The sequence below is a fragment of the Dermochelys coriacea genome, chromosome 11 (assembly GCF_009764565.3).
Source record: "Dermochelys coriacea isolate rDerCor1 chromosome 11, rDerCor1.pri.v4, whole genome shotgun sequence".
Lineage (NCBI taxonomy): Eukaryota > Metazoa > Chordata > Testudines > Dermochelyidae > Dermochelys > Dermochelys coriacea.
The window spans coordinates 63,701,524-63,845,702 of NC_050078.2; the positions used below are offsets into that span (position 1 = coordinate 63,701,524).

The 144,179-nt window shown below is 41.7% G+C and overlaps 4 protein-coding genes, 2 long non-coding RNA genes and 2 other non-coding genes across 18 annotated transcripts in view; 4 read left to right on the forward strand and 4 right to left on the reverse strand.

Moving 5' to 3' along the window:
- Positions 1-3,081: 3,081 nt before the first annotated feature.
- Positions 3,082-31,747, reverse strand: NDUFS1 (NADH:ubiquinone oxidoreductase core subunit S1). Of its 3 annotated transcripts, none has more exons than XM_038421977.2 (19): positions 31,603-31,747; positions 25,000-25,067; positions 23,287-23,378; positions 20,121-20,228; positions 17,743-17,819; positions 17,086-17,167; positions 16,826-16,956; positions 15,740-15,925; positions 15,045-15,179; positions 14,420-14,534; positions 13,274-13,419; positions 12,397-12,525; positions 9,704-9,833; positions 8,947-9,107; positions 6,081-6,235; positions 5,167-5,342; positions 4,227-4,361; positions 3,974-4,046; positions 3,082-3,494 (listed from the first exon to the last, which is right to left on the reverse strand). In XM_038421977.2, the coding sequence occupies exons 2-19, from the start codon at positions 25,061-25,063 to the stop codon at positions 3,403-3,405; spliced, it is 2,187 nt and encodes a 728-aa protein (XP_038277905.1). In that variant the 5' UTR covers positions 25,064-25,067; positions 31,603-31,747; the 3' UTR covers positions 3,082-3,402. The 3 variants fall into 3 exon arrangements, with proteins under 3 accessions (XP_038277905.1, XP_038277904.1, XP_043361566.1); XM_038421976.2 differs by having other exon boundaries at positions 31,519-31,691; XM_043505631.1 differs by lacking the exon at positions 31,603-31,747 and adding an exon at positions 31,310-31,528.
- A 658-nt stretch (positions 31,748-32,405) lies between these two features.
- Positions 32,406-39,104, forward strand: EEF1B2 (eukaryotic translation elongation factor 1 beta 2). The gene is made up of 6 exons (XM_038421980.2): positions 32,406-32,564; positions 33,525-33,647; positions 35,870-35,993; positions 36,988-37,054; positions 38,017-38,142; positions 38,912-39,104. Exons 1-6 carry the CDS (start codon positions 32,485-32,487, stop codon positions 39,064-39,066), a joined length of 675 nt encoding a protein of 224 aa, XP_038277908.1. The 5' UTR covers positions 32,406-32,484; the 3' UTR covers positions 39,067-39,104.
- On the forward strand, positions 36,836-36,916 carry LOC119840938. The gene has a single exon (XR_005288352.1). It is a non-coding gene; the product is annotated as a small nucleolar RNA SNORD51 (small nucleolar RNA).
- On the forward strand, positions 37,498-37,631 carry LOC119840939. Its single transcript, XR_005288353.1, has one exon. It is a non-coding gene; the product is annotated as a small nucleolar RNA SNORA41 (small nucleolar RNA).
- A 965-nt stretch (positions 39,105-40,069) lies between the features above and the next one.
- LOC122458187 lies at positions 40,070-63,670 on the reverse strand. The gene is made up of 4 exons (XR_006278093.1): positions 63,658-63,670; positions 62,617-62,622; positions 59,558-59,562; positions 40,070-40,138 (listed from the first exon to the last, which is right to left on the reverse strand). It is a non-coding gene; the product is annotated as an uncharacterized LOC122458187 (long non-coding RNA).
- Positions 51,721-78,576, reverse strand: CMKLR2 (chemerin chemokine-like receptor 2). 4 transcript variants are annotated; one of them, XM_043505632.1, is made up of 3 exons: positions 78,458-78,576; positions 75,971-76,055; positions 51,721-52,934 (listed from the first exon to the last, which is right to left on the reverse strand). In XM_043505632.1, exon 3 carries the CDS (start codon positions 52,916-52,918, stop codon positions 51,854-51,856), a length of 1,065 nt encoding a protein of 354 aa, XP_043361567.1. In that variant the 5' UTR covers positions 52,919-52,934; positions 75,971-76,055; positions 78,458-78,576; the 3' UTR covers positions 51,721-51,853. The 4 variants fall into 4 exon arrangements, with proteins under 4 accessions (XP_043361567.1, XP_038278186.1, XP_043361568.1 ...); XM_038422258.2 differs by lacking the exon at positions 78,458-78,576 and having other exon boundaries at positions 75,971-76,350; XM_043505633.1 differs by lacking the exons at positions 75,971-76,055; positions 78,458-78,576 and adding an exon at positions 65,502-65,712.
- Positions 78,577-94,772: 16,196 nt separating this feature from the next.
- On the forward strand, positions 94,773-126,967 carry ZDBF2 (zinc finger DBF-type containing 2). Of its 6 annotated transcripts, none has more exons than XM_043505634.1 (8): positions 94,773-94,901; positions 102,185-102,306; positions 106,543-106,594; positions 106,792-106,869; positions 107,160-107,211; positions 113,120-113,225; positions 115,169-115,296; positions 124,090-126,967. In XM_043505634.1, exons 3-8 carry the CDS (start codon positions 106,543-106,545, stop codon positions 126,851-126,853), a joined length of 3,180 nt encoding a protein of 1,059 aa, XP_043361569.1. In that variant the 5' UTR covers positions 94,773-94,901; positions 102,185-102,306; the 3' UTR covers positions 126,854-126,967. The 6 variants fall into 6 exon arrangements, with proteins under 6 accessions (XP_043361569.1, XP_038278166.1, XP_043361572.1 ...); XM_043505635.1 differs by lacking the exon at positions 94,773-94,901 and adding an exon at positions 94,977-95,105; XM_038422238.2 differs by lacking the exon at positions 106,792-106,869.
- Positions 126,968-139,704: 12,737 nt separating this feature from the next.
- Positions 139,705-144,179, reverse strand: part of LOC122458191 — an 11,359-nt gene continuing 6,884 nt past the window's right edge. The window contains exon 3 of the long non-coding RNA XR_006278097.1: positions 139,705-139,726. This is a non-coding gene — a long non-coding RNA (uncharacterized LOC122458191). The remainder of the gene's footprint in view (positions 139,727-144,179) is intronic.

The following is a 144,179-nucleotide window of genomic DNA, read 5'->3' on the forward strand; positions in this document are numbered from 1 at the left end:
CCACATGCTTCAGGGGACAATATAAGATGCTCCATAACAGACCATTTTATAGCAAACTGCCTACAGGGGAAGTTTTTTCATAACCTGTTAAGAGATTGGCGTATGTCCTAAAGCACGAGGAGTAGCCAGGTTCTAGGAGGCAAGGCCTTAATGGTCCCTTTTGTGGGTTATTTGTTAGATGTAAAGGCTGAGATCCTCAAAGGGATTTAGGCTCCTAACTTAGAATGAAATTAATGAAAGCTAGGAGCTTAAATATCTTTGAAGATCTGGGTCAAAGTTTTCTGTTCTTAGCTGGATTTGTCCCCTGGATGCACTTGTTTTTCATCTATATGCTAATTCAGACAGGCCAACAGGTGTAGGAAAGGGTGACAAGAAGAAAGTAATTTGAATCAAGTATTAATTTCCTTTGAAATTGTATTTAAGCATGCTCAAAACTGCATTATTATAATAAAATAAATTTTGGAATCTCTCCTGATCTTAAATGTAGATAATGCTTCCCCAAACTGTTCTCAGTTTAAGTAACTACTACATGCCTCACAATGACTATTTTAGTGGAAGCAGGTTTGAGCAGGGAAAGGCCTCAGAGTCTCCAGGGCTTTCTCAGCTTTAGACACTGTTGCACTGTAGCAGAATGGATGAGTGTGCTGCCAGAAGAAATTATTTAGTAGCAGATTTATTTAGCATTATGGGTTATGGATGCATGCACAAAGTACATATATAAATATCAAGCTTTCCACAGAGACTCGTAAACTACTAATCCAGGCATGAAAATATTTAACACTAAATTTTTAGGAAGTGTAAGCATCTACTTTTAAATATCTTGATTCCTTGTAACCACAAGTTTGACTGAACTCCATCATTTCAAAGGACACAGATTGTTGCACCATGCAATATACCATGTAGTGTCTTTGGACAAAATTTTGAATATCCACTCTGCACTGCATAGTTCTTAAAGACACATTTTGAAAGAGCAGGAGGCTTGTCCTTGAACAAAATATTGCCTTCCTCCCCACTGCAGTGCTATGCAATAGCAGCCTATATCCCTCCACCCCTGCATTTCATTGGTGGTGTGTGCAAATTGTTGGAGGTGAGAGTAATATACATATGTAAAAGATTGTTTTATACCAATAGTAACTGCCCTAAATGACATGACAGCTTGTTCAGAAATCATTCGAAGGACACTTGGATTAAAAATGTGTCTAGTGTATCAATACCTTAAGGCTATTAATAAATGAAGGCCTTGAGTCTCATGTACTGTTGATACTCCTTACTCGCTCCTTGACACTGTCTTTCTTTGGCTTTTATGCCCCTGGCCTCTCTTGGTTCCTCTCCTACCAATTTGCCCACTATTTCAGCATATCCTTTGATGGTTATTCCTCCTGCCCTCCCCCTTTGCATCCGTGGCCCTAAGTCCCCTCCTTTCCATCCTACACGACTTCATCTGCTTCCATAGATTCAGAAGCCAACACTAGGAATTAATGTTAAAATGTTTTTTCTCTCTCTCTCTCTGAAGAGTATGTTTTTGCTGTGGGTTAGCTCAGCCATCTCTTGCAAATATTGTGTGGGGCATGTGTCTGGAGCCAAGGTTTGAGGTGGGATTTTGCTGCCTCTCCCCATTGACCTAGCGGGAGCTTGCATTGTGTCTCTTAGGAAGAAGCTTGAGGGAAGTCTTGGGTGAGTTAGTTTACTCATCTGTATTTTTTCCTCTTTGGTATACTTCTAATTCAACTTATTCACAGTTTGACACTGACACAGCCTGCAGCAGAAGTAACTGTGGGAGGGTGAAAAAACCTCCTTGTCTCCAGAGATTACTAGAATCTTACCTACTTATCTTCAAACCCTGTGTGTAAAGTTACCCTCTTTTTTAATTTGGCTTTGAGCTTCAGGATGGGGCTTTAGATTGTTCATGCCTTTCCTAGAGCTGTTTTATTCTAAGTTAACACTACATAAATTCATGTTCAGAATATTATCAGGATATAAAGTTATGTTTACACAAGGATAAAAGCCCCATGGCATGGCTGCGACTGGCCAAGGTCAGCCGACTCAGGCTCTCAGCGCTCAGATTGCAGGGCTAAAAATTGCCATGAAGACATTCAGGCTCGAGCCTAAGCTGTGGGACCCCAACCTGAGTTTGAATCTCTACCCAGCAACACTTAGCCCTGCAGCTAGAGTCAGCTGACCTGGGCCAGCTGTGGGGGTTTTATCCCCCTTTAGCCATACCCTTTGAAAGCAATTCAGTCTGCACATAGTAAACTACAGGATAGGCTACTTAACTTTTTGCCCAAACTGCTGTAAATGCCTTTCAGTTTCAAGAACCTTGCCTGTAACAATATTTTGTCAGCCAAGGTACTGGTGGTTCTCAGTCCAAGACTGAATTTGAAGGATGCAGAAAATCCACTGACTTGCAGTCTTATTTTGAAATCATTTTAAAAAAAAAAAGTTATGCTATTTATTTTTGACACATTTAATGAATGTTTTCAGATAATGCAAACTCTCCTTTCTTTACCTTGCAAACTGGCAGCTTTTGGGGCTTCAAGTTGATGGGACTTAATACTTGAAGTCGCTCTGAAACTACATCTTTTATTGCTTCTGTAACAGAATGGAGTAATGCAGGGAGAAAACAGATCAAATCCAGATTTAAAGTACTCTAGGAATGAGCGCCTTCTCTAATCACTGCAACCTCCCTCATGGTAAGTGATTCAGGTTTTGTTTTGAGGGCTTTTTTGTGTGTGGCAATTTTCCAGTTTTTCCAAATAGAGAGCAATTTACTTAAGAGACTACATGCCATACAGATTTTATTTCTTGCATGTATTTTCCTATCTTCACCAAATGAAAGAATACAAGCATCAGCAAACCTATTAGTTCTTTGCGCTGAGAGTTGTAAATGGGTGTAGGGAAGAGAATGAAGAGAAAGGAGATGTGTCACTCAGGGTGGTAGTACATGGGTTTTGCCTTCTGTATACAATGGTAGAATCTTTGCAACTACAAGGGATGTTTAAAAAAGTGTCAAATAATTGAGATTTCCAGATACACTGGAAGTGAAAGATTGGTTTCCAGAATTTTTGTCATATTAAAAACTTGTTTAAGATTTATGTTTTAAATCTTTATTTTTATGCAAGAGAATCACAAGCCATACAAACCATTTACATAGGAAATGAACTAATTTTAATAATCTACCATGTTTGTACACAATCACTGTACTCATATTTTTTTAGGTCCAATAAACAGTGTTGTTTAATTTCCAAGCACACTGATAGCCCCAGATTAGGCGATCTGAACTGTTTTCATGAAGATGTGAACATAAAGTGTAACACCATAAAATAATTGTTTTTTTGAAAGTTAGTCATACCAACATATTACTAGAATATCTGATGGATTTTGGTAGCGGTGTGATTACATTCTTCAGCAGATGGATGGCTCTTCTACTGCCTGAGCACCTTCAATGACTGCTTTCACACACTTGGCCATTGTCTGGGATGCTCTACTGATTGGATCTGTGAAGACATTTATTTTGGTATTGAGTGTTCATTTCAGAACACAACCAATAGACCTACAGAGAGACCTAAAGTCATAAAACCCCATGGTTTACTAAAAATCTTTATCTGGGGAATATAAAAAACCCCACACATACTTAGTTGAAAATACAGGACCAAATTCTAGACCTTACTCATACAAGTTTCCATTGAGCTCATTGGGAATTTTGGCTGAATAAGGATTACAAGTCTGTAGCATTCAGCCCTCTGATCTTAGATGTCTTAGGTAAGAACAGTAGGTACAAAGTTTTCCAGACAGAAGCATGGTGTATGTTGGTGTCCCTTTAAGGGGTCTTAATATTCTGGAAGCACCTTTACAATTAATTAATTATGCATCTGTGTGTTACAATGTAACTCTAATGAAATAACACAGCAAAGCTATAAGAGTGAGATGAGTTAATACAATTCTACTTTCATCAAGTAAGGTTGTGACCACATACCTGTCATATAGAAATCTCTAATTGTGAGCTGAGGTGAAACAAGAGGGTCAGCAAGCAACTGTTGATTCACTAACTGCAATGGAAAAGAAAGAAGGTATATTAGGAGATTAAGCACTCCCCTATGAGGCAGGACTGTGTTACCACAGTACTTTTTTGACTATGCTCTCCTGCTGTAGAGTGCAGTGTGTGCTTAGTACTACATATAAGCAAGCCTCTTACATAGCTTGATGCTCATAGTTTAAATGTTCAATACCTTGGAGAGCTCATTCGCCTGGCTGAAGTAGTTAGCTTGCTCTATATCATCATATCGGACCAGGTTAGGAGAAACTTCTTCCAATCTGTTCCTTACTTGATCGAGGTTATCGTAAGGGAGGGTCACACCAGTTAGCTTAAAAAAAAAAAAAGCCACAAGACTCCATCAAATCTAGTCCTCTGATTCTAGTCCAATACATATTAAATATTTAAACATTAACTCAAACATCTACAATGAAGCAGGAAGAAAAGTTACACTAATTTGAGAAGTGAATGACTAAAGTGCTAGTCCTGTGCTTAATTTGCAACATATTATGTTGATCTCTTGATGCCAGTAATGAAGTTTTCTGGATATTAAGAGCTGGAGCCTGTCTGTCTGTTACCCAAGGAAGAGGGGAAGGACAAGGACAGAAGTGTGGCTTCTCTTCTCCCATGCAAGCAGTAGAGTCAAATCTCTCTACAGCATTCAGGACAGCACTACAAGAGACTGTGGTTGATAAACCGTATCTCCTAGGGCCAGTTAGGATGCATTCAGCCCTACCAGACATTATCAGCACACATACTCTCAGGGGACCCACACGGTTCCTTTTCGGGGAAGCAGTAAAGCATGCTCCCAGTCCGTCTTCCAAGTTGCTCTAGGGAATCCTGCCTTGGCTAACAGAATTTGCTGCAGTTAAGTCATCCATTATACATTCTCAAAGTATATCTAGAAGCTGTAATAATGTCAAAATCTCAAAGTGGAAAAAACAATCCCATTTATCCCACATACATCATTAAAGGCAGTCTTGCTTCATATTAATTCAGTCCCACACATACTCCCATGAGACTTCGTACCCACAATCCTGAACACAAATCTGCATTCTAAAAAGGTACTGTAAACAGTTTCCAAGCTCCAATTTGATTCTTACTAGAGCTTTCAATTTCTAATACAGTTAGGGTACCTCAGAGATGGCTCTAATAATTCTCCAGTCCTCTCTTGCCATGCCAGGAGGTGTTACTGCTACTTTTGTCTGCTGGGCCCTGCCCTCAGTGTTCACATACGTTGCAGATTTCTCTGTGTAAGCTGCTCCTGGGAGAATAATATCAGCCATGGGAGCGCCCACATCACCATGATGTCCTGAAGGAAAAAAAATGGAAAGAGGAAAGCCAAGTTCTGATGGGAAGCTACACAGGAATAACTATAGGGCATCTGTAAGCATAATTCAAGAGGAACGTTGTATGAACACATTAGAACTACTGTATTCCTCTTAAAAAGAAATTTTTCTTCTGAACTTTTGCTTGAGTAAATTTAGTGTTCAGAAAAGACTGACAGCCCTGGAGATTAAAGTCCTACTTGTCCATAACATAAGCAGCCTAATTGGACCACAACCAGTGTCAAAAATGAAGATTGAACTATCATATCCATTCGATTCTTAGCCTTAGCTGAGACTGCTGTGGGAAAACATGGTATCTAGATCACTGGTAATTACTACTTTTGTGACATGGACTGGAATGAGAACAGCCTTCCATTAGTAGATTTGACACCATGATCAGGAGGGTAAACCAATTTGTATATTTTTTTTTTTGCCAATAACCCCAGGTATCCAGTCCATGGGAAGGTTTGTTTTCCTAAAATATGAAATAGTCACTACTCCCTGCAGCAGTTAAGTTCAAACAATTTTTCCATTTCTCAACCGGGGTGAGAAGGAGGAATGTCAGTGCCGTGTGAGCATATTAAGTTTAAAAATATTTTGCGCTAAAATATTATGATAAATTTTATGATAAAAATAAAAAACATTTGAAGTCATATTCATAATTATGTCCTACTGGTTAGATTGTTTGAGGCAGTATTTCTTGAAATATTTGTTCTAGTTACCCTGATAGATGATAATGCAATCCTTTGGCAAATCTTGACGTGTTATGCAACCTGCATCTGCCCCCAAAAGATACAGTACTTTGGGAGGGTTCTTCCGGATTGCATCCACTCCTGGTTTGAAACCCAGATCCAAAGCAGCTACTTGGCTTGCAACCCTGCAAGGACAGACAGTCTTAGTACAGATTATAAAGTGTCAGGTTCTCCCCCACAATTTCCTTTTCAACTTTGAAATATTTAAAAAGGGGCATACATCTCAATTTGCCATTGCCTTTTTTTTTTTTTTAAACCACAGTTAAAAGTAATGCTGATCTGAAATTTGATGAAACATTTATTGGAAAATACTGATTAGTTGAAACACACAAATTAAGTCAGTTTTGATTACTTTTGTTAGGAAGGTCTCTCACATCGAGGTCATAACCAGAGAGATGCACCCCAGTGGTTAGAGCACTTACCTGGGATGCAGGCGACCTAGGGTCAAGTCTCTCTCCTGGATCAGGCGGCGCAGGGACTTAAACCTGGGTTTGCCACACATCCCAGGCGAGTATCCTGACCACTGGGCTTTTGACTATTCTGGAGTGCGGCTCAAAATTGTGTACAAAAAATATAGCTAAAGATTGGTCTTGTCCCGATGTGAAACGAAAAAAAAAAAAAAAAAAAAAAAAAAAAGGGGGTCAAAACCAACATTTCACAACTGAATTCTAATTTTCTGGCCAGCCCTAGTTAAAGAGTTTCTGTAGTATACCTGCAAAATGTTACATTCTCCATACAGAGTGTTGTCAAATACATAAAAATTGGAAGAAAAAAAAGTCTATTTATACATTTATAGTAATATTAGGTGTTACTTGTACTAATAGGCAAACATTTCAAAAAGGAAGAAATGGATTTTTAAGTTAAATTGACTCTGTCCCATTAATGCAGCCTTGCATTAATCTACTCACCCATGATGAGGAGATTAGGTTTGCTTTTTTTGTTAACAGGGTAATGCTGGGGAAAAATAGATTTAAGCTTAGATGAGGTTTTTTTTGGACAGTTTTGGAGGCTGTGTTAACATTACTACCCCTTTTGGAAAAATTCATAGCTTGTCCTCCATCCAATGATCCCTATATGGAATTTCCAAATACTTTGGTTTTAAAAACAAGGAAACTGACCTTTACACCCTTGAGCCCTTTTGGAGTGCCCTCCACCCATTTAAAAATAAATAAACAAATAAATAAAATAAATAGTTACATACGTTTATCTGCTACAATTACAAATACAGCTTTTGTTGAAGCACCTAAACTTTCCTATGATTGAACTTTCTTATGGATTTCTACAGTATGTGCATGGAAGTCTTAATACAGAAGAGACTATCCAAAGATATCTCATACTACATGCCTTTTTAAATGTAGTATTTGGAGAGAATGACTTATTTTTGTTTCACCAATATTTTAATGTGAATTTCCTTTCTTTGCTATCAGTGTTGTACATTTAATTTATATTCAGTGGACCAAATTCTTCCCTCATTATACCAGTGTAAGTCTATTGACTTCAATGGAGTTACTCTCTCCAGATTTACACTCACGTAAAAGAGTAACTTCACTCAAGATATTCTCCATTACAGGCATTGACAAACAGATATTTCAGATTTAAAGTATCTCAGTTACAGTCTTAAGCAGAAAACAGACTAGATGGAACTAGGGTTCTTGTTATCCTAAAGTGGTAGTTAGTTCATGATAGCAAAAAAACAAAACCAAAACCAAAACAAAACAAAACCAAAAAAACAACCACAAACAACCCACAGTCAGAGAACACTTCAATCTCTCTGGTCACCCGATTACAGACCTAAGAGTGGCTATTCTTCAGCAAAAAACTTCAAAAACAGACTCCAACAAGAGACTGCTGAATTGGAATTAATTTGCAAACTGGATACAATTAACTTAGGCTTGAATAGAGACTGGGAGTGGATGGGTCATTACACAAAGTAAAACTATTTCCCCATGTTATCCCTCCCCCGCCACCTGTTCCTCAGACGTTCTTGTCAACTGCTGGAAATGTCCAACCTTGATTATCACTACTAAAGGTTTTCTTCCTTCCCCCTCCTGCTGGTAATAGCTCATCTTAAGTGATCACTCTCCTTACAGTGTGTATGGTAACACCCATTGTTTCATGTTCTCTGTGTATATAAATCTCCCCACTGTATTTTCCACTGAATGCATCCAATGAAGTGAGTTGTAGCTCACGAAAGCTTATGCTCAAATAAATTTGTTAGTCTCTAAGGCGCCACAAGTACTCCTTTTCTTTTTTGATAGCAAACAGGCTCATTAGCAAGAATTATCTTAATAAGTAGTTTAAATGACTATCTTTTAATATCAAAGTGCAAAAGAATACACCTGGTTAACAGGGAACTTTAATTTAGTAGACCACTTGATTAAAAAAGGCAAAAATCTTACCTGGAGAACTATATACAATGCAGGAGAAGTATCAATTACCAGTCTTCTTAAGCACTATTGATATTTTGCCTTTCCTCTATGTAAACAGTACTTGCTTACCAAGTAGCATTGATTGTCTGTATGTCCTGCTAGGCACGGTAGTGTATTATATTGTTAACCCCTCTCCTATTCTAAACCCAAATTTGCTTCTGTGCTAACAGTCCCAGTGACTTTCTGAAATGCTTGCTAAATCATGAAACAGAGGTTATGGAAGCTTTTCTGCTAGGTTATATTGTGTCTTAGTTTTAGGTGCTGCTTTATTCCACATATAAGCCTTGGCAGGCTAGAACCTGTGTGTTTGTACTGAGAAGAAGAAGTCTTCACACTTGGCATAAAGAGTTTAATATATACCACAGGTAGGTAAAGCAGAAAGGCTGTAGAAATGCTGTAGAACGAACCTGTGAAGGATGTTCATAACTTTCCAGTCAGTACCAACTCCACTTTTTGTCCTAACATTTTGTGCAATGCTGGAAACTGCAGCATGGATAGCTGCTCCATCACTGCGCTGAAGTGCTGCACTGCCTACCACCACCATTGGTTTTTTGGCCTGGTTAAGGACCTGAGGGGGGGGGAAAAATTTTTTAAAAAAGAATAAATTCTCATTCTAAGGCAATGAAATTGAGTTTTGGTATAGAACAGGATTTCCAAGAAATGATTTATGAATAGTGTTACAGTAGTATGGAACATGAAACAAAACAAATCCAGTGTTTTAAAAACCACTATCCTTTCAAGCAAGCAAAGCTGCAGCTTTGAAATCATTCATCTATTTTATCTCTATCAAAAACCTACAGATGTTGCTATAGCAAAGACTTATGTTATCTCAGCCAAAGCAGTGTTGTTCTGGGCCTTTTCCAGCTAGAAATTATTTAACTGGAAACAACAGCGGCTGGAAGAGACAACTCAGCTCACTCAGAAGAGGACATGCTAGAGATTTATGATCATGAACATTTCAGTTTCACACACTGGAAAGAACCTTCAAACCTCAGCTTTATGGTGAGCATATTAAACAATTTATAGAGAAACCCTGCTTGTTAATTACTACATCAGTGAATGTTATGAAACCGCCCTCTGAAACAGCTTCTAAACACTGCACCCGTGAAAGATATAATTATATTCTGACATATCTGAATAGGTGCATTATTAAGAAGCATATACTTTGATGAAGGAGTGTTTTTCTGAAGCAATGTCCTGGAGTATCTGTGGGGAATCTCCCAGATGATCATACGTGTAGGTCAGATCCACTGCACTGCCCACAAGAGCCACCTGCAGATCATTGTGAAGCCAGCTGGAAATATAGCAAGAACAAAATACAGCATAATTCCAATTATACAAATATATATCCAAAACCACAGTGTCTCCTCTACGTAGCCCTGTTGATCACCCTGTTAATAATTTCATTTAACCTATTAGTGCTAATCAATGACTTTGTATCTGTATAGCGGTTCCAAACGACTAAATACAATTACTGAGGCCTGGCCTACACTAGGAAGGTAGGTCAGTATAATTGCATTGCTCAGGGGTATGAAAATCCACACCTGAGTGACACAGTTAAACCAACCTAACCCCAATGTAGACAATGCTAAATTGACAGAAAATTCGCCTGTCAACCTAGCTACCATCTCTCAGGAAGGTGGATTACCTATGCTGATGGGAGAACCCCTCTCATCGACATAGGAAGCGTTTTTGCTAAAGCAGTGCAGCTGCAGCATTTTAAGCATAGACAAGCCCTGGGGGCTTGTCTACACAATTAGTTCACAGCAAGCTGAGCTGTAAGTCTATCCCACACTAGCCTACCATGGACTAACTGACCATGTGAACCCTGTAATGCACTTTGATCTCAGAAGCAGATGAAAGCACAAACTGTTAATGCGCATTAGCACAGTCCACATGGATAGCTAGTCTGCAGTTAGGCTAGTGCTGGGTAGAATCACATGCCACTTATTAATTGTTCAGATAGACCAGCCCCGAGACCTAATTCTGTTTCAGCAGAAACAGCAGCTTGGCAGGACTAGAACAGTGAAAATGCAATTCAAAATAGCACTTCTGTTTATCTGAATGCCTGTTTAGTCAAAAGTTTCAGATGTCCCCAGGCCAATGGCATTGGGCTGTACTGTTAAGACATAGGAAAGATTGTTGGCCAAATCCAGTAAGATGATGATTCTAATGACAAGGCATACTGATGGAATTCTACAGAAGTTTTTTTTTTTTTTAAATCTCATCTTTTTCTGCACATGTACGACTAAGTGCAATTTTGTGATTACCATGTAGATAATCTTTTTACTATAATTGTTTCACTTCTGTAATAATACATATTCTGGGCTCTTTACTCTTAGTGCCCTTGATGGAACATCTGCACACATGTACACGCAGCATTAGGCCCTATGATTTTTCTTTGGTACAATGATATCTTGTAGTCTCAGAATGCTACTAAATATATTCTTCTGCTTGACCTACAGCTCAGCTCTTAACTGCACAGAGAGTGAAGATAATATGCACGAGGGAAGAGTTCCTGGAAAAATAAGTAACCTATACATTTCTGTGAGGCAGCACTCACTCTCACACTTTTTAGGAATTACCCATTTCAGTGGGGGAGGAGGGAGAGGAGAGGAGCGGGCGAGGGATTCAGACTAGAAAGAAGACACAATCCTCCAGAGATTTCTTTAGTTTCTTGCAGCCTCTCATTACACTAAAGTTATAAAAAGCCGTTAAAAAATTCCATCAAATGCAGTTAGAGATTTCCCCTTTTTCTATCAAAATTTTACAATCACCAATTTTTAAAAAAATCAGTTAAGTGCATTGGGTCATCCCAAAACAGTGAGGAGGATTGGCATATCGTTAAATGATGACAAAAAGGTACCAGGAAATTGAGGTTTGCAAAAATTTAGTTGTACATATTTCCTAAATTTGCAAAAATGGGTATGTTTGCCTCTCTCTAAAGTACTTAAGGTGTTCCCCCACTCCCTCCCATACCTAGTCAAAGGCAACTGATGAAACAGATTCAAATCTGGCACTATTATTAGGAGACTGGATCCTATTGCTTTACATTAAAAAAAAAAAAAAAGTGAGCAAAAGCAAGTACAACTCAAGATAAGAGATGTTGCCATTTGTGGCTTACTTACAATTACAATTGTTGGCCAGTTATAGAAAATGACCAGGGCATATTCTATTAATAACTAATAAGATATAGGATTTAGGTTATGTAATTTTTCTTGAATCCTCTTAAACTTTAGAATTTAATATGGTAAATTGGATGAACTGAACAACCGAGTTACATTTAAAATCCAAAATGTATTTTTCCAAATCAAAATGGATGAAATTCTAAACTTCATCTCATTGAAAAACATTTTATTTTCAAAGTCAGATCAATCACTTATCCAATTCCTATTTTTCAAGCAATGAAGTCAACTATATCATCACTTATTACAAGTCATCAGATCACATTTACTACAGCAACAATAATTTTAAAACTTCACTCTGTTTAGTGATAGCGCTAAGCAGCGTCCTTTTAGGAATTTGCTTCAAATTACCTTCTATAAAAATTAAATCTGATGATTTTTTATTAGTCTGCTATTCCCTTGATGCAGTTGAACTCCCATTAATGTTAAGAAGGAGTTAATGGCATATAATCTATGCAACGAAGGGGTAGGTGGGGAAGAGACCCTGTTGTCTGCACGTGCGCGCACACACCCACACAGACCCCTCACAAAAAACTAGGACTACATCCTGCAAATGGATGTGCCTGGGTGAATGCTTGCACCCACACAGAGCCCCACTGCAGTAGTGTACATGGGTGGCTCTAGCCCCTACTTTGTAAGTATGGACTACCTCATCTCCATAAAGATACAAACCTCTTTCTAATTCTAGCATTAAACAGGGGTGCCTCAAAGCGTGGATTGGTGCCAACCAGAAGCAGGACATCTGCCTCCTCCACTCCAGCAATCTTGGTATTAAGCAAGTAGTTAGAGCGTAGGTCTGTGCTATAATATAAGAACACACAGAAATTATCTTTATGTCAGAAAAACGGAGGAGTGGGGACAAAGAGTTGTAAAGTCAGTAGCAGGGATGACAGTGGAGTGAAGTAAACCTAGATCTACAAATTATTTTTTTCAGACAGGAAAAAGAACAAAGAGAATGCTCAATGCCAATGATACTAAACCAAATCCAAAACAAAAACACACCCACTTACAGATGGGTAGTCTTACTACAACGTAGACATTTTTTGCTGTCTACCAATATAAGATGCTGTCAGCCTTTGTAGGCTGGAAAATGCGGCTTCATTGCTAGATTTATGTCAATACCAACACAGAGTATTATGGCTGCCCTACAGGTGTAGTTCTCACAATAGCACACAAAAGTAAAGCTGGTTAAAGAGATCAGTTTATAGCAAAGTAATCTAATGGGACAGCAAAAAACTAATTGTACTCTACTACCGAACTACAGTTGTCTCATATTTATCAGATTTGCACCTCTATTACTGTAGAACCTACCAGTCCATCCACTCTAACATGCAGACTCAGAACAGTAATATTCTAGATGTGGTCTAGTATTTTATTTCATATCTCTACCCCGGCAGATTTCAGAATTTTATCATGAAATGATCCATAGTTTATCAATATGCCATTGGCTACTGGACAATTCATATGCAAGATCTCTAAGAATGTATTAATACTCTCTAACTGGAAAACATAATTAAGAAAAGTTTAAATTTTGCCTGTGTTATCTCACCCAGCTCCAGCATTAGGGAAGACCTCTTCAGTGCACAGAGTGTCAGAGTTTACTCTATTCAGTAAGTCTTTTAGAGCTACCAGTGCTTCTGCATCCACAAGTCCTCCTGCAATTGCAGCCACATTCTTACCTTGGGCACCCTGGAGCTGTACAAAGGAACAAGATCTGTCTGACATATCTATAAGTAACAACTGAAAACACACGCTCTTGCTCTCACCCACACACACTCAAAATGATAAGCTATGAAGCAAAGACAGCACCTGAGAAAGTACAGATAGCATCACTGTTCTCCTGTAAAAATGCTACGACGCAAGTCAGAATTTTGACCTGTCTTTTCATTTTTTAAAAAGTGAAATAAAAAACTGCAGCTTAGTAGTAGACAAATCCTCTATCACCACCACCACACAAAAGTACTCAAAAACAAGAACAGATAAACAAAGGTGTAAGAATAGATACAATTATTAAAGAGCAATGAAACATTCATGCACTACAACATTTTAACAGAAGAATTAGTGGCACAGAGAAAGCTTTAAACCAGACCTATCCAATTCACAATGTAACTGTTTTGGGAGGTTGGGGATGGGGGAAGATAGTGCATATCTGAAGATTTTTTTTCAATGGAATTAAACTATGCTATCTCGGTAAATAGATTTGGGAATAGTCACTTCCTCCTGAATTTCTATAGGAGTAGTACAATATTTTATTTAAATTAAAACTGAATTAGGAGGAGAAAAATTAGCCTCGTATAATCATTCGTGTACAATCTAATCTAGTACCTTCACTAAAAACAATCCAAAAGATTTTAGACAGTATTTAATGAAAAAAATCTATATAAAGTTATTCCAGAACAGAGGACTAAAAATTCTCAAAAACACCACACTTGAACTCAGAGTAATTTTTTCTGAATTTCTTCATTACCTATGAATTTTTTAAGTGGAAACAAATTGTCTTCTAATCAGGTATAATTCTCCAACATTATTCTTACAAAGCAAGATATTAACAGTAGATGGTTGTCTCCAGTCTTCATTACTTGATTTCCTAGGCTTCAGATCAACTGGTACAGTAATTTGCCCAGCTGCACAAAAGTATTATAATACCCTAAAAAAGAGAGAGAGAGAGAGAGACACACATGCAAATATTTCTTACCACTCCAGCAACACGAGTCAGGGCATCTTCCCAAGAGGTGTGAACAAACAGCCCTTCTTCATTTTTGACCATTGGTTCAATAAGCCGCTGGCGTTTCAAACCATCATATGCAAACCTGGATGAAGAAAGCCAAATGAGCACTATTAAAAAACACTAAGAGGAAGATGCGCTTTTATAGTACAGGCAATATCATTAATTGTGATGCAGAGGTCTACAGAGTGAGTGAAATGTGACCAAAACCACAGCAGCCTTTGGTTCGGATATCACAAACAGTTCGAATGAATAACCTATCATGAAGGCAGAGTAATAAAATTACCCAAAAGTTGAACTTTTTTAATGGAAATAAAATGAAGGTTTCAACTCTCCCCTTTCAACATATAAAAACAAATTTGTCAGTCACAAAAACTTTAAATGTTACTTCAGTCAAGGACTACAAAATATAAAATTCTAGTGCATGGGTTGGTTAATATATATATATATATTTACAGCATCATATAAAAAATTCTCAGTTTGCCAACAATGCCTTTAAAATATCAAGTGTAAAACTCAGAGGTCAGTGCTATAGACAATATTTCTGGTACACTGTGAAAATGCCCCTTTAAAAACAATACATATATATTGGTACCTTGTTTTGTCAGAGATCCATTCCTCATTAATGTCTTCATGCAATCTTGGCAAAATCCTCATCACTTCTCCAGTCCTTGTGCTCACCACAATGTTACTTCCAACAGCATCAAGAACATCAATGGACTCAGTCTTTCTGTGGGGAAGAAAAGGCACGAAACCTACAACTCATGCATTGTTAAGTGATTGTTCAAAAAGCAATAGAAGTCTATACTCAAAGGTCACAAATGTTGTATGTAGGTTTCCAGCATTATCAGATACATCTAACATTAAAGATTTGTTTCCTAAGATATATTGTAAATCAGACTTTCACCAGTCACTGGACTGTAGAATTTGATCTTTCATTTAAGCACTGGAGATTCAATTGCTGGCACAATTTAGGGAGACCTCGAAGTCTGAGACTATTTTGATCCTCCTGCCTCCCAAATTGCTAGAGATAGAAACATATGTAATTTAGAATGACCAACATCTATAGGATGAATGTACTCCTCAATTTAATTGACTTGGCATCAGTCAAAGTAACTAACTCAATCTATATCAGAGATGCACACAAAACCAAAAAAATTAAGTCTGTTACAGCACTTTCAATTTCTGTCACAATAGTAGTATAAATATTTATGGTGAGTGAATATTAAAGAGCATATGAAAGATAAACAGACATTAACTTGCATTCAATGTACCACTTAAAATACATACCGTGTCTCCCAGGGACGGGCAGTAAAGGCATATGGCTTGGAAGTAAGGGCTCCTACCGGGCAGATGTCAATAATATTGCCTGATAACTCAGACATAAACATTTTTTCAACGTAAGTGCCAACTTGCATCTCATTTCCTCTGCCTGTTGTTCCCAAGTCATCTACCCCTGCAATCTCACTAGCAAACCTGTTGGATGCAAATAAAGTGTAAAAACCAAAATGTGTATGTCAATATTACATGTTTTTAATTCTTAATCTTTTTATCTTTCAGTATCAGTCTCTGGAAGAGAAGACATACCTACAGAAAAAAAAAAAAAGGACAAGCATCTAAATAGATTAGAAAGTCCCTATATATGTAGTACAATGATTCTATGGTACTAATAGTTGGAAATAGTAAAAAGCAATTATACTGTGTGTGTATAAACACAAAGACATATCCAGCAACAGTTCACATATAGAAACACTAGCTTGCTGAATTTCATTGGAGTGGGAGGAGAAAGGTGATTCAACTGGTTTAATGGAGTTTGATTATCAGTTTGAATACAACCCAACTCAGCAGTAACCAGAATCTCTCAGACAAGACAGGCAGAGAAAACTGTGTCTAATCCATACCTGGATAAAGGTCAGGTTCAAATTAAATGATGCTGAAATCTAAAAAGCTATCCTCCTGAGATTTTAGCCTCAGACTGCTGTCACCTTGAGGTCACAATCTTGGGACAATGGCTGTTTCAGACTAGTTTCATACAAACCAGACCAGAAGAAAAGGCCCCTTCATATTTTGGGACCTGCTCTGGAATATAAACCACAGGGCTGGCTCTGAATTTGGAGTTTCATTCAATTTTCTTGCTTTGGTCATCTCTAGTTGTTACTGTCTGACAGTTATTTGGTGGTTTGTGAGAAATCAGTTGGTTGTCTCCATTAGACACCAACATGTCTCCTTGCACCTTGGTTGCAATCACATAAGAGACCAAGGATTGAATGCAATTAGCATTTTTCATGATGCATTAGCAACAATCAGTATTTTAAAGATATATTTTTCCACTGGAGAGAATACTAACAGGGGAGAATCTAAGGAGAAAGATATTACCTGATACACCGCGTGCACTGTATACACCGAGTCATAATTGTTTTGACTAGTGGACCAATGTTCTTGTCTTCAACTGCACGTTTTCCCTCTAAAAATCTACTCCTATCATTGCCAAACATCATTGATTGGTCCTAGAATAGGTAACAGAAAATAGTTGAACCCATGTTATTGAGAAATGTAGTTTCACCTAAGACAAAAAAAAAAGATAAAAAAAGTGTTAGTAAATAAGAAGTGTAAAATAATTGAACTGGGCTTTGTACCTGGAGATCACACTCTCCTCCCTGATCACAGATTGGACAGTCCAATGGGTGGTTTGCCAGCAAGAACTCCATTACACCCTCTCTGTTGGTGTCAGTAGTTACAGTTAGTGTCACAGTTATACAGTTTTACCCTGCAGTCTAGACTATTAATGGCAGACAAAGCCTCCAGAACATTAAAAAGAGATACTTGTGTCATTATCACTAAAATGCCAATTTGTGTTTAAAAAACAACAGACTGGGCTAACTGAATGACCTGGGTAACAGTAATGAGACATGGGCCTTCAGCTCCAGGTTACCATTTTGTGTTTGCCACAGTTTGGAGGTGATTAAAAGTTGTTACAATCAAATGGTTATGTAGTAGCCTACCCACATCACAGCACCAGAATCATCACATCCACCCTTGTTAGCATTCTCAGCCAAGAGACTGGGAAGAATTGCATGGACATGGATTTATTTTAACTAGAAAGTAAACTCTCTCTACATACAGCTTTATAGTACATTGCAAATAAAGTTAAAAGCATTACTTTAAGTGCCTTTATTTTAAAAAAAAATAAAATCAAAGCGGAATACTGCATATTTGTTAAATTAGGCAATAAACCACACAGCCTTCTCTTCCAATAATAAAATAAGCAGTTACATGAAGTCAGATGCAGATACCTTGCTTTCCTGGACTTCTCAGAATTTGTCAGTATGTTCCAACCCTTCATTACTGGCATTGCACAAGCAGCTACTGGCTGCAATCATAATAGGAAAATGCATCAAGAGATCTCTTCTTACAGCAAAGAGCGAATTATTCATACATATACTCTTAATCCAACATCTTATAGAAAATACAGGATACAAACATATTTGCCACAAAACATAGAAAAGCTACCCAATGTAAAATTATAATTAACTTTGGTTTTGAAACCTTCTCACATTTTTTTTTTGAGAATCTGAGACTTAAGTGATTAACTTTTGCCATGATCATTCGGAGTTTTGATTTAATTTGTGGTCTTAACCTATTTTGTTCATTTTAAAAAAGGAAAAAAAAAAGTTGCACTGCACCAAAAGGAGAGAATGCAACTCAAAAAGGTTGTGCTGCTGACACAGGGCTCATCATGGAATCCTGCACCACTGAAGTCAATGGGAGTTTTGCACACAGACTTCAATGAACACATAATGCAGTAACACATAGGGCTAGTAAATAAACTGCCATTTCAGTCAGGGACAAAGTTGTAGGCCCCAATCATTCAGTTAGAGCCATGCAAGATCCAGGGCAAGTTCAGGCCCCTAGTTTGTATATCAAAATGGTCCCCTGCAGCTACAGTGTGAATTTTGTAAGATTGTAACAAAGAATAAACATGTATTTCTGAAAGATATACAATAACGTAGTAGTTTCCAACCTGTGGTCTGCAGACCCCCAGGTGGCGCACACTATGTCTAAGGTGGGGTGGCCAACCTGAATCTGAGAAGGAGCCAGAATTTACCAATGAACATTGCCAAAGAGCCACAGTAATAAGTCAGCAACCCCACCTCCCGTGCACCAACAGTCCCGACAATCAGCACCTCCCTCTCCCTCCCACCTGCTGCTATCAGCTGTTTTTCAGTGCACAGGAGGCTCTAGTGAGGAGGAGGGAAGAGGTAGAGCGGTGGCAGGATCTGGGGCAGAGCAGAGGCTGAGCAATGAGCACCCCCCAGCACATTGGAAAGTTAGCATCTGTAGCTCTAGCCTCGGAGTCAGCGCCTAGGCAAGCAGCCGCATATTAACCTCTGAAGAGCCGCATGTCGCTCCAGAGCCACAGGTAGGCCACCCTGGTCTAAGGGGTCTGTGAAAAGTGACTATGAGCTGGTCTATGCTACCGCTTAAGACGATTTAAGTTATGTCGCTCATGGGTGTGAAAAAGACACCTCCCTGAGCAACATAAGTTACATCGACCTAAGCACTGTCCACACCAGCACTATGTTGATAGTAGATGCTCTCCTGAAAGCATAGCATGTCTTCACCAGATGTGCTACAGCGGTACAGCTATATTTGAGTAGCTGCACTAATGTAGCCTGGTAGTGTAGACTTGCCCTATGAAAATAAAGTGTCAGATGCCAGAAAAGGCACTCTGTTTCTCTAATCAGTCAAAAGAATGCAAATACCCCCACCTATAGGTCAAAACCCAGAAGTGGTGGTGTTACCAGAGAATCACACAATTTAGTGCCCTTTCAAATGCAGGGGTGGTGCAGGGGGAAGGGCGGGGGGGTGGACTTGTAAGGTTACAGCCACTCAAAAATTTACTTCAGATCCCCCCACATAGCAGCTGCTACTCCCTGGCCGCCCTGCTCTGGAGGCGGAATGCCTGCCCAGGGTGCCCGAGAGCAGCCCCCAGTCCATGTCCCTGCTCACTGGGATGCACCACTCAGCACAGGTGGAGGGCCCAGGAATCCCCACAGCAGCCTGGACTAACCCACTCCAGCACAGGCTCCTGGGCCCCACTCCCTGTAGTCACTGCTCCCAAGGGCTCTGTCAGTCCTGGAGCTGGGTCCCTGCCCAACCCAGGTGGCTGTGAGCACTGCCCAGCTCTGGCCTCCAATGGGGCCTGGAGGGGAGGGAGAAGAAGGCATGGAGAGGAGCAGGGCCTGGTAGTAAGGAAGGGCTAAGGCCCATGTCAGCTTCCGCACCGAGAAGAGGCTGGTGCCACCCCTGGTCAAATGCCGTGCTGAGCATGTACAACATTTGTAGCTGAATTCCATTCAGACAGTCTTCACTTTAAGACTTATATGACAGGGGTCCACAGACCACATGCTGAATTTCCAAAGGGGTCTGCACCTCCATTTGAAGTTTTTTAGGGGTTCATAAATGAAAAAAAGGTTGAAAACCACTGCAATAAAGCATTGCCATTTTTTTACAAATGGACATAACATTTTGGGGTGCAGATAAATAATCTTCTTGCAACATCCACATTATAACTACAAGTTGTTCCACAATTACTCACTCTCCAAGTTTTCAGTAGAGTCCTGCAAACACTTAGAAAAGAATACAATTTCAGTACAGAAAAGCTACATACTTTGGGTGCTTTCTCTATCTCTACAAGGCACATCCTACAGTTTCCCGCAACAGACAATCGATCGTGGTAACAAAAGCGAGGTATCTGCATTCCAACCTTTTCACAGGCCTAGAAAAGGAAGAAATAAAGAAAATTAAGTTACAGAATTAGCTCTTATGATCTTGGTTCAACTGAAATGCAATTGAACTTTCAATTCTAAAATTTCTCAAAGAATTAAAAATTGTTTTGATTTTCACAGATTGTGTGCTCACTGTAGATTTCTTCGGCTTGTGCAGGGTTAGTTCCAGAAGTTTGCCCAAAGGGGAGAGAGGCATGTCAATAATGATAAATAAGGAGCTGGGGAGTAACAGGAAAAAGCAGGTTAAAAAATTTGGACCCAAGGAGAAAGAATTCTTCTCCCCTTTTCATTAGATAGTGTGTTAAGAACTGTAGTAATAAAAAGAATATTTGTATTTTGGTGCTCTGCAGCAACAAACTCACAAGAAAGTATGCACTATATCAAGAAAGGTACACGTGGAGGAGAGCTCCAATAAGACTTACAGGAAGAAGGAAAGTAAGAATGAATTTGGAAAGTGGTAGAAGATATGAAGCTTTAAAAAAAAAAAAAAAGAAGAAGAGAGAGAGAGGCATAAGAAACCCCAAAACAGTAAAATAGGACATGGATGTCCACTATAATCTCACTGAGTGGCCTGAAGATTATAGCAGTTCAAAGTGACACCTCACACATTCACAGAAGAAGCCCAAACCCTGAAAAAAAAAAAAATGTAGTAAGGCTTTTGACACAGTCCCACATGACATTCTCATAAGGAAACTAGGAAAATGTGAATTACATGAAATTACTACAAGGTGGGTACAACTGTTTGAAAAACTATTCAAAGAGTAATTATCAATGGTTCACTATCAAACTGGGAGAACATATATAGTGGGGTTTCACAGGAATCTGTCCTGGGTCCAGAACTAGTCAACATTTTCATTAATGGAGTAGAGAGTATGCTTATAAAACGTGCAGATGACATCAAGCAACTTTGGAGGACAACATTGGAACTCAAAACAACCTTGACAAATTGGAGAATTGGTCTGAAATCAACAAGATTAAATTAGATAAAGAGAGGGAAAAGTACTACACCTTTCAGGAAGGAAAAATCAAATGCACAAATAGGGACTAACTGGCTGGGCAGCAGTACAGCAGAAAAGGATCTGGGAGTTCTGACGTTTTAGAGATTACGCAGACCAGTAAGGAGTTCTGTAACTGCCTGCCCTGTAATGTTGGTATGCCTTAATGCTGTGCTCAGATCCCTGACACAGGGAGTCTGCCCACAAGCACAAGGTCTCACCCTGGCTTCCACCAGCCTACTTATTCCTTTTTTGGTGACACCAACAGCCTTTCCAGTCCAGAGTCTCCCCAAATCCATCGTCCCCACGTTCTTAACAACTAGACACTCGGACAGTTCTCCTTTGGTTCATCACCCCAGAATCAGCTCCCACTATTATACCAGCTCACTTTGGGATACACACTCCATAAAGTTTGTACCAGAGACTTGCTAGGATTAAAAATAAAGTTAATTTAATCAAAAAGCCACACATTCAAAGATGAAATAGTAAAGGAAAGCAAACATACAAGTTACACAGAAAAAAAAAACAAAAACAAATATGCAACTTCAGGTTTTACATTTCTATATTGTATTAGAAAAAGGATTTTATTTAAGTTACTTATTGCCTTTGAACAGTTTCCCCAGCATAACCCCAAGTCCAGTGGTATGCAAATTGTTCCAGTCATGCCCTCTTACCATTAACAGAATCTATCTGTGCCACCCTCCCACCCCATTACTGCACAGCCAAGGCTTCCTCAGCAGTGAAGCTTGGGCTGAAGATGGAGCTGGGGAGGGGGGAAAAGCTGGGGCTAGAGGCAAAGCTGGGCCTGGGGGCATGATGCTCCTTCTCCTCCCCCATGAAAAATCCTGTATTTAACTGGATCCTCGATTTACACTAAATAAATAACACTGCCACTAGATGCTGCAGAGGTATTCAAAATGAAGACAGATGTCACTTTATTATTATTAAATTATTAATTCATTAATATGAACTTTTAGTTCACTATCAACTTCTACAAAAAGAGTCTCATGTCAGTAAAGCAGAGAGATAAAGCTGATTAAGCAGCAATGGAGCCTAAGAGAAATACTGCATTGGGCAACTAGCTGGGAATTGTAAAGCCACAACCATCTTAATGTAACTTGCATCCAAGGCACAATTCTGCCCTCTGAAATGAACCCTGGCTGCATACTTTATGTGCCATTTCTCCGTAACTGGTCCCTTCTTTATTGCTCCTAAAAAGTTAGTTTAGAAAAAAACTAGAGGCCCAGTTGCAATGCTAACCATAGCTTTGAAAAGTTTGAATCCCATTTTGACTTCAGACTTTTTTCCCCCCTCAGGCGAGGAAGAGTGAAACTACGGCAAAGGCATGCATGGAGTTCTGAGCCACAAGAACTGGGGCAGGAAGGGAAGCTATATCTTACATATCATTTAATTAAGTATAGCACAGAGTAGAGGGCTCTCAAAGAGTCCTGCTCAGTCCACTATAAGAAGAGCAGTAGCCATATAAAGCGTGGAAAGACAGTGGGTGTGACCCATATAGTTCTGACAAGGACACAAGAGAGCCACCGTAACTGTTCTACCTGCACCATCTAAAACAGTGATGTCCAATATAAATTCAATGCTAGCCACACTACTAGCCACACTTGTGGTTTTGAATTTTTCTTATTAGCCACATTCTAAGAAAGCCACATTAGGAAAAAAAAAAGCCACAATTCAATAGCCTATTAGCCATGTGTGACTAGTGGGGAACGTATTGGACACCGCTGATCTAGAATTTAGTTAAAGCTTGTCTGAATCCATTTAAAACACTACTGTAGTTATCAATTTGAATTCCTCCTGACACACCTTTCTTTCAGCTAATCAGGTCAGATATTGCTTTCTCAAATGTAAAGCCTCTACAAGTGATCATCCCATATTAAGTTCTCTGGTGGGCAGCAAAACCACCTACACTGAACTGCCATGAGACAGGCAAAGTGTTCAGTTACATGAAGTGTAACACAATGACAAAATATACTGTTACAAATTGGGGGTTTGGGGGGCAGGTAGTCAGATGCTGGTCTAGAATTTTTTCTACCTGAAGCACTGTGGTTCCTGGTTCTACCAAGACAGGCTGCCCATCAACGAACACCTCTATCAGGTTGCTGGCTGCTGTAGTGGTTGTACGCACTAAAAGAAAAAAAACTGAGAATTTAAGTTATTGCTAAATGGCACATGCAGTATTCTTGGTATCTTTATTCTAATTGGTTGACCAGAAAGGTTAATACTCAAACCTGTGCTCCAAAAGACTAATAAATATTTTATTATAGTCAGTTATCCACATACTGAAGGCTACTTTAATTAAGAAGTTGGCATGTAGATATCCTGGTGATGGGCACCATAAAAATCCATAGACAGGATTACTGCAGGCAAATTTCTTAGATGGATACTTACTGATGTTTTGACAGTTATGCCACTTATTATACTAGCTATTTCAAGAATAAACCAAATAAAAAAAAATAACCCTGATTTCCATTAGCTTATCTAAAATTCTTATTCCTCATTGTATCTCATCTAGCACAGTTGGCATTGCTATGTCTTCAACCATTATGAACTAGGATACGATCAAAAGCTTAAAATATATTATTTCTTCAATATGCCTATCAAAACTCTAGGCACATGATCATTATGTAAAAATACAATATTACAATAATTAAAGTAAGTTAACAATTTCAAAAACACCACCGAACAACGACAAAGTGGATATTCACTAGGGCTGGTATCGCTTGTAAAGCTCAGTGAGACGTTATTATTTCTAACATGAGAGAGAAAAAAATACAGAGAATAGCTGATGGCCAATTTTTAAAAGCAAATCCATTATAATTCATGTGTTTTCTTCTGCACTATCTTTCACACAAATTCACTGATAAATGCAGATTTAAGGTATAATATAGCTTTATTCCCCACAAAATGTTTTTTTAAATGCATGCCACATAAAATATTAAAGTGTGCTCTCTTTTTGCTTTGACAATTGCAATGTTTTTCATACGGCAAATTATGGGGGTTTTAAAAAAAATACATCGAAGTGGCTAATATAACACGCCTGTAAACATTCAGCCATTCAGACTACTTAAGTGGTTTAGAGTTTCTATATCTCTCCTGGAAAGTCAATCTCTGGATACTCCAGTGCATTGTTAGCGGTGTTGATGAATGAGGGTAAATTTTAAAAGGACATTAGTACCAATCGCAGCCAAGACAGTCTTCTTTCACATGATCCAGTGTAGCTTTAAATGGGAGGGAGCCACAGACAGGGCATTCTCCATGAAGCCCCTTGGCTATGGAATTCACTTCCTATTGGGCTCTTACAAAGCCAGACTTCTTATTACCTTCCAGCCATACCGAAAGTCCATTTTTTCTCCTCAATGCATTTGGAAAGCATGCAGGTTGAGGGGTACAAGGATTTTATTGTTACGTTTGTTGGCCAGTTAATGTTAATAATAAAGGGTAGTGTAGTATGAGCAGCTTATTGAAGGATGTTTCACATTATTTAACATTGTTAACTTCAGGATATGTAAAAGCTTCCAAAGCCTAAGATGGGTGCTTAGTTATTTGTATTTATAAAACCAACTATAATAGCTAGTACAATCCAAACACCACCAGCAACAAGAGCGCTATATAAAACCCAGAGAATGGTAGGAAATTTTGTATAATAACCTCAATATACAATGCCTTCTTTACGTGCATTGCATCACGCTGTATAAGTAGGGAAAGGCTTCTCATGCACTTGTGTATAAAATGCAGGCAGACTCACCACATCCTTTGGTGGACTGAGTGACACCAGCTAAGGCCCTGCGGACAGCAGGTAGTCGCAGCATGATGCTGAAAATTAATACAAGAGAAGTTAGTGGGTTAAATTTTAGCAATTAAGATTATCCTGATATTTCTATGAGGGTGGATAAAAATAAATAATTTAAATTAAATACATGTTTATTTTTTAAAAATAAATCTATTTAAAATTAAATATGAAGTTAACATCTATGTTAGGCCTAAATTATATATTATATTACATTGAAATAATTTAAATTAAATACAAAAAATATTAAGCAGTATCCTTCTGCCAAGTTTTAAAGACAGTCAACAACTGAACAGGTGGAAGTTAATGACTAAGCATGAGGAACCAGGTTTCAGAGTAGCAGCCGTGTTAGTTTGTATTCGCAAAAAAGAAAAAGGAGTACTTGTGGCACCTCAGAGACTAACAAATTTATTTGAGCATAAGCTTTCGTGAGCTACAGCTCACTTCACAGAGTTTGTTGAAGTGCTTCCCCAGCTTTTGACAACAGTGCCGCCTTCTGCAGGCACAGAAAGAACACATTTTTCATTTCAGTTTGTTCAACTAGCTCAGTTCAATGAAAGTTAAGAAAGCACCTGCAGGTTGTAAGAGCAGGCAAGCTTGTTTTCCTTTTCCAATCTATGACTAAATACTAGATGCGAGAATGAGATCTACTAGTTCTAAAATCTTGAAGGACATAGTGACCAGAAACAATCAGTTCAATTCACCAGCTACAGATCATACATACTTCCTTTGTTTAGTGAAGTTAGTATTAAATGCAAAACATGTTTTGATAAACATTTTCTCTTAAACAAAATTAAAATGTTTTTTTGCACTGATTTTGAATTTCCATCCAAATAGAGCTTGATACGAACAGCAAAAAACAAAAACAAAAAAATATTTAGTAAGAAGTTAAGCGATATAACTGCTTAAATAAATGTGTATAGATATAGCGTATTCTGCTGGATATCAAAAAGAAGCAACAAATTTAGAGCAAAGGCTATATTTAGCTGAAAATCAGCATGTTTTAACAGTTACCAACCAATAAGAATAAACTTTTTTTTTTTAAAAAAAGGAAAGCAACTAAAAAATGCAAATACAAAGCATGATTAAAATCGATGGATTTAAATCAGGATTAAAAAGGGTGATTTAAATCAGCTTTAATTTAAATCAATCTGCCATGATTTCTCCAGATCTTAAATTTTTAATTTGTATGAGAGTCTGTTGCATACAAATTACAAAAACTTTTGTATTATATGTCCAAAGCGATGAGTAGATGACAGGACCAAGAAATCTTGAGTTCTAATCTTGGCTCTGACAAGGATTACCTCCATAGCCTTGGGCAAATCAATCACTCAAACTCAAATTTTCAAGTTTCAGAGTAGCTTTTTCCACCAAATGCATCCGATGAAGTGAGCTGTAGCTCACGAAAGCTTATGCTCTAATAAATTTGTTAGTCTCTAAGGTGCCACGGGTACTCCTTTTCAAATTTTCAAGTGCCCATTAATTCTGAGTGCCTAACTCAACACAGCCCAAGGCTTGAGTTTCAGAGGTGCTGGGCATCCACCACAACTCCAGCTTAAGTCAACGAGAGTAAAAAGTGTGTACTGCTCTTCTGAAAATTGTGCCCCAAAAACTGAGGCATTCAAAGTTAGTGGACATTTTTGAACACGTGAGCCAAAGAGATTTAATACAGGTCACTCTGTGAATCAATAGCAAGGATGCATATAAAGCCAATGCCTCCTGATTTTCAGTCTTGTACCCCCACCAACTGGTCAATGCTGGCTCCCTATTCCAAACTAACAGAGAAGCTATTAAAATAAGAGTGTTTCCATTAGCATGCATGTCACTTTACAGAAAAAAAGGTAGGATGACAAAATCTCTTCCATAAACCATTCACAAACTAAAACAGATAACTTTAAGAAAGGAAGAAACGACAGAAGGAAAAAAAAAAAAAAAGGAAGCGGAAAGAAAAAAAAGACTTCTCTTGGAAAAGCACTATTTGTAATTAATTGTTTCTGATGTGTTGTTGTTTTTAAACTGAATGTTTGTTTCTCCTTAATGTCAGTCTGAAGTGGGCTACTGCAGCTTCCTAAATACATATAAACATCTCATTGTATCACCCAACTACAAAATAGTTGGTCTGTAGTTTGGAGTGACTCACTACCCTCATAACAATGCTATCCTCCAAAGCTAAGGAATTTGAAAGTTGAATGAGGTCCATTCTTTTATGAAGAATGAAAGTTAAGAGAATTAGGACTTGGCTACATGGAATCACAGTCTGTGGTACCATGTAGACAAGCCCTCAGAAGCTAAGCTATGAGACAAGATTCAAGTGATCATAGAAACTTGATAAAAAGAGCGAAGAGTATTTCAGAGTTAGAATGTAACCCATTTTATTTTTCCAAGGGTACAAAACACTGTTGCAGTACTCAAATGGACATTGTCCTGACGGCAGGTTCTATATTCAACTTCCTTTCCCCCCCCACCCCACCCCCACATATTTGTAAGTCCATGGTATTCTTTGTTTTCTTGCCCCACAACAAAACTCTTCAAAGTTGTTTTCTAAGCCCTGGTCTACACAATGAGGTTAGGTCAAATTTAGCTGTGTTAGGTCGATTGTATAAGCAATGCATCTATACAACCAACCTTGTTCCATCGGCCTAAAGGGCTCTTAAAATCGACTGCTGTACTCCTCCCTGGCGAGGGGAGTAGCGCTAAAATCAACCTTGCTGGGTCGAATTTGGAGTACTGCAGATGCAATTTGACGGTACTGGCCTCCGGGAGCTATTCCAGAGTGCTCCAATGTGACCGCTCTGGACAGCACTTTCAATTTCGATGCACTAGCCAGGTACACAGGAAAAGCCCCAGGAAATTTTGAATTTCATTTCCTGTTCGGTCAGCGTGGCAAGCTCAGCAGCACAGGTGACCATGCAGTCCCAGAATCTCAAATGAGCTCCAGCATGGACCGAACGGGAGACACTGGATCTGATAGCTGTATGGGGAGAAGAATCTGTGCAGGACGAACTCCAATCAAATAGAAGAAATGCTAATATATATATGCCAAAAATCGCACAGGGGATGGTGGAGAGAGGCTACAACAGGGACACACAGCAGTGCCGCATGAAAGTTAAGGAGCTGAGGCAAGCCTACCAAAAGACAAAGAAGGCAAACAATTGCTCTGGGTCAGAAACCCATATATGCCGCTTCTATGATCAACTGCGTGGCATTCTATGGGGGGACTCTACCACTACCCCACCACTGTCCGTGGACATCTGCAAGGGGGGGGACTCTCGCATGACAGAGAGGAGGATTTTGTGGATGAGGAAGAGGAGGAGAACACACAGCAAGCAAGCAGAGAATCCGTTCTCTCCGGCAGACAGGACCTTTTCATCATCCTGGAGCCAATACTCTCTCAAGGCGGGTTCCTGGACCCTGAAGCTGGAGAAGGCACTTCTGGTGAGTGCACATTTATAACTACACTACAGGGTTTAAAAGCAATTGTGTTTATTGTTTGATTTGCTCTGAAGAATTGTGATGCATTCGGAGCCAGTACAGCTACTGGAAAAGTCTGTTAATGTGTCCAGGATTGGAGCGGGACATCTCCATGAAGCTCTCCTGGAGGTATTCTGAAAGCCTTTGCAGAAGGTTTCTGGGGAGGGCTGCCTTATTTCGTTCTCCACAAGGTAGGACACTTTACCACGCCAAGCTAGTAGCAAGTAGTCTGGAATCATTGCAGCACAAAGCATGGCAGCGAATGGTCCTGGGTCATTCAAGCAACATTCCGATTTCCCTCAACCTCCCACTCCGCCATAAACGTTTCCCCCTTACTCTCACAGAGATTGTGGAGCACACAGCAAGCAGCAATAACAAAGGGAATGTTGGTTGCACTGAGGTCTAACCTAGTCAGCAAACAGTGCCAGCGAGCTTTTAAACATCCAAAGGCACATTCTACCACCGTTCTGCACTTGCTCAGCCTATAGTTGAACTGCTCCTTACTACTGTCCAGGCTGCCTGTGTATGGCTTCATGAGCCATGGGACCAAGGGGTAACGAAAGGGTCCCCAAGGATAACTATTGGCATTTCAACATCCCCAACAGTAATTTTCTGGTCTGGAAAGTAAGTCCCTTCTTGCAGCTGCTCGAACAGCCTGGAGTTCCTAGAGATGCGAGCATCATGCACCTTTCCCGGCCATCCCATGTTGATGTTGGTGAAATGGTCCATGATCCACCAGCGCTTGCGACACCATTGAGAAGTACCCCTTTTGGTATATGTACTTTTTGGCAAGGTAGTGTGGTGCCAAGTTAGGGATATGCATTCTGTCTATAGCCTCACCGCAGTTAGGGAACCCCATCACCGCAAAACCATCCACTATGTCCTCCGTGTTGCCCAGAGTCATTACCCTTTTTAGCGGAAGTCTGTTGATTGCCCTGCAAACTTGGATCACAACAGATCCCACAGTAGATTTACCCATTCCAAATTGATTCCCCATGGACCAGCAGCAGTTTGTGTTGCAAGCTTCCACAGAGCAATCGCCACTTGCTTCTTCATGGTCAGAGCAGCTGCCTCCGATCATCATCCCATAGCTGCATAACAATGTGGTCCCACCAGACCGTGCTTGTTTCCCTGGTCCTTAAGAGGCACTCAACCATGTCAAAGTGATGTGTGATTGTCGCCAGCAACTGCGAATTGCTCCGCTCTATGGCTTCCAACAGGGCTGCCTGCATGGCGTCAAGTTGTTCTGTGCAGCGGCTCCTGAATCAACTGTGTAAATACTACAGAATAAGGCGCGAGGTGTTTGTAATGCTCACAACAACAGTGTACAGCTGAGCGGGGTCCATGCTTACCGTGCTATGGCGTCTGCACGGGTAACCCAGGTTTACAAAAAAGGCGCGAAAAAGGCTTGGTTTGTTTGCTGTTGATTTCAGGGAGGGAGGAAGGGAGGTAAGTGCATTATGGGAGGCTAACACCTTATTTCCGTAACCACCCACGCAAATGTTTTGGTCCCATAAGGCATTGCAAACGCAACACAAAATTTCACTCTGCTACATGCGCTGTGGGATAGCTACCCACAGTGCAGCGCTTCATACATTGATGTGAGCCCTACTAGTGAGGATGCGCTCCGCCAACACAATGAGCAAAGTGGGGACACGCAAGATCGACTTGCTTAAATCGGAGGCTCGACGTCAATTTACATAAAATTGACCTAACTTTGTAGTGTAGATGCGGCCTGAGAATCTTTCATCCCTAATCCCCATATTCTTGTGCCACAAGGTTAAAGGAACACTATTAACTATAATCCTAAAATAACATTCTTAATATTTCTCCTTGTGCTATTAACCATAACTACTGATTGTTAAAGCTTTGTTTAATAAATTGTAATTGTAAAACAAGATTTACTTTTCTTCATGTATGCTGTTTACTTTTGGCTTTTCACTCAGTTTGGTCATTGAGAACTCTTCCTTAAAATTAAATCAATTATTTGTAATAAGACCCCCCCAAAAAAAAGCTTCTCTTGATCTTTCACAGTTGTAACCCTCACCTTACCATACAAAACCTCCACCTTTGCTTTTGTTTACTGACACGCCTTGCTGAGTTATGTCCAGGATACATCCTGATCCTGCAAATGCTCATCCATGTACCCTCAAGAAGACTATTCACAAGTGTAGAATGAAGAACGGGTGTGAATCTTTGCAGGATTGCAGCTCTAGACTGTAAGCTACCTGAAGCAGAACCCTGTCATTTGTGGGTTTTTAAAAGGGACACACACACACACACACACACACACACACACAATCTGTTATTGTCCAAAACTCTCGTCCCGTCAGTGCCACTTTCCCGGCCTCATGCCCTACTACATACAACAGCACACAATCCCCCAGTAAGGCCCCGGGTGCGGCTGGGGATAAACACAGCCCCTTGCAATGACAACGAGTGACCTGGATCAGGGCTGGGACTGCACGAGTTCTAGGGGTCAGACACTGCTCTCTGGAGGAGACCCGGGCTCTGCTCCCAGCTGGAGACCCTGGCCTCATGTGTCACTCGAGCACCTACCTCTCTGGGACCCCCTGTATTATAACCCCCTCCCCCCCGCAGGCCCTCAGAGCGGCCCCGGAGGGGGGTGTCACACCAGCGCTGCCCCCCAGCCTCTCCGGGCGCCCCCTGGGGGACCCGGTCACACCGGCCGGCGCTGCCCCCTCCCTGCCCCCCCATGCGGCAGGTGAGGAAAGAGTCTGGGGCTGGCTTATTTAACGCCACGAACCCCAGTGCGAGGCCTAACGGGCCGGGTCACCTGCTCGGCGCCAGCACAGACAAGGGCAGGCCCCCAAGCCTCAGCCGGCACCGGGACTGAGGGAGCCGAAGCCCGTGAAGGGCATCCACGGGACAGGGGGAAATCATCCCCCCCCAGCCCCGAGCAGGGAACTTCCAACCCCTCGTCAACATGGGGCCTCGCCCCGGGGCCAGAACACTTGTAACAAGCCGCCGCCGCCGCCGCGTTACCTCCTTGTACTGCGGGGACCAGCAGCAGCAACCGCTGCACTGGTTGGCTCTTCTGAACCAGAAAACGCTCCGCAGCTCTCTCACCCAGCTAATATGGCGGCCGTCTCGGCAACTTCCGTCACTCCCCGGCGGCACCTTCGGCAATTTCCGTCACCCGCGGCCTCGGCATCGTCCGTCACTCCCCGGCGGCACCTTCGGCAATTTCCGTCACCCGCGGCCTCGGCATCGTCCGTCACTCCCCGGCGGCACCTTCGGCAATTTCCGTCACCCGCGGCCTCGGCATCGTCCGTCACTCCCCGGCGCCACCTTCGGCAATTTCCGTCACCCGCGGCCTCGGCATCGTCCGTCACTCCCCGGCGGCACCTTCGGCAATTTCCGTCACCCGCAGCCTCGGCATCGTCCGTCACTCCCCGGCGCCACCTTCGGCAATTTCCGTCACCCGCGGCCTCGGCATCGTCCGTCACTCCCCGGCGCCACCTTCGGCAATTTCCGTCACCCGCAGCCTCGGCATCGTCCGTCACTCCCCGGCGGCACCTTCGGCAATTTCCGTCACCCGCGGCCTCGGCATCGTCCGTCACTCCCCGGCGCCACCTTCGGCAATTTCCGTCACCCGCGGCCTCGGCATCGTCCGTCACTTACTCGCTGGAGGTGGCGACTTTCGAAAATTAGCCGCGGCGGAACCTCCCGGAACATCCTCATTATTAGCCGTTCACTACGTTTCCGTCCTTCTAGTTTCATTTCCAATCCGCCCCGCTCCCTGTACTAGGTGGTGTGTGTGGCGGGAAGGGGGGGGGAGTTATTTCCAGGTGCTTCCCTGCGGAGGGATAATCCCAGCGCAGCAACGGCGACGTGGCGGAGGGATACAACGCGCTCTATATAAATGCGGCGCGGCGGGGCGGGGCTCTCTTTCTGCGGCGGGTGCTAGAGGGGGCCGGTGTGTCCCAGCGCCGCACTGCCGCCATCATCATGGGCTTCGGGAACCTCAGGTCCGCTGCCGGCCTCCGGCTCCTCAACGACTTCCTGGCCGACAAGAGCTACATCGAGGGGTGAGCGGCGGCGGCGGCGGCGGCTAGAGCCCCCGGGCAGCGGAGCGCGACCCTCGCGGGTGTGGGGCGGAGCGAGCCCGCGCGCTCAGCGGCTGCCGGGCGAACGAACGGCCCCTCCCCCGCTAAAGCCTGGGCACTGCTGCGGCGCAGGGTGTCTCGAGCCTGCCTGCGTGTGGGGGCGCCGCTGGCCCGCGCGCGCGCCGAGCGCCGCCGCGTGGGCTGCGGGCCTGCCCCCTCCCCCCCGAACGGCCGTTGAGCCGCCGGGCTGCGCCCCCCCGCCCCCGCCCCCGCCCCGGCCTGCGCCGCTGGTGGTCGCAAGGTGGATGGGAACCGCGGCCGCGTGGGTGGGTTTCCTCATGATCCGGCTGCCGGGGAAGCTGGTCTCCGCGGCGGCATTGGCTCGGGGATTGTCTCCAGCGCCGGCCCCTGCCACAAGCAAAAGTCCTTAGCGCCGGTGTGGTGCTAACTCTCGCTGGCCCGGCCCCGGGGCGGCGGTACCGAGCGCGTGGGCGGTCTGAGGGCTGGGCACTGTGGCCAGTCTCATTTGAGCCCGGCTAACCTGCGAGCAGCCATGAGTGTCTTCCGCAGGGAAGACCCAGCCAAGTGACTTGTTAAGCTGCAATGACAGGTTTCAGAGCAGCCGCCGTGTTAGTCTGTATTCGCAAAAAAGAAAAGGAGGACTTGTGGCACCTTGGAGACTAACAGATTTATTTGAGCATAAGCTTTCGTGAGCTACAGCTCACTTCATCGGATGCATGCCGTGGAAAATGCACCAAATGCATCCGATGAAGTGAGCTGTAGCTCGCGAAAGCTTATGCTCTGACAAATTGGTTAGTCTCTAAGGTGACACAAGTCCCCCTTTTCATTAGGCTGCAAGTTATTTCACGCGCCGCTTCTGTTCTAACGGGTCCATTGCGAAAATCGATTCCTTTTCCTATTTGGATGTGTTCTTTTCTATAGGTATGTGCCCTCTCAGGCTGACATTGCCGTCTTTGAAGCACTGTCTACGCCGCCTCCTGCTGACTTGTTCCACGCTCTCCGCTGGTACAACCACATTAAGTCATATGAAAAGCAAAAGGCAAGGTATGCTGAACTTAATGCACCAGACACCAGTTTATAGGAGAGTAGTTAAACGACATACACTGTGCAGTTGCCATTCGATTTTTTTGAATAAAGTCTGTTGTGTTTTCATTGGGATTGTAGCCAGCAGTTTACCGAGCTTTTTGTCTTAAAGTTTGTTTGAGCCGCGTTGCTTTTGAAAAGTGTATGCTTGATAGCTCTGAACAAGGGAGCTCTTTATTTATCCATATAACTGGTACAGTGCAGGCAGGAGCATAAACCTTCCACACTGTCTTGCTACTGCACCTCAGTTCTGATCTAAATGTCAAGAAGCTAATTCTGTCTTCATGCCCACTCAGTTGTTGGGATGGCTGTTTAAATTTCAACAAGGCACCGTTTGTGGTGATGCTTTTATGTAGACTGTGGTTCTCAACCCACCGGCTGCTTGTGGCCCCATCAGCACACAGTTGTGGCCCACATAAAACAGTGAGAGCTGCAGATGCATCCCACAGTGGTAAATAGGTTGAAAACCACTGATGTAGACCCTGAGCTCTAGGAGTTGGAATGACACTGACCTCATGTAGATTATCAGAATAGTGATTTAAAGTTGATACCACCTGGGCTAGATTTGAAGCATACCCCAATACAAATCCCATACAATCAAGCCCCTGTAGATTTAAATTTGAAACTTGTATACGTACACCAGCTTCTTTTTTTTTTTTTTTTTTGCCCAAGGTGTAGCTCGAGATAGGAATACTAATAAACAAAATGATCAACTATATATTGGGAGCCCTTTCATTCAAACAATCGTCCTGAAATCTTAAACCAAATTAAATAGTGACCTGCAAAGAGGCCTGAAAATGAAGGGGAAATGTGAAAGCAAATGTATTCTTTTCTCTTTTAGTGAATTTAGTGCTCATGAAAGTTGCCGTTTTGACAGCCATGGAGACTGAAGTCCTCTAGAAAAGGTACAGCATAGGCAGTGTCAGTGTATGCACCTTCACACTGCCTCACCATTGTGCCTCTACCCTGTTCTGGGGGGAGCCTCCTGTAGAGTTGAGTGGTTCAGTCTCCTGACCTTGGGCTTTTTTGATGCTACCATTGATTTATACCACTTGTGATGGTTTCTCTACTTGGAACTAGACTGAAGTTGTAAACTTACTTCCCAAAGCTCACTGAAAATTCTGATATGGTAACTACATCTAACTAGTGCCAGTCTAACCAAATTCAAAGCAGAAGTGAATATAGAAGAGCATAATCACTAAGGCTAGTATTCTGTCTCTGCAGTTCATAAGAAATAGCAGTCTAATAAAAATGCAAATAGTCACAAATAAAAGCTTAAAATAACAGACCACACTCTTACGGCTTTGGTAGCCACCATTAGAAAAATGACAGCACAAAGAAAGTCATAGTTAAAAGTAAACAAAATGAGGTACTGTACCTTAATGAGGAGGCTGTGGAAAACTGTAGGCTGAAGTCTATATATTTTCAAGGAGTAGATGGAGCTATTTGACATGTTTGGGATTCAGAAGTACAGTACTTAGTCCCAAACAGGTTCTGTTGGTTCTTCTGAAATAACATACAAACCTGCTTATGGTTATATGTTAGGTATTAGAAAAACTAACTCTCAAACAGCTCCATAGCTTTAAGCATTCACTAAAACACCAAAATCACAGAATTAATTACCCCGTGACAAAGCTAGCTTTACTCATCACTATGCCTACTGAGCGGCTATTAGTCCTCCACCAAAAGCAAAGGTTTTCAAGGAAACATTTGGGTGGAAAGTAGGGAAATTTACTTTGTTAATGAGATGCAGTATATTGTTAATTATAACTTGTTTAAACAACCACTAATCTTTCTCTGAGGATATATTCTGTAACATTTCTGCACATTGAAAAGAAAAGCAAAACTTATCAAAGTACCCAAGGGCAAAATTCCAGACAAGTGCTTCATTTTGGTTGGCTGCTGCTAAGTGGTATACTGTAGGAAATGCTGCTAGTAAGGACAAAAACAGTATGCCATTTAGCTGCTTATGCACATGGGATTCACCATAATAATTGTCAGTTTAACTATCGTGCTGTGAGTGCACTTTTGGGATTGTTCTGGTGTTTCACTTTTGAAACTCTAGTGTACTTCATTGCTACCACAAGTAATTGTTACTGTCAGTTCACTGATCTTAAAAATGTTAGTATCTGAAATTAGGAGTATATTCTTTTTAAACTAATAATATTTTGCCACTTCTTTAGTTTGCCAGGAATAAAGAAGACTTTGGGGAAATATGGTCCTGCTGATGTTGAAGACTCCACAGGTGCAACCACAGATAGCAAAGATGATGATGACATTGATCTCTTTGGATCTGATGAGGAAGAGGTACTGAGATTTTGTTTTTTTGTTTTTAAAATATCATAATTTGATTGAAATACTCCAGAAATTTATTATCAGAGCCCTGAAATGCATCTGACTTTGCATGATAAACAGGAAAGAACCTGTGAGGAGATAAATAGCTAATGGGTTAATGATGAACATGTTACTGTAATAGGTATGAACTCTACTGGAGCAGTAGTAAAAATTAAACTGAGGAAAAGCATTTTACTCATGGAAATTTGCATAGGAAATGAGGGGGAACCTTGTAAGCTGTTGACCTGATCTGTAAAGGACTCCGGTCTTCAGAGTGATTTGATTTTTTTTTTTTTCCCATGGTTTAAACTAGTAAAGTAGAAAGCATTTTTCATACGTCCATTGGATCAACAGGAATGTCCATGGGCAAGACTAAACATAGAGTAAAATTTTCAGTAACCTAAATGACTTGGGCACTTAGAAATCTGTCTCATAGATGCTCATGAAAATATTACCCATAGTCTGCCAAGTGCTCAATACCATCCATGTATTTAAGCGTTTTTTCATTCCATTCTCATGCTAGTAGTAGTTTTGTTCTAAGGATGCAAAAACATTTTTAGGTGACAGAAGCAACAAAGGAATCTTACTACAAAATTCTAGTAAACTTTTAATGGGCTTATTAAAGCAACAACTTAAGATCACATTTAAGTTGAATTGTTTTCCTATTCTGTTTGAGTATTAGAAAAAATGCTTAAATGACATGTACAGACTCCACTATTGTGTATTGCAAGCTATGCTCAGCCTTTGTCACATAAAGATGGTAGGAGTTTTGTGAACTTCTAGCAAGTTTGCATGAAGTGCCTATTTTTAACTGACTGGTTACATGATGAATAAAACCAAATCACCATCTTTCGGCTGATCTTGTGATGATTTGTTTTTATCTGACTAAAAGCCAGTCTACTTTTATTAATAGTGGATAAAGAATGTCTGTCTTTGCCTTATTGTGAATCTGTTTTTTCTCTTTCAGGAAAGCGAAGAATCAAAGAGACTGAGAGAAGAGCGTCTTGCTCAATATGAATCTAAGAAGTCCAAAAGTATGTCTGGTAGCTTTTTTTAATAGCCTGTTATATGCACTAGTGTTGCAATATGCATAGGAGACAGGAAAAATCCCTTCCTACCCTTGCAAATTATTAGCTGGAGTAGATATGACTTGCTTCGATAAAATACATTTGAAATAGTACAGTTTCTCACTATGTTGTGATAGAGCACTTTTATCACAAGCAGGCTTTAGTCACTACTTTGAGACTGCTGTGTTAATGAGATGTGACTTGAGTTTGGGATTTGCTTCTAAAGATAGAAATGCAAAGTTTAGGTTCTCCGTTAATGGCTGGATATGCATCTACTTTAGACACTATCAGAATAAGATAATTGTAGGAAGGAAGATTAAAAATAGTTAAAAATAGGCACTTGCTAGAAGTTCACAAAACTCCTACCATCTTTTATTTTAATATTGCAACCTAATCATTTCAATATAGGATTCCACAGTTACTGGTCTGGAACTGTTCTGAAATGTAGCAGTTGCAGTATTCCATCTGTGGGAAATAAACAGTTACACTGTATCATGCTCCTTTTCAGGTCAGCTGAAAAGGACTTTCTGTGTAACAGACAAGATGACAACTTTAGATTTGATGCAAATATCTAAGTAAACTTGGCCTGATGACACGATGACTTCCTATAACAGAAGATGGAAGTACATGTCTTTTACCATTATGCTAATTTACTGGAAATTTTGTAAAAATTATGACAAAACAAATCTTGATACAAGAGATTTTCCACATAAGACCAGAAAGAGTAAAGCCTTCTGCATTGACGGATTCATACATTAAAGCATTGTTCATCTGCTTTGACTGTTCTTTTGCTCCTGCATTTTGTGTAGGTTTGCAGATAGCTTTTATGAAATGCCTTATAGCCTGGGAAATATTCAGGATATCTTAATTTTAATTTATTCTTGCTTCATATTGCTTTCTTTTTTCCCTCGCCATCTTGCTTTTTTTAGAACCGACTCTTATTGCCAAATCATCCATCTTACTGGATGTGAAACCCTGGGATGATGAGACCGACATGGCCAAATTGGAGGAGTGTGTCCGAAGCATTCAGGCAGATGGCTTAGTCTGGGGATCTTGTAAGTAGAATATAAACAAGAATGTAAGAGCAAGGGGATGGTAGTACGTGTGTGTGTGTGTGTGTGTGTGTGTGTGTGTGTGTGTTTAAAAAACATGTTGCATGCAGAGATACTTCAAGGCATAACTTCATGGTATGTAGAAATAATACAGATATTAACACATAGTATGTTATGGACCCATAGTAGCTTTTATATAGATCACTGGTATCTTAAAAATGGACAACTAGATCACTGTCCAAAATGTAGATTAGTCTAGTTTGATTTGAGAAGTTAATAAGTTGTGGATTGCAGTGCTACTGTGTATTGTCAACCTTGGTAAATGTAATACAGCCGTAATTGCTGGAGACTTGAACTTTAATTTAGAATAAAAATCTGGCTTCCTTATAGAGACCTCAAAATTGTTCATGCTGAGCTGTGGGGAGGAGCTTCTTGGTGATGGAGAGGAGTGGGTATATTTCCTGGTCAGCTTCCTGTTTTCCCCCAGTTCTGCCTCATGTGGACTTCCTGAGGTTATCCTGTCAACAGCAAACAAATCTCCCTTGTGATTAAGCAAAAGTAACCTGCATTTGAGTCTGTGTGTGTTTAATGGCCCTGGGGTTGATTAGGTGATACGTATATGGAGTATGCTGTTTGTTTACAGGTGTTTTATGAAATTCAGTATTTTGAACAGGTCTAATTGGCATTGTGTAATTAATGCTTAAAGTGATGCTCTGCTGAATAGGGTATTTAGTTAATTGACTCTTAATCACCACATATTTTTCTTTGACAGCCAAGCTGGTTCCAGTTGGCTATGGTATCAAGAAGCTTCAAATTCAGTGTGTAGTTGAAGATGATAAAGTTGGTACAGATATGTTGGAAGAGAGAATAACAGCCTTTGAAGATTATGTACAATCAATGGATGTAGCTGCTTTCAACAAGATCTAAACCCTGCTACATCCGGAATAAAAGTACTTGAAAGTTTATGGTCGCTCTATTGTATCTTATTTCAAACCACTGAATAATCTAATCAATTACAGTTCAAAAAGCTTCTGTTCACCTGTTGAAGTGAACTGCACAGTAAAAATGAAAACTAAATTAAACTGAGATCCTCTACCCCAGGATGGATGGTAGTGGATATCTGTACAGAAATCTGGGTTGGTTCTTACTCCTTCTGTAAGGAGTAAATAATACACACAGACCATTCTAATGCAGATACCAATGAGGAAGGGTGGTCTGGTGGTTAAGATCGGAAAATCTGATTTCTGTGCCTAGAACTTCTCTTGAAATCTTGTGCGAGTCACTTGTGCCCCGTACCTCAGTTTCCCCATCTGGGAAATGGGAATACAACTTCTCTACTTCACAGGGATGTTTTGGCTAAATTTGTTAATATTGTGAGCTCTTTGGGGCAGGATCTAGGGATATACAATCCAAGATGCAGAAATGCTGTCCAGACTTGGCTTGATAATGGATACCAAATAAGTTGCAATGTGATATGATGGAGTTGGGAGGCAAAGTGGGAACACAAGGGACAGCATATCCCTTTCAGTCTACTTGGGCTGTTACAAATTATTCCAGTTAGGACACACGGTTCGTTTCTAGGCTGAGGCAACCAAATAAAGACAGACTGCAGACTTAAAGTTTATAGGTTTATTATGCTCGAGCGTGGTACCGCTCTGTTAAGCAGAATGGAACCCCGATTACAGGTTACACAAAGATTATATACTGTTGACAAAACATCCTGCCTGTGTGCCTCGGGGGGGAGGGGCCTAAATCAATAAACAGGCCTTGTCCTTATCTATCACCAATCCCCTGCAGCCGCCACCCCCCTGCAAAAAAGCTAAAGTGGCAACTATTTCAGGCATGTTGGCTGGTTCCTGACTCCTTTGTTTCCCTTATCTTGAAACTTTCCAGCTGTCCACCTTGGAAGGATCCTTCCTTGGTATGTGATGTGCTCGCTTCTAGTTAATGGCCAACAGGAAACCCAAAATGGAGTCACATATGCTAACTAGGTTAATTTCTCAAGTCCCTCGTCTTCCTGTGTACATCAGTAAGCTATATCGGGGCAGAATAACCTCAATGCAAGATTAAAATTTGCTGGCAGCACATACTACAGCATTATAGGCATACAAAGAATAATACAGAAACAGCCATAAGAATAAAGAAAAGGAGTACTTGTGGCACCTTAGACTAACAAGTTTATTAGAGCATAAGCTTTCGTGAGCTACAGCTCACTTCATCGGATGCATCCGATGAAGTGAGCTGTAGCTCACGAAAGCTTATGCTCTAATAAATTTGTTAGTCTCTAAGGTGCCACGGGTACTCCTTTTCTTTTTGCGAATACAGACTAAGACGGCTGCTACTCCGAAACTAGCCATAAGAATGAGGTACAAAATACACCTTCCCCAAGTCTAGCAGCCAGGAGGGGAGCCAGCTCCAGGCCTCATGGAATCCAGTACTAGGGTGGTCAAGGGTGACACAGTGGAGCATAAGTGCGGATTCACAAAGACTTAACAGCTTGAGTTAACAAGAGCACATCTTCCTCCTCCTGGTTTGCAAGGAGATAGGCCAAGGCCAAGCAGTTCTGCAGTGTGATTTGAGATAACTGAGTCACCTCAATTTGAAGGGTAGACAAGGCAAATGCCACTGCAGCCACCATTACTTCTAAGGCTGCAGAAATGTTAACTATAGCCTTTTCCAATTCACTCACCCCCACCCAGGGCAAAAACCAATGAACAAAGGAGTGAAAGCCTGTAGACCATTCAGAGAGAGGAGTTAATGGGACATTTTGTCGGTTCCTCCATACCAGGTTCTGAATTTCTCCCTGGGCCAGGATCTGGTGTACTGCAACAGTGGGTATTATGGCTCCTAAGGTGCATGTACCGCACCAACCTGCCGGGAGGACCTTATAAGCCTTGTGGCTTCACAACCAGAACCAGCCTGATTCCTCAGGGACCAGCCACGGTGCCCTGGAATACTTGGGGGAACTTGCCACACCAGAGCTAATGCGGCTGGTATTATTGCACCCTACAAAGTTACCCACAAAAGAGTATTTTCAAAATTCTTACATTGTGACACACACAAAACATAACTACCCTGGGCCACCATATCAATAGACCAAGTTTGGATTGTAACATTCCAGTTAAATGGAGTTTGTCCATACTCCAGTCTGGAGGGCTCATTTGAGAAGGATAGGCACCCCTACCAATGGGATTCCCTGAGCTATGTATGTGGAAGTATAAATACACACCCAACACTGCATTCGGTTAACCTGCTGTGCTATAGCATAGGTTAAATCTGGAAGCTATTGCCTTCCCATCTGTGTACCGAACTCAAGAATAGAGAAGGGATTCCACAGGTCACCTATACCAATATTTGCAACCTCCCATGTACCACGCAAAATCAGGACAACAAATATAAGTCCAAATAACAAAAAACAAGAAGTCCTGATGGAGTCTCAAGATTCCAATAGTTGAGGAGTTCAGCCCAGGGACTGCCAGTGGTGTTCATTCGCGGGGCAGCTTGTCAGACAGCTCATCGGGCCCAGGCAGGGGTCGCTGTGCCAATTTAGCGTAGCTGTGATGAATCCAGGAACTTCTACCTGCAACTTTTAAGGCAAAATAAGTACATAACAGAACCTGGTATGGCCCCTCCCATTGGGGTTCCAAGGGGTCTGTACGGGGGAATATTTTTACCACCACCTAATCCCCTGGTTTGAAGGGATGAAGCTGTAACTCCAATGGTGCAGTTTGAAACAATTGAGCCGTAGACTGGTTTATTATTGAGCTCTATTTGTAATCTGGCTACATACCTAGCCAAGGTCTCATCTCCATCCAAGAGGCTAGTGTGAGCGGGAACATAGGTTCCCGGAACCACAGCCGGGCTCCCAAACAATACCTCGAATGGGGACAAGCCCAGAGGCATGCATGGGGCCTGCCTTACGTGCCACAGGACTATGGGCAAAACCTCTGGCCACTTCAGTCCAGTCTCTGCAAAACTTTGCTACCATCGTCTTCAGGGTTCGATTCATGCGCTCCACCTGCCCTGCCGACTGGGGGTGGTAAGGGGTGTGGAGTTGTCACGCAATCCCCAGGCACTGGTACAGCTCCTCTAAAACCTTATATGGGGTCGGGAAGGAATTTTCCTCCAGGGCAGATTGGAGAGGCCCTGGAGGTTTTTTTGCCTTCTTCTGTAGCATGGGGCATGGTTGACTGGAGGGAGGCTTCTCTGCTCCTTGAAGTTTTGAACCATGATTTAAGGACTTCAATAGCTCAGACATGGGTGAGGTTTTTCATAGGAGTGGGTGGGTGACGTTCTGTGGCCTGCGCTGTGCAGGAGGTCGGACTAGATGATCAGAATGGTCCCTTCTGACCTTAGTATCTATGAATCTATGAATCTAAGTGTGATCCTCAGTCCGAAGTCGATGACTTCAGGAACTCCATTTCTGGGCACGTCTTTCAGCAGAAATTTTACCACAGATCTGGCATCTGCTTTTCTGGTTGGTACTGCTTCAGGCCATCCAGAAAGTTGATCCACTATTACAAGGAGGTGGTGAAACCCTGAGCTTTTAGGCATTTCTGCATAGTCCATCTGTAATAGCTGAAATGGGAAGTTAGCCCAAGGTCACCCCCACCAGTGTTGGCATCAAGCCGAGACCGAGCAGAGAAGGCCAGGCAAGTAGAGCAGGAGCCATGAACTTGCTTCAATGCCGGATACACGAGGCACTGCCCAACATTTAAGAATAGCAGCTGCAGTGGCCTGAATGCCGGCATGACCCAAAGAATGAAAATAGTGAGCGGCCGGGAGCAGATAGCGACGAGGGAGAATAGGTTTGTTCCCGATTCGCCAAACCTTATCGACAACTTCAGAGCCTTCCCAATGTTTCCAGTCCTGGAGCTCGTCAGGCAGCACATCAGCATACAAGTGCGTCCAGTCCGTCGGCGAGAAGGACATATCCAGAAGAAGAGTTGCTGACACCGAGATGGGCTGAAGGACAGCAGTCTTTGCGGCCGCATCAGCCAAGGCATTACCTTGAGAGACAGGATTCTCAGACTGCTGGTGAGCATATCAGTGGACAACAGCAAGTTCGAGAGGACCTTGAATGGCATCCAAAAGTGCAGAGATTAAAGGGCCATTTGCAATCTTAGTGCCTGAGGAGGTTAGAAACCCTCACTGTTTCCAGAGCTGGCCCGTAGCATGGCAAACCCCAAAGGCATATCTAGAGTCTGTATAAACGGTAACAGATTTCCCAACAGACAACAAGCAAGCCCTAGTAAGAGCGTGCAATTCCGTGCCCTGAGCACTAAAGGAAGGTGGAAGGGGCACTGCTTCTACAACGGTTGTCTGAGTGACGGAATAGCCAGATACCCGCTGGCCCTCCAAATAGAAGGAGGAGCCACTGGTAAAAAGGGACAGGTCCAGGTTTTTCAGAGGGAGGTCGCGTAAATCCGGGTGAGGCTTACCACTCTCAGCGACGACGTCCATACATACATGTTGGGACGTGCCATCCTCTGGAAGGGGTGTCAGTGTAGCGGGGTTGAGGACGTTGCAGCGACGAAGGGTGATGTTGTCAGCGGCCAGCAGAATCAGCTCGTATTTGTGTGCCCGCTGCGGAGACAGCGCCTGCATTGTATGATGTTTTAAGAGACACTCAACCTCGTGGGGGACCCAGACAGTCAAAGGGTGCCCCAGAACAATAGGGCATGACCGTTCCACCATAAGGGCTGCAACGGCAATGGACCGCACACAGAAGACTGATCCCAGAATGACAGGGTCTAATTGTACAGAATAGTAAGCTATGGGGCGTGGGCCATCCCCTAGGTACTGCAATAGGACACCGCTGGCCACTCCCCACTGCTCATGACTGAAGAGAAAAAATGGTTTACCGTAATCCGGGAGTCCCAAAGCGAGTGCAGAGATCAGGGCTTTCTTTGTGGACGCAAAAGCGGCTTCCATCTCCGAGGTCCAGAGAACAGGATCAGGGTTAGAAGTTGTGGTGGCCTGGACTAACGGTTTCACCAATTCCCCGAAGGCCACTATCCAGAGTAGGCAGAACACTGCAGCCCCGAGGAAAGCCCGCAACTGCTTTTTTGTAATCGGGCGTGGGTAATCCTGGATTGCCTGCACCCTATCAGGGGAGAGTAAATGCTCTCCAGGCCGAATCACAAAACCTAAATAGATCACCTGGGTTCGGCACAGCTGCAGCTTGGATGGAGATGCATGGTGGCCTTTATTAGCTAATGCAGTAAGCAGAGTAACAGAATCAGCTAAACATGCATTATAATGAGAACTAGCAATCAACAAATCATCCACATATTGGACTAGAACAGAGGAGCTCGGCAAAACAATGTCTTTCAAATCATCAGCTAGAATTCGGGAAAAAATAGTGGGGGAGCCTGAGAACCCTTGGGGGAGGCGCGTTCAGGTTAGCTACTACCCCCCCAAGTGAACGCAAACAGATATTGTGAGTTGGGGTGCAAAGGAATACGGAAAAATGCAGCACACAAGTCTACAACTGTGAAACAAGTAGCTTACTGGGGAATCAGTGTCAGGACAGTACTCAGATCAGGGACCACTGGGTGGGGGGTTATAACATAACTATTTATCGCACGCAGATCTTGAACGAACTGATAAACTGGATGCCCATCTGGGCCCGGTTTTGGCTTTTTCACAGGAAGGATAGGAGTATTACAAGGAGAGAAGCATGGAACCAAGACCTCCTGGATTAAGTAGCTGGAGATAAGAAGGGAAATACCTTCCTCCGCTTCCTTCGGCAAGGGATATTGTTTTACGGAGGGAGGTGGCCCATCCCTCACCTGCAGACTGACTGGAGTGGCTGATTTAAGGAGGCCCATGTCGGCAACTCACAAATTGGGTGGAATGCTGGACAATTCTGTGGGGAGATCGCAAATCGGGATAACCGAGGCCATAAGAGAAGCAATCGCCAAGTCCAGGTCAGACATGCGAAGCCCCTCGGGGGCACAATATATAGCATGTCCCGCCCAAGAAGTTAGCGGGGCCTTCTGGCATAACAACAAATCTATGTGACAACTTTAAAGAACCCAGCTCCACAGGGACGGGGCAGGATAGGGAAGCCGGGCACGGGTTGCCCTCAATACCCTGCGTCCAGACCTTGGTATTAGAAAGAGAGCCTGGAACAAAAGTTAAAGTGGAAAGGGTGGCTCTGGTATCCACCAAAAAGGACACAAACAGTTCCCCAATTTTCAAGTAAATTTGCGACTGCAATCCAAAATCCCATTCCAACTCTCCCACGGCTCCCAAAATCTCCGCCTCTAGTCACTGGGGATTAGCGAAGTCCTGGGGAGCGTTGGGGGAAAGGAAGAACCGGTCTCCGGCTGATCCTGCCAAAAAGCCCCTCGTGGAAGCAGGGGGCATTCCCTCTTCCAGTGCCCCGGTTGCTTACAATAATTACAGTTCCCGTTCCTTGTCCCACCCCAGCCTTCTCCCCATCCTGTCCTGCATCCGCGTCTCCTCCCCCTTGTATTCCTGTATCCCTGCCAGCGCTGATTCCCCAAGGAAACGTGCAATGCGGCTGCCAACATACATACTTCCTCCTTCTTTTGCTGACGTTTTTCCTGAGCTTTCTTCTCGTCCCTACCATTAAACACAAAAGTGGCTAGGCGAACTACTTCACTTAGGGATTTCCCTGGCCAATCAGGAACATGTTTAGTTAAATACTTCTTTATGTCCGGCGCCGCTTGATCGACAAAGTAAGAGACCATCATCGTGCGGCTAACCTCGGCTTCTGGCTCCACCCCTCCCCCATACCTTCTAACCTGCTTAAACAAGCGGGCCAAAAATGCAGACGGATGCTTGTTTAGGTCTTGTGTATAATTAAGGGTTAAAACGGACTCCAGTCACTTTAGATTATAAATAAAACAAAATGAGGTAATCTGTTTGGACAGGAACTAACTGCTTTAATTGAAGTCAAAGCCCACACCCCTAAGTGGCACAGTGCATTCTCTTTCAGAAGGAAAAAATGTGATATCCCATGAGTATTACACTGAAAAAGCCAAGGATGGTTAAGCTGCACTCATGAGCATTACAACGTCAACCAAGAATTTATACTGCATACTTTTGTTTTCTATATAACACTTGTATAAGCAGATACCCTTTTAGCAGAGTTCAGCTTGCTTGTATCAGGGCTGAACTTGGCCATTATAGATGTGAGGTCCTGGGGTGGGTTTTTTTTTTGTTTTCCCCAGAATTTATTCTAATTGCTTTCCCAGCCAGGACTATGTAAATCTGCATATTGCCTGTTTAGGGTTTTCTTCATAAGCCTTCAATTAATGAAATTTCTAGTCCCTTTTGTTGTGCTAGGTAATGCGAAGCTCTGAGTTGCCTGGAGGCTGAAACAGTGGCACTCTAGTGTAATGTCATTAATTGCAACTGGGATAGGTTTAATGTGGAAACCTGACATTTTACTTTAAAATTTTAACCATTTCACTTCTGCTAGTTCTGTTGGAAACACTGTGCTTACCTGGGGTGGCAGGACTCGTTGCTCTGTTTGTTCAAAAGGCTGTTGTACAGGAAAAAGGTTTCAAATGCTTTGATTTATTTTGTTATCCTCCACAAAGGATGCCCTATGTCCCAACAAATGATTAAATAAAACCATATCACAAGCCTTTCCTCCTCTCCCCCCCCAAAACAAAATCTTTTAATTCCAGTAAGGAAGAATTAGTATAAAATCATCTAATGCTGACTCTTCCCTTGTGTTTTCTTAATGTTCCACCTAGTAGTTCCTGTCATAACTCATTTTTTTAAAGATCCTCACAGGTGCTGTGAAAAATGAGGGAGACTGGGCAAAAGTAATTATGATGCCTGTCAGGAGCACTGTTATAAGGTCTACTGTCCCTAGTCATCTATCTGCAATAATCTTGCTTTTATTATCAAAAATACTTCAGCTGTTCAAAAACTACTTTTACTTAGACCTTTAAACAGTTTTCTTGAAAGTATAGATCCATCCAGTTGAGTGACTTGCAGATTGTAACACTTCGGGAGATATTAATTACACCAGCCAGCCACCTGCAGTGTCAGTCTGCACTATTGGTGGATTGGTGCTGTTTTAAATTCACCCTGCTACTGCAGAAGTACTGAAGATTTTTATGAAATCTCTGAAAATATGGCTGAATTGAGACTTGTTAAAAAAATGGGTTCTGGGCTTGTTTCTCAGTTGGTATTGGACAGGAGTAAACACGGCCTGTTGAAGCATTAAGGAATAATTGGGAAAGTAATATTCTACAATCCTGCCATAACATATCATATAGAGCTGGGGAAAGCCAGTTGACCACAGCTTGATTGGTTTTCTGAACTTTTTGAAATGGTATATTTCTTAGTCACAAATTCCAAAGATGAAGGAAGCTACTTCTCAAAGTAAGTCAATAGCTAATCTTTAATAAATTCCTGGGGCAGATTCTGCCCTCAGTTGGAATAGATCAAGGTGCTGAGCAACCCCCAATTCTTGTTTAATGATGGGGCTGTGTATTAGAATTCCATCGTAACATCAAAATCTGGATTATTGTGGATTGTTCTACCCCTAAACTGAAATTAGCCCTCTTTGGTTCCACAGAATATTTGCGGCACTTGTGACCATTTTGTCTGCCTGAGGGAAGCAGCTGAGAGCACTGCTATCTCCATACACAAGAGGGTGCTGCTACCCCTTCCTTCTCAAATCACCCTAAATTGCTGCTCCTTTTTCCCCCAACTCAGCTTGTTTAATGTTCCAATCTCCCTCGGGGCAAGCTCCCTCCTTTTTCTCCAGTGCAAGGTGCCTCGAGTTGAGCTGGGCAGTTTTCTGGCCAACACTGTTTGGTGGGGGGGGACGATTCCTATGTTAACCAAACCATTATCAATGTGTCAAATGCACTAATTTGCTCCAGTTGAAAAAAAAATCCGTCAAACATTTAAACACTGTTCAGAGTATATTTTGATTCTAAATGACTAGAAATTTCCTTCACTTTCATTTTTACATACCTTCAAAAACAAATTTTTTTCAACTGTTTGATTTGCTGAAAATTTTGAAAAGTACATTTGGGAACGAGGAGAGAAACCTGCTAGTAAACAAAAATCAGTTATTCACACAGGTCTAATCAGGAGCCAGAGGTTCCTGCTGTATTGTTCTGGCCTTGTCTTGGAGAATGAAGATCCCTCTTCCAGCCTAAGGAAGAGAAGAATGTCTGCCCCAACACACAGCACTCCAGAAGGATCAGTGAAAGGAACAGTAAATTCTGGGTGTAAGAGAACCAGGAATAGGGTAAAGAGATATGGGGTCAGGATTACAAAAAGTTTAAAAGGTAAAAACTGTCATGAGAGATCATAATCCAATGGTTACTGTACAGCTTCCCTTTATTGAAAAATCAAGTATAATATCAGCAAAAGAAACAGCCACAAACTAATCGAAGTACTAAACCTCAGACTGCTTAGGAATGTCAGAGAAGCTGATCAGATGAGAGGACTGTTCTACTTCTTATCCAGACATCTGTCAATAGTTGTTATCCTTACATCTCAGGCTGGCTTTCCAATCAAACAGCCACTTTCCCTTCTTAGGACAGTTCATCCTGCAGTGGCCAGTACAGCTGCTGAGATGGCTCTACAATTTGCACCTGGCATTTGCTGCTCCTGCCATTTTTCCGTAGTCCATGACTTGAGTAAGCATCTGTCATTTCAATCAGCATACAGACTCCGTTAGCATCAATCTCACTGTCCTCAAGAAACAGAGAGCCAGTGTCCTCCTTGGTTTTGTTTAGATATCTTCTGTTCCTCCTGTAGAAGTGGCTCATGCAGTAGTTATGATACATTTGCCTTGGTGTGAATTAATTACTTGGGCTGGGTGTGGGTTCTTTTTATCCCCATCCAATGGCAGTAACTGGCATTCTTGTGCTTTGTCTTCAAATCTGTACCTCTCTCATAACTATTTCAGGGTTGTCATTAGCTCAAGAAGCTTGCTACATGTTGGTAAAGTCCTTCTGTCCCATGGGTCACTGAACTGCTGTTCCTAATAAGCCATTGTGATAGTCCAAAAATACTAAGCATGGATCTCTTGAATATTCCACAGCTTTAAAAAAAAATTAAATTATTTACTGACTTCTTTGCTAAGCCCATAACACCTTGCTGAGGCACTAGTTCTGTAATGACTCAGGAAAGAGTGGTACCTAACCAATTAGCAACGTCATATTTTGTAGCATTTAGGTGTATTTCTGAGATAGTACTGATCCAGCTTAACACTGATCAGCTCATGAGGCCTAATGAACTCAGACCAAAATGTGGCTGCAGGCAATATTGATCTATTCATATTTGTGCAAATATAGTTCAAAGTGATAGAATATTTTGTGTAATAGAACATTATGCATGAATCTATATATAAGGCCCCATCTACACTGTAAACTTTACTTGTGTGGATACCATATGGTGTTATAACCACATTACAGCCCTAATCTTACACACTGAAGCAAGCATGTGTGTATAGTTTTGTACATGCATGTATTCAAGCTGGCTGAAAATATACCTTTACTGGGTATACATGAGCTAACAGGAAACTCAGGACCAAATTCATCCCAGCTTTAACTCCCCTAAATTCAATAGGGTTATATCAAGGATGAATATTAGTCTATTTAGTTTCCAGAATAGCAGCCATGTTAGTCTGTATTCGCAAAAAGAAAAGGAGTACTTGTGGCACCTTAGAGACTAACAAATTTATTTGAGCATAAGCTTTCGTGAGCTACAGCTCACTTCATCGGATGCATTCAGTGGAAAATACAGAGGGGAGATTTATATACACACACAGAGAACATGAAACAATGAGTTTTATCATACACACTGTAAGGAGAGTGATCACTTAAGATGAGCTATTACCAGCGGGGGAGGGGAAACCTTTTGTGGTGATAATCAAGGTGGGCCATTTAGTCTATTTAGTGTCTGTGTATATATGGATACATATATAATTCTATAGCAAGCAATAAATAAAATAATTGTTTCAAATTCTGCCTTTACTTGGCATCTGAACATAACAACTGCGATACTGGGTCAGAAAAAAGTCCATCTAGCCCAGTATTCTGTCTTCTGACAGTGGCCAATGTCAGGTGCCCCAGAAGGAATGAACAGAACAGGTAGTCATCAAGTGATCCATCCCCTGTTGCCCATCCTCAGCCTCTGGCAAACAGAGACTAAGGACATTTGCAAATCCTTACCTGTGTGAGCAGACCTTGCTCCAAGGGACATCAAATTCTGCCCTTTCTTACATTCCACTGAAAAATCATGTAAAAATATCTTTTATGCATTTTATCCATCATTGGAAAGGCTTAATAATGGACTGTGGGTTTTAGAATGTTAATTATTTTATCTTTTGATTTTACTTGTGAGTGGGGTGGTATAGGGTGGCTAAGTGTCTGGTTTTCGACCACAACGCCCGGTTGAAAAGGTTTCATAGTAGCAGCCATGTTAGTCTGTATTCGCAAAAAGAAAAGGAGTACTTGTGGCACCTTAGAGACTAACAAATTTATTTGAGCATAAGCTTTCGTGAGCTACAGCTCACTTCATCTGATGAAGTGAGCTGTAGCTCACGAAAGCTTATGCTCCAATAAATCGGTTGAAAAGGGACCCTGGCAGCTCTGGTCAGCAGTGCTGACCAGGCCATTAAAAGTCCAGTCAGTGGCACAACCAGTAGGGCTAAGGCAGGCTCCGTGCCTGCCATGGCGCCACGCAGCTCCCAGAATCAAAGGCATGTCCCCATTGCACCCCAGCCAGAGCCCTTGCCCCCTCCTGCAACCCAAACCCGAGTCAGCCCAGTGAAAATGAGTGAGTGAGTGAGGGTGGGGTGGGGAAATGGAGTGAGCAGGGGCAGGGCCTCAGAGAAGGGATGGTGCAGTGGGCAGGGTGGGGCAAGGTTGTTCAGTTTTAGAAAGTTGGCAACCCTAGTGTGATAGTAGAGGGAGGAAGGAGTCATCCAATCTCTGCTATGATTAGAAAAAAATATTATTTCTTTATGTTTCCAGGAAAGGGGAGAAATTTTAAAAATCCCCTCTTCGCTGTAAGACATCAAAAACATGGACAACCAGGAAATGAAACTGACTAGAAAGCCACAATGTATCAGACCAGGGTATCTGGTTGTTGCAGTGTGCAAGGAAACATCAACCACTAAACAGGGGACTTAAATGATTTTTGTTGTAATAATCTACAGCACTTGTTCAACCTTTTCCATATTTGGGACCCCTCTCCTACTCAGACTGGGCCTCCTCCCCCTTCCAGCTACCTGGGATCTAACCAGGAGTTCCCCTTATTTAGCACTATTGGAAGCATGGTGTGATCATGACCCCCGACAGCTGCGAGTGAGCTCCAGGCTGAGAACTCCTGGATGTAAGGTGTTATGTAATTCAACAGAGGAATATTTTTGTTATATATGATTATATTGAGAAGGTGTCACTTTAAACACCTCTTCTGGAATTTACACAACAGGATTAATAGTGGGAATGTTCCTCCATCTGATCCAAATCCCACTGATTGCAGTGGGCTTTATCTCAGGCCCTTTATGCATCAAACTGGCATCCTATCCAAATTCTGCATCCTTAAAAAAAAAAAAAAAAAAAGTCAGCTAAAATGGGGTGCAGCATTAAATTGATTGCAATCAACCCCCTGTTCTTTTTCATAGCTAAGATACACGTCTGTTTGACTGTGAATCTAGTGCTGGTTATATGCAGTGAGGGAGATTTTTAAGAGCTGGTCACTGAGTGGTTTCACAATACTGCACAGCCAGATGGCTGTTGTCAGAGTTTCGCAGTTGTTCACTGACTGTTGCAGACCGGCTGACCTCCCAGACTGCAAGTTTTAGTGCCTCAGAGACTGTCGCCCTGACACGGGTTTGGAACTTCTTGCTAATCAGAACATAGAGGATTGGATTGAGGCAGCTGTTGATGAAAGCCAAGCCAGTAGAGAGGGGAATACCGCTGAGAAGCAAGTCATGGAAGCGTTCATTATGGTGAGCAGATAGTTCCAGAATGGTAAATATGTGATAGGGGGTCCAGCAAACAAAAAAAGCTACAACTACCGCAAGGATGGTCCAGAAAAGCCTGCTGGAGGTCAGGATGGTTCTCTTCTTCACCTTCAGAACCAGAAATGAGTAACAAAGGACCATGGTCACTAGGGGAAAGAGGTAGCCACAAACAAGCCTCACCCAAATGAAAATATTATGCCTCATCAGAATGAGTTCTTTGTCATGCGGATGGAAGTTGTTATAGCAAATGGTGGAGTTGTGAACTGTAATTGTGTCTCTGAAGTGTAAGGCAGGGGCACCAATAATAGCAGCTGAGATCCAAATAATCGCACTCAGAATGAGGGTGTTCCTTAGGGTCCGATATTTGTTGGAAAAGACTGGGTGCACCAGGCGGATATAACGGTCAAGACTGATGACGGTCAGGAAGAAGACACTGGCAAACATATTCAGTAAAGCAATGAAGGAGTTAGTCTTGCAGAGCCATTTCCCAAAGGGCCAATGGAAGCCCATGGCCACATACGTAATGTAGAGAGGCAGAAAAAGAACAAAGATGAAGTCTGCAATAGCCAGGTTGAGGAACCAAAGGGTACTGACTGATTTATCCCATTTAAACCCCATAAACCAGATGACTATGGCATTTCCTGGCACCCCCAGGAGAAATGCCATGCTGCATAAGGAAAGAGAGATGATGTGTGCAACACTGAGGTAGGATTGGGGTGGTTCATCTTCCTCGTACTCATAGAAATAGGAGTAGTTGTCAAAATCTTCACTCAGCATCATTTCAGGAAACCCCATAGTGTATGGCTACTTTCTGTGGAGAAAAGGAAATGGAAAACTTAAAGGGAAACGTTCAGGTCAAATCATATCTTTAAAAAAAAAAAGCTTTAACTCTAATACTAATACCACCATCATTTCATTCAAGGTCTTGGACATCAGAAATAAATGCGAGTTTCACTGCTTCAGGTGAATCACTTTTTGGCTGTCCAATGCTAGCACAATGCTTTACCCTTTGAGTTGCAGAAACTGCAGGGGAGCATTCACATCTGGACAAAGAAACTATTTACAATGACACTTACAAAAGCCTCATGAAGATGTCTTTGTGACACGTTTATATGTCATTTTTCTAATAGTCTTAGTCTTGTAAAAACCCATAAACAAAACAACCCTATATTTAGAAACTAAATTATCTGGCATAGTCCCTTAAAAAAACAACAAAAAGCCAAGACTAAAATAAGTGCATTTTTTATGTCCCTGTAAATTTGAACCTGCTCCTGTTCCTGTTGAAGTCATTGGGAATCTTGACCTGTATGGGAAATGGGTTGAGCTCTGTGGGCCAGATCTTCAGCCGGTGCAAACCCACCTATGTCAATAGTTATACTGATTTACACTGGATGAGGTTGCAGCCCTTTGTTTCCAGGATCATCGTTCCGAATCATTCACTGTGAGGTGTTGTTTTGTATTTTTTAAACGGAAATGAAAGTAAACCCCAAAGCTGATTATATTAAAATTTAAATTACTATTTAATATACAGGAGCAGAACTGTCTTGTGGCTAGAGCACAGGCCTGGGAGTCAGTTCCTCACTTTGCCACTGACTTCCTATATGATCATGGAAACATGAGGCTGGAAGGGACCTTGAGAGATCATCCATTCCAGCCCCCTGCACTGAGGCAGGACCAAGTAAACCTAGATCATCCACAACAGCCTGTTATTAAAAATCTCCAGTGATGGGGTTTCCACAACCTCCCTTAGAAGCCTATTCCAGTGTTAAAGTACCTTTATAGTTAGAAATATTTTCCTAATATATAAACTAAATCTCCCTTGTTTCAGATTAAACTGATTACTTCTCCATGACTATCTAAAATAGAACAATTTATCACAGTCCTCTTTATCAGAGCCCTTAATATATCTGAAGATTGATCAGGTTTGCCCTTCTCAAAAAGAAACATGCCCAGTTTATTTAACCTTTCCTCCTAGGTCAGGTTTTCTGACCTTTTTATCATTTTTGATATTGGCCAAATTGCTTAATCTCTCTACATCTGTTTTCCCATATGCAAAATGGGGTGTTAAGCAGGTGAACTCAATACTGTGGGTAAAGTTCTGGGAGATACTCCGATGGAAGACATTATAGAAGTGCAAAGTATTAGTCTTTCTTTTTGAGTTTGGGATGTTACAGCTTCTGTCTCCCAGTCCTGTTTGAAATAGGTTTTACTGGATGTCTGTGGCAGAAATCAGAGAAGAGTCAGACGTCTGTGTAGGCGAAAGGGTGCAATTAAAATGCTAGGGAGCCAAGTTTCTTGGGGTTTTTTGTTTTGTTTTGTTTTAAATTGCTAAAAATATGATCTGGAATATCAAGGGCATAGTCTGGCGATTTAAAGTTCAGGGGTTTATTCCACTCTGACACACACATTTTTACAATGAGGAATGCTGAGGCTCAGAAAAGTTAAACAGTCCAGACTTCTTAGGGCCAGATTTGAACACCCGTGCTCTTCTTGAGTAACATTTTGCTCCATGAGGAGTCCCACTGACTTCAATAGCTCTGCTCATAGAGTGAGGCAACATGCAGAAGGCTATCAGAATCTGGTCCTTATTAAAGAGTTTATTGTACAAAGATAAAAAACCAAAATCAACAGTGGGCTAGGTCCTCAGTTGGTGTAAATCAACTTCATTCCAGTGAAACCTCTGTAGTTGTAAGCCAGATGACACCAGCTGGGGGTCTGGCCCAATTTTGTTCTCTTTGCAAAAAGGGGCACTTTTCTCTTGGTTTGCTGAAACAGGAAATTACTTATATCCAAACTTCATCAAAGGTGGATTCTCGTTATAAGGGATCAATCAGATACCTTATAATGGGCAAAAAGGAGGGATTTTTTACTGCGTCATTAAACTAAAGCCATATATGTTGCTGAATTTTCCTTGGCAACCAGTGAAGTGTTCCAATTCAATTACTTTAAGAAAAGTGCTAGTAAAGCATTTTTTGATTTAAGTGGTGGACTCCAGATTTACACAGGTGTAAATGAGATCTGCGTCTGGCCTTGAGTTCTTATCTGTGTCTTGTACATCTTGGAGCATGTTGCCAGCGTTTAACATGAAATTACCACATAGGTGCCAGATGGGGCATAGATCCATTCCAGGAATGAAAATAATCTGTGTGGTTGATAGTAATGAAACCAGTTATTAAGAAAAAAAAGTCACAACAAAAGGCATCATGGACCAAACTTCTTTGGCTGGCTAGCAGCTGTAGCTTTAATATTCTGACAACATAAATGGTTTATTTTCTGCCACAAAGGAACAAAGCAGTTGATGCAGCTCATCTTAAAGAGGGTTTATTATAGAGCTATGTACAAAAAGCCCTTGAGCTGCTTGGCTTGTAAATGCCCTAGCTAGACCCCTTTAAATTGACTAGTGGTATGAAGCAAGGCTGACACACTGTATTTCTTTGCAGACTCTTTAGAACCCTTAGCATACATGACTAGGGGTGACCCCCTTACAGATGGGAAGCCCCTCCCTGTGGAACACAGATGGTCTTGTGGCTTAAGGTACTGACTGGAATTCAAGAGAGCAGAGTTCAGTTTTTGGTTCTGCCAGAGACTTCCTGGGCGATGTTAAGCAAGTCATTTAATTTCTCTGCACTTCAGTACCCCTGACCCTTCACTTCCCTACCTCACAAGGTGTTGCGAGGACAAATGTGTTACAGTTTGGGTAGCATGCAGGTACTATGATATTAGGGACCTATAATTACCTAGATAGCATGCCACTGAATCTGGCCCTGTTTAGCTGACAAGATAGCCTCTACAGGAATTATAACTCTTTCCTTGCCCATTTTGACATTTTAAAGTTTTTCGGCCATTTCTCAAATAATGAAGAAAATGGGATCAGCTTTGCACTCTCTCTCTAAGCACTGAAGCATGTGCATAAGTCTAATCCTATTCAGCAAATCACGTAAACAAGTGTTTATTTTTAAGCTTGTGCTTAAATCCTATTGGCTTCAAGTACTTTACTGAACAGGGATGGATTTATGCATATGTTTAACTTTAAGCAGATGCTTAACTCCTGAGTTAATCGCTGAACTGAGACCTAAGGGACAAGCTTTAGAAATTAATGGACTTACATTAGAGTAAAAATGGACTAACAAACGGGTGAATCAGGCCCACAAGTTTCATTCGATAAAATACAAATATGTTGGTCTCTGGTGAGCACTTGATTTTGGGCAAAGACTAAGCATGGAAAGTTTCAGGCCAGAAGTTAGAAGAATGTGAAAAAAACAGGAAATATTTCATCATTTTCGTTATAGTGATAGCTACCAGAATAATTGCTATACAGTAAAGAAAGGATATTCCTCACCAGAAAGTAATGTCCAACAGGAAAGATAAGGAACATATGATATGTGCACTTATCAAAGAGGGACCTGAGAAATTAACCTGGTGCAGATGGAGGAGAGGAAGGTTGACTAAAGCTTCCCCAAAGAACAACAGAAAGCACTATAACTAGAAATGATTCCTTCAGCAGCAAATGCTTGGCAGGTTAAAAAACCCCACACAGTTTCTCAACTTCCCTCTATTGAGACAGCTTCTGGACTTAAAATCAGACCATGATTTTCTGGGAAAGAGTCTAAAAAGGAAGGGTAGGAAAAACAATAAAAAGAGCCTAGGAAAATAAAACAAAGGGAAATGGATAGTAAAAGGAATTTTAGAGGGAGAATAATGTAGTGTAATAGTGTAAGGGATGCTTAGAAATATTACATTCATTTTGTGAGACCAGCTAAACTACTGATGGACAGCAGAGATGACTATAGCAGTCTTGTTTTGGCTGATTTGTGATCAAGAGTGATTTGTTGCATTAGTGAAGCTCTGATCAAAAGAGACCAGGTTCTGCTCTCAGTTACACCTACAACTGAGTTCAGCTGTACTGCTTGGGTGTAACTGAGAGCAGCCTATGTATGGCCTACTGGATGCAATAATAATGAGTTTATTAGTATTATTTTCCTGAGGACTAGTTCTGGGAAGGAGTTAAAACTGAGCATGCAGATTTGGAGCCCAGTTCCAGATTTTTTTAATTCCATTAATGTTTGCCAGATAAAGGAGAGCAGGAAAAGACTCTTGAGATATTTTGCTCATTGAACCACATCTTGTACGGTTCTTTGTCTTCAAAGGGACTACTCACTTGAGTAAAGTTATGTTTACAGGATCAGGTCTTTAATGTGTACATGGATGAAAAAGTATAAAATAAGCAGAAGAATGTTATATATTGACATATTCATGTTATAAAGTATATAAAGAAGAGCCACCCCATTTCATCTAGTGAGAGTGATAACTTCTGTCCTTTCTAGTTTACTCAGCCTGAAGGAATTTTATTTGTGTGTGTTATTCTGGTCAATATATGTTTTTAAAAAAATATTTAAGTGAACCACATTTATGTAATTAAATTCTACATCCCCTGGGGTGTGGAATCTGAACAAATACCAATACCACCCAGCTGAGTCATTTTTCAAAAAAATTGTATCATCTGCAAGAAGAACATTATAAACATGAGTAGGACCCTTAACAGCTGGAATAAGAGTAAGTTTGAGCCAACAAGAGAACATTTTAAAAAAATCCTGAGATGATCCTTTATGTTTATTTTAAATGCCCTTACCTGCATAACAAATAATACCTTAGATTAAACTAAAATAATTTTTAAAAAGTGAAAAGTAAAATTTGACCATCTATTGCTGGTGACATTCTGCATTTCAATTGCCAAACAGTTCACTTTCTGGTTCTCAAGTACCAGCAAAAAGGAGCAATATTTGAGTTGCAAATGCCCCACATAAATGTTTGAATCCAAACAACTTCTTTAAAATTGAAGCTAAAAATAATACTGAAAGAGCATTTTAATATGAGGTTTTGTAAAGCCCTTAAAACTCCCAAATCTTAATTTGGAAACTAAATTACCTGACAATGTCCCTTCTATGTTTAGATCTTCAGAGATGCTGCCTAACAGGAGAAACGACATTTATAAAATATCTGTGTATTTCTAGTGTGAACGAAAACACACCAAATAAAAGACCCCTCTAGCAAAAGGGCCTATCTTTGTGATATGCAGTATTGTAAAGGTGGTTTGAGGAATTATAATTCCAAAGTTATGCTTTGACCAAGTACCTGACCTCTAACTCCTTTCCTTACCCCACTCTCCCAGAGGCAAAAGGTTTTTACAAGCCTGGGGTCCCTACCCAGCAAACACACGTGAGCTATCTCACAAAAGGCATGTGCGTTAAGAGTTTGCAGAGTTAGAGTCTTGTTGTTGTATTATAAGGAGGAGAGTTGTGAGAAAAAATACGTAACGTTCATCTGCTAATAGACAAACAAGGGTAGAAGAAAAAAAGCATGATTGTGGATTGCCATTGCCGCCAGTGGACAGTCCTTGATTGGACCATCAATCCAGATGCACAGAGGAAGCCATTTACAGTGTGTGACAAGACTACTGGTCATACAAAACCTAGGACCATCTACTGGCACCTTAACTATTTACAAATACAGATCTAGAGTGCTGCTCTAACATGTGTCCTGTCTCCCTGTGGGGGCCCCCAAACAGAGCCAAGGGAAGCATCAAGAGCTAGACATGAAAATGGATAGGTCTATGAGAGAACTTATCTACAAACAGAGGTTCAATAAATATTGCAGGCCGCTGGACCGCAATTGCTGTTAGGGCTTCCTAGTCTGTGAATGGTCTGTTGACAGAGTCGGGTGAGGGTGGGATTTGAACACATTCATATATGCAGGCTCACTCCCTGCTGGGTTTTGGGTTGCACAGAGCAGCAGGAGAGAGGAAAATATTTCTCAATAAACTGGAAAATGTGGTTAGAAGATTGGCCGATAGTACTCAGGGATGGGTAAAAGTTACAAAATTGCTTTTAATGCATTAAAACTGACCACGTTTTAGAGATGATTATGTCTGTCAAGAGGTTTTTCAAACAGTAAACAATGCCTTTCTGCAAAGGTCAGGCAGAACACTTGCTCCCTTTGTTGTCCATTCATTCTTTCTGAGGTCACAAGCCCCTCCACAAACTGAGTCCTTTTAATTTGGTTGCCCAACTAACGTTAGATATAGGTGCCTAATTTTAAGCAACCAAGTGTGAAAATGTTTAGCCTGTGTGTCTAAGTTTTCCTGTCTGTAAAAAAGAAAATAATAATTAAGCTACCTCAGAGGAGCATTGTGAGCTTGGATTCATTAATGCTTGTGCCTTGAAATCCTTGGATGCAAAGAGCTAAAGAAATGCAAAGTATTAATAAATTTTCTAGTACCCAAGAGATTTTACCATGTGCCATGGGCAGTGCTTTTTCTACACCTCTTCTCAGCTGATTCCAAGGCCAGATTCTCAATTGTTGTGTAAATCAGCAATGGCATAGCTCCAGTGACTCAGTGTCTGGAGTTGCATTGCTCTGTTACTTATATAGTGTTACCCCCACTGAGCTTCAATTATGTAGATAACCCATTTTTTACATTTATGCATAGATTCCAAGGACAGAGGACTTTTGTGATCATCTAACCGGACCTCTTGTGTAGCACAGGCCACAGAACTTCCCCAAAACCTTAAAGTGTATCTTTTAGAAAAACATCCAATCTTGATTTAAAAATTGTCAGTGATGGAGAATGCACCAATATCCTTGGTAAATTGCTCCAATGGTTAATTACTCTCACCCTTCAAAATTTCCAGTCTGAATTTATCTAGCTTGAACTTCCAGCCATTGGATTGTGTTGTACAGAAGATCTCATTATTAAAAATTTGTTTGCCATGTAGGCACTTATAGACTGTACTCAAGTCACCCCTTAATGTTCTCTTTATTAAACTAAATAGACTATAAGGCAGGTTTTCTCACCCTTTAATCATTCTCGTGGCTCTTCTCTGAACCCTCTCCAATTTATCCACATCCATCTTGAACTGTTGATATCAGACATGGACACAGTATTCCAGCAGTGGTCATACCAGTGCCAAATACAGAGGTAAAATAACCTCTGTACTCCAATTCAAAAGTCCTCTGTTTATCCATCCCAGGATCACATTAGCCTTTTTGGCCACAGCATCACACTGAGAGCTGATTACACTGAGACACAGTGTTCAGCTGATTATCCACCAAGTCATCTTTTGTTTTTATTTAAAAGTTTTCCTCTGTCACATGAAAGATGGGTTTTGTAGTTATAAAATGGGACTTGGAATTTGGCCCTGTGGGTTCTATTCCTGGCTATGCCACACATTTCCTGTTGGCTCTGGGGGAGTTGTTTGACCTCTCTGTGTCTCAGTGTTGAAATCAGACTACAGTTTTCAGTCTAAAATAGCAGATGACAAACAGACAGTTACAATTTCAGTTCATTTAGTACTGCGTGAAGTCTTCTTAAAGGATCAAAGTTCTCCTAAGACCAACAACATTTGGGCCCTAGTGAATTATCTAGGTAGCTTATTCTAGGAATTTGGGATGCAACTATTTTCCAGATTTGGCTCTCATCACTTAAAATCAACAGACGGGGTCAAGTGAAGGCTTGTTTTCAGTCTGTGTTGGTTAAAAATAAACATGAATATATGGGTGGCAAGTCCATTTATTCAGTTTTGTAAACCAAGGTCACTGCATTTGCTTGGGGAAGATTTGGTCAATAAAGTTGATTGTAGAGGTCACAATGTTAGATCCTGTCACAAGAAAGTTTAAACTAGCAGAGCTGGCTGTCTCTCTGCTGTTCATTTTGTAACAAGAATTGTATTACAGAGACCCTCTTCTAAATACTCATGAAAGGTCCTGGACAGGGCTTAAATTCTCACAGAGTATTTCCTGGAGCCCTGGGGCTTGGGGCTTCAGCCCTGAGGGTTTGAAAATATTTACCAGAGCTCCACTCTAGACAGCTCCACCTGAATTTAAGCGCTGGTCCTAAACGTTTCAAATTCCATATATGTGATCTGTGGTTAGAGAAGAATTTGCAGAAGTTCTTGGACTTAGGAGGCCTCGACTACAGAGGTGAATCAGATTTTCAAAGCAACTAAAATTTTCAAAAGGTTGTCTGATGCTTGTTGGCCATGCCAGGTTTAAGACAGATTTTGGTCTAGAAATCTGTTTCACTCAAGAGATGTCAATGCAAACTATTTAAGACTCTCTGAGAATTTGAAGTGCTTATTTAGGGAGTTATTCTCCTCCCCAAAAAAGGGAATATATCAAGTTCCCCACAAAGTTCACCCACAAAGTTCTCCAAAGAGCAGATGGGCTGTGTACAGTTCGTCAGAGATATTTAGCTCCGACAAGCTACTTAAAGGTAGGGGATCTTTGACAAAGGTCCACAAAGGAACCTTTGGAGATTGTAAACCCCACCAGGACTACCGCTGAGATTACAAATCCCCATGCATGAATAGCTGTGCATGTTATCCATAAACAAGAGCAAAACAAAGAGGAATGAATCTCATTTTGCATTTGGTTTCAGGTACTTAACTAAGATAAAAATATTTCTTAGAAGAGGCATCCCTGGGTTTTAAATAGCCGAGTTGGGACAGTGATTCGGCTTCCTTGGTTTCTGCATCGTAAGCTAGGTAGTCACTGCAGACACTATAAATAACTAGCAATCTCAGTTTGGCAAAAATGTTGCCATACATACAGAGAGGTACATATAGCATCTCCGAGTAAAAAGAAGATATGAGAGATGGAGCAGAATCAGACTTATCATGATAATGCTATTTGGAATTTGCATTTTCATCTAGTGATGTGGGACCTCATTCTGATTTCATTTGCTCCAGTGTAAATCAAGAATAACTCTACAGAAGGCATGGAGTGACAGGTGTAACACAGGTATGTGCAGAACAGAATCAGGCCCCCTACATTTGTCATGTAAATAGTAATCAAGATTACTGTTCTAACCTATGCTAGATGACGGATAATGATGTGATACCATAGCCTGTAGTTGGACAACAAGAATGGGCTATGCAATGGACCAAATGGCTAAATAGAGTCCCTCACAGACATGGGTAAGTTGCAAATAATCATTCGAGCAAGCACAGGTCTGAATGTCTGTAGCAGTCTCTTCATTACATCTCTCTGAGTGAAGGAGCATTCCATGTTCATGTATAGCATGTTATTTCCTCATCTCCTAAATGCTGTTATGTCAAAAGCAGCTTTCTTTGAACATGGCCAGGCATGCACTGTTCCCCTCATATCTGTCATATTCAAAACACAAACCTGTTTTGCCAGGCATCAGAAGTCAGGTTTAAGCTTTAAGAAGTTTGCCAGTATAGTTATACCAGTGTAGTTAAACTGACAATCCTCCCAGAGTAGACAGAACTTACTGGCAAAGTTTTACTGGTTTAGCTCATACAGTTCACCAAGCAAAATAAGCTATACTGACAAAACCATTTTTTCCCCTGGTATAACTGTGTCTACACTAGGGCTTGTGAGCAACACAGACCAGTGGTTCTCAACCAGTGAGATAGGGGTACACAGAGGTCTTCCAGGGGGTACATCAACCTATCTAGATATTTGCCTAGTTTTACAACAGTCTACATAAAACTAGCAAAGTCATTACAAATTAAAATTTCATACAGACAATGACTTGTTGAGTATATACTGCGCTATATACTACATCAGCAGTCCTCAAACTGTGGGTTGTGACCCCAAAGTGAGTCATGAGTTTGTTTTTATGGGATCATCAGGGCTGGCATTAGACTCGGGCCTGAAGCTGAAGCCCAAACAACTTAGCTTTGTGGGGCCCTGGGCAATTGCTCTGCTTGCCAGTCCCTAACGCCAGCCCCGAGAGTAAGAATACACTCAATGGGGAGAAAAACGTAATTGTTGCAGTTGTTTCACTGCCTCCCAGAATGATAAGGCTCAAGTGAAAAACAGGCTCAAGTATCACACTGAAATGTAAGTACTGTACAATATTTATATTCCAATAGATTTATTTTATAATTATATGGTAAAAATGGGAAAGTCAACAATTTTTCAGTAATAGTGGGCAGTGACACTTTTCTATTTTTATGTCTGATTTTGTAAGCAAGTAGTTTTTAAGTGAGGTGAAACTAGGTGTACACAAGACAAATCAGACCCCTGAAAGGGGTACAGTAGTCTGGAAAGGTTGAGAACCACTTTCACAAACATACCACAAATATTCCCCCTCTCCCCACCAAAAAATTGGCATTACTATACCAGCAAAAGCTTCTAGTATAAACCTAACCTAACTGCAAGAAGTCATCTGACCACTTGTCACAAGGGAACAATGTATCTTTCCCATACTCAGGGAACTCAGAAATAACCACAGCCATAATCCTGACACTATCAGAAGTGATTTATCTTCACACAGGCCCCAAGCACTGAGACTTCCAGAAAATATAATAAAGCAGGAATTCTCCACCTCCATGGAATGATTGATGGTGGTTTGTGGAAGCTGGTTGAGTCTATGGTGTTGGCTCCTCCTTGCTTCCACATGTTAAAAAATATACAAACAGCTTCTTAACATTACTTTTCTATGTATGGAATTGCTGTAGTTGCTACAGGTATGTTATGGGATCAAGAATAATAGAAGTGGTCAGCATGACTATGAACAGGAAGGGAGATGGCCATGAGACAATCTCTGTTAAAGTGTGGCCTAGTTGTGAATAAAACATGAGAACCTTTACAACAGTATCTAAAAATAAGAGTTTAGGGGGAAAGAGCCATTGCAATTTGAAATATAGCATTGTGCCTACAGTACATGCTACGTGCCAGAACTAAGAACTTACATGCCCTATCTACTAAGTACTTACATGCCCTCACAAGCACTAGTGAATTTGACCTCACAAGGGAAGTAACATTATCCCCAAGGGAACTGAGGCACAGAGAGATTTCAGGTTTCAGAGTAGCAACAGTGTTAGTCTGTATCTGCAAAAAGAAAAGGAGGACTTGTGACAACGTAGAGACTAACAAATTTATTTGAGCATAAGCTTTTCTGAGCTACAGCTCACTTCATCCGATGAAGTGAGCTGTAGCTCAGGAAAGCTTATGCTCAAATAAATTTGTTAGTCTCTACGTTGTCACAAGTCCTCCTTTTTTTAATAGAGATTTCAATGACTAGGTCACACAAGAAGCCCTATGATAGAACTAGGAATTAAACCCAGAGTGCCAGTTCAGTATCCAAAGCACAAGACCCTTCTCTCTTTTTTAAACATAACCACTAACCACTCAATTGCAGTGGAAGGAGAGAGCCACAACATCCCTCTTCTGAGAATATATCCCTACCCTGAGAAGAGGTTATGCTATATTACAGCAAGTCCTGCTCACCCCACTCTTACCGTCCATTATGGGGAAACTGGACCCACCTGGAAAGCAGCTGCAGTTTCTAGATGGTTTGCCAGATCAGAGCCAGTAAGCATACGTTAGAGAGACACACAGCATGTGAATTCACATCCATACCATCCCAACAGGAAATCCCACACTCCAGGGTGCAGGGTGTGCCAGAGATCCAACTAATCCACTCACCAGCTGACAAAGCCCAGCTGTGGAGTGCTAAATGAACCTACTTAGATTACTGCACAGTGGCATGCACATGAATGATTATTTCAAACAGGTTGGGAGTGCCTTCCATTCATCCTAGAGCTCCAGCAATCCCTTCTTTGGATCACAGCCACTATACCTACACTCCCTCCTGATGGAGCTACCCGCTGTTTAATTTTTCAGCACCTGAGTACAAAATCAGCTAACTGCTGTGATGTCAATATTCTGATCAAGTGTGATGGACAGTGCAGGAAATGTTTTCCCGTGACTCTCTAGGTGATGGGTGAGAGGCATATAGTCCTTTTGCTTTACAATTGGTTGGTGTCCAAGCAATGGAATAGGATTTTGTTTATCACTTATATAAGCATTACATTGCTTTGAGCACAGTCTCTTTTCTCATGATTACACCTGTTCAATGAACGGGTGCTTTCACATTATAGAGACCCTCTTGCTATGGGGAGCAGACGAGCCTTATATCTAGGGTCCATGTATTGTACAAGGCCCCAGGACATCCATCAAGAACAGAGGTTTCTTTCATACTTTTTTTTTTATCAATCATCATCTTCCAGGAGGACTAGAGATTTACTCAGCCCCCAAACCTAGCATGGCACTGGGAGCTTTCCCAGCCACTGAAGAGCATGGCTGGTGCAAGGATATTTTGCGCCCTAGGTGAAATTTCTACCTTGGGCCCCCGACAACCTCCAAAAACTAGTAAACTTAGCATTATAAACAGCCTGTCAGTACGGGTAACAGCTGTTGTCAGGGGCAGCGAGTTATATACACTCATGGTGCCCGGGCTCCAGCAATATTCAGGACCCATGGACCCGGCTCCACCAATGTTTGGGGCCCCCGATCCCGTCTGCCACCTCCCCTGAACGTCCCCCAGCGCCCACTTGCTGCCCCCACTCACCTCCCCTGGCCCCAGAGCCAGCAACTCACGCTGACTCTGCTCTGCCGGCTCCCCGCATCAATTGCTGCCGCAGGGTCCTAGTGCCGCCCATTCTCTAATGGCAGGGCAGGTTGCCCTTACCCTGCCCTTCCGTCCTAGCCCTGAGCCTCTCCAACGCCCCAAACCCCTCATCCCCAGCCCCAGCCAGAGCCCTCATCCCCCCACACCCTAACCCTCTTCCCCAGCCCTGATCCCCCTCCCACACCCCAAAACTCTCATCCTCAGCCCTCATCCCCTCCCCTCCTATCCCCAAACTCCCTCCCAGAACCTGCACCCCTCCTCCTTCCCACACACCCCTCCTGCCCCAAACTCCCTCCCAGAGCCTGCACCCCTCACCCCCTCCTAAACCCTCACCTCCTTCCCCAGCCCAGAGCCTGCACCCAAACTCCCTCCCAAAGCCTGCACCCCTCATCCCCTCCTGCACCCCTGCCCCAGCCCGGAGCCTGCACCCAAACTCCATCCCAGAGCCTGCACCCCTCACCCCCTCCTGCACCCCCACCCCTTGCCCCAGCCCAGAGCCTACACCCAAACTGTGTCCCAGAGCCTGCACCCCTCATCCCCTCCTGTACCCCTGCCCCAGCTCGGAGCCTACACCAAGCACCCAAACTCCATCCCAGAGCCTGCACCCTACACCCCTCCTGCAACCTAATCCCCAGCCCAGGGTCTGCACCCCAGACCTCCTCCCCCCATCCAAACTCCCTCCCAGAGCCGTAGGCAGGCAGGAGTTTGGGGGGGCAGGTTCTGGGCACCACCAAATTTTTTACAAACCTGCCACCCCTGCTGTTGTAATGTTTCTTTTTTACCTTTAAGGCATTTCAATTGTTTGCCATTGCCTCTAATGGTGTCCCATTCAAAGCCTTACTAACCTGCAACGCTAAACAATTGAGCCTTGCATTGTAACACCAGCCAGGTTAGGCAGGATAACAAATCCCCCTTGCAGGGCCATTATCCCGGGTGACTAATTTCTACTCCAAGTCTGTTAAGCAGACTTTTAAGGTAAATACATTATTCCTTCAATATTACCCATGCACACATCTCACAAAGATTCTCATTCTTGACAAGTTACCAGCCTTATGTAGATCCCTTCCACGTTCCTCTTTGTGGGTAAGTGCCCTGTAAGACTCGCGTGGGGTGCAGTGAGTTTGTCAGGCCTGTGGTGACAGTGGTTTGTGAAGATCGGGGGGCCTTTGTCAACAGATGCTCATGTCACAGTGAGCTTAGGGTGGCTGACAGTATGGGGCAGGGCACTGAGGCTGGTGGGGCAGGTAACACTCACTGGGCTGGGGGGAGCAGGCAGTGCCGGGATGGGACAGGGGCCGGTACCTGTCAGTCTCCAGCGCTTGGGCCGCGCCAGGGCCAGCAGCCTCTTCACCTCGGAGTCTCCCCTGCTTGCCCGGGGGCCACCCCTCCTCTCAGGCTCCCTGGCTGCTGCCGCCATGGCCGCCAAGGAGGACATGGGCCAGGGGCGCCGTCGCAGAGGACACGCAAAGGGCCGGGCTCAGCTGGGGCCCTGCACCTGCCGGCCGAGAGCAGCAGGAACCAGGCGCCGCTCGGGGGGAACCGGGCGGCCCGAGCCCAGGGAGCCTACGCTCCCCGCCTGCCCCTCGCGTCTCCTCCGTGGCGGTGCCCACCGCCCGCGTCCTCCTGGGTGGCCACGGTGGCAGCGGCTGGGGAGCCTGAGAGGAGGAGCGGCCCCCGGGCAAGCGGGGGAGACTCCAAGGTGAAGAGGCTGCTGGCCCTGGCGTGGCCCAAGCACTGGAGACTGACAGGTATAAGCAATAGTGTAAAACAAAAAAATGTTGGGGCACCATTTCTGGCACCCCCAAATTTTGGCACCCTAGGCAGCCACCTAGTTTGCCTAGTGGTTACACCAGCCCTGTGGAATAGAAAAGATGGACTTGGGGTTAAAGCAGAGAACTAGGCACCAGAAAATCTAGGCCCTGTTCCTGGCTCTGCCACAGGTTTCCTTGGGTATTTCACTTTCCTTCTCACTTAGGGCTCAACTCTGCAGGGTACTGAGCAATTCTAAAGATGGGAGTTCAGGGTGCTGGGCATCCTGCAGGCTAATAATACTTCGCCATCTCCCAGAGATTGTAGGAGGCTGAGTTCATTCACCTGGGATCCTTTGAAGGAAGGAGAGACCGGTGGATAAAATATTACATTGCAAACAGCTGCATTTGCTTGCTGTTCACTAATCACCACTGCTCCCCCTGCTTTGTCATTTGGTAGACTTCAGATGGCGTACAGAGCTTGCAGTGCCATGATCACAATTGTTTTAGGAGATTAATGTTTATAGAAGAGTACACAGAGGTACCAGCTGAGATCAGGGCTTCATTGTGCTAGGCTCTGTACATACACATAGTGAGAAACAGTTCCTGCCCTGCTTATAGTCTAAACAGACCAGACTGATGAAGGATGGCAGTGGAGACAGAAGTGATGCCCAAGGTTACGCAGCAGGTCAGTGGCAGAGATGCAGATAGAATCTGTGCCCCCTAAATGCCAATCTCGTTCCTACAAGACCACGCTGGTTGAACTCAGGGTGAAATGTTTTAAGTATATTCAGGAAGTAGAGGCAACTTTTCTGAAAAGTTCTGGGGGAGGCAAAGCTGTGTCAGCATATAAAATATTACGTTATTATATTGTATCTTGCAAAAGTTGGGAGAGGAAGGTGGAGCACAGAGACCTACGAAAAGTCGGGGGGCGGCAACTGTCCCCCTTGTCCCATAGCAAATGACACCCCTGTTAAGGAGGCTGGTGGACCTCAGTACTGGTGACTATTTAATGTCTATTTACTGGGAAGTACAGGGCAGAGGAACAGGAGTGGGGTTTGGGAGGACAGTGAGGAAAGAATATTTTGAACGAAGGGGAGGAAAAGACAAGAGAAAAGTGAGGAGACAGTGAAGAGGGACAGGGCAAAATGTCAAAGGGAGTCTCCAACTATCTACTTCCTCTCTGTCCCCCTTAATCTTCCTGTGGTCCTAGTAGCAGGCCACAGATCCTGTAAATTAAACAGTGAAAGTTCTTTTCCTCTCATCAGAAAGTACATACGAAACAGAGAAGTAATTGAGAAGTGGGCAATAACCCAGTGCTACAACTCACACACCACTACTCCCCCCTCTCTCTGCGTGTGCTGTCCAGATGTTTTTCAGATGAACTTCACTTGCCAGAGTTAACCTGCCCAAGGGAACAGAATCAGAGTCCAAGCAAAAAAATAAATAAATAAAGAGGAACAACTACTATAGTCTCTGGGACACACCCCGTCCCAGCTCCTTCCACCATTTGGACTCCATCCTTATGCAGGCAAAACCTCACTACTGTCAAGGGGCATTTATATGTAAAACCTGAGCAAAGACCTCAGTATTAAAGGGCCTGCAATAATGAATCCACGAACATTCTGCCTGCTACTACAGGAGCACTCAATGGCTTCAGTCATGCAAAAATATAAGAATTAATGATGTTATCCTTCTGTTCTATTGAAAGGCAAAATGCTCCTCTGGCCAAGGAACCACGAGCAGATGAGCAGGATCCAAGCTAGAAAAAGAGATGAGGAACATTTTCTGTGTGCCTCTCTTCTACCTCTGCAGAAGCCTGGGGGTGAAGCCTGAGAGTCTTGCACCAGAAGGGCAAGGATCTAGCCACATCTACCAGTGCAGGAGAAACAGTCAGAGAGACTAAAAACTGAGGGGAGGTGGTGGTTGGGAATAACGTGTTTGACTAGGAGCTGACTGGTTTGGCAGATGAGTTCTGCAGAAGAGAGGGAGGGGGAAGCAGGTTCAGCGAGAAGCCAAAGGCTGACAAAGAAGGAAAGCTGGCAACTCTGTGGGGAATGAGCTATGAGGGCATTGCAACCCTTTTGGACCATTGCTGCTGATGGGGATGGCAGAGAGCTGCAGTGCCTGAGACTGGATTTACCTGGATTTACCTAACTTTGCAAGCCTGAGCTGCAACAACTGGTGTCGTAGGCATCCCTGTGAGCCCCATCACTGGAGAAAAGTTACATCTGAGTTAGAATTGGTCATTTTGTTTGAGGGATCTTAGTGCAGTAAAGTAAAGCCTCCATATGCCAGTCTGGTGGTGTAAGAGGCTGTATTGGAGCTGTAACTAGACAGGGGAGAATTCTCCCAGTACAGCAGCGTCCTAGGGTTGATGTGGGATCTTATGCTTCATGCCACCCAGCATGTGCCCCAGCAAAAGGGGCATGCTGGGGACAGTGCTGAGGGTATATAATTACAGGAATGGAATAATAGCTCTTTAAAGTAGTTTGAGCCCCCTAGTGACCCTCACTGTCTTCTGTTGCAGAAGCCACCAGAGCTGTGTCAGAGCATAGGGTTGTCAGCTGTCCAGGTTTTCCAACGACTGCCCCTTTTTTGAGGTAGCTGTCCTGGAATATCTGCAAGGATGTTCAATATGCACTGCCAGCTGTCCAGTTTTATGGACTCAGAATCATCCCGCAAGTCCTGATTTTTGTACCTCAGAGGTGGCAACCGTAGCAGTCGTGTACATATGGAGTTAGGCCTGTTATGTAGTCAGTAAACACTGCGCCAGTTGTGGTTCTTTCATATTGCTGTGTTGCAGGATGCTGAAGGCGAAGGCCTTGCCTTCCACCCTCTTCTCCTTTTAGTACGGAGCACAGGGGCAGCCATAATGTAGCCCTGCACTGTTGTGAATTTATTAGCTTCTGAGTGACTGGATTTAAAACAACATGCTCTTGGAGCCAGTGAGTGAAAGTCAGCCAGGTATCTGTTCATTAGAACGAGAAACACATGGCTAAGCTGTTGGCATAGATTCCATATTGTGTAATGAATAAATGGGCTTCTACCAAGAGCAGTACACAGAATACCGCTCTGTAAACAGTAGGTCAGCATTGTCTGGAGGTATAGAATATCCCCATTCTTTAGGTGAAAACAAGAGTAATAATAGATCTAGAAATCCAGGTGGAAAATTTGTTGGCATAGGCAGAAGGGAATGCATAAAGATAAAGATTTTATTATTAGCAAGGACAATTATAACTTCACCTCTCTGAATCAAGCTAGCTAGCTGAAATATGAGTTTCCTAAAATAGTAGTTAATAGCATCCCAGAAATTATTCATTAGCTTGTCAGATCAGAAGCAACAGTGCAGAGTAAAAAGGAGAATCTATACTAGTCAGCATCTTAGTCACGAAGATCATCATTAGTGATTAAAAGCCCCCACCTAGAACTGGGAGGAAATGTATGGCAAGAACCTGACTGACTTCAGTTGCCCACATATATGGATCTAGTTACAGAATTCAGCCTCTCAGGACCAAATCCTCTCAGCTGCAGTGCCAAGCTTGAAAAGGAGGAAGGAAGGAACCCTACCTTCCAGGTCAAAGAATGACAATAGAGGCCACTCCATGCTGGCTATAGAAGCCTCAAAACTACAGTAACCGGTGCTTAAAGTGGTCCGAAAAAGGTGTGTAGGGGGTGACGGACAGGGAATCTCTCAACCTCAGAGCAGAAGCTTTAGTAAAACAATGCTTAAAGTCCACCCCTCAGCAAGGTCTTGGCCCATTGCAAGCACTCCCCTTCCCCCACTTTAAGCACTGTGTAATAGGGTGGCCACCACAAAAGCATCCCCAGGGTGCCTTTGCAGTGCCTTGCACCTGATTCTTCAGGGCTCCTGAGACTATGTGGGATTTGTTTTTCTCCTTCAATCACAGCCCTTGGGGGGGGGTGTCTGGTTTTCTTTATTTACAAAGCTCAAAAAAACAAATGCAAACAAAAAAGGCATTTTCCTAATCACTCACGGAGTCCCCAAGAATCCACAGTCTCCCTCCCTCCCCAACTGCTTCAGGTCTTGTAAGGAACCAGCTGCCGGAGGCTCCTTTCCTGCACCAGGTGTCTCTAGTTGGCTCATTTAGCAAGGCTGCTCTAGTTCTTCAAGTCAGGCAGGCTCCCTCACTCCCTTTGCTCTCACATACCCCTCACCACTCTTAGTGGCCTGTCAGAGCACTCACCACATGGCTCACCATCTTTGTCTGTCCTGGACAGAAGGTCTGAAGTCTGATGGTTTTTGCCGGGACAATGCTGTCCAGGAAAATAAAAGGGCAGGGTACCAATGAGTAACCCAGGCATTTGAATCTCTCATCATCTGGAGCCATCAGAGCACCACCTGGTCAGTGACAAGGAAAAAGGAAGTCCAACACAGATAGCAGTGCCGGGCTTCACTGCCCAGCATTCCTTCTCAAGAACCAATACCACGTTTCACAGTCCAGGAGTTTCCTACTCCTACAGGATAGGATTTTCCTGAGTGTGGAACTTCTAGGACAGTACTGCTCCCAGGACCCAGTGTGGTTCTATCTGGATGGGAACCAGGAAGGGTCTTATGGCATTTCTTGCTGGCAGGTTTGAGGTCTTACCCTACCTGACAAAGTGACACCCTAGATAGTCACACTCCCTCATGGGACATTTTCGCTGCCTATGTCCCAACTGCCTACAGCAATAACATATGATCGGCCCCTCTTGAATGGTCAACAAAGGCCCGCTTGGATCCTGAGGTCTCAAAGCACCTCTGACTGGAGATCTCTAGGAAGGTAGAGGCTCTGTCCCTTGAGGGGGGCCCCAATACCAAGGGCATTGTTCCAAAACAATGCAATCCATCAGGTCACCCATGGGGTCAGCCAGTTGTGGAGCCGTTGGATGACAGCCCCTTTTTAGAAATGGTTCCTCATGAAACTTCCTATCATAGATTTCAGGAATGAGTCCAAGCTAATCCAATATGGCCACCTTCAGGGTAGAGTAAGATTGGGCTTCATCCGTACGCAGGGCCCTGCAAGCATCTTAGGCCTCCCCTAGGGTGATCAGGTGACGGGGAGGTGAGGTGGGCGGATGAGCGAGGTGAGGAGGTGAATGAGGAGGTGAGCAGCAGGCGGGGGCAAGGAGGAGCTCCCGCACCAGAACCTCCCCCTCCCCCCCAGTGCCTTCTGCCTGTCGGCAGGCCCCACTGATCAGCGCCTACCCCTCCCTCTCAGCGCCAACTGCAGATCAGGTGTTTTGTGATGTCAGGAGGCGCTGGGGGAGAGGGCAGAGGAGTGAGGGCGCAGCATGCTCGGGGGAGGGGGCGGAACTGGGCGTGGGAATGGGGCTGGGGTCTCGGCGGAGCCAGAGCGGGAAGCAGCCCCCGGCAGATTAGAAACTTGGCCCCTATGTCCCGGGCCCCGCATCCCTGTAGGGACAGTCCTGGCCAGAGGTAAGCCCACACCCCACCCACCAGCTTGGAGTCCTCTCCTGCACCCCAAGCCCCACATCCCCAGCCCCACCCCAGGGCCCATGCCCCCAGACAGAGTCCTCATCTCCCTGCACCCCAACCCCTGTCTCAAGCCACAGCTCCCTCACACCCTCAACCCCTCATTTCTGGCCCCACCCCAGAGCTCGCAACCTCAGTTAGAGCCCTCATCCCCTCATGCACCTCAACCCCCTGCCCCAACCCAGTGAAAGTGAGTGAGGGTGGGGGAAAGCATTGAGCAAGCCACCGAGGGAGAGGGAAATGTAGTGAGCCGGGGACAGGGCTGCAGGGCAGGGGCATGGCCACGGGGGGATGGGAGGGGCTAGGGTGTTCAGTTTTGTGCAATTAGAAAGTTGGCAACCCTAGCCTCCCATGTAGCTAAAGGGTGAGCAGGGAGGCTCCTCTCCCAGGCCATGGTGGCTGCCACCCGCTCAGATGTCAGGAAGGCTCCCAGGTGAGTAGAGTTAGCTTGGTTAGGATGGGTCCTGGGAGAGCCTCAGCAGGGAACACCCTTGTAGGAGCACCCAGCTAACCTAGCACAAGCAGTTTGGCTTGTATGCTGCTGGGTAGCTAGTAAAGCCTCCTAGAGCAGATGATTTTGCTCCTTCTCTGCCTGTTGCTGCTGTATCATTAATCACAGGACTTCCTCCATGGACTCTCTTGGAGAAGGAAAGGAGTATTTGTGGCACCTTAGAGACTAACAAATTTATTAGAGCATAAGCTTTCGTGAGCTACAGCTCACTCTAAGAATCCCTGCTCAGGTGCCAGGTGTATTGGGGTGGCCACCACCTGAGTGCCCCCTCGTGGCCAGAGGAGCCTCTGCAATGCCCCACCTCTGTTTTCTTCTTCTTCAGGGCTCCTTAAACAAACCCCACACAGTCTTTCTCCTTTCAATCACAGGCCTTCTTGGGAGTCTGGTTTTCTTTATTCACAAAGTTTCAAAAAAAATAACCCAACAAAAAAAATTCTCCAGTAATTTACAGAGTCCCCAGAAATCTGTCCTAATCTGTATCCGGCACTAGCTGCCCTGCTCAAGTGGACTCCCTTGGACATTATCCCAGTCAGTCCCTTTCCTTGCAGAATTCCTTCAACTCTTTTGTAATGAACGAGCTCCTAGAGCAGTGGTCTCCGAACTTTGAGGGTTGTGCCCCCCTTTGCCCCATCCACTGCCCCACTCTGGAGCCAGGGCGGACAGGGGTAAGGGTCCCAAAGCTGGGGGTGGGGCTAGGGAATGTTTCTCAGCACCCTGTAGGGGGGCATGCCCCACAGTTTGGGGACCACAGTCCTAGGGGTTTCTTCCCTGCACCAGGTGTCTCCGGTTGGCTCATTTAGTAAGCGTGTTCCAGGCTTCAAATCTCCTGCAGGCAGCTCCCTCTCTCCCAGTTCTCTCTTACATTAACTCTCTCTCTCTCACAGTAACTTTGATAGGAGCTGTTCCCTATCAGCCCTTCCATGGCTTATGTGGAGGAGGTGGAATTAGGTTGATGGAGATTTACAGTTGTGTAGAAGTGACACTGGATAGATTTAGAGCAGGTTATCAGAGGCTTGCACTTCCTATTTAAGGCAGGTGAAACAATAATGAAGTTAGCTAATCAAAGTAGTTTAAATCCTGAGCAAATGATTAAATATTTACAATGGTCCAGGTATACTTAATCCTACCTCAGTACAGAGGAGATGGACTAGAATACCAGATGACCTCTCAAGGCGCATTCTAGTCCTACATTTCTGTGAATTCTCAAGCCTTTATTTAGCAAGGTATGTAAGCATGAGCGATCTCATTGAAACCTAAGGGCTGAATCCAGCCTGCAGGATTTGACCTATAGAGTTTAGACAATATTCTACAGTTTTCTAAATTTGGTGTGTCCATTTTCTTCCTTTAGCCTGATGATCTTTCTCCTCTCCCCTAAAAGATGTAAACTATTGTAATAATTTTCAAAAGTTATTCAACAATATAACTTTTTTCATTTAAAAAATAAATTCTCCTCTACAGAGTTTATAAAACTTCCTGTTTCCTTTGTTTACATGGTTAGTTCAGGTTTCAGAGTAGCAGCCGTGTTAGTCTGTATTTGCAAAAAGAAAAGGAATACTTGTGGCACCTTAGAGACTAAGAAATTTATTTGAGCGTAAGCTTTCGTGAGCTACAGCTCACTTCATCGGATGCATTTGGTGGAAAATACAGAGGGGAGATTTATATACACACAGAGAGAACATGATGAAACCCATTGTTTCATGTTCTCTGTGTGTGTATATAAATCTCCCCTCTGTATTTTCCACCAAATGCATCCGATGAAGTGAGCTGTAGCTCACGAAAGCTTATGGTTAGTTCAGAGATTCAGTTAATAGGATTCTGGAAGGAATTTAAGTTAAATATAATTGATTTTGTGAAATTTTTGTTTTTATTAGATTTCACTTAGAAAAGCTATGCATGACAATTCTGTGGTTATTGCAAATATAGAAGTAAATCCTACCCTGTACTACTGTATAATGACACTAACAGGCACAAGTCTACTTTGTCTTTCACTGTCTGCTACCCTGAAACACACATTTTCTTGGTCACTTCACCAGAGCAGGACAAGACTTTGCTCATTAATTACTTCCCAATTCTGATGTATGGAATGATCTTATTAATTGATTACCTGACCTCATGAGGATTCTTGATTTCTTTTCTAGAATTATCTCTTCAATAAGGCTTTGGATCAGGCTCATACTGTCAGTGGAAAGATTCTGTTCACTTCAGGGGGCTTTGGGTCAGACCCCATATGCTTATTTCCAGTGAGGTTGAAATTGGTTTAGAGATGTGGCAAATTTGTGCAATCCCTAAACAATTCTAACTCATTAAAGTCAAAACACGAAGCACACAAAGAGCGAGACTGATCCTGATTCTTGTTTACCTTAAGGTTACATTGTACCACTCTGGCAGCATAAATGGGACTTAAAGAGGTGTAAATGAACTTTAGTAGAAAGCTATTAAAAATGTAACTCGCTCCCACTTTCAGATTCCTTGATGCTGCCAGAGTAGTGCAAAGATAACCTTAGTGTAAATGAGAATCAAGCCCTTTCTTCAGAGTAACCTTTTTTAGTCAGCGGGTGTTAACCCATGTTGCTTGTTTATCTTCAGGAATCATATTGGGAAAACTCCATTAGCTCAAGACAGTTAAAATAAACAAACAGAAAAATCCACATACCAATTTGCTTCTGTTGGAAGAAAATAGCTCTGTGATGGATGTAACGTCCACAGCTGAAGGAAGACTGAAGTGCAGAGTGACTTCCCTATAACGGAATAACAGTGTTTAGCAAGAGGAAACTGGAAAACATTTCCAGACTTCTGGACTTGTTTAGAAATATTGGCTGTCTTTATAAACCCAGCATCCCACCAAAAATAAATTCTAGCCATATGAATGAATCACTTTAGGTCACTGTCTGCAGGGAAGTAGAGGGAGTTGCTGTTGAATGGAAATAGTTGCATGTGTAGCATTCATAAAGGAATGTTAAGTAACACACGCTGTTTTCTGATATGCAATGGACGGATTGCACAGTATGTCTTTGGTGTGCATTTCGGTTCATAGAAAGTAATATTAAATGAGCAGAAAAGCACTACAATGAGGTTAAATCATACATTCTAATTATTTACTGAAAATAGGTAAACCTCAACTGGTAGACAGCATGTTCTAGTAGATAGACCACCAGGAGGGGACTCAGGTGAGCTGGGTTCTTTTCCTGGCTCTGTCACTGGCCTGCTGGGTGGCTTTGGGCAAATCACTTCACCTCCCTGTGGCTTAGTTTCCCCATCTGTAAAATAGGCAAAATTATACTGAGCTTCTTTGTAAAGCACTTTAAGATCTATTGATGAAAAGTGCTGTGTTTTATAAGAGCTAGGTGGCATAATTAAAAGTCAGTGTGCAATCCCACTTGACACCAGCTGAGAACCAGGTCTCCTATTGTTACACAAAAACATCCAAACACAACTCACCAGTAGACGCTTCCTGTTAATATTAGCATTAATACTAGGACACATCTTGAAGCCCTTATTTATTTCTTAATCACTCTTTACTCAGGCAAAACTCCCATGGGGTAATGGGAATTCTACTTGAGAAAGAAACGAATAAGAAATAAGGACTTCAGGATTTGGCTCCTTTAGTTGCACCCTCTGTGTCATTGAAACATTTCCTCCTTTCTCTGTGAAGTCAACGATAGATGTGCCTTGTAGATATGCCTCCTTTAATAGGCGTTCTTTTATTCTGGAAGTGTTTGAATGGGAAAACATAGGTCTAGTTGTGTAGCAGATCTCTTCAGTCTTCTGCTTGGAGTCGCACATAGCATGTCTGTGGGATACAATGCCAAATTTGGTTATTGTAAGGCATATAGTTCAAGGGCCAGATTCTTGTTCCTGCTCCAATTCCCTCTGTGCTGCTTCAGCAGTGCAAATGGAGAATTAAAGCTGCCTTACTCAGACAACTGAAGATTCTCCCAGTATAAGGGAAACCTTGGCTGGTGTAAAGCCAGTGTTCTCATGGTAGGAAGCATTCTGGGGTATGTCAGAGTGCAATACTGTTTCAGTCAGCATAAGTTAGAGCAGCCCTGCGACTGCCCTAGTCAAGGTAGATAAAATTGGATTTTAACAAATATATTTAAATTAGAGTTTTTAAAAAATAAATCTAGTTAAAATTAATTTTGGAATAGATAACCTATGCTAAGGCCTAAACTAATCATCTATTAACATCATTTAAATTAAAATTTAAAAATATTAAGTGGTACTTGTTTTCAGCCAAGTTTCAAAATTAAACCACTGAACTGGTGGAAGTTGCTGGCTAAGCACCTGGAATCAGAGTTTACTCAAGTGCTAAACCAGTTTTTGACAGCTGACACATCTTCTGTAGGTGCAGAGAGTATATTTTCTTCATTTCAATTTATTCAACTAGTTCAGTTCAGTGACTAGTTCATTCAGAATTAAAAAACTGCCTGGGAGTTGAAAATACTAGAAAGCTTGTTTTCCTCTTCCAATCTTTGAATAAAAACTATATGTGAATGGATGAGATCTACTAGTTCTAAAATCTTGACAAGGTGACCAGAAACAATCAGTTCAATTCACTAACTACAGATACTACTTCCTTTGTTTAATATATCAGTTAGTTTTAAATGCAAAACATGATTTCATAAACTTTTTCTCTTATGTATTCAGCATAGTTAAAGTAGTTTTGTTTAATAAAAAATTAAATGCTGTTTTTATGCATTGTAATTTAATTTGAATTTTCATTAAAATAGAGCTTGATACAAATTGCAAGTACATTAATCACCATCTAGTAAATATGAAATATATTGTCCACCATTTCCTAACATAATAAAAAAGGTAAAAATTAAGAATCTGAATAAATCTACATTAAGCTCTATAATAGCTTAAATAAATGTATATAGATACACTATATCTTCCTGCTTAGCAAAAAGAAGCACCAAATTTAGTATAAAGGCTATATTTAATTGCCAGTCAACATGTATTAATGGTTACCAACCAACCAACCAACCAACCAACCAACGAGAATTAACCTTTCTTTAGGAAAATAACTACAAAGTATAAATGCAAAACACAATTAAATTTGATTATATTAGTTCAAGGTTTCCTCCTTGCTAGTTTAAATCACGATTTTAAATCGATCCACCATGGCTTTAATATGTACCTGGAGTGTGATTTGGCCCCCATCTACTTCCAAGATCAAAGGAGGAGTAAAGGTGGTTTACAGTCATTTTTCCAACCACTGTATTGAGCGGGTGCACAATACAGTTAAGGATCCAGCCTGTAGTTAAGTGTATACAAACTTTAAAAGAAAAGAGGATTTTTTTTAAATAGTGATCCAATATACTCAGATTTTCTATCACATCACTTGAAATCAAAGGGATATTTGCCCATACTTAGAACTCACTGCCAAGCAATAGCCAGATTTGGCACAGTATATCCAAACACATAGGATGTGTCCTCATTTGACATCTTGGAAGCAAAATAATCAGTGTGTGTGAGGACAGAATTTGGCCCTGATTCTGGCAGAATACAATCTATTTTATTCACAGTCTGGGGGTTCGTGGGATCCTTTTAGAGGTAAACAAGCATCTTAACCATCTATAACTTCCATTGACTTCAGCTGAAATCTCAAGAGCCCAGTGAATATAGGACTGGGCCCCAAGGCTTTACTTCTGTACCCAGACCTAGTGAGAAAAGCATGGAGAATCTGCATTATTTTGGCATTTCATTATGGTTTCATGCAACTCATTAATTGCTGCTAGCATTTCTACAGTGTGACTATTGGATAATGTTATAACAGTTTAAAACAAAGTTAATGAAAAGCCCCGTTCTTCATTTGCTTTCTTGTCCTCTCCTGTTATTGCTGGGAAGTTCTTTTACTTTGCCATGTCATTGTGTTTCTTTGGTGAAGCAGGATCAGTTAATGAGGCGTTGGGGCTTTTATTATACATAATAGTAAGAGTGGCATTATGCCAGGACTATTTTGATCAATTAAACGCATTCATGAGCAACACAACTCATGGAAATTTTTTGGAAGGGAGAGAAATACTTTGGGTTGTATGTGATGAGGAAACGACAAAGGGGATTATTTTCATGCAAATTACAGATCTGGGCTGTTCCATAGTGAATAAGATGGTTATATTGAAAGGCAAATGAGTTTTAATGGCACCATCAATGCTTTAGTTTAAAAAAAATCATTTTATTTATTACACATTTCAAAATAAAATGCAGCACAGAAGACATGGGAGCTAAGATGAATGGAGAAACAACCCTTCTGAAGGAGATACTTAACGAGTGTTAGCCAAAGTACAGATTATAGTTGAGAAGTCAGGTAAAACAGATACTCATCAGGATTACTAACTATTCTCAGGTAGTCCTAACAATTTTTTCCCATTGTGGGGATTACTGATTTTAGGGAAATGCTTATTCTTATTTGCAAAAACTCATATAATATTTTCTAAATTAAAGCACACCACCTGCCAAATTCAATGGAGATTAAATCAATTCAGTTGTATCAGGAATGGATTTGGCCCAATGAATTTAAATCTAAACTCTTATCTTTATGAACTGAACTCTTTTAAAAAGATGCTTCATTTTTGCAGGGCTAATTTTAGCCATGCAAGACAATAAAACAAATTATTTTTAAAATCTCTATGTTGCTTTATGACTCCTGCAATGTCTGTTCTACTGTCCTAAGAATTCGGATGTTGGTTCTTGACTTTTATATCCACCCTGGAAAGGTAGACTTTAACTATCTAATAACCTGGGAAAGGATAATATCCTCTTTCTGAGAAATGAAGCAAAGTACTACTTCAGGTCAGCTCTCTGAATAAAGTAGTCATATTTTTTAGTGCTTAACTGTTCTTTATGTACCCTACTCAGCAACTATCTGAGTGACACCATCTTTGGCATGGTCCAATGACACATTTAATCTAAAACATCTGCTTAATGGAATGTTAAGGGTCATTTAGGCAGGTCCACTCCCTTCCACCCACATCAGTATTAGAATTATGGGTATTTTTAAATCCAATATGTTGGAGAAGCTACAATTCTCTCTCTCTATGATATAAGTTGACTTTTCAGATCTAACACACACACTTATAAATAAAGTTCTCTCTCTCTCTCTCTCTCTCTATATACCCTCTGATATGGTTTGGTGGGATTTTTCAAAGCAGTCTAGGGATTTAGCCTCATGTTTGTACAGCACCTAACAAATGGGGTCCATGACTAGGGCTTTGTTGTAATAATGGGGGTCTAACATGCCTACCCCAATTGTGGGCTCAACTGTGGGAAAGTAGATAAAAGTCTATAAAATTTTCCAGTCACCTACAACAATAAATGATGGGGAGAAAATACAAAAGGAAGACTAACAGACTGAATTAGTCCAACCGAGTCCTTGAGTTATAGTTGTAGGCCTTCTTGTTTGAAATTATACGTGTAAACAAGAGAAGTGTGAAACCAGAAATCAATCGATCAAAATTGGTGTGTCAGAAATTAGGCCTAATTGGTGAACTCAGTAATGAAAGGATGGATTATTGCACCCATGACTCCCTTTGGGGGTCCTTAAAAAAAAAAAAAAAAAAGGCTTCAGGGGCATAGATGCTGGACCACCCATGGAGGAAAATTAGCGGATGCATAGCACCCACTGGCAGCCAAGCTCCCGCACTCTCCCTCCGCCCCCCAGCAACTCTCCCGTGCCAGCGGCCCCGATTATCACTCCTCCTCCTCCCTCCCAGCACCTCCCACCTGCCGCCAACAGCTGTTTCGCGGTGTGCAGGTCAGCTCCTGGAGGGAGGGGAGGATCAGGGATGGGGCGTGCTCAGGGGATGGGGTGGAAAGTGGCGGTGACGAGATGGAGCAGGGGCAGGAAGAGATGGGGCAGAGGTGAGATCTTGGGGGAAGGGGTGGAGTGGGGGGCAGGGGCAGAGCAGGGGTAGGACGAGGCAGGGCAGGGGGTTGGGGGAAGGGCTGGAGTGGGGGCAGGATCTGGTGTGGAGGCTGAGCACTCCCATGTAGAGGAGAAGTCGGCACCTATGTTCAGGGGAAGATGAAATGCTGGCTGGCTGGAGACGGGTGGACGAAGAAGGAGCAAGCTTCACCATCATGGCTGCCACCCCCACCAACTCCTGGGACCCCAGGATCCACTGTGACACCATTGGACCTTTATTGTTCTGATCCTGAGACATGTCCTGACTAGACCAGGCCGGAAAGAGGAACACAGATGACATCACCACCTCCACCAGATCCAGCTAAATCCCAAACACCACCTGGGATATGACACCTTGTCCCAGATGTGTCCTTTTCCTTCCATCCATTATTCTTACTCTTTCCTTTTGCCTTCTGTCTAATAAGCACCTGGCTCAGCCAGCCATGACTATATATTTTGCAATACTGTTGTAGTCCTGTGCCTAGAAAGGCCCAATAAAAGCAATGCCCTGAACAGCCCAATGCTGTTGCGAGTTTGCCGGATCTCTGAGTGCCTTATCAGACCGTGTGCTGGGCCTGCATTTCTCCTGAAGTGAGGCTGCAAGTAAGAGACAGCACCAGATATGGAACCTGTGTTTTCAATCTTTGCTCTTCTTTTCTCTCCTCCCGTGTGCATGCTTCTTTTGTTCTGTTTTCAAGGGGATGGGATGGAACTTTAACAGCTCCGCCCACTTCACCTAACTTCTTTCCCCCAAAAAAGGAGAGTTATTACCATCTCAGAGGCTGTCAGACAGCAAAAGGAAATAAAGGCTATTGTTAAAATGAAAGCCTTAATACTTTTCATTTCAAGTGCTTTAATTGTTCTGCCCTTTTTCTGTGTCTTTAATAAAAAGATTAAAAGGATTTTTAATGGTATGTTTGCCAAAGGACTAAACAAGTAGAGGTCTCAGTACTCAAAATGGTATTTACCTGTTTAGTGTTGTAAGGAGACAGGGTCACATTAACACCTTTGACTCTCTAGGGCTACTTATTCCCTTGAAGTTAGCACAACAGCTCATAGGCCCTACAGTAATACAGACAATAAAAAATATTTTTCATTAAAATGAATGGAAGATTGTGGCTAAATCCCTCAGATGGTTTTAATAAAATATTAAGATTTTTCCAGAGACATTACTATAAAAGAATAACGGATCTAAAATATAACAGGTGGCACAGTTCATGACCAGCTCTGCTCTTAGTTAAATCTCTGCCACCTCAGGGAATGAATGCTGATTTAACTGAATAGAGCAGGCAGTTCATGGCCTGCTCTATTCAGTTAAATCATCAATTTTAGCATGCAACTTAGATGAGAGGGAAAGAAAAGGATGCATCGGGCAATGACAGATATGACATGAAAAAGTTACTTGTGAGAAATGTCTAGTTTCCCATGAATTTTTCATTGATGTTTATGATTTTTTTCAGTGTTCACAAATATTTGGAAATGGTTTCGATACAGACCTTTCAGATCACAGATATTTCCATTTTTTAGTAGTACAATAGCAAAATAGGAACGAGATGCCAGAATCACTCTGTGACTGGCAATCCAATCTCTGTTCAGTCCAAGATTCTTTAACTTATGCATGTAATAATCTACTACTCTGGTATTTTGTCAAATATCAGAGACTAACTGTTGTTATCTAATGAATACAAATACCAAGCTGACAAGAGCATGGTCTAGTAAGAATGCTTTTCACACAATGGGGTTCTGCCTCCACCAATGCAGTGGGATACTGGTGAACAGAAAAGTAATTTCAGAAAGAACCATGGAGATATCAAGAACTACAATTGTTTCACCAAGTATTTCACCAATCTGCACTCCTCCTACATGGGCGCCTCAATATGTATTAGTAATCTTTTTCAGCTGGTGTAAAGTGGCATGTATCCACTAAAGTCTCTGAAGCTATGCCAGTATATACCAGCAGAAAATCTAGTCCACCATGGACCACAGCAGCACATAGATGAGAGGAGTATAAGTAAATTGGGGGGAGGGATAGCTCAATGGTTTGAGCACTAGCCTGCTAAACCCTGGGTTGTGAGTTCAATCCTTGAGGGGGCCATTTAGGGATCTCAGGAAAAAATTGGGGATTGGCCCTGCTTTGAGCAGGGGGTTGGACTAGATGATCTCCTAAGGTCCCTTCCACCTCTGATAATCTATGAAAAATTACGATTCTGTTCCTCAGCTATGCTGCTGTGAATCAAGAGTAAATGCATTGACTTCTATGGACAAGTATTAGATTTAGAATGACTAGACTGAGAAAAGAATTGCACTCCATGCTTCTTATCAAGAGATCATAGTAAATAATGGCTGAAGTTCTTTCTTAAATTGTATTCAGTTCTTACTTCTTTCCACTGAGCCTGAAAAGTTTTGTCTGAATAAGGACTCCAGGATTTGGCCTCCTTTGTATGACAAGAAATCTTTGGGGAAGTTTTTCATCTTTCATACCAAAGAGCTAAATGGGGAAACATATGCAATGAACTGAGGATGGAAGAAATCAATATGATTTGTTGTTGTTCATCTTAATGTCATGCAGGAAGTAAGCTGCATTCTGATAGACATTTCTCCAATTCAGGGAAAACCCTTGAAATTCTCTGTCCAAAACAGGTCACTCCAGTACTTTGTCAGCTCTAATTCCACTCAAGACATATCAAAAGGGACAAAGGTTCCAATCAATCCCTTACTATTTTTAAGCACATATCAATAATCTGACTGCATGCCTCAAATTCAGCTCCCAGTAGGGTCATTCCACATGGATAAAGAGACTAGGATGGGAACATTTCCTGTACCCTCTATTTAAGTAACTGTCTCTAAACTTATCAACTTCAGCTCTAGGCTGGGAGTATACTACCAGTCTCCTCCTTATGCTTATAAGAAGCACATGGAATCTTTTAAAGGGGATAAGGCAATACACTGCATTTATTGAGAATACAGTTTAAGCATTAAAATCACCATATGCTTCCATTCACACACACACACACACAAGGTTCTGCAGCTGGATCTTATAGTTACCAGTCCTTAGTGTTGCCAGTTCTAGTGGCCAGCTGAAACTGCACACGAAGGATGCGGAGCTGGGCTCTGTCGAACATGTTCAAAGCTCTGATGTTGATGCAGAACGAACCCAAAGTCCTATGGCAATACATCCTTCTTTTATAGTAATAAGTTCCCATATAAATCCTCTGGAACTTGCTGTTTTACACTGGAGCTGTTCAAAGTTGCTTCCATCAGCATTATTTGGGTTGTTACTGGGAGTTATCCGCAGTTGTTTCCTATCTTGTTCCTCTGGCTTCACTCTTTTTCTTGGCCTTGGGGTGTATGCCTTTGCCTTAGGGTCGTCAATCTGTCATGCAGGTGAAAGTTGGCGGCTATCGACTCCTCCACTCCCTTCTTGACCATCTGGCCTAGCTGTCCATTCTCAGTTAATTACCATACATTCTTCACTCACATCAAACAGTAAATAAGGCAATTACAGCTATAAACTTCTATCCTTCTAAAAACAATCAATAACACAATCAGTAAAGAATAAACGCAGAACAATTTCTTCTTACTAATTCAAAGCTAGCAAAATGGAGGACAATTTTACTTGAGACAATTTCTTCCCATTAGGCTTTTGCTTACATCCTACAATAAGTTTCAGAGTAGCAGCCGTGTTAGTCTGTATTTGCAAAAATAAAAGGAGTACTTGTGGCACCTTAGAGACTAACAAATTTATGTGAGCATAAGCTTTCATGAGCTACAGCTCACATTTCCACCAAATGCATCCGATGAAGTGAGCTGTAGCTCACGAAAGCTTATGATCAAATAAATTTGTTAGTCTCTAAGGTGCCACAAGTACTCCTTTTATTTATCCTACAACAAGAAATTTACTTCCATCTTTTTAAAGATGATATTGCTGAAATGATTTGAGTGGAAAGTGACAAAGGATGGAGTGCTAGGAAGATTTTTTGTGGGTTTGGACATCTGTCCTCTACATGCAAAAGAGCTTAATATTGAGTTGCCATGAGAAATTGTGGCTTTGCACAATCTGACCTCCACTTTTGCTGGATGAAGAGACTCCCATGCTGTGTTCCACTCCTTCTCTCTCATGTTCTCAGTACAAAGTCTAAATGGAGGCTAAAGCTTTTGAATGTTGACTATCCATTCATGTGATTTGACTGTCCAATAACATGGATGACAACATCACAGTAAGTAGCCAATAGCCATATTATTTGAGTGCTATATGAAAGATTCTGAATACTTTCCCTCTCAGGGCAGCTTTGTACAAATTGCATACTATCGAGAAAGTGGGCTGAAACTGCCAATACATTTCACTCAGGCCATTGGACTGCCAGTTCACTGGACAGCCAGATTAAGCTCAGCTCTCTATTGGCACAGTCCTGATTTAAAACAGGGATCTACTGTAGAAAGACCTCATGTTCCAAAATTAGTCACATGAGACAACCAATGGATTCAATAAATTCAATAAATATATTTAAAATCTTTGCTTAAGAGTGATCAGTACAGGGTAGAAAATGTTTGATCCTGAAGTACGACGGTTTATTTTGAAAAATTTTATTCAACATTTGCCTATCCCAATTTTTTAATAGAACTCCACTCCCCCTCCAAATCATCATGGCAAAATACTGATGAATAGATCTTGAGTTTAACCTGGTAAACTTTCATGACATTTGCCAGGCTGCAAAGAGGACTGAAGAAAACAAAAGTCTGAAAAATAATGTGGACTGACCAGAAATTGGATGAGGGTGAGGAATATATCAAATTTTTAAAAACTTCTTAGTCAGTCTTCTATATCTGTATTTTATTCTGCAGGGAATTTATAATGCTGATTTTGGGCCCAGTTGTGAAGTAAATGAGAATTCTGTCCACAGGATTGGACCATTTTGACATCTCAAATGTTCCCAAGGCAATTGACTGTTACATGACTAAGTTATTTGATACTTCTCTCTAGTTACATGGCCCCCACTACTGCAGTACTTCACTCAATACACCCTTGTGAGGTAGGAAAGTGCAATTATCCTCCTTTTACAGGGGGAAAAAAAATGACGCACAGATTAAGTGAACTTGACCAAAGTCACACAGCCTGTGTCGGAGCCAGAAAATGAACCCAGATCTTCTGAGTCTCAGTCCAGGATCCTAAATACAATACCAACCTATGATATGACAGAGGTTTATGACTTTATTGCACAATCAAACATCAAGAGCTCATGTTCATATAGTAGTTTCTTTGAACAGCAGGGGGAATGCTGAAAACTACCAGTCAAATAAATAGATTTTTGTTCAAAAGTTCTTTTCACCATCTTCCTGTTTGCCCAGGTGCAAAAGTCCCTAGATTTTCTAAATGAAAAATGTCTTTTCTCTTACAAAGGCTAGTAAGTTGGCTTATCAGCATTTTTATCCGGTAATTAAGTTTTGTTGTTGGAGAAAAAACAGAACTTCTCTATTCCTGCTTTTTTCTTGAGGGAGAAATTTTGTTTTTTGCTTCAAAAGTACTCACAAGATAACAGAGACAATGTGAGGAAAATTTCATGACATTTACTATAGAAATAATAAGAAACATAATACAGAAAAAGCTTTGTTATTCGGCATGTTGGGGGGATGGGAGGAACCATTAAAATTCCAGTTAACTAAGAGTTATACTTACCAATGGAGGGAGGGAGTTTGGGTGCAGGAGGGGGGCAGGACTGGGGGTTGGGGTGCGGGAGGAGGTGCAGGGCACAGGCTCTGGGAGGGAGTTTGGGTGCGGAAGGGTCTCGGGGCAGGGTGTTGGGAAACAGGAGGGGTTTCGGGGTGCCGGATCTGTGTGGTGCTCACCTCGGGTGACTCTCTGGAAGAGGCGACATGTCCCTGATGCTCCTAGCTGGAGGCACAGCCAGGCGGCTCTGAATACTGCCTCCACCCACAGGTGCCACCCTTGCAGCTCCCATTGGCTATGGTTCCAGGCCAATGGGAGCTGCAGAGCCAGGGTGTGAGGGCAGCGCACGGAGCCCCCATGGCTGTTCCTCTGTCTAGGAGCAGCAGGGACATGTTGCCACTTTTGGGGAGCCACACGGAGCCAGATAGGGAGCCTGCCAGCCCCACACCAACCGGACTTTTAATGGATATCAGAAATGCTGGTTTCTAGAGCTTTCCGGTTGGTAAAGTGCCGATAACACAGCTTTTACTGTATGATTTAGAACAACCAACATGGATGTGAGAGAAGGGAGGGATGCTTACCTATTTTGAGGCCCAGTTCCAATTCCCCCTTAAATCAACTGCAAAATTTGCATTGACCCCACATAATTACATCTTTGGAGTTTTCTGAAGGGGTTAATTCACCAAAGGAGATTCAAAGTTAGGGCTGGCTCTCCAGCTGATGCTAGTGTGACTGAAAAAAAAGTTAAATAAAAACACAACACAATTATAATTGTGTCTGTGATCACAGGTTTGGGCTAGATAAGCTTTGCTTTAAAAAGCTCTGTATTGTGGCAGTATATGGGACAATTTGAACAAATTTTGTAACAATTTCAAATTAAGAATACACGTAATAATTAACTCTTTCTTTTGATTTGGGCCAAGATTAACAATATTCTACCTATGAAAACAAAGTAAGAAATTGCTCCACCTCTTACAGGGTACTAACTTTGTACGCAAGAATACAGGTGATCAGATAGCCCTCTAGTGGAACATAGGTTTCAGAGTAGCAGCCGTGTTAGTCTGTATTCGCAAAAAGAAAAGGAGTACTTGTGGCACCTTAGAGACTAACACATTTATTAGAGCATAAGCTTTCGTGAGCTACAGCTCACTTCATAGTGGAACATAGTAGAACACAGCTGAGTTAAAACTAAAATGGAAACAAGGTTGTATCAGATTTGTATCTCTTTTCTTTCTTTTACCCATTGTCTGCTGTTCTGAGACGTTTTTGAATCTTGCTGAGTTCTTAGACTCAAGAGGCAGTAAGCTCCATCGGTTAACTATATGTGGTGTAAAAATAGATTTAAATTTGTTGCTTTAATGCTTTTCAATATTTCATTGAATGGTTCCTTATTCTTGTATTGTGTAAGTAAGGGTATATAGCAATGCTCGCTTTTCCTTCTCTTTACCATTCATTATTTTATATTTCTCTATAATATTTCCTCTCCGACCAAACAGTTCCCATTATATGACTCGTTTCCACACCTCCGATTTTCATCATCCTTCTTTCCATCCCTATTTCTGTTACATATTTTTTCAGCTGGGGAGGCCAGATCTGAACTCAGTACTTAGGGTGAGGTTATACCAGTGATTTATATAATGGTGTTGCAATGTTTTTCAGTATTATTTTCCATCTGAATCTTCATACATCCTAGCATTTTCTTCCACTTTTGCTGCTCATATATATGTACGTACCCATGCATGTGCATGTATATCTATACAATATGATTCTAGGATTGTCAGTCCGTGTGTCGCTCTAAAACCTCAGAATGTCTTTTGAGTCAGCATGAAGTGATGGGAACGGCTACAAGCATGGTTAGGAGCGCTTTTTGTTTAGAATATCATCAGGTTCTGTCATCACTGGGACTCATGATCTGTTACCATCCACTTTTTAAGTTTTTACCCGTTTTTGACTTTTTTTCAGATGACTTTATGACAGCCTGGGTCAGCTACTAGTGTAAAAGGAAAAACAATGAAGCATCCCCCTTTAAAAAAAAGTCCTATGCTATTTTACTGTATAATTTTCTGTATTACTTCAATCCTGAGTGTACATTCCTAAATTTGCTCTGCAAGATTTCCCATAGTATGGCACTTTCAATGTGGCTTCACATGTGCACAAGGGTGCACTTAGAAGGATCACACTGCAGAATCCAAACTTGTATTTACAGATGTTGTGATAAATGAAGGAGAGTGGGGTGGGGTAGCTCCCTTTTATGGGGACCCAGCAAGCCAGTTAGCTATAAAATCACTCTTAGTAGCTGTTCTCCACTTGCTTTACCTGTCAAGGGTTAAAAAGTCCACAGGTAAAAGGAAAGGAGTGGGCACCTGACCAAAAGAGCCAATGGGAAGGCTAGAACTTTTTAAAATTGGGAAAAACTTCCCTTTGTCTGTTCTGTTGTTCTCCAGAAAGAGGGGACCGAGCAAAGACAAGGCTGGGACTATGCTGTAAAAAGCTTTTGTCAGGTATGGAAATTATCAGATCATACCTAAAACCTACTCATAAATCAGAAAAAAGAAAAGGAGTACTTGTGGCACCTTAGAGACTAACAAATTTATTAGAGCATAAGCTTTCGTGAGCTACAGCTCACTTCATCGGATGCATTTGGTGGAAAAAACAGAGGAGAGATTATATACACACACACAGAGAACATGAAACAATGGGTTTATCATACACACTGTAAGGAGAGTGATCACTTAAGATAAGCCATCACCAGCAGCAGGGGGGGGAAAGGAGGAAAATCTTTCATGGTGACAAGCAGGTAGGCTAATTCCAGCAGTTAACAAGAATATCAGAGGAACAGTGGGGGGTGGGGTGGGGGGGGAGAAATACCATGGGGAAATAGAAAAGGAGTACTTGTGGCACCTTAGAGACTAACAAATTTATTAGAGCATAAGCTTTCGTGAGCTACAGCTCACTTCATCGGATGCATTTGGTGGAAAAAACAGAGGAGAGATTTATATACACACACACAGAGAACATGAAACAATGGGTTTATCATACACACTGTAAGGAGAGTGATCACTTAAGATAAGCCATCACCAACAGCGGGGGGGGAAGGAGGAAAACCTTTCATGGTGACACGCAGGTAGGCTAATTCCCGCAGTTAACAAGAATATCCGCGGAACAGTGGGGGTGTGGGGTGGGAGGGAGAAATACCATGGGGAAATAGTTTTACTTTGTGTAATGACTCATCCATTCCCAGTCTCTATTCAAGCCTAAGTTAATTGTATCCAGTTTGCAAATTAATTCCAATTCAGCAGTCTCTCGTTGGAGTCTGTTTTTGAAGCTTTTTGTTGAAGTATAGCCACTCTTAGGTCTGTGATCGAGTGACCAGAGAGATTGAAGTGTTCTCCAACTGGTTTTTGAATGTTATAATTCTTGATGTCTGATTTGTGTCCATTCATTCTTTTACGTAGAGACTGTCCAGTTTGGCCAATGTACATGGCAGAGGGGCATTGCTGGCACATGATGGCATATATCACATTGGTAGATGCACAGGTGAACGAGCCTCTGATGGTGTGGCTGATGTGATTAGGCCCTATGATGGTATCCCCTGAATAGATATGTGGACAGAGTTGGCAACGGGCTTTGTTGCAAGGATAGGTTCCTGGGTTAGTGGTTCTGTTGTGTGGTGTGTGGTTGCTGGTGAGTATTTGCTTCAGATTGGGGGGCTGTCTGTAAGCAAGGACTGGTCTGTCTCCCAAGATCTGAGAGAGCGATGGCTCGTCCTTCAGGATAGGTTGTAGATCCTTGATGATGCGTTGGAGGGGTTTTAGTTGGGGGCTGAAGGTGATGGCTAGTGGCGTTCTGTTGTTTTCTTTGTTGGGCCTGTCCTGTAGTAGGTGACTTCTGGGTACTCTTCTGGCTCTGTCAATCTGTTTCTTCACTTCAGCAGGTGGGTACTGTAGTTGTAGGAATGCATGATAGAGATCTTGTAGGTGTTTGTCTCTGTCTGAGGGGTTGGAGCAAATGCGGTTATATCGTAGCGCTTGGCTGTAGACAATGGATCGAGTGGTATGATCTGGATGAAAGCTAGAGGCATGTAGGTAGGAATAGCGGTCAGTAGGTTTCCGATATAGGGTGGTGTTTATGTGACCATCGCTTATTAGCACCGTAGTGTCCAGGAAGTGGATCTCTTGTGTGGACTGGTCCAGGCTGAGGTTGATGGTGGGATGGAAATTGTTGAAATCATGGTGGAATTCCTCAAGAGCTTCTTTTCCATGGGTCCAGATGATGAAGATGTCATCAATGTAGCGCAAGTAGAGTAGGGGCATTAGGGAACGAGAGCTGAGGAAGCGTTGTTCTAAGTCAGCCATAAAAATGTTGGCATACTGTGGGGCCATGCGGGTACCCATCGCAGTGCCGCTGATTTGAAGGTATGCTCTAATAAATTTGTTAGTCTCTAAGGTGCCACAAGTACTCCTTTTCTATTTCCCCATGGTATTTCTCCCCCCCCACCCCACCCCCCACTGTTCCTCTGATATTCTTGTTAACTGCTGGAATTAGCCTACCTGCTTGTCACCATGAAAGATTTTCCTCCTTTCCCCCCCCTGCTGCTGGTGATGGCTTATCTTAAGTGATCACTCTCCTTACAGTGTGTATGATAAACCCATTGTTTCATGTTCTCTGTGTGTGTGTATATAAATCTCTCCTCTGTTTTTTCCACCAAATGCATCCGATGAAGTGAGCTGTAGCTCACGAAAGCTTATGCTCTAATAAATTTGTTAGTCTCTAAGGTGCCACAAGTACTCCTTTTCTTTTTGCGAATACAGACTAACACGGCTGCTACTCTGAAATCATAAATCAGAAAATGTCTAGAAAGACACGATTAGGTTTATTTCTGATTGGCTTGTGGATTCCTCTGTGCTAATCCCAAATGCTTTTTGTTTTGCTTGTAACCTTTAAGCTGGACCTCAAGAAGGTTATACTTGAGGTTTAATTTTTGTAATTGGATTTTTTAAATCTAGCAAAAGATTTCCACGTTCCAGATGTATTTTTTTTCTTTTTGTTTTTAATACAATTTACTTTTTTTAAGAACAGGATTGGATTTTTAGTGTCCTATGAGGTTTGTGCATATGTTGTTGAATTAGCTGGGGGAAACAGCTAATTTCCTTTCTCAGTTCTTCCCCAGGGTGAAAGGGCTTGAGGGTACCGCACAGGAAGGAATTCCCAAGTATGTCTTCCTGGATTCCAAGGGGTTTTGCATTTGGTTGGTGGTAGCATCTACCCATCCAAGGTCAGAGAGAAGCTGTAACTTTGGGAGTCTAATACAAGCCTGGAGTGGCCAGTATTAATGTTTAGAATCCTTTCGAGCCCCCACCTTCTGCAATCAAAGTGCCAGAGTGGGGAATCAGCCTTGACAGATGTCTTCATAGGTAAAGGCTTGGGCTTTGACTTTGTTTGCATTTGGCCTTACTACCATAAAATATGAGGACACACACTAAAAATATTGACCCAATGTCAGGAAGAGACTGCAAGGGGGAAAGAGGCAATAGCTGGTCACTCAAAGGAGTATGAAATGAATTAAAAAAAAACCTAAAGGTTAAAATAAATAGAACATCAGCTAAGCATTGAGTTTACTATTTTTAACTACAATGCCAAGATACATTCATGCTCTTTCATATAACATGAACAGTCTTAGCTATAATTCAGCCATTAAGTCAAAATGTGACCTTCATCTGTGATAAGCTTTGATGGGGCAGATATGATACTTAATGAAAAACAAGCTTTTTGTCATTGCTAAAAGGCAAAGACATTTCTGTCATTGATGTCCTAGTCTTTCTACAGATGGTGTAAAGAAATTATGTGTTTTAGGGAGTAAGTGCCCAGCGTATTTCTTAGAAAGTAGAAATTTTAGTATTGCCAACCCCAAGCATCCAAACATCATGAGTGAGATTGAAAAAAATTGATCAAAAGCATATATATTTGGGGGGTTTATTTGCCTTCTATCTGTTGAGCCTTTAAGTCTACAGTCAGGTCACACTTTCAAGTTTTCTTCCACAACCACAAGGACTAAAAACTAATTGTTTTTTTTTTTTTTTTTTTATTAAAGAAAGCTGAAATTCTCATGTAATCACTTGACTCTAGAGGCTGGTTAAAAAAAACAGAAAATATCATGAGACTCGCAATAAAATCATGGTTGGAAACAATGTATGGCTAAACATTGCAAATGCGAGTACTGTATCTCCCATAAAGAAAAGGAGTACTTGTGGCACCTTAGAGACTAACAAATTTATTTGAGCATAAGCTTTTGTGAGCTACAGCTCACTTCATTGGATGCATTAGCTGTAGCTCACGAAAGCTTATGCTCAAATAAATTTGTTAGTCTCTAAGGTGCCACAAGTCCTCCTTTTCTTTTTGAGAATACAGACTAACACAGCTGCTACTCTGAAACCGGTATCTCCCATATTAGCATGGTTATAAATCCAGACATAACACAAGATACACAAAAACTGATGTTGGATTTGGATGCTATGCAGTAATGTAACTTTTTTGTGAGAAAGGGCCAGGTTTTAAAAGGTATTTAAGCACCTAAGAATGCAAATAGGAACCTATTGGGATTTTCAATGGGTCTAGGCCCCTGAGCCTTGTTCAAGTTTATGGGCGTTAGGTGCCCAAGTGCTTTGGAAATCTCACAAGGTATCTCTTCACCTCTCTAGTGAGAGACGGCCCCTGTAGAAATAACCCTTCTGCCAGATGAAGCCAGCAGCAACAAGGGTCGGGTTCAATATCTAGGGGTTCCTTTTCAACAATACAATAAAAAAATGGCTCAAACCCCCACCCAGTGACCTGGGACAATTACACACTTCCCCCTGGGTGCCTCTAAGAGGCAATACTTCCCCTTTCGCAAGCACAGAGTCTGACTGTAGCAAAAACTTTTACTAAAAGGAGGGAATTAACAGCATAAATTTGGGAAAACACTGCAACTAGGCCCCATAACCATGAGCAAAAGACCCACCCCAAGTAAGTTGGGCAGTGTCCTTTTCTCCTCAAGGTCCTAAGTCCAGCAACCCAGAAGCCCCTTTAACATGCCCCCCCTTCTCAGTACCCCACTCACAGCTGCTGTCCTTGGCCAGTGCAGCCCCAGAGTTCAGAGGTGCAGCCCCAGAGTTCACCTCCCACCCTGTGTGGAAGGCTGCACTGCTCACGCACTTGCTTGTCACCACACTACAGGGCTCTGCTAGCCGCTGGTCACCCCTCTCCAGCAGCTGCCTGCTCACCATGATGGCTTCAAGGCCCTTCCCCACAATTAACACAGCTCTCAGTGATTTCACCTGTGAGTGGGGGAGCCTCACGGCTGGTGCACGGTCTCTTACCATAGAGACACAATCCCAAAGCAAGTCTAATACTTAGACCTAGGTATCAATGCTTTCAGCTCTGCACCATATAACAAGACTCTCCACTGAATCTAAAATAGCTCTATTATACCATAGAGACATGATTTAACTTTAACTACCATCCACATCCCTCCCTTAACTCATTGGGCTTGGGAACCCATGTCCCCTGCCCAGCGAGTGCCATTCAGTTGAGGGTGAGTCCCACCATTGGGGGTGGGCCAACTACAGTTCTGTCGCCCTCAGTTCACCCAACAAGGATAACAACCCTTTATTACTCCCGCCCCAACAACAAGGAGACTGGGGAGCCAACGCCAGCCCCAAGTGATGATTTGGACAAGCAGTCCCGTCAGGCTGAGCACCGAGGCAGGACGCAAATGAGATCAGCCTCTGAAGTCTTTTTCCACAGCTCACCACTAGCTGTCAGGGGAGAGCTCATCCAGTCTCTGCTTACCGAGACCCGGCCCCTGGGGCAGCGATGGGCCTCGCTCGCCCACCAGGCCCCGCCTGAGCCGCCCCAGAGCCGCCCAATGGAAACAAGGGTCAGGCTCCGGGGCCATAACCCGGAACAGGAAGTGGAGGCGTCTCGCGTCCGCTGACCCCAACGAGATACGGAAGGGAAAAAGGAGAAGCGGCTGAGGTGAGAGGGGGCCGTTGGGCAGGGAAGCGGCCCGTAGGCCGCCGCCCCCGCGGTCCGTGAGAGGGAGCAGGAGCGCCACTGCGGGGAGGGCTTGGGGCGGCAGCCGCCAGGGCCGGGGAAGCCGCGGCCGTCGCGCGCACGCTGGGGGCGGGGCTTCACCGCTGTTTACAAAACAACTCCTGGCGCGCCCTCCCGCGTGTGCAGGTGCGCGCGCGCGCTCGCCCTCGGCTCGTGCGGGCCGAAAAGTAACGGTGCCAGCGTGTGCCACGGCTTCCCCCTACCTGCCCCTCCCCCCTCCCCGGCAGGCGCGTGGTCAGGGAATGGGGGCGGGGCGGGGGTTGGCCATTGTCAGGCTGGCGCAGGACAGGGGGCAGGGGACCTGGGTCCCGGCCTAAACCCCACCCCGACAGCCTCTTGGGGCCGCCCCATGCGTGGCAGGGCACCTTCTGAGGGGGCTGCGATTTGGGACGCGAAGCGGAGGGGAATGAAAAGGGGGCAGGAAGGGAAAGGGCGTTCCCAGAGGCTTAGCCCCCAGCGTGGGGGGGCTGGTCCCCTGAATGTGCCTGTGGGCACCCCACGCCCCCAGCGGCAAAAATCAGTGGTAAGGTACCCAGGAGCCTCATGGGAGCGTGGAAGAGACTTGGGGGGCCTGAGCTTGGGATTGGCAGTGGCCAGTTGCGTGGCACGGGAGGCCGTTGCCCTGTGAGGAATTTCTGTTATCTGGGTTGCTGCACCTCACTTGCCTGCCCTCAAGCGTCCCTGCCCTTATGCTCCTGTCCCGAGCGAGGGGGCATTTAGTTACACTGGCAAGTGCAGTGCTGGCCTGAGCGTCCCCGCGCCTGGGTTCTATTTTGCCTCTGCAACAGGCATTGCTGTATGGCCTTGGACAAGCCGTTTGCCCATCTGTGTGAGAGTTTCCTGCTCCTAAACGATGTTTCCTTCTTTCAGAGATGTGTTGTGAGGCTAAGGTTGGTTAAACAGAGCAGGATACTCCAATTGAAGTTGCTACACGAATGCAAAATGTGTGTTGCATATTTAGATGTCATTCTCCAGCTTGACTGCTCTCCGCACCCCGTTCAGTGTACCTCCACCAAAACCTTAGATTTTTCTGTTCCATCATGCTTTTGTTCCCTTCCATGGAAAGGGTAGGCTATCCCTTTTATAGGTTTTTCTTCCCTGTGGTTCCCTAGTGCCTAACTTAAAATTAACCCTCTCCTTTCTACTCCACCATCTCTCTGTGCATTAAGGCTTTAATTATCTAGCTGCTCCTGAAACACATAAACAGAAATATTTCTAACAAATTTATTTGAGCATAAGCTTTCATGAGCTACAGCTCACTTCATCGGATGCATCCGATGAAGTGAGCTGTAGCTCACGAAAGCTTATGCTCAAATAAATTTGTTAGTCTCTAAGGTGCCAAAAGTACTCCTTTTCTTTTTGCGAATGCAGACTAACGCGGTTGCTACTCTGAAAGAAATATGTCTGGGAAAGTCATTCTGTATTTAGTTTGTAGGATTTTTCTCTTACAAGTTGCTGGTTCTGAAGTACCACAAGCACAGACCGTTGCCCAGGTTTCTTTGAAAGATAATTTATATGTACCATGGGAGCCAACCAGCACTCTCACAGCCGATAGCCAGATTATGTTGCAGTTATCACAATTGGTGCACAAAAATATAATTATTTATTCTAGTACCTAAAACTGAGGTAAGTGTTTTACTGAACAAATAAAAGATAGGTCCCTGCCTCCAAGAGTTTGCATTCTGTATGTTAGATATGAAGCAATAAGTCAGAGCAGTGAACAAAAGGGAGTGATGGGTGTTAAGTGAGACAAGAGTTATATGATTAAGATCTCTGGTCCCTCACTTTAGGTTGGTGTACATTTTGGTGGTTTTTTTTTTTATTACTTGTTTTTAATTTGCTGGTAGAACATGTTAGAAATACATTTAGGGATTTTAATGAGAAGAGGATGATAGCTTAGGGAGTTGGGAGGTTGTTTCATGCATAGGGGATGTCCTGGAATTGGGAAGGGGATGGAAGCAAAAGGGGGAAGAGGCACCCTTGGGGAACAGAGAGGTGAGATGGGAAAATGAGAGGAGATAAGATCAGAGATGTAGACTGGAACTGAATGATATAAGGCCATAAATTAAGAATACTAGTGAACAGTAAGATGGGTAGCTAGTAAAGGGATCCAAAACATGATGTGTGAGCAAGAGGTGAGAAAGATAGACTTTAGTAGCTGTAGATTTCTGCCAAAATTGTTAAGCACAACTGGATCTCCTCTCTTGGAAACCACCTGACTGTAAAAAAAATTATTGCTTAATCTGTAAACTCTGGCACAGGGACTGTCCCCACTTGTTAAAACAACTCCCATCTTTTCATGTACTGTGTATATATAGCTGCTACTGTATTTTCCACTCCATGCATCTGTTGAAGTGGGTTTTAGCCCAACAAAGCTTATGCCCAAACAAATTTGTTAGTCTCTAAAGTGCCATAAGGATTCCTCATTGTTTTTCGCAAAAAGAAAAGGAGTACTTGTGGCAAGTACTTTCGTGAGCTACAGCTCACTTCATCGAAAGCTTGATATAAATTTGTTAGTCTCTAAGGTGCCACAAGTACTCCTTTTCTTTTTGCGAATACAGACTAACACGGGTGCTACTCTGAAACCTCTCATTGTTTTTGTCTTTATTCTGTTTTTTCAGCACCTAGCACAATGAGGTCTGGTCCATGATTAGGGCTCCTAGGAACTACAGTAATATAAATAATAATGGTAGTAGTGGTAATACTGTTGGAAGATGATGGGTCCCTTTTAAGAGAGAGTTTTCCTCCATTTCTCCTTGGTTTCCTAGACTGGAGAATCAAGAGAGGTAGTTCTCAGGTGTCCTAGCTGAAATCCAGATTTCAGTTTTCATAGAAACCATAAAAATGGAAGGGACCTTCAGAGTCACACTACTCTGGCTTTTTTGGGTAATGTTGATTGCTAATTTAGTTCCTGAACCACTGAGGGTCTGAGTATCACTGACCTACACCATCCTTTGTAGTGGTTGTCAAACCAGTTCTTAAAAAACTCCAATGATGGGGTTTCCAGAACCTCCTTTGGATGCCTGTCCCAGTGCTTAACTGTTCTTATAGTTGGAAAGGTTTTTCTAATGTCCAACCTAAATCTTCCTTGCTGACTACTTCTTGTCCTACCTTTGGTGGACCTGGAGAACAATTGATTGCTGTCTTTTTTTTTTTAATAACAGACCTTCACATAAACTTTAAGACTTATCAGGTCTTTCCTCAGCCTTCTTGTCTCAAGACTAAAGATGCCCAGATTTTTTAACCTTTCTTTGTAGGTCAGGTTTTCTAAACCATTTTAAATTTTTGTTGTTCTGCTCTGGACTCTCCAGTTTGTCCACATGTTATTAAAGTTTGTGCCCAAAACTGGATGTAGTACTCCAGTGGATGGCTCACTGGCGTTAAGTATATCAGGACATTTGCTGTCTGTGCCTTACATAGGATCCTTCTGTTAATACACCCCAGAATATTAGCCTTTTTGTAGCTGCATCACATTGTTGACTCATATTCAGTTTGTGATCCACTATAACCCCCAGATCCTTTTCAGCAGTACTACTGCCTACCCAGATATTTTCCATTTTGTAGTTTTGCATTTGATTTTTTCTTTGTCCATTGCACTTGTTTTTATTGAATTTCATCTTGTTTATTTCAAACCACTTCTATTCTAATCCTGTCCTTCAAAGTGCTTATAACCCCTCCCAGTTTGATGTCATCATCAGGTTTTATAAGCATACTCTCCGTTCCATTATCTAAGTCATTAATGAGAATATTAAATAGTACAAGTTCCAGGACAGAACCGTGCAGGACCCCACTAGATAAACTTCCCAAGTTGGCAGTGAACCATTTGGTAACTACTAGTTTTGCACTTTGAAGTAATTTCTTCCAGGCTACCTTTTCCTAGTTTGCTTATAAGACTATCTGAAGCTTTACTAAAATCAAAATATATCACACTACATTTTCCCCTATTCAGTATGTCAAAAGAAGGAAATTAGATTGGTTTGACGTGATTTTGACAATTCCATCGTGGCTATTACTTATAACCCTATTATCCTCAAGGCACTTCCAAATTGATTGTTTAATCATTTGTTCCGGTATCTTTTGAGATGTCAAAATTCATCTGACTGGTCTATAACTCCTCAGGTCCTCTTTGTTCCCCTTTTTAAAGATAAGGTCATATGTTTGCCCTTCTCTAATTCCGCGGTACCTCACCTGTACTCCATATATTCTGAAAGATAACTGGTAACGGTTCCAAGATTGCTTCAGCTAGTTCTTTCAGTATCCTAGGATGAATTTTGTGAGGTCCTGCTAACTTGAATACATCTAACATCTATGTAAATGGTCTACAACCTTTTATTTCCCTATTTTGGCTTGTGTTCCTTCTCCCTTGTAGTTAATATTAATTGTGTTAAAAATCTGGTCACAATTTGCCATTTTAGTGAAGACTGAAGCAAAATAGACATTTGACAACTCAGCCTTCTTGGCCTTATCTGTTGATCGCTCTCTTTCCCTCTGAGTGGAGGACCTACACTTTCCTTCATATTTTTTTTTGCTCCTAAAGTAGTTATAGAACCAGTTCTTACTGCCTTTTATGCCCCTTTGCTTTTTGATTTTGTCCCTCCATGTTTGTGCTATTTTGCTGTACTTGTCCTTAGCAGTTTGTCCGTTTTTCCTCGTTCTATAAGATTCCTTTTTGATTTTCAAGTCATTAAAGAGTTCCTGATGGAGCCATATTGACCTCCTTATTCTTCATATCTTTCCTTTGCATTGAGGTAATTTGCTGTTGCACCTTTAATATTGTCTCTTTGAGAAATTGCCAGCTCTCCTGAACTCCTTTTCCCCTTAGATTTTCTTCCTATGGGATCTTAGTTACCAGTTCTCTGAGTTTCTTAAAATCTGCTTTATTGAAGTGCATTGTCATTCTGCTGTTCTCACTCTTTCCTTTTCTTAGAATTATGAACTCTATCATTTCATTATCACTTCCACCCAAATTGTTTTCAACCTTCAGATTCACAACCAATTCCTCCGTTAGTCAGAATCAGGTCAAAAATCTCTGTCCCCAAGTCATTTCCTCTACCTTCTGAAACACAAAGTTGTCTCCAACACATTATAAGAACTTACTGGACATTTTCTATTTTGATATATCACTTTTCCAACACATGTCTGGGTAGTTGAAGTCCCCCATTACTACTAGGTCTTACATTTTGGATATTTCTGTTATGTGTTCTAGAAGTGCCTTATCCATTTTCTCCTCCTGATTTGGTGGTCTATCATAGACCCCCTACCATAACATCAGCCCTGTTTTTTCCACCTTTTTATTTTCACCCAGAGACTTCAATCTGGTCTGCCTCTCGCCATCTTCTGCACCTCAGAACAAGTGTATATATTCTTGATGTATACAACACCACCTCCCATTCTTGATGTATACAACAGTCATTTTGATCATCTCCCCTTTGCCCCTTTTTGTTTCTAATTTATCTGTTGCTTGGGAAGGCTGAAAGGGGTCTCCAGAGTTTCTTTGATGTCTATGACATTTTCATGTGCTATCAAAATGAAAATGCTGATTTTTTTTTTTAAATATTTTTCTTGCCTTATGGTCATCTTTCTTTTGGTCTCCTGTCAGTTCTCATTAGCTCCACTTGTTCAGGACTCCTTATAGTTCTTCATGCTCATTGACTGCTGTGTGCCATGTAATTCAATAAAACTAAACAAGAAATATCTATCTCTAACTGCAAGAGACAGCTACATTAGCCCTATGGGTTATAAATCTGCCATATCAACCATTCTCAGTTGATGCCAGTCATTACTATGTTTGCAACATAATACAGATTTTTTACAATGTTGAAATATTATTTTAAAGGAAGATTATACACATGTAATTTATTTTAAGCAGTAATTGGAATTATTGTATTACTATTACATTGAGCTATTTCAAGTTTAGAGGTTCCTTAACTGAACAAGAGTTTCAGAGTAGCAGCCGTGTTAGTCTGTATTCGTAAAAACAAAAGGAGTACTTGTGGCACCTTAGAGACTAACAAATTTATTTGAGCATAAGCTTTCGTGAGCTACAGCTCACTTCATCAGATGCAAGTGAGCTGTAGCTCACGAAAGCTTATGCTCAAATAAATTTGTTAGTCTCTAAGGTGCCACAAGTACTCCTTTTGTTTTTTGAACAAGAGTTCTTACAAAGCCTGTGGATAAAAGAACCCATTATAAAAATATAGATCAAATGAAGAAATACCTTTTGACTTAACTAAATTAGAAATTAAATGAGACTGCATTACCAAACACACAAGGATTTGTGCTTCTTTCCCCATCTCTAGATTGTGGTAGGGGCCATGCAAGGCATCTAAGCACGAGCTTTCCCTTGCTCTACTGAACTGAGATCCGAGCATACTTTTAGCCTTTAGTATGGTGGTAAGCAATCAGGATTTAAGTGTTTTAATTTGCCTACCAATATCCTTAAACATTCTTCTTGTCTTAGGGATATATTTGTCTCTCATGCTTCAACTATATACAGCAGAATCTTGGCAAACAATCTCCTCTGAAACTGATATTTCTCTGACAGCTATTGGTGGTGCTTGAGGCCTTACAAATTTACACCCTACCCTTTGTGAGTGAGAACATCTGGTCCATGTCACTCCCTTGCAGCGTAAAAAGTGAGAGATAAGAGCCACACTGGACTTACCTCACTCTGGTGTTATAATGGTTAATTTAATAACACTTATAAAGTGCTTTGAACATATAAAGTGCAGTGAGAGGGCCAATTAATTTACTAATCTAGCTGGTTTACACAATATGAGCAGAAGAAGTGATTCTTCAAAGCATGTTGGTGGCTTTATCCATAAAAATCATCTCAAGGCATAATTTGCTTTATATTTAGGAATTACATTTCATTTACTGATAGACATGTAAATGCATGAACATTAACATCCTAATATACTTTTGGATAGGGACTATTAGAAGAGGAGTGAGATCATCATATGGGAAAGTGCTGGGAATGCTAAGGAATATATTAAAAAGCTGTTAACATTTAGTAAGGAATCTCTGTCAAAATTAATTTCTTAAACAAAAATGTTAATTGGCGGCTTTAAAAAGGGCTTTGTCCATCTTGTGGACCAACTTGCTGGCAGATCTGTTCTGCGTAGCCTGAAACCTTTTCTCCTTTAGAATAGAGAACAAACACATCAGTAACTAACTAAAAAGACCCTTAATTTCATTATTACCAGATTGCCAGTGGAGATGAGAGTGGGTGAGTGTCATGTGCAGAAAATGGCCTCCTGTCTGAGATCTAGTGTTCGACAGCCTTGAAATCAGCTTTTGGTGGGGGCCAAAGGTTGGCAACACCAAGGTTAGTACCTGAAAGTTTATTTAAGTTTCAATTGCAGCATTGTAAGCCTAATATGGGAAACTATGGAGCTCCTTTGTATTCCCTGACACAAAAACATGAAGTTGGATGTTTTTGCAATGTCATGGTTCTGTCTAGATCAGCTTGTGGATTGGGCATCAGGAGATAATGCTGAGCAATAAAGATGGCTTTTCCAGCCTGGATGGTTATCATATTTGTTTCATTTCATTCATGGCTTCTACTGTATAGGTTTTTAGTCTGTATTTTAAGTGTAGCTGAAGCCATTAAGCCATTAAATGAATTTGGCAGGAACATTGCATTGACCTAAGTAGTTTAAGTTCTGGATACATAAGGATAATGTTTATCTATTATGGGAGGAGACATTTCCTGATCTAATGTACAAAACCAAAGTGCAAATGTTCCTCTCCATAGAAATCTTTCATAAAAGGAGAAAGATTTATACGATTTAAAGCTGCACAGTTTGTGATGGGGTGTGCTGGAGGCCTCCGAGTCCTACCACACCTTGTCCCAGAAAAGGAGCAGTGAAGGTGGGTCGTCCAGGCCTGCCTAAAGTGGCTGCAGGGAAGCAGCCAATCAGAATGGAGGAGGCTCATCTAAAAGGAACTGCAAGGTGTGAGCAACTCAGTTGCTGGCTGGGACCAACAGGATGAGGCAGAGTTGGAAGGCTGTGAAACTCTCCAGGTGAGGAGGCCTGAGAGAAACCCTACTCAAGCAGGGAACAGGCAGAGAACTTCAGCCCTGAGGAAATGGTAAAGTAGAAGCTGCTATGTGGGAAGTGGCCCAGGGAATAACAGCAACAACTATACAGGAAGTACCATGTGGCTGCTATTTATAGGGACCCTGGATCAGGACCCAGAGTAGGGTGTGGGCACAGATCCCCCCCCACTGGCAGAGTGGCCAAAGCCCAAGAAGGGGACAAGTTTCATTTAAAAGCCCAAGTAAAGGGCAGGACTTAGTCTCCAGGGAAGATGCCTTGAGGGCACTACAGGGCAGGGACGGATTTAAAGCTAGCCCAGAAGGGGCTGAGAACTGAGCCCAGAGACAGGGCTGGAGACATTACCAAAGGCACAGGGACAGGGCCTATTGGACCTTTTACCCCAAAAGGAGTATTTGTTCATGCATTTGACTGTGTGACTTAGTGACTCAGCCCTCCAGCTGAAGACCCGCCTGACAAGGGCAACAACCAACAGGGGGCACCTTGAAAAAAGAGTGCAGGTTCGTGCTTGCCAACCAGGAGGCGCTCACAAGAGGTGAGTGTGCACTATCACAATGACCAAAGCACTAGATTTTTTTGGGGTGTCGTTGGTTTTTTTTGTTTGTTTGTTTGCTTCCCTGGCAGATAATTTTCTTTTGAATAAACTGGCCTGCTGCATGCAAAGCCTGCATCTGCAGCTCTCTAGGTTTGGGTTGATTAAGAAGTCTTCATACAGTGACCGGGCCCGTGGATAGTATGTGGCATTTGTAGAATAATCTAATGAAACAGGAATTTGTTTTGATCATGAAGATTCAAGAGTGATGTCATGGTGGGAGTCTGCTATAGACCACCGGACCAGGGGGATGAGGTGGATGAGGCTTTCTTCCGGCAACTCACGGAAGCTACTAGATCGCATGCCCTGATTCTCATGGGTGACTTTAATTTTCCTGATATCTGCTGGGAGAGCAATACAGCGGTGCATAGACAATCCAGGAAGTTTTTGGAAAGCGTAGGGGACAATTTCCTGGTGCAAGTGCTAGGGGAGCCAACTAGGGGGAGCGCTTTTCTTGACCTGCTGCTCACAAACCGGGTAGAATTAGTGGGGGAAGCAAAAGTGGATGGGAATCTGGGAGGCAGTGACCATGAGTTGGTTGAGTTCAGGATCCTGACGCAGGGAAGAAAGGTAAGCAGCAGGATACGGACCCTGGACTTCAGGAAAGCAGACTTTGACTCCCTCAGGGAACAGATGGCCAGGATCCCCTGGGGGACTAACATGAAAGGGAAGGGAGTCCAGGAGAGCTGGCTGTATTTCAAGGAATCCCTGTTGAGGTTACAGGGACAAACCATCCCGATGAGTCGAAAGAATAGTAAATATGGCAGGCGTCCAGCTTGGCTTAATGGTGAAATCCTAGCGGATCTTAAACATAAAAAAGAAGCTTACAAGAAGTGGAAGGTTGGACATATGACCAGGGAAGAGTATAAAAATATTGCTCGGGCATGTAGGAAAGATATCAGGAGGGCCAAATCGCACCTGGAGCTGCAGCTAGCAAGAGATGTCAAGAGTAACAAGAAGGGTTTCTTCAGGTATGTTGGCAACAAGAAGAAAGCCAAGGAAAGTGTGGGCCCCTTACTGAATGAGGGAGGCAAGCTAGTGACAGAGGATGTGGAAAAAGCTAATGTACTCAATGCTTTTTTTGCCTCTGTTTTCACTAACAAGGTCAGCTCCCAGACTGCTGTGCTGGGCATCACAAAATGGGGAAGAGATGGCCAGCCCTCTGTAGAGATAGAGGTGGTTAGGGACTATTTAGAAAAGCTGGACGTGCACAAGTCCATGGGGCCGGACGAATTGCATCATAGAGTGCTGAAGGAATTGGCGGCTGTGATTGCAGAGCCCTTGGCCATTATCTTTGAAAACTCGTGGCGAACGGGGGAAGCCCCGGATGACTGGAAAAAGGCTAATGTAGTGCCCATCTTTAAAAAAGGGAAGAAGGAGGATCCTGGGAACTACAGGCCAGTCAGCCTCACCTCAGTCCCTGGAAAAATCATGGAGCAGGTCCTCAAAGAATCAATCCTGAAGCACTTAGAGGAGAGGAAAGTGATCAGGAACAGTCAGCATGGATTCACCAAGGGAAGGTCATGCCTGACTAATCTAATCGCCTTTTATGATGAGATTACTGGTTCTGTGGATGAAGGGAAAGCAGTGGATGTATTGTTTCTTGACTTTAGCAAAGCTTTTGACACGGTCTCCCACAGCATTCTTGTCAGCAAGTTAAGGAAGTATGGGCCGGATGAATGCACTATAAGGTGGGTAGAAAGCTGGCTAGATTGTCGGGCTCAACGGGTAGTGATCAATGGCTCCATGTCTAGTTGGCAGCCGGTGTCAAGTGGAGTGCCCCAGGGGTCGGTCCTGGGGCCCGTTTTGTTCAATATCTTCATAAATGATCTGGAGGATGGTGTGGATTGCACTCTCAGCAAATTTGCGGATGATACTAAACTGGGAGGAGTGGTAGATACGCTGGAGGGGAGGGATAGGATACAGAAGGACCTAGACAAATTGGAGGATTGGGCCAAAAGAAATCTAATGAGGTTCAATAAGGATAAGTGCAGGACCCTGCACTTAGGATGGAAGAATCCAATGCACCGCTACAGACTAGGGACCGAATGGCTCGGCAGCAGTTCTGCGGAAAAGGACCTAGGGGTGACAGTGGACGAGAAGCTGGATATGAGTCAGCAGTGTGCCCTTGTTGCCAAGAAGGCCAATGGCATTTTGGGATGTATAAGTAGGGGCATAGCGAGCAGATCGAGGGACGTGATCGTTCCCCTCTATTCGACACTGGTGAGGCCTCATCTGGAGTACTGTGTCCAGTTTTGGGCCCCACACTACAAGAAGGATGTGGATAAATTGGAAAGAGTACAGCGAAGGGCAACAAAAATGATTAGGGGTCTAGAGCACATGACTTATGAGGAGAGGCTGAGGGAGCTGGGATTGTTTAGTCTGCAGAAGAGAAGAATGAGGGGGGATTTGATAGCTGCTTTCAACTACCTGAAAGGGGGTTTCAAAAAGGATGGCTCTAGACTGTTCTCAATGGTAGATGACAGAACGAGGAGTAATGGTCTCAAGTTGCAATGGGGGAGGTTTAGATTGGATATTAGGAAAAACTTTTTCACTAAGAGGGTGGTGAAACACTGGAATGCGTTACCTAGGGAGGTGGTAGAATCTCCTTCCTTAGAGGTTTTTAAGGTCAGGCTTGACAAAGCCCTGGCTAGGATGATTTAACTGGGACTTGGTCCTGCTTTGAGCAGGGGGTTGGACTAGATGACCTTCTGGGGTCCCTTCCAACCCTGATAGTCTATGATTCTATGATTCAGTTGAGATTAAATTATAATCCTTATCTGAAACAGTATTGTGTTTTCACAGTGATGTCATTTTCTTGGGGCTCAGCAATGCTGACATTGAGAATGGGGTAAAAGCCAAGACTATGCTTTTCATATTTATTTTCAATCGTTTTTGTTTTGGTTTATAGATGTTTGATAGGAGCGAGCCAACTGATGAAGCCTCTGCTTCTTCAGCGCAAGGTAAGCAAAATTATTAAAACAAAAATATTGACCTTCAAAACACAAAAAAAGCATCTATTTTAACTGTAAAAATATGTCATTTCCCCTTGTTTCAGTTGGGTTAGTAGTTTGTCAATTCCTGTTCTAAATTCATAGAATCCTAGATGTCAAGGATAGAAGAAAGACCTTTTTAAATTATTAATTCAACTTCTTTTTAGGTGCAATGAATTGTTTTATAGTGAACTGTTCAACACCTGCTGCGTTTTACCCGAGAAGTGACTGCATTATGGTGACAGGTGAAGTGATTTCAGCATACAGGGCCTAACCTCAGTCCCAATTAAGTCAATAGAAAAATTCCCAATGATGTCAACTGTAAAAAGATAAGGCTTATAGTTTATGCAGCTCTTTGGGGGTGACTGATTGTATATAAATGCAAGTTTTACCTAAATTCAATCAATTCTACTTTTGTCCTATAAAACACATTATTTTTGACACTGACAACTTAGTGCAGTGGTAACAATGAGCAGTTTTGATTTCTTCTGCGTGGTTTTTTTATCTTTGCTTTTTTCTTTTTCTTTTTAAATAGGTATAGAAAGACGAGGTATTGAAGGATCCCTACAACAGGAGAGCAGTAGCAGGTGAGTTAGATTATATAATTAGCATCAAACTGTATTGCTTACACTAAATAAACTAGGGAGAATCTAGCTTTTGACATTAAATTTGACTCCATACAATCGATGATGCAATATTTTCAACTGTAGTGTTAATGGTCTCTTTATCCTGTGTATAGGTATCATTAAACATGTACATTGCAGTCGTGCCCTTTGAGCCCTCATTAATATCAGCAGTGAGATTAAAGGTCAGCAAATTTCATTTTTGGCTTTAGACTTCCAGAGAACCTGAAAAAAACCCAGCAGCCAAGTAGCCCAAAGTCGTGTTTCAAGATTAGCAGAAGGTTTAAATGTGACTTCAATTCCTGTTACCCTCTCTTTTTATTAAAAAATAATCATGTAGACTGGCCATGGTTTCTGATGGCATTTATCTGTGGCTACATTAAAAAGATTCTTGATTTTTTTTTTAAGTACTTTCTAATAAGAATTTTATATAGAAATGTTGATATTTCTGGGATGGAGTTTGTTTCATTTCTGAAGTTAAAAATATCTATCTTTTTTGCTGCTACTTTTGTCTCCCTTGCTCTTTTTCCCCCCTCATCCCTAGCTTTTGCAATCATTTTCTGCTCTCAGTCCCTCTCCTCCTCTCTATTCTCCTTTTCAGTTTAATTCTCAAGTCCAGCTGCATCTCTTCCGTCTCCATTTTCAGCTCAGACCTTCCATCTGTCTCCTCTGTTCAAAACTGTTGCGTCATTGCTGACTCTGTGCTCTCTGTTCCTGTATATCTCAGGTCTGTAGATCTCTCTGTCACTTCTTCTGCAGGGCTACCTGTGCATATCATTACCTCGACTACAGTGCTTAAAAAAATTCTTATCCAGGCCTTCATTTTCTTTTGCTTGAATTTGTTATTTCCTTCTCTGTGGCCTCCCCAAATCCAGCTGCTTTTCTCTAGCATGTGGTCATGGTAAATGTAGGTACTAGTGACATAGGGAAAGGTTGGGGAGAGCTCTTGTAGGCCAAATTTAAACTTCTAGGTAAGAGAGTAAGGTCCAGGACCTCTTTGATAGCATGCTCTGTAATGCTTCCAGTTCCACGCACAGGGCCAGAAAGACAGGCAGGACTTGAGAGTCTCAATGTGTGGATGAAATGATGATGTATGGAGGCAGGTTTTAGGTTTATTAGGAACTGGGGAACCTTTTGGTAAAGGAGGAGCCTGTGCAGGCAGGATGGGCTCCACCTAAACCAAAATGGAACCAGGTTGCTGGAGTGTAAAATTTAAAAGAGGGTTTTTTTAAACTAAGGACTGGGGGGAAGCTGACAGGTGCAGAGGAGCATGTGGTTCAGGCAGAGAAATCTGTAATGGATGAGTTTATTAAAGGAGAAACTCTGTGTACTAGTAAAGAGGATAGGAAAGAAGTTGGGTAAAGTACAGGTAGGAGCAAGTGAGGAACAGTCAAACATAAGAGTCCCATTTAAATATAACAAATGAAGGCAAGCAACTGAATATTGACAACATGTACAAGTGTTTATATACATATGCTAGAAGCTGAAAACTAGGATGGATGAACTAGTATGCCTGGCATTAAAAGAATATTAAAAGAAAAAGCATCACAGAAACTTGATGGAATGAGAATGAACAATGGGACATGGTAAAATCAGGGTACGAAATATTTAGGAATGTCAGAGTAAGTTGTGCTGGTGGAGGAGTGGCACTTTATGTGATATAAGGCATAAATTCAAATAAAGTAAAAATCTTAAATGAATTAAACTACCATAAAATCTCTATAAATAGCAATTCCATGCTTGAACAATAGCAGTAGGACCATACTACCGACCACCTGACCAGGATGATGACAGTGATTGTGAAATGCCGAGGGAGATTAGAGAGGCTACAAAGGCAGAAAACACAATAATGGGGGATTTCGACTCTCCTCATATTGACTGGGTATATGTCATCTCAGAAAGGAATACAGAGATAAAATTTCTACGACCATTAATGACTGCTTCTTGGAGCAACTTGTCCTAGAACCCACAAGGGGAAAGGCAATTATTGATTTACTCCTAAGTGGTGCACAGGATCTGGTCAAGAGGTAAATATAGCTGAACCACTCGGTAATAGTGACTGTTTTGTAATTAAATTAAACATCTGTGTAGGAGGGGGAAATGCCAAAAAACGCCACCAAGGTGGCATTTAACTTCAAAAAGGGGGACTACACAAAAATAAAGAAGCTAGTTCAATGGAAATTAAATGAGCAGTCTCAAGGGTGAAATGCTTGCAAACTGCATGGCGAATATTTAAAAACACCATAATAGAGCTCAGACTAAATATATACCACAGATAACAGTAGGAGGATCAAAAATGCAATCATGGCTAAACAGCAGAGGAAAAGAGGCGGTTAGAGGCAAAAAAGATAGCTTTTTGAAAATTGAATGTCAGATCCTAGCGAGGAAAATAGAAAGGAGTATAAACTCTGGCAAGGAAAGTGTAAAATTATTCTAAGGCAGGCCGAGAAAGAACTTGAAGAGTGACTAGCTAAAGAGACAAAAAGTAACAGTGAATTTTTGTTTGAGTGTATCAGAAGCTGGAAGCCTGCCAAACAGTCAATGGAATTACTGGACGAGGTGCTAAAGGAGCACTCAAGGAAGACAAAGCCGTTGCAGAGAAGCTAAATGATTTCTTTGCACCCCTCTTCGCTATAGAGGATGTGGGGGAGATCCCCATAGCTAAGCCATTCTTTTTAGGTGATATATCCAAGAAACTGCCCCAGGCTGAGGTGTCGATAGAGGGATTTTAGGAACAAATTTGATAAATTTAAAAGTAATAAGTTATCAGGACCAGATGATATTCACCCAAGAGTTCTGAATGAACTCAAATATAAAATTTCAGAACTACTAACTGTGGTATGTAACCTATTTCTTAAATCAGCCTCTGCACCAAAAGACTGGTGGATATCTAATGTAACAAATTTTTTTTTAAAAGGTTCTAGAGGTCGTCCTGGCGATTATGGGCTGGTAAGCTGAACATCAGTACCAGGCAAATTGTTTGAAGCTGTAGTAAAGAACAGAATTATCAGATATATAGATAAATATGATGTGTTGGTGAAGAGTCAACATGGCTTTTGTAAAGGGAAAGCACGCCTTACCAATCTATTAGAATTCTTTGAGGTTGTCAACAAGCATTTGGACAAAGCTGATCCAGTGGATATAGTGTACTTGGACTTTCAGAAAGCCTTTGAGAAGGTCCCTCACCAAAAGCTCTTAAGCAAAGTAAGCAGCCATGCGATAAGAGGGAGCATCTTCTGATGGATCAGTAACAGGTTAAAAGATAGGAGACAAACGGTAGAAATAAATGGTCAGTCTTCACAATGGAGAGAGGTAAGTAGCTGTGTCCCCCAAGGATCTGTACTGGGACTTGTGCTGTTCAACATATTCATAAATTATCTGGAAAAAGAGGTGAAAAGTGAGGTACAGAATTACTCAAGATAAGTCCAAAGCTGACTGCAAAGATTTACAAAGGGATCACACAAAATTGGTCACTGTGTAACAAAAGGGCAGATAAAATTCAATGTTGATAAGTGAAAGTAATGCATATTAGAAAACATAATCCCAATTATACATATAAAACAATGTTTTCTAAATTACCTGTTACCACTCAAGAAAGAGATCTTGGAGTCATAATGGATAATTTTATGTAAACATCTGCTCAATTTACAGAAGCAGTGAAAAAAGTTAACAGAATGTTAGGAGCCGTTAGGAAAGTAATTGATAGATAATAAGACAGAAAATATCATAATGCCAGTATATAAATTTATGGTACGCCCACACCTTGAATACTGCATGCAGTTCGGGTCACTCAGTCTTAGAAAAGATATATTAGAATTGCTCAAGGTGCAGAGAAGGGCAACAAAATTTATTAGGAGCATGGAACAGCTTCCATATTAAGGGAGATTAAAAAGAATGAGATTTTTCATCTTAGAAGAGAGACAGCTAAGTGGAGATATGATACTGGTCTATAAAATCATGAATGGTATGGAGAAACTGAATAGTGAAGTGTTATTTACTCTTTCAGATGACACAAGAACTATGGGTCACCCAATGAAGTTAACATGTAGCAGGTTTAAAACAAAAGAAAATACTTCCTCACACAACTCTGTCAACTTGTGGAACTTGTTGGCAGGGGTTGTTGTGAAGGCCAAAAGTGTAACTGGATTCAAAAAAAGAATTAGACAGGTTCATAGAGGATAGGTCCATCAATGGCTATTAGCCAAGATGGTCAGGGGTGCAACTCTATGCCCCAGGGTTCCCTAAGAACTTCATCTGCCAGAAGTTGGGACTAGATTACAGGGGATGGATCTCTCAAAATTGCCCTATACTGTTTGTTTTCTTTGGCACTGGCCACTGTCAGAAGACAGCATACTAGGCTAGGTGGGCCATTGGTCTGACCTAGTATGGCCATTCTTGCGTTATTTTCTTACACGCCTTAAACAACTCCATTGGCTTCCCATTCATTGTACAATTCAGATCAAAATTGTCTTCCTTTTAATTAAAATCCTTCCAGGGCTCACTGCAGCCTATCTTATGGGACCATGTCTTTTTATTCCCCTCTGAACTGGCTGCCTCCATGTCTTGCTGCACATTCTTGCCACTCTCACCGTCAGAACCCCTCCTCTGCAGCTGCTGGCTGCACCCGTGTTCTGATATTGCTTTTCTTCATCAATTCTCCATCTCATTTCAATCTCTTCTGAAAATGTATCTTTCCCCACTTCTGTTATCTCTTGATTTCTCTCTCTGCTATTATTTAACTCCCTAAGCCAAGGCTTCTCAAACTTTTTTATAGCGTGGACCACATATAATTCGAGATTTTTGTCTGGTGGACACTGTCCTTTCCTCTTCTTCATTCTTTCTCTTCATTCTTCCCTTCTTTCCACATTTTCTCCCCTTCTCTTCCTTGTCCTCTCTCCTGACTTCTTTTTTAAGTCTTTAGAAGGTGCTTGATGGCACTTCTGCAGATTAAAAGTGAAATGCAAATATTCACAAATTGCAGTGGCAAGATGGTATTCAACACAGAATTAATTTTAGACATAGTTTCTTCATTTTTTTCATGCTCCCACACAGCTACATCCTGTGCATTCGTTTGATTTTTTTTTTTTTTTCTCCTCAGAGTGTTCCTACTCTTCAAGAGAAGTATGGTTTTCACTTCCCACAGCATGGCAGTCATTTTGACATATAAATCTAAATCATATCAACTTTCTTGACATTTATACAGTGGAAAATATTCAGGAATTGATTTAATCTGCTTCATTAAAAATGTATTTATTAAAAACATCTTTTGTGACCTGAGAGCATTCAGCACTTACATTTCAAGTTACATTTCATAGTTATTTTTGGGTGATGATTTAATCTCTCATCTTTATTTCTTAAATTTTGATAATTATCTCTGGCCAATACCATCTATAAATAGTGGGGTTATGACTATAAACGTGTTGTAAACACGTGTGGATCCCTCCGAAATCTGCACGGTTATATAAGTTCTTCAAGGCAGGAAGAGTGCTTTGGTAATTTCTGTAGCCCCTGCATTCTTTTTGCAAAACTTCCCTGCAGTATTCTGAGGGAAGAGTCTTTTTTTTTTTTTTTTTTAAATTGTATGCATAATATCATGAGTGCTTGAGAGAGTATGGTGAATTCTTGCTATACATGACTGGCTTTCTTTTTAGGTTTGCATATGGTATTCAGGATAAACTTCAGCAGCATGAGTGGATTTTAAGCTCAGCACCATGAACCCATGTAAACGATTATGCTTGAATATGAAAAAGAATACATTTTTGATAGTATAAGTCTTAATGTTTTTTTAAACACCTGAAATATAATACATTTATAAGTCTGATTTTTCTCACTGAAAACTACTAGTAATATCAGTAAACTTTTCTTCTGTCAGTGTAAACATACGAGAGCCAGAGCAGGCTGGACCTGGTTTATCCAGTGTGCAAAATAGACAAGGCTATTGCAACTGCTGCCACGTGCACTACAGCAATCTTGAACAGGTAAGACATTTGCAGCAGAGTAGGAAATTCATAGATGCTAAGGTCAGAAGGGACCATTATGATCATCTAGTCCGATCTCCTGCACAACGCAGGCCACAGAATCTCACCCACCCACTCCTGCATAAAGCCTCTCACCTATGTCTGAGCTATTGAAGTCCTCAAATCGTGATTTAAAGACTTCAAGGAGCAGAGAATCCTCCAGCAAGTGACCTGTGCCCCATGCTACAGAGAGGCGAAAAATCCTCCAGGGCCTCTTCCAATCTGCCCTGGAGGAAAATTCCTTCCCAACCCCCAGATATGGCGATCAGCTAAACCTTGAGCATATGGGTAAGATTCACCAGCCAGATACTACAGAAAATTCTTTCCTGGGTAACTCAGATCCCACCCCATCTAACATCCCATCACAGGCCATTAGGCCTATTTACCATGAATATTTAAAGATCAATTAATTACCAAAATCATGTTATCCCATCAGACCATCTCCTCCATAAATTTATCGAGTTTAATCTTAAATCCAGATAGATCTTTTGCCCCCACTGCATCTGTTTTTCATCTCTCTAATTCTCACATCATCGCATCCTATATTAAGAGATGGTTGAAATAACAGGCTCTCAGTAGTGTTGCCTGACCAGCTTGTTCAACTATGTCAATCTCTAATATTGAGCATCTTTTTTTAAAGTCAATACTGAATGGAACATAACCATTTTGATAGCTTTTTCTCTCATGGGTAGTTACATCATAGGAATCTATCATATTATGTGCTATTTAGGCTCCAGTTACCTTAGTATCTAAGCATCTCCCAGATTTTTAAAAATAGAAATATCCATTTCTCTGGGGGGTTTTTTTTTTTCTTTCTTCCTTAGGCTGTAGGAGAAGTTATTTGATTAGTTTGTGGGATTTTAAAATGTGTGTGTGTGTGAGAGAGAGAGAGAGAAACTGACTGAAGAAAAGCTAAGTGAAAGAAATGAGTTGTGAATTTACTTCTGAAAGCGATGAAACCTGTGGCCATTCTTTTGTGACCTTGGGTTCCATAGTCTTGGTCCTGCTCCTGTGATACAGTCATGCACTGTTGGTAGACAGTGTCATTATGTGGAGCATAGCTGTCACAGTTGTAGAGTGAAAGGTCATCTGTCAGGTAACTCTTCCAGACAAAGACAGAGACCTTGAACTAAGCTCTGTGGTTAATGGGGAGCCGAGTGCAAAGAGTGGAGCAGAGAGGTGATTGTTCTCTGCAGCCTGTGTTGCTAAGCTTACAGGCTGCTTTGTTTTGCACCTATAAAGCTTTTTCAAGGGAAATGTCTTCTTTCCTAGGATCACTATGTAATATGAGTTAGCAGTATGAATATGTTCAATATATAAACGGCATTGCATATCCTAAGGACATGAGTATTTGATATTTTTTTTTCCCCTATTCTTTAACTCTACCATGGTCTGAAAGTGTTTGTTGTCTTGTGGGCCAATGATAATCAAATAGCAGGAATCTGTTTGGTCTTCATCTGCCTCTGTTTTGGGGTACAGATAATTTAAAGGTGTGTTCCCGTTGGGTTCTGGGTTTATATTTCCTGAACATCTGAAGTTAAGAAGTTATTTTTCCCATCATCATTTGTAGAGACTATGTACCAAGCACAACAGATGCTGTAAGATGTATGCATGTTGTTGGAAGCTGTTAATTATGCTTCAGTTCTTCAAGATGCTTAATACATGCCCAACTTCGAGTGCATGAGTAGTCCTAATGACTACCCATTGGCTTTAAAGTTAGGCACATGCTGAAGTACCTTCCTGAATCAGGTCCTTAAGGTCTAGAAGAGGAGGAAAAATTGTTTTTCAACATTTTTCATTGCAACATGGAGAATTTGAAACTTAGAAGATGAAAGCCACCTTTCTGGATAGATCCCTGAGTCGGTCAGGATACCAAGCTAGTGATGTGTTTTCTGTCTTTTCAGCATGTTTTCAGTTCCCAGCACAGACATTTCACCATGTACTGCAGGAATCGCACAGGTACCACCCCCCTGATGGAGCGTTTCCTGCAAGATGTTCTGCAACATCATCCCCACAGATACCATGACAACAGGTATACTATACAGTTTGTTTTTATCTATGTGTTGGTATAATGCATATAGGGTTCAGCATAAAATCATAGAATATCCGGGTTGGAAGGGACCTCAGGAGGTCATCTAGTCCAACCCCCTGCTCAAAGCAGGACCAATCCCCAATTTTTGCCCCAGATCCCTAAATGGCCCCCTCAAGGATTGAATTCACAATCCTGGGTTTAGCAGACCAATGCTCAAACCACTGAGCTATCCCTCCCCCCAAGGGAGGGATAGCTGTAGAAATACAAAACTTCAACTACATTTTGCCAATTTTAAGGTAGGAACTGCCACACTGAAGCAACTTTAAAAGAAAAGACTATTTACAAAGAAGGAATAGACGTGGCTAGTATTTTAGGTATTCCCTTTGCACTTATTTCAGATCTTTCTGTTTTATCACTTTATTTAATTATTTTAATGTAATCATCATGGTAGCATCTGGGCATGACATTAAATGAAAACAATCACCATATTAAACTAACAGATCACACACTTACAAACCCTTATCTCGTGTACATCAACTGTATACATACTAGACTGACAGTAAATTTTTGATGCATTTGTTGAAAGAGTTCAGACGTATGCCTTTTTGATTATGATTAAGATAATTTGTGGATTATATAAACTGAATTTTTACATGTCAGTGTTACCTGAATGTATGAACTGTAAGGGTAATGGGATATTTACATAAACAATCCTAACTGGCTTCTTCAATATTTCTTAATGCTTAGGTTTTGTATAGTACTGTTCTTTTGTGTGTGCGTGCGTGCGTAAATTGCTAGAACAACCTTAATTATAAGGTATTTTGTGTAAGATTATCAGACTGTCCAGCTGAAAGGAAACCAAGCAGGCTTCACTCCTGATTGTCTTCAGTAGGCACTCAGATACCACAGTGTTGGGCACAGTATAAGAACATCAATAATATTGTAACTTAACACCCACCTTTCTACGTTCCAGAGAGCCAGCACCTTAACGCCAATCTCTCTGCTCTTCCTCAAGACAACTTTCTTTTGTAGAGAAAGTTGTATGTCCCCAAATAATACATTCAGATGAAGTGCTAGAACTGAGCTGGTAGGGAGTCAGTCTGTCTTGTCAGGAATTGGTCAAGTTGATATTAGAAGAGGATATGGCAGAACAATCTTTCAGGCATGTCCTTGTCAAATTAATTGGGACTGCACACATCAGCATAAATAAAAAGTACTAGTTCTTGTTTGAGTTTGAAAATGCTTCCCATTTTCTCATGAAGAAAATATGTGAAGAACTTTGAGGCAACACCCGAATGGACATGTTTTGATGAGCTGATGAAAATGCAAGATTAGTACATTTGGGGAACAAAATGTACTTGGTAGAAAGAAGCAGATCCCATTAAGTTGTAGAAACAGAGTGGGATGGGAGAAATAATGGAAAAATTAATTGAGTGGCTGTGGAAAAACACAGCCCCAAATATAGATGGTGTGGGTGCAGTGACCCGAAAAAGAAATAAGTAATTGCTTTAAGTACAATTGTGCTCTTCAAAGGGACTGTGTAAAAATGGCAGATTCTTAACTTTCAGATCAGAGAGTGAGGTGGATATATTCTTTAAAATCAACCAAATTGTTTGCAAAGTTCCAGTCAGTTACACCCGTGGAAACCCAGTAAACACATTGAATGTGTCTAGGCAACATTGAAAGCACAGTGTGAAAATAATGTGGTTGCATGGATATGTCTGGGGTGTGATTTGGCTTGCAGAACTTGTACTACTGATGATGATATGTGAGAAGGAAGACCCCAACATAACTTTCGGATCCTAGGATGAGTTTCCAAGGATGATAGCTATACAAACCATCTTTTTACTTAAGCCCTGAAATTTTGTCATTAATTATAATAATTCTAGGAATTCTCAATATTCATACAAACATCCAATCCTCTTTTGAATTTTTCTATGATCTTGGGCTAAGTGTTTTCAGGGCAGTGAATTCCACTGTCATAAATATGTGTTGTTTTATCATTTTTAATTTCCTGCCCTTTATTTTCATTTTCTATCCCCTTGTTCTTGAGCCATTTTCAGTCTCTTTTCATATGAGGTTTTCATGTCCTCAGTCATCCTTAGAACCCTATTGAATTCTGCAACGTCCTTTTTGTGATGGGGTCACCAGTATCAGTGATCCAGATGAGGCAGTATCATTGATTTATATAACAGCATTAATATTTTCTGTATTATACTTCATCCCATTTCATATGCATCCTAACATCTTAGCTTTGTTTGACTACAGCTGTGTGTTAAGTAGAGGTCTTCATTGAGCTGTCTACGGTGATGCTGCGGTTCCTTTTCTGAGCTGATAAAGTTCATTTAGAATCTTATATGTTGTATGAGTAGTTTAATTTTTTCCCCTCCGATTTGCATGACCTTGCATTTATCAAAATTGAACTCCATCTGTCGTTGTGGTGCCCATTCACTTAGTTTAAGTCTCTCTTGAAGCTCCTTTCAGTCCTCTCTAGTCTTGTGAATTGTGAAAGAGTGTACTCAACATTTGGCGTGCTCCCCACAGCTGCATGTAGCATAGCAGACTTGTTCCCCATCTGGCGGCCCCTGTTGATGATCGTCTCTTTCCTTGTAATTCAGCCCTCCAGCCAGGTCACGTTCAAATCCACCCCTTCTGAGATAAGTGTCCCACAAATAAACAGTCCCGTGCTCTTACAAAAGATCTTTGGCTTTGACTCTGAGCCCTGTAGGCCTTGTGTTCTCTAGACTCAGGGTTTTGACTATCTTTATCCCCTTATATTAAGGCCGCTTCACACCACCTTCCCCTGGTGGCTAGTAAGGAAACCCAAGCCCACCCATTTCTGGGTTCCAGACCAGGGATCCTGTAGTGAGCAGGCAAGATCTGTCTATTCATATCTATGCCTGCTATTTCCCTGGGCTTCTTCCTATCATAACCTTTTAGCAGGCCTTCTCCCCACAGCCTCACTGTATTCACCCTCCCCTGGAATCCTCCAACAAAATCCCAAACTAAAAGCATAAACTTAAACCAACTTCCTCCCTCCTCGGACTTGGCCTTTCATGCCACCTATTCTTCTGCAGGCTTCCAGCTTCTGATATACTAAGACTCTCTTGTTTATTTTTACATCTTCAGCTATTTGCTCTTCAAAATCCTTTTGTCCCTTTTAATTTCTTTCTCGTTTTTTGCCTACTGTTCCCGTTTGTTGTCTTCACTAGGATTAGATTTACAAATTTTGAAGGATTTCTTTTTGGCTCAAATACCCTCTTGAACCTTGTTGTTTAGCCATATTGGTTTACTTTCTCTTTCTTTCCTTCCTTGTAATTTTTTTAATGTAATATAGGTCAATAATATACAGACGTGTATGCACATATACACACACTAATTCAGACAGTGCACATTTTGTATATAATGTGTACTGTCTGTTCCCCTAGAGAGGAACATGACACATTTAGATGTGTTACAAAGCGTTTGTGTATGTGTATAATATAGAGACATGCATGAATCAACGAACACACACACAAACACACGCATAACACATTAACTAGATGTGTCATGTTCCCCTTGAGCAACTGATTCGGATATCTGCTTTATATCCGCAGACCATGTTTGCGGATCAGAAGCGGATACAAATGTTGTATATGCACAAAGCTCTAAAGATAAGACCTGTAAATTGTAATTTTGCAATTTAATGGCCAACCTCAGCCAGTATACTGACTGAGCCTTAACTATGAAGCCATTACCAGTAGTTCCATAATAATCAACTCCTGGGGTGAAACAAACATCTTTTATGTGTTAGTGTAAGTACATCATTCATGTGTAACAACCCAGAATCAGTGAGTAGGTCACCCTAATGAGTGAAGTCTAAAATAGTATTTCACCCGGCATCTGATATATATTATTTATAAGAAGATAGTGAAAGTGTTTTATGACTCTGTTTTAGCCATTATGATTTTCCTACATGCTGCATTTATGGAAGGAAGAATATTTCTGAAGAATGTTCTACACTATTGACAGTGTTTTCTTTCAAAGAGACAGTGCATTAATCGCTATACTGTGGGATGCTGTCACAAATCTGTAACATTCCACAGTACTCTCTAAACAGTTGATGTTCCAGTGCTGTAGAGCATTAATTTGTGGTTTGAAATTGTTTTCCTCGTGTATAAAGGGATAGTTCAAAATAAAGAAATGATATTGACATACTGCATATAACACTTTGTTTATATTTACAACCCTTGAATGTTTCTGTCTGAAAAATTGCATTTATTTATTACTTGTGCAGTCTGTGTGTGCACACGTGTATATACATATAGTTCCTGTGTGCATATGTGTATTCTGTATGTGTGTGGAAACACACTTGTATTTCTGTTATTCCTATGCGGCTATATATAATGTAAAGACATGAGCAAAATTATTTGCTTCCTTTGCACAAGTGCTTGATGACCACAGGCTACTCTAGCTGCAATGCTGCAACATTACATTAAGCTTTCCTGCAGCATGGTGCTACCAATCAAATGCAGTGGAGCTAGCTCAAGAAGGAGCGGGCATATTCTTTTTTGTTTTTGCTGTCCCCAAAATAAAATTTTATAAACAGTTCTCCCCCATTGCTCTGGTAGGTCAGAGTACTGTTAATCACTGTGATACTGATTCTTGGCACCAGATGTGCTTCTGGGAATAGTGCTGCAGTCTCTTGTATGCAGCAGATTCTCCAGATCTTTCCTCCCCCTCATACACTGTATTTACATTCACAGACTGAAAACTAAAAATATATATTTAAAGAATGTTTAGGTTTCCATTAAATTAAAAATTCAAACCTTTCATTCATGATGTCCTGGGGAAAGAATGGTGTGAGTTTAGGACAGACTGTGAGGTTGAACTATTATCCACCCTACATTTTATTTAAATTCAGAGTTAGAAAACAAAAAACCCAAACACCAACATTAAGGTTTCCATGGCATTCAGTAGTTTAATTCATTGTATTCTGAGGAAAAAATAGTGTGGGTTAAGGATGTTTTGTGAATGTGAACTTTGATAATCTGACTTTGGCTGGTTTGTTACAACCTCAATACTATTCGTCCATTTACTTATTTTTACTGTGCTCGTTAGCTTTATTTAATTGTAGTACATGTGTATTAACTTTGTCAAAGTTTTGTAATTTTAATTTAAAAAAAGCTAATAAAAGTTTAAAATCTGGTACTTCCTTTATAAGCCAGTTTATTAAGTAAACAAATTTACTATCCTGATAGTACTAGACTTTTTAAAAAGGATAAATATTTGCCCAATATCACAGTTTACAGATTGTGTTAGTTTAGTTTTTATTAATGTAGTGTTTTAGTCATAGGCCACTGCATATAATACAGTAGATATAATTTTTAAATCAACAGCTCAAAAAAAGATACAAATTTTAGAAACACAAATTAATATGCAAGATTAACCCTTCCCTAACATCACCACCACTAAAATGATATACAAAAACAAGAGAAATATATTAGAACACGATTTCCTTTTGGTCAAAAGTAGCCTAACTTTCACATACTATTTTCATATTTTTATGTCTGACCAGACAAATAGGACAGCAGTCCATACGACTTGACACACTTTCATTGGATAGCAAGTATTCTAATTTCTGAGCTGATATGGTAAAAGGTATCTGCTCCAGGAATGGAATTAACAGTTTATTTCTTGGGTGGCTGTACAGGTTACAAGATCATAAATAGTGTGAAGTATCAGAGGGGTAATCGTGTTAGTCTGTATCCACAAAAACAACAAGGAGGCTGGTGGCACCTTTAAAGACTTAAGATTTATTTGGGCATAAGCTTTCATGGGTAAAAAACCCAGTTCTTCAGATGCATGGAGTGAAAATTACCGATACACGCATAAATATATATACTGGCACATGACGAGAAGGGAGTTACCTAACAAGTGGAGAACCAGTGTTGACAAGGCCAATTCAGTCAGGGTGGCTGTGATCCACTTCCAATAATTGAGGAGGAGGTGTCAATACTAAGAGAGGGAAAATTGCTTTCATAGTGAGCCACCCTATTTAAGCCCAAATTAATGGTGTTAAGTTTGCAAATGAGTTGTAGCGCTGCAGTTTCTCTTTTGAAGTCTGTTTTTGAAGGGTTTTTTTGTTTTGTTTTAACTCTGTTATTGAATGTCCAGGGAGATTGAAGTGTTCTCCTACTGACTTTTGTATGTTACCGTTCCTGATGTCTGATTTGTGTCCATTTATTCTTTTACATAGAGACTGTCCGGTTTGGTCAATGTACATAGCAGAGAGGCATTGCTGGCACATGATGGCACATATCACATTAGTAGATATGCAGGTGAATGAGCCCCTGATGGTGTGGCTGATGTGGTTGGATCCTTTGATGTCACTAGAGTACATATGGGGACAGAGTAGGCAAAGGGGTTTGTTACAGGGATTGATTCCTGGGTTAGTGTTTCTGTGGTATGGTATGTAGTTGCTGGTGAGTATTTTGCTTCAGGTTGGGGGGCTGTCTATAAGTGAGGACTGGCCTGCTTCCCAAGGACTATGAGAGTGTAATATGCCTTCAACCTGGCTATACCTGCATGGACAAAGACAATTATGTCTCTCCATACCAGCCTACCTCCCTTCCAAATAGGCTTTTTGCCGAGTACAAATTAATATGTATTACTTAACTAGTGAGTATTACCAGTTCCTTTAGATCTTCTACTGTGTCCTAGATAGACATGCATTTCAGTACTGTAAGCTTGTTGCTTTTGGACATGCACCTTTGTTAGTAGTAGGCCTTGCTGACCATTTAAGGGCCAAATACACTCCTTACTTGGGGAAACCTCTTGAGTTTGCTGTTATAAGAAGTGAAGGATTGATAGAACAGGAGATCCAGGATATGTTACAGATGGGTGTAATCCACCCCTCTGGCAGTGCATGGGCATCTCCCGTGATTCTAGTTCCCAAACTAGATGGGGAGATACGTTTTTGCGTGGATTACTGTAAGCTAAATGCTGTAACTCGCCCAGACAACTATCCAATGCCACGCACAGATGAATATATTTAACATTTTAAAAGTAGATTTTAAAAAAAATTGATGATTCATTATAACTATACACACCTATCAGTGAGGTATATCTCTACTACTATACATGTTAAAATCTTTATAAATGCTTAGATTAAAGAAATTGCATGTTTCTAAACAGGATAATTAGACTTTGTTTTTTAATGAATTAATGGCATGTACTTTTTTTAGTTTCAAAATTGAAACACTTTTGAGCTATGTAAACATTTTGATTGTTACATACAAATATAATTTTGAAAAAATAGCCAAACTGAATGTTTTACTGTTGAAGGCAATAATTCTCCCACGCTGAGAATTTGTCTGCCAACTTTCAATCAGCAAACATTTTAATGTCTGTATTGAAATAAATCCTTATGGTGAGACTGTACAATGAAAAGTGGCTAGTTAGAAATGCTTGCTCCTTACTCCACAGATTTGCTCCCTCTATGGAACCCCATGATGATATTTGCAGAGTCATATTTCAGAGAACCACTCTTAAAAGAGTACAAAGATGCTTATAAAGCACTGTATAGCCACATGATTAGTAGATCAACTATACATTTATATAGTATTCATTATAAAATAACTTACTTGTTCTTTATAAATCAATGGGATTAAAAGAAGAAAAATATTTTCTGTTCCCTTTCTCTGCTATCATTTGTAGAATAATGATACTAATATGTTTTTAGCCATTTTGAAAAGCTCCCTGCTAGGAGAGGGTGAAAATAATATCTTCCTGATCCTTTATGGCAGGGGTGGGTGAACTATGGCTGGTCAGACCTTTTAATCTGGCCTTCAAGTTCCCACCGGGGAGTTGGTTTGGGGGCTTGCCCCTCTTGGCGCAGCTCTTGGGAATGTGCCAGCATGTCCCCCATCCTATGCATAGGAGCTGCCAGGGAGCTCCGCACGCTATCCCCGCCCCTCCCTTTGGCTGCGGTTCCTGGCCAATGGGAGTTGCAGGGGCAGCGCTCAGAGCTGCCTGGCCGCTACTCCGCGTAGGAGCCAGAGGGGGGACATGCCGCTGCTTCCGGGAAATGCTTGAGGCAAGCACTGCCTGGAGCCTCCTCCCCCCGCAACCCCCTACCCCAGCTTTGATCCCCCTCCCGCCCTCCAAATCCCTTGATCCCAGTCCAGATTTCCCTCCTGTCCACCCCAAACCCCCTCGTCCACGGCCCGACACCGGAGCCCTCACCCCCTGCCCCAGCCCTGATTTCCCCCTCCCGCCCTCCGAACCCCTCAGTCCCAGCCTGGAGCACCCTACTGCATCCCAAACCCCTCATCCCCAGCCCGACCCCAGAGCCCGCACCCCCAGCTGGAGTTCTCATCCCACCCCCTGCTCCAGCCCGGAGCCCCCCTCGCACTCTAAACACCTAATTTCTGGCCCCTTCCTAGAGCCCGCCCCCCCATCTGGAGCACTCACCCACTACTTCACCACTACACACAATTTCTGAGCATTCATGGCTCACCATACAATTTCCATACCCAGATGTGGCCCTCAGGCCAAAAAGTTTGCCCACCCCTGCTTTATGGAATCGGACAAATGCCCAGGTGGTCTTCTATCTTTGGGGTGCTTTATGGAACATTGTCTTTGTTTCCTTCCTTTTCTTGAAGCTTTGCTTTGTAAAGTACTGTAGGTAGTGATTTGAGTTTGTTCTTAGTCATAATGCACAATACTTAATAATGGTTATGGAGCTCTTAATTCCTTTGTTTGAAAAGCTTTAAATGTATTTACAACATTTATACAGTTTGTTTTTTCCAGACCAACATATGATGACATGCCATTTCCCACCTCCCCAATGGTTCCCCGGGATGTTTTCCTGCTTCCAGAAGAGGAGGAGAAAGAGGTTGTAAGAAGCATACGGGAGATGCCTGGCACAGACAGTGAATCCATTGTTAAATCATGCTCCCCTTCTCCTTGCAGATCTCAGGAGGGCATAAAGTCAATTTCTGTGCCACAGACGTTTATCCAAAAACTAAAGATGGGACAGAAACACATCTTAGAAATATCCCAGCAAACTTTGGACATCTGTAGCAGTGAGAAAAAACATACAGTAATGGATGGTGCTCAAATTGCAAATAGTAAGCGCGATGGCCAGTTTACAGCTGTGAGCCCAGTATCTCACCATTTGCGTAGCACTCCTTTATGTCACAGTTCTCCTGTTAGCCCTGTAATTGCAAAAAATATTAGGTACTCAGCAACATCAAATTTGATTCCAAGTAGCAGATATGATCACATGCAGAAGGATGTATGCCATAAGGATGGATTATTAAACACAAATCCTAATCCTGTTCTGGCATCAGTCCACCCAAAAAACCCTTCATTTTCACATCAGAGTCCTACCTGCAACCAAGGCAACTCTTCATATATTATCTCAGGGCAATCTTTTTTAAAACTAGATGGTTTACAATCTCAGGATGAAACTTTAGTGTCTGACTTCTGTCTCAGGGATCTTGTGGGTACTAGCAACTCACTAAGTTTTGGGGCATCCCCACAATTAACAAGATACAAAAACATCAAGGTGAGCAGGGTTGATGAAACTTCAGTAGATGAGATAATTGAAGAAGTCATTCTGAAGTACTGCCATGGAGCTCCACCTAATAAGTTGTCTTGCAAAGATGAAGAGAGTAATTCCTATTTAAATATTTCATCACTTCTGTATCACAATAGTCTAGATGGCTCTGAAATGAGTTTTAATTGTGAGGCACCTGTTTGCTCAGGAGCAGGCCTACCCAAGGCAGCTACACATGATATAGAATTCCTAAAAGAGGTCCAAGTAAACCTGGAAGATAGAAACTATGGAACCCAACTTAGTTCTGTTCTAAAAGGTGGTTCAGTGGAGCAAACAGAAGCAGCAAAACAGGATATAATAATTCATAATGAGGAACCAGTTCTTCCAGCTCTGCCTCATGTGCCTCCTTCATTTGTGGGAAAGACGTGGTCCCAGATAATGTACGAAGATGATATAAAAATTGAAGCACTTGTGCGTGATTTCAAGGAAGGTCGTTTCCGTTGTTATTTCAACAGTGAACCCTCTGCCAACTGTACAGGGAAGAGGATGAGGAAGAAGCAGAAAGGTGAAAGGAAGAGTGACATTGTTACAGGTAACAGAACAGAAACTTCATCAGTTAAAGCATTGCCAGAATTTAATGATGCTGTAAGTGGTGGTTCTGATTTTGATAACTTATTGGCCTCTGATACACTATGCAACCCACAAATACTTCATATGCCTAGAAAGAGGACATGGCGCCTTGCTTCAAGATGCCAAGTGGTCAAAGTCAGCCATGGAACCCAAACCAGTTTAGTGAACTATCCAGTAGTAAAAAGAAAAATCATTAGAAAGGAGTCTGATCCACCAGATCAGAAAGCAAACATTATTTGGTCAGAGAATGAAAGAATTTCAAACATGAAAACCAGACTATGTGCCCTCAAGCTTCCTGAAGCATATACCAAAATTATGAGCCCTCTGCAGCCCAAGACAGTGGTTTATGTCCTTTCATGTCCAGAGATTAAACAATATAAAGGCAAACCCATAGATGTTCCCAAAATGAGGAGAAATCACAACTCCACAGACAGCAAGGACTCTGTAAGGTACAGATACAAACAATGTTCTCTAAAGTATTATGACCCACTGACAAATCGAATTCTGAAAACACCTCCCAAGAGCACAGTTAGAGAAAAAGCCCAAAAGCCCTGCCATGTTCGACAACTGTTCAGGAGTCTAAGCCTCGATGCAAACACGAAGAAACTATCTGATACACAGAAAGAATATTCACCATCCAAATCCTTCAATTGGCCAGGCTTCTATAGTTCCTCTTCAGCAACTTTCCTGTCAGATCCAGTTAAAGGGAATGATATGAATTCAAGTCTGAGGACAGATGGATCTTCCATTTCCACAGAAAGATCTGATTTTCCGGTATTTGTTCACTCAGAGAAGTCCTATAAACACTTAATCATTTCACCTTTCAACTCCCATCAGTCTCAGATAGAAGGAGATGTTAGATTAACTCCAATTAATAGCAGGGTTGCCAAAACACCTTTGAAGTCAATCAGGAGCGAACGGTTGGAGAGGGAGAATTCAAAGACAATGTGGAAGAGGAAAGAAGGCACTAGTAGGGAACCAGGTTTTTCCAAAAAGGCTTCAGTACCCATATCTGTCAATTGTGGCCTTGTGAGAAGAGGAAGTAGAGTAGCCCCATGCAAACAAGCATCCAGAACTAAAAAGCAAAAAAAGGAGCAGATAAGAGGGAAGCTCTCCTCTCGTGCCCAAAAATCTTCTGTCTTCTCCATCCATAGGCACCAGACCAGGAAACCTACTTTGGGAAAGCACCTCAAAAAGGAAAAACTTGATGCTAAAAAGCTAAAGGTTAGGAGGAAACCCAGGAGGACATTTTTGAACTCTACAGTCATTTCGGGAATTACTGAAAAGAGGCAGAAAATCACAGCAGGGTCTTTTCCAAAGAAGCCAGAACTAGCTTCTTCCAAGGTTAGGAGCTGGGAGATAAGGGTCTCCCCAGCATTGTGAAACGGCCCTCTGGAAGAACTTCTAGTATACCTGTATTGGGAAGCTGTCTTGTTTTACCAGTAGATAGCTAGCCAAAACAACAACAAACTTTTACTTACCCAACACCTGGGAATAGGCTGAGGAAAAAGAGAGTGAACAGAAGGTGATTATACAAAATCCAGGTGATGTGCCAGAACTGCAGATACAATGGATCAAAGGTCCAATAATAAACTACTGTAGCAACAAACTAATTTCATGTTGCTGGAATATGGGCACATTACATATTGCACTGTTTTTCTTTGAGTGATGGTCCCTATTGAATTCCACTGAGAATTTGCATGTGTGCCATGCGTCTGGAGGTGGAGAGTTTGAATTAGTGTCCATTGGTCTGTGCATGCACCCTTGCCTTGCGGATTCATCCTAGGTGATAAATGGTCGGGTGGACGGACTGCGTCTCCAGTTTCTTCTCACAGCTGCATGGTCCAAGTCAGAGCTGCTAATGTCCTCTCGTCTCTGATGCACTTTTAAAAGAAAAATGTTTTAGAAATTGACTATAGTTAGTTTTTTTTTTTTAATTCTGCTGTTATTACTATTTCTTAGATAAGTTTTTAGTAATAGTTTTTGTAGGATTTGGACTTTTGGGGGAATCTGATTTTTTTTTTTTTAGTTCCTAGCAACCACACGCACCGGTGCTAGATTATGCCAAAGATGCCAGGATTCAAGATTTGCGCTTCCTGCCCCCATTTTGTTCTCCGTCACCAATTAGCACCAACTCTGCTTCTACTGCTTGGGAGAAGCCCATGTTTCATCAGCAGTATCTGCCAGTCCTTCCCAAGTCAGATCTGAGAAGGCTGGGCTGTCCTCCTCAAGAAGCACCTCATGGAGGTCACCATGAGACTGCAGTTGGACCCAGTCCAGTGACCCACCCCTGTATATCTGCCTGAGAAACCTAGCAGTGTGCCTCCGGCCTCGGAGCTTGAACCTGGCTCTTTTGGTACTGCTGCTATGGACCCCATTCCAGAGCCTAGTTGGGAGGCAAGGAAGCATGCACATAAGCATGGCAGTAAGTCTTCCTCCAAGCAAAAAAAGAGTGATGTACCTTCCATGAGTTCCAGCCACAGAGAAGCAGCGTGTTCCAAGGTGCCCATGCATGACACAAAATTTGTGCAGACCAACAGATCTGCCGGTACAGAGAACCAAGCTGCACATGTCTTCGGTGTCAGCTTCCTTTAAAACAAGGGATCCACCACTTCTTGGACAGTCTTCTGCTCTGGTGCTGGCTACAGAACAGGAACCGTTGATACAGGGATGCTTGGAGAAAGCACCGGAGTCACATGAGCAGTTTGCCTTGGAGGAACCAAGATGTTCGTACCTTCCTCTTCCACCTGCACCTAGAAAAGCAGTGAGAGATATAAAAAGGCATGTTTTAAAAAGTGGAAGTCAAATCCTAGTGAGGTAAACAGAAAGGAGCATAAACACTGCCAAATTAAGTGTAAAAATGTAATAAGAAAAGCCAAAAAGGAGTTTGAAATACAGCTAACCAAAAACTCAAAAAGTAATAAAATGTTTAAGGACACCAGAAGCAGGAAGCCTGCTAAACAACCAGTGGGGCCCCTGGACGGTCGAGATACAAAAGGAGCACTTAAAGACGATAAAGTCACCGCAGAGAAACTAAATGAATTCTTTGCTTCAGTTTTCACAGCTGAGGATGTTAGGGAGATTCCCAAACCTAAGCCATCTTTTGTAGGTGACAAATCTGAGGAATTGTCGCAGATTAAAGTGTCACTAGAGGAGGTTTTGAAATTAATTGAGAAACTTAACAGTAACAAGTCACTGGGACCAGATGGCATTCACTCAAGAGTTCTGAAAGAACTCAAATGTGAAATTGCAGAACTATTAACTATGGTTTGTGACCTGTCCTTTAAATCAGCTTCCATACCCAGTGACTGGAAGATAGCTAATGTAACATCAGTATTTAAAAAGGGCTCTGTAGATGATCTTGGCAATTACAGACTGGTAAGTCTAACATCCGTACCGGGCAAATTAGTTGAAACAATAGTAAAGAATAAAATTGTCAGACACAGAGAAGAACATAAATTGTAGGGCAAAAGTCAACATGGTTTCTGTAAAGGGAAATCAGATCTTACAAATCTGTTAGAGTTCTGTGAAGGGGTCAACAAAGATGTGGACAAGGGGGATCCAGTGGACATAGTGTACTTAGATTTCCAGAAAGTCTTTGACAAGGTCCCTCACCAAAGGCTCTTACGTAAATTAAGTTGTCATGGAATAAGAGGGAAGATCCTTTCATGGATTGAGAACTGGTTAAAAGATAGGGAACAAAGGGTAGGTATAAATGGCAAATTTTCAGAGTGGAGAGGGATAACTAGTGGTGTTCCCCAAGGACCTAGGACCAAGCCTATTCAACTTGCTCATAAATGATCTGGAGAAAGGGGTAAACAGTGAGGTGGCAAAGTTTGCAGATGATACAAAACTGCTCAAGATAGTTTAGACCAAAGCAGACTGTGAAGAACTTCAAAAAGATCTCACAAAACTAAGTGATTGGGCAACAAAATGGCAAATGAAATTTAATGTAAAGTAATGCACATTGGAAAAAATAACCCCAACTATACATACAATATGATGGGTGCAAATTTAGCTACAACAAATCAGGAGAAAGATCTTGGAGTCCTTGTGGATAGTTCTCTGAAGACGTCCACACAGTGTGCAGCGGCAGTCAAAAAGCAAACGGGATGTTAGGCATCATTAAAAACGGGATAGAGTATAAGACGGAGAATATCTTATTGCCCTTATATAAATCCATGGTACGCCCACATCTTGAATACTGCGTACAGATGTGGTCTCCTCATCTCAAAAAAGATATACTGGCATTAGAAAAGGTTCAGAAAAGGACAACTAAAATGATTAGGGGTTTGGAACGGGTCCCATATGAGGAGAGATTAGAGGCTAGTGCTTTTCAGCTTGGAAAAGAGGCGACTAAGGGGGGATATGATAGAGAGATATAAAATCATGAGTGGTGTAGAGAAAGTGAATAAGGAAAAGCTATTTACTTGTTCCCATAATATAAGAACTAAGGGCCACTAAATGAAATCAGTGGGCACCAGATTTAAAACAAATAAAAGGAAGTTCTTCTTCACACAGTGCACAGTCAGCCTGTGGAACTCCTTGCCTGAGGAGATTGTGAAGGATAGGACTATAACAGGATTTAAGAGAACTGGATAAATTCATGAAGGTTAAGTCCATTAATGGCTATTAGCCAGGATGGGTAAGGAATGGTGTCCCTAGGGTGGAGATGGATGGCAGGAGAGAGATCACTGATCATTACCTGTTAGGTTCACTCCTTCTGGGGCACCTGGCATTGGCCACTGTTGGTAGACAGGATACTGGGCTGGATGGATCTTTGTTCTGACCCAGTATGGCCATTCTTATGTTCTTATAAGTCTGATCTCTGATCTGGCACTTGCCACAGTCAGGCCCCACTTGGATGCCTCCTTCTGTGGATTGCACACTTCCGACGGTACTGCCATTGGAACCAGGATCTGAGTTCTCGTCGTCCTTGGATTCCAATGGAGCACAAGAGCTGCCTGTTCCCTACTGCCAGTATGAGTACCCAAAGGGACTGCCAGTGGCGTGGCAATACCCCCCCCCCCAACAACAGAGAAGCCACTGGTTGCCTTCAGCATGGGGCCCTCCGCAACATCCACAGGATCAGTCTTTCTGGCCCTATTAAGGGTACTGATCTCAGAACCTACCCTCAGAACCTTCCTGTTTCACGTGGGAGGCTTTGCCTCTGTCCCCGTTGGGGTCCCCTTGAGCAGACGCTCTGAACAAGTTATGGAGGATGAGTCACTCAGTCCTGTTCCGATGATACTGCCAGAGCAGGAATGCATCCCTTCATCCTCTTCAAATGCTTCATCCTCTTCACTTCAGCCTCCCCCTTGTCTCCTGGTGATTTTTTGCCAGTTCCAAGAACTGCGAAGGATGGCGGACAAGCTTCATAGTCCACTGGAGGAAGTATAAGACAAGCTGCATCAGTGCCTGGATATCTTTCATTCCTTGGTACTGAGCAGGGTTGCCCTACCAATCAACAATGCTATTCTTCAGCCAGCTTGAACGGTTTGGCATACCCCAGCCACTTGCACACAGAGAAGAGATACTATGTACCAACCCAGGGGTCAGCGTTTTCTTTCCCCACCCCAGTTCTCTCATGGTGCAAGCAGCAATGGAACGCTCCAGACAGACATCTGTGCTCCACCCGACAGATAAGCAGGGCAAACATTTAGAGCTTCTGGGATGCAAGGTCTTCTCTTCAGCAAGCCTCCTATTCCAAATTTCAAACTACCAAGCCTTGACGGCCAAATAACAATGGTAAAGTGAAGGACTTTACTGAAAAGCTGCCTCAGCAAGATTTGAGCATGTTTCCAGTCTATCCTGGAGGAGGGTAAGCTGGTGGCTAGAATGGTGCTTCAGTCTGCTGTGAATGCTGCAGATACCGCTTTACGCTCAATGGCCGCTGTCATTGTCATGTGAAGGGAATCGTGGCTTCACACATGCAGTTTTCCCAGAGATGTGCAGAATACCATTGAGGACCTTCCTTTTGACAAGTCACCTGTTTAATCAGAAAACCGACAAATCCCTCCATTCTCTCAAGGATTCCAGAGCCACATTTAGATTGCTGGGTATCTATACACTTGTACGCAAGCAAAAATTCTACTGCTCACCACCTACAATGATTCATTTCTCCCTAGTTCTTCCATCAGAGGCCATATAAACCTCCTTGTAAGTGCAGAAGACCCAATGAATCCCACCCTCCAGGCCTGGCTTCTCCGTCTTTGTCATATTACATGCAGTCCTCTCCAAAGCAGTATTTCTTTGTACCACTAGAGAACAGTCAACCACCAGGCCCTTTGCCATGGAACCAATCCATCCCCTTTGGGGGTCATCTAGCACTCTTCTTACCAGCTTGGAGTGCAATAATAACTGATAAGTGGGTCCTGGATGACATCCACTGTGGTTATACAATCGAGTTCACCACACTACTTCATCCAGATCCCCTGCCTTGATCTCTTTTCAGGGACCACTCTCACGACAGCATCCTTGCCCTAAAAATAGATTCTGTACTGCAAAGGGGAGCAACAGAGCACATTCTTCCAAACTATCAGGGCACAGGTTTATTCCACTTACTTCCTGGTACCCAAGAAAAGGGGTGCCTGGAGACCAATCCTGGACCTATGTCACTTCAGCCACTTCATCTGCAAGCCCAAGTTTAGTGTGGTTACCTTAGCAGCCATCATACCTTCTCTAGAAAAAGGCATGCGGGTTTACGGCTCTGTTTTCACATAGACATCCATCCAACCCACAGGAGATTCCTGAGGTTCATGTTGGGTCCTCAGCATTTTCAGTGCAGGGTCCTACCATTTGGACTCACCACTGCTCACCAGGTCTTCACCAAGGTTTTCTCTGTCATGACAGTCCACTTCAGGCATACCGGAGTCCTTATTTTTCCTCTTCCTCGCACCCTCCCGCTCAGTGGAATACAATAAGGATCATGACTTGAAGAAGAACAGGTTACTTACCTGTAACTGGAGGTTCTTTGAGATGTGGGTCTCTATCTGTATTCCACTTTCCTCTCTTCTGCCCCTCTGCTGTGGATCTGTTTGATTTGCGGTGGAGAAGGAACTGGATACATGGTTGGTTCGCTCCAGCCTTTATTGCCTTGGACAAATCCATGAGGCAAGGGAAGGGTGCACGTGTGGACCAAAGGATACTACTACTTTCAATTTGTCTGGCTCTGCATAAATCCTCTGCAGAATACAGATAGGGACCACCCATCTCGAGGGTAAGTAACCTCCTCTTCTATTGTGTAAAGTTACAGAAATTGTGTATTTGTTTAAATTAAGCACTTGGGACCCTATTTACTACACTGCAGTCACCATCACCCTTTACAGGAGACAAACTGTGAGCTTGAATTGTATCATATTGTATTGTGTGATACTAAATACAGTGCATTATGGTGCATTAGACTATAATAAAGTATCATGTAGAATCAACATTATTTATTGTGCCTACCTTTCCTCACAATTGTAAAGTGTAAAAATATGATTAAACAATTGTGCTAGAAATTAAATGGAGTAATATTAATTTGTAGGGAATATGTATTTGTGTTTTGTATGTGTATATTCACACCTAATTACACATACAATACATTTTCAAGACTGTTTCTACAGCAGTTTAATACAGTATGATACAAAGCAGATCAGTGCAATGGTGTCTTCAACAAATATACAATTACAGTATTGTAGCAAGTTGTGTAATTAGTGTTTTTCTAAAACCATGTCCAGCTTTATTGGACGAAACAAGAGCACTGTGGATTTTCACTCTAGCAATAATGAATGGTGTTGGTAAACAAATAATCTTTCCAGTGCTATACAAGCAACATGGATGGTCCTAATGAAACCCCAAAAACCAAAAGAAATTTAGAGTTAAATCTGAAAATTTAGCTTAATGGTTTGTTTCATAATTCACCTTCGCATTCTTGAATAGATCAGAGAAAAAGTTTGTACTAGTGAGAGTGAATAGCAGTGGGTTATCCAGAATTTCAGCCTTAACTGTGAAGCCCTTTTGGTTTTTTTGTGTATTTAGAGCAGACCTGTTTTTACTTAAACTTAGTTTACTGTAGTTGAGAGTTTCCTTCTTTTTAAAACCTAGTAAAATATTTTTAAAAATAATCTAAGGCCATGAGAGTTTAGTCAGCTAAGGACTATTTTGTAAATACTTAATTGTAGTTTTTAAATAATCCTACTCCATACTGACTTATGGTTGGTTATTGACAGTCTTAACAATTCCACATATCTCTAGGTGGGTCCCTACCAAATTCACAGACATGAAAAACACACCATGGACCGTGAAATTTGGTCTCCCCTGTGAAATCTGGCTATTGTATGATCACGGTATTGCCCCCCTTATATTTGCACTGCCTTCAGAACTGGGCGGCCAGAGAGTGGCAGCTGCTGGCCAGGCGTCCAGCTCTGAAGGTAGAGCTGCCACCACCAGCAGTGCAGAAGTGGGAGTGGCATAGTATGAGTGGGTCATCACTTTTGGGGGCAGCAGGACTGGCCTTATGGTGGGCGATGTGGGTAACCTTCCAGGGTGCTATGGTCAGGAGGGCACTGTAGTCTCACCCCCAGCTCCCCCCACTAAGACCGCTTTAACCCCCAAGCACTGGGCCCAGAGCTGGGGAGGGGTAGGGCTGTGGGAGCCCTAGTTGGAGGCTCCTACCATGCGCTGGGTTCCAGCTCCTAGTTCTGGCTGGGGTGGGAAGGGATGGGACTTCCTCTTCCTCTGCACAGGTCACACCCATCTCTGGAAACCTCCCCAAGCTGCAGGACGTTTTGTGGCTGCTGGCTGGGAGCCCACCTCTGAAGGCAGCACCACTGCCAGCAGCAAAACAGAAAAGAGAGTGGTAATATCATGTCATGCCACCTTTACTTCTGTGCTGCTGCTGCCTTCAGAGCTGGGCTTCCAGCCAGCAGCCGCCACACTACGACCACCTAGCTCTGAAGGCAACAGTGGAAAAGCCCATAGCCTTTTTAGAACTATTATAGTGACAGCCTCTTTTGTCAAGGCATGTTTAGAATTTGCAGACCCCGATCCTACAAATACTTCTGCACTTTGAACTCCATGAGACTGTTCACCTGGGTCAAGTATAGCATGTACTTATAATATCTTCAGGATCAGCACCTTAATTGCAGATGTACAACTCAATAAACCATACAAAATTGTTTGGAATCTTCTGAAATCCATTTGAAAATTAAACAAAAAATAGCAGTAATTTGGAATGGAAAAGACCCATGTAGCCTTATTATACATCTTGCCAGTGCACAGGTGATTGTGCATATACAAAAAGAAAAAGTTTAAACAACTGGTTTATTTGCATTTTTCCAAAGTGCTCATGGTCAATAGTTTGAGTTAAGGACTTAATGGACTTCAAAATATTGGTTTTAAAAAACACCATTTTTGAGTTTTATTAAATAAAAAAGCACCATAAACAACTAATAGGGTTTTTTTTAATTAATACTCTTGGCATCTCTTCTTTTGATGCATGTGCATAATTCCCATGTTAAATAAGAGATTGCATGTATTTACATCACCGAATGCATCCAATGAAGTGAGCTGTAGCTCATGAAAGCTTATGCTCAAATAAATTTGTTAGTCTCTAAGGTACCACAAGTACTCCTTTTCTTCATCACCAGAGATTAGATTATTTTATAACTCATTGTTATTTTTTTTAACTTTAGAAATAGCTTTTATTTTCCCAGAGGCCTTCTTATACACTTGTCAGTTCAAGACAGAATCATAGGACCATGTTATAAATCACTGGAAATAAGGGTTTCTTTTTTAAAAAAAGGAAAAAACCCACCACTGGTAGCCCCATTAACTAATTGTGCCTCTATAATTTGATATTTTGTCTAATAATGTAACTGATTTTTTAAAAGTAAAGTTGTAAAGGAAAGATTTTTATAGTAAAGTTAATTTTTAAATAAGTTTTAAAGCAAAAGGGTTTTCTTTAGAAGTAAACTCATGTTTTAAATCAAACTGTTAAACTAAGTTAGTACCTTAGATAAATCTCATGCTGACATATATTTTTATGGTATAAGAATGTCCTCTCTACCTAACCTGTTCTGACTCATTTTTGGATACACATAGTTCTGTTTGTAAATGGGGTTTTGTGCACATTCTACTTGAGAACAATTTTTATTTATTTATATATATATATTTTTTTACAGTCAATAAATGGACTGTCCTTCATGTTATCAGTTGTAAACTTGTGCTTCTCTCACATACACAACTTTCCCTTGGAACCTTGTAATATCCACATGTTGAAGACTTTATAATATAAAAAATGTTATGCATTTTTGCATGAAAAGTCTTTTGTAAATAGGGCCCTAAGTCAGTGATTTTTTTTAACAAATTAAATAATTGACTATATTTAAATAAGAAGAGTTTAAATAATTATATATTTTCCTTTAAAATCAGTATGAAGAGTAACAGCTTATTTTTTTAAAGAAAAAAAGTACTTGGAGTATAAGTTTTGGAAAACTATTGCTGTAATAGTGGCAAAATCACATTTATTGTATGTAAAAACTTCTTTATATACCTGACTTCTGATTGTTAAAGACCTTTTCTGTGCATGCTCAATGAACATGAAAGAGAGAAAACAATGTCATGAGAGGTAAATATAGAAACTCGGAAAGAAAACTGAGGGGAGGTAGTGGCAAAGGGTGCTCATAGGAAGCCTGTGTGTGTTTGAGGTCGGTGAGAGTCATTTGTTTAAAAAGAGCAGCGTTGACGTATTCAAAGTGGTTGAGATGTGTTCCCTAGATACACATCTCCCATTAAAATGAATGGATCAGATTCTGCTACCATTATTCATGTTAAGTAGTACCTTATTTCATGAGTAGTCGCACTGAAAACAAAAGACCTCTAAAAAGATGGTAGAATCTGATCCAGTGAAAATGGGGGAAGGGATGCGAGTGAAATTCTGATCATGTTGAAGGCAATGGAAATATTCCTTCTGACTTCAGTGCCTCCAGGATTTCACCCAGTGTATCTAAATCATTTGCACACACTGAAAGCCTCAACCCAGATTCTTGTAGGGAAGCAAAAAAGGGGGAATGGCCTGGGGGGGGGGAAGTATTTTTGTATATAATGAATAGTAGCAAAAAAGACCACTTCTAAAATAAATTTTTGTGAAAACTTAGACAAAGAATATTTTTGTAACAGCTGAAAGAGAATAGTTCCCAGCCCTGTTTCTTGGTCCATGTTATATATAATTGACTTTTACACATTTTTTTTCACATTTCATTGATTAAAACAAATTTGTGACTTGTCTGACTTCCCTGCATGCTCTCTCCACCATTTAAAACCTGGCTTTTCTTCCCCACTGAAATTTTTATTATTTTTGTTTATTTGCATTACTGTAGCATCTGGGAGCCCCAGTTACGGACTTGGATCCCATTGTGCTATGTCTAAACATAGAACAGAAGGATAGTTCGTGCCCCAAAGAGCTTACAATATAATATAAATTTAGCAATTTTCCCCTCCGATTCTTGTTCTGTTTTGATTTTTTTCTCTCCAGTTCTTTCTAGCTAATTTACCTGTATTAATTTGTATATGATGTTCTCATGACCATAGTATCAAAATGTTCCTTTTCGAGGCCCTGATTCAGAAAGGTATTTAAATATGTGCCTAACTAAGTGAACAGAACTACTCAGAGTTACATATGTATTTAAGTACATTGCTGAACTGGTGCCCAGCTGGGTACTGTTTTTTGTGCTTAATATTTTCACATTATTTTTCTTATCTTTATTTTGAATTTTTTCCTTTTGATGTTGTAATTCTTTCCCTCTTTTCTGTCTCTGACTCTTCAGTCACTTACTGTTACTGTTATTACAAACTCACTTTATCTTATGTGTTGATTGCTGGCCTTGTGCAGTGCTGTAGTTCGATGGCTTTTCCATTGTATTAATATATTTCTTAATCCTACTGTTTTTTCAGATTTCCCCTTAAGGCATCTTTGTTTGCGTTAGCTCCTTTTTGCATTTTCTGCCATTAAAAATTTTTACCTTCTGTCTGGAAACAAATAACAGGAATGTCTAGTATGGGACCAAATGAACCAAGAATTATTCCAGAAGAGGAGATAACAACATCCTAATAATTGAATGCCTGTTTATAATTATGGATTGGATTGGATTGGATTGGGAAAGTAAAGTAAAAAATATATCATTTTGTAATGTATGCAGAAATTTGTTTTGTGCTATCAGTTGATTTGTTATAAATTACAGCATTTTAGATCACCTTTTCCTGGAAATTTTCCAGTGGCATAGGTCTGAGCATGCCCAGAAAGCAAAGGTTTTCTTTCTTGTTTGGTTTTTAATGTTTTACAGATATGAGTTTGTTCATTCCTTCAACCACAAAACATCACAAGTCCTGTTCTAATAAAATAAAGACTGAATTTTGCATTTTTGTTGGTTTCTTATATTCAATCATATTTCATGAATAATCATCAACTGGCACTATTTATTCTGGAGAGATCAACACAATTTATGCTTTTTCATAGACAACCTCTTGTCTTATGGATGGCCCAGTCATAATTGATGTGGACATTCATAGTCTCATAATTAGTGACATCCTGACCCCATTGAAGTCAAAGTGAGTTTTACCATTGACTTCAGTGGAGACAGGATTTTACCCCAAGCTCCTGGGTTAATGACAGCAATTGCTTACATTGAAAGATAATATTTTTAGGATAGCATTTAATATATATTCTAGGTGTCTTTAGCTGCTAAAATGCATTTAGAGATTAGGAGTACCAGCCCCATATGACCTGTCAACTCCCTGCAGACCACCAGCCAGTTCTCCACAGGCCACCAGTGGCCATAGACCACAGCTTGAGAACCTTAATTTAATGAGCTAGAGCAATGTTTTAGAGGTGTTACAATTTCATGTAGCCTTCCATCTTGGGTAGGACCACTTGGCTTTACTCTGCAATCCTGTAGATCAAACTAGAACTGACCATGGAAATAGATGAACCAAAAGCACCTTGTGCATAAATACTTTGTTTTTCTGGTAAACAACAGAATTTTATATCTTTTATCTGGTTATACTGATTAAATATCTTTATACTCCCTGCTGCCATACCTCACTAAGAAGATGTGCTCTTGTAGGGTCTTACAAACTAAACTGTGTCAGGTTGGATCAATAAACAGATAGCGAGCTTTTAAAGAACATTGCAGAAAACAGTGGTTTGGTTCAGTAGGTGGTACTCCTTCTTATGGCCCCAAATTCATCACTGCACTTAAGCATGTGCAGAAGGTTAGGCATGTGTTATAGAGTTTAATGCTAGAAGGGAACACTAGATCATTTAGTCTGATTTGTATATCACAGGCCACCAACAGTACACTAAACCACACTAAACCCAACAACCAAATGAGACCAAAGTGTTACAATCCATAGGAGACTAGACTATTACGTGCCACAAGAAGAGCGTAGGACTGGGTGAGGTATACCAGTGCTCAAGGCTTCTGCAATGGCAGATAATTGGTTCAATGAGACATACCCAGATAATCCTGGCAAGTGACCTGCTCCCACACACTACAGAGGAAGGTAAAAAACACCCAAAGTTCTCTACTAATCTGGCATGGTGAAAAATTCCTTCCTGATCCCACATATGACTATCAGATCCCAAGCATGTGAGCAAAAACCAATCAGCCAAGCACCTTGGAGAGAGAATGCTCAGTGCCACCTTAAGGGTTTTGATGAATCAGGGCCTAAATTGTTAGTGAACCAATGGCCCAGAATCATGATAGGAGGCACAATTGGAGGTGCTGTCAATGAAATAGAAAACAAAAGTATTGACCATATGGTCATCAAAGGTCCAATTATACTTTTGTAAATATAGAGGTGCAAAGCCTGTATCCTAATTCTGACTTGCGTAATATTTGCATATGATATTTGTAAGCTGTTCAACGTGGGAACCACCTCTTACTATGTGCTTGTACTTCGTATCTAACTCAGTGACCCTGATCCTGGTTGGTGCCCTTGGTTGTCACAGTAATACAGATAACCATATCCTTTTAAAAAGAAAAGGAGTACTTATGGCACCTTAGAGACTAACACATTTATTAGAGCATAAGCTTTCGTGAGCTACAGCTCACTTCATCGGATGCATTTGGATGCATTCATCCAAATGCATCCGATGAAGTGAGCTGTAGCTCACGAAAGCTTATGCTCTAATAAATGTGTTAGTCTCTAAGGTGCCACAAGTACTCCTTTTCTTTTTGCGAATACAGACTAACACGGCTGCTACTCTGAAACCTGTCATATCCTTTTAGTTTCACCTGGATACCATAGAATTCTTCAGTATCTGTCCCAAACTGTTATGTAGAACTTCTGTATGCTGCTAAACAGCTTTTTCTCCCCTCCACTTGCAGATATCAAACTTATTTTATGTATATTAATTAAAGTGTCGAGGGGTCCACTGGTGGGAGAAAAAGTATCCATATAAGGTCACTATTATATTCACTATGGCCAGAGGCCAGGTGATTTTAAAACTTTTTCAGTCTGTCATTGCATTCCCTTCCTAAGGTGCAGAAAAACATAGTCAAGTCTCCTCTAATTTCCCCCAGAAATAAAAAAGGTGTAGTTGATAGTAACATGTACTACAGCTGGTTAGTTTTCATACTTGCTGTTTCATTTCCATTTAAGAATTAGCGTGGGTTGCAATTTAAGATGTTGGGCTTAACCTGTGTAAGGACTAGCATTGGGGCAATAATATTGTACAAATATATTACAGGACCAAATCATGTCCTGGCCAGTTCATCAAGGGGAGCAGAGATGCTACTTTATCCTCTAGGCCATACACACTAGTAGTTAGTGAGAACCACGCTCACTCCTGAATGCACAAACTACAGCCTTGTGGACGTGATACGAAAGCAGGACCTGCTTCTTAACACGCTCTCATGTTGTGATGAGGAGAGGCTCTCTGCTTATTTTCCTCACTCTGTAAACTTGAACATAGTCTCTGTTTTGGCTGAACTTTTACTAAGAAATGTCCAACATCCAAATAAATCCCCCTAGTAACCTCCCTGCTCTACATCATTTCTAATTCAGCTCTTTCACGCTCCCAGTGTGTTATTTTACATAACTAATTTTAATAATAATTTTTACTGTCCATGTCATCCTTTCAGCCCCTGCTATGAGAGAAAACTAGCTATTCTGAGGGGCTGCATCACATTTCTCTGGTTCAGAGTTAAAGATAAAAGTATTAAAGCAATATGTTGCCATCAACAGACTTTGCTGAACATTTAAAGCACTGTAGTTACAACTTTGCCCTGACTAATCAAGACTAAGTAGTCGCATGCTTAACTGGTGGTGGAAACCCTTGTTTAAGAGATTAGAATCTAATATCCTAAGTTATGGACACAATTGAACATAGACTTACAAGTTTTCCATGACAGATGTTTATGGCTTTTAGATTCACCAGTGTGTCTCTTTAACACCACCATATTTTTCAGTTTGTTCTAGAAAGCTGTCATTTTTGAGTTGTTGCAACATACTGTACCTCTTTTATTGAGTGTGAGGTCAGGATAATGTTGCAGCCAAAGTCAGCATATTTTCATATATATTTGTATACCTTCCATAATGAGTTAATGTTCATACAGTGCTTTGTGGATGTAAAGAATTCTGTAAGTGGTAAGTATGGTTATCAAGAATTATTTTAACATTTCATCTCTTTAACACTCTCTCAGTTTAGACTTCATTCTTCAGTGTGCATCACTTATGAAATGCCATAGCAGAAACTCCTACTCTCTTATACGGCACATCTTTGCAAGTGTGGCACATTAATTATCTTGGAGATTCCAAAAGGACAGTATCATGAAGCTCAAAGTTTTTTAATGTATTTATTTATTTGTTTATTTTTGGACTCTCCATTTTTAAAGCCTTCTTAAAAGCTTGAAAAAGATCTCCATTCTTCTTTTTCTATTTAGCATATTCTGTCTTGCAATTTTCCCCTAGTATCTTTCCATTTTAAATAGAAATTAGCCCCTGATGCAAAGGTCAGATCCAAAATTTCCCAAAGTTTAGGATGAAGGGGTGTTATTTGGATTTACAATTTTGATTCAGCCCCAGGAGGTATGTAATTTTATATAACTATAAGACTGTTCTCTATCAACGTCACCTTTAAGAATAAGGGCCCCACTATCATGTGTGCAAGGGGCACTCCCTGTCAGTCTAAGATCAGTGCTGTGTTACAGAGTGAGTCACACATGCTCTGCTCTCTCATGAAGGTTACTGTGACCAGGGGACCACACTGGAGTTATTCTGGGTGAACTGCAAAGAATGGGGCAGACAATCCCCAAAGCTGGTGGATATTCTAATACTTAGATTTACCACGCCAGCACAAAACAGCTTCTGTAATACCTCATGGTCACCCAGAAGCCAACAACACAGTTCCCTTAAAGCAACCCAGCCTTAGGCCCCCACCCAGACACCCAAGTCAAATATGATGAAGATTACTGAAAATCTTATTCATCATATAGGAAAATTCTACCAATCCCAAAGGATCAGATTCATTACCTCCCAGGTTAATGAATATTCCAGATCTTACTCAAATACACACTTACAGCCAATTCTTATTAACTAAACCAAAATTTATTAAAAAAGAAAAGATAGAGCATTGGTTAAAAGATCAGTATACATATAGACATGAGTACAGTTCTTGAGATTCAGATTCATAGTAGAGATGTTGAGCTTTGTAGTTGCAAAGAGTTCTTTCAGAAATAGTTCAGAGGTTATAGTCCAATGTTTATATTCACGGTGATTCCAGGTTAGTATTGGAGATCTCAGTCTTATGACTTACTCTTCCCCTGCATGAAGCATCAAGCAGGTCTGAGATGAAAAGGATCAGGATCCCAGATATTCTTATACAGTTTCAAGTCTTCTTTGACAGGTTGGCGTCCTCAGGAGAACAATAGGCAATATGGGGACTTTGAAATAGACCTATTTCACCTATTTCCTAAGCATCACCAGTAATTAGCTCTATGGATTAACATAAGTCAATTGCCCGTTTTCCACCATTCTCAAGTGATGTGCTATACATTTCAAAGAGAGATGACTACTGTGATATTACTATGGTTACAGTTCATTTAAATAAAAGGAGTACTTGTGGCACTCTAGAGACTAACAAATTTATATGAGCATAAGCATAAGAGAAAAAAAACCTTTTGTAGTGATAATCAAGGCGGGCCATTTCCAGCCATTGACAAGAATGTGTGAGGAACAGTGTGTGTGTGTGTGGGGGGGGAATAAACATGAGGAAATAGTTTTACTTTGTCTAATGACACATCCACCCCCAGTCTTTATTCAAGCCTAAAGTAATGGTGTCCAGTTTGCAAATTAATTCCAATTCAGCAGTCTCTCATTGGAGTTTTTTTTCTCTCCTGCTGGTAATAGCTCACCTTACCTGATCACTCTCGTTACAGTGTGTATAGTAACATCCATTGTTTCATGTTCTCTGTGTATATAAAATCTCCCCACTGTATTTTCCACTGCATACATCCGATGAAGTGAGCTGTAGCTCACGAAAGCTTATGCTCAAATAAATTTGTTAGTCTCTAAGATGCCACAAGTACTCCTTTTCTTTTTGCAGGTACAGACTAACACAGCTACTACTCTGAAACAGTTTATTTAAATGTTAATATTTCCTTTTGACCTCTCAATCAATACCTATAGTGACAGACAGGAACTCTCTGTTTACATGGCTAACATCTAACACGATACAATTAGTATCACCTTTAGTTCTCTAACAATACAGGTTTGCATTTCAAAGTTCTAGCCTATCTAGCATGGAGTGGTCCTAATTACCATTCACATACTTTTCTAATATGTCTCTAATGGTTGACTCTGGATCATTTATCCTGCAGGATGCTTAAATGTTTCTGGCCCTGTGTCACACTCTGCTCTCTCATCAAGGTTTCAGAGGATTACCAAACTTCCATACCATCATATGTGTATGTTGAAATGCCAGGATGTCTTCTTGATAGCTGCCCAGGCTTTTGCAACTCCACAATGTGGGCAGTGGCTCAAAGCCACTGTCTTCCTTTTTTCAAACTGTTTATTCATTTGTTTAAATTTAGAGCTGATTGGGAAATAGGTTGGGTTTTTTTAATCCACGGAAAATTTTGATGGAAAAACAAAACACAAATTTTGTCAAAATTTTCCATGGAAAAGTTTGATTGTTTTTTCACCAAAAAACAAAAAAATCCCTGAAATATTTTGACTGAAAACTGAAATATTTTGCTTTGGAAATGCTGCTGTAGTTCTTCATGGGAACTCTTCTATATCTCCCATGATGTACGACAACTTCCTCTCATGGTAAGAGGAGGTGATATCATTATGGGAAGTCCTTGGCCTTGATGTATCAGGGGCGATGTAGTCCAGTTGGGGAGCTTGGCCCACAGGAGAATGGGGACATGCCAAACTACAGCTGACATGAGTTACCATTGCAGGAGAGCCAAACTGAGATACTTGGTTTTTGGGCATTTGGCTTTTGATGAAAAATCAACATTTTCTGTATAAAGCAGACACTTGTGAAAAACACCAAGTTAGTAAAAAACCCAATTTTCGGTCAAAAAAACAGTTTTGACAAAACATTTTCAAACAGCCTTAGTTTAAATATTTCACGTTACATCTGTGTTTGCTGGATGTAAATTTGTACTGCATAGTTACTGATATTATTTAAAGCTTGGGTGGTACAATTTTACACAGT

Bases quoted from the DNA above. Each gene is read 5' to 3' on its own strand.
- NDUFS1 (XM_043505631.1), bottom strand. From the start codon at position 31,461: ATGTTGACGAGGGGTTGGAAGTTCCCTGCTCGGGGCTGGGGGGGGATG. The intron at 15,926-16,825 runs GTAATATCTTTC...TGCATCCAACAG, and splicing joins CAGTGCACGCGGTGTATCAG to GTTTGCTAGTGAGATTGCAG. The intron at 3,495-3,973 runs GTATGTGGTCAC...ATGTCTTCACAG, and splicing joins TAGAGATTTCTATATGACAG to ATCCAATCAGTAGAGCATCC.
- EEF1B2 (XM_038421980.2), top strand. From the start codon at position 32,485: ATGGGCTTCGGGAACCTCAGGTCCGCTGCCGGCCTCCGGCTCCTCAAC. The intron at 37,055-38,016 runs GTATGTCTGGTA...TGCTTTTTTTAG, and splicing joins TGAATCTAAGAAGTCCAAAA to AACCGACTCTTATTGCCAAA. The intron at 38,143-38,911 runs GTAAGTAGAATA...TTTCTTTGACAG, and splicing joins TGGCTTAGTCTGGGGATCTT to CCAAGCTGGTTCCAGTTGGC.
- CMKLR2 (XM_043505632.1), bottom strand. From the start codon at position 52,918: ATGGGGTTTCCTGAAATGATGCTGAGTGAAGATTTTGACAACTACTCC.
- ZDBF2 (XM_043505634.1), top strand. From the start codon at position 106,543: ATGTTTGATAGGAGCGAGCCAACTGATGAAGCCTCTGCTTCTTCAGCG. The intron at 107,212-113,119 runs GTGAGTTAGATT...TTCTTCTGTCAG, and splicing joins CAACAGGAGAGCAGTAGCAG to TGTAAACATACGAGAGCCAG. The intron at 113,226-115,168 runs GTAAGACATTTG...CTGTCTTTTCAG, and splicing joins ACTACAGCAATCTTGAACAG to CATGTTTTCAGTTCCCAGCA.